General features: G+C 32.4%; 9 protein-coding genes and 2 long non-coding RNA genes across 33 annotated transcripts; 6 read left to right on the top strand and 5 right to left on the bottom strand.

Annotated features, from left to right (window-relative positions):
- Nucleotides 1-18636: 18636 nt before the first annotated feature.
- On the top strand, nucleotides 18637-30202 carry LOC149728126 (uncharacterized). Of its 4 annotated transcripts, none has more exons than XM_089887496.1 (15): nucleotides 18641-19281; nucleotides 21702-21812; nucleotides 22415-22576; nucleotides 22861-23019; nucleotides 23759-23869; nucleotides 24321-24488; nucleotides 24695-24853; nucleotides 25245-25370; nucleotides 26001-26177; nucleotides 26395-26559; nucleotides 28233-28364; nucleotides 28510-28668; nucleotides 29118-29276; nucleotides 29661-29820; nucleotides 30170-30202. In XM_089887496.1, exons 1-15 carry the CDS (start codon nucleotides 19255-19257, stop codon nucleotides 30196-30198), a joined length of 2004 nt encoding a protein of 667 aa, XP_089743622.1. In that variant the 5' UTR covers nucleotides 18641-19254; the 3' UTR covers nucleotides 30199-30202. The 4 variants fall into 4 exon arrangements, with proteins under 4 accessions (XP_089743625.1, XP_089743622.1, XP_089743623.1 ...); XM_089887497.1 differs by having other exon boundaries at nucleotides 18800-19281; nucleotides 21705-21812; XM_089887499.1 differs by lacking the exon at nucleotides 30170-30202 and having other exon boundaries at nucleotides 18637-19281; nucleotides 29650-29786.
- On the bottom strand, nucleotides 23868-30492 carry LOC149728125 (uncharacterized). The gene is made up of 3 exons (XR_016385953.1): nucleotides 30352-30492; nucleotides 24794-30016; nucleotides 23868-24133 (listed from the first exon to the last, which is right to left on the bottom strand). It is a non-coding gene; the product is annotated as an uncharacterized LOC149728125 (long non-coding RNA).
- A 13722-nt stretch (nucleotides 30493-44214) lies between these two features.
- Nucleotides 44215-46756, top strand: LOC149728124 (CD209 antigen-like protein D). The gene is made up of 4 exons (XM_089887662.1): nucleotides 44215-44536; nucleotides 44595-44630; nucleotides 44690-44837; nucleotides 46190-46756. Exons 1-4 carry the CDS (start codon nucleotides 44257-44259, stop codon nucleotides 46443-46445), a joined length of 720 nt encoding a protein of 239 aa, XP_089743788.1. The 5' UTR covers nucleotides 44215-44256; the 3' UTR covers nucleotides 46446-46756.
- Nucleotides 46757-48191: 1435 nt separating this feature from the next.
- On the top strand, nucleotides 48192-50044 carry LOC149728123 (uncharacterized). 5 transcript variants are annotated; one of them, XM_089887665.1, is made up of 5 exons: nucleotides 48194-49459; nucleotides 49532-49570; nucleotides 49627-49665; nucleotides 49720-49779; nucleotides 49845-50044. In XM_089887665.1, the coding sequence occupies exons 1-5, from the start codon at nucleotides 49405-49407 to the stop codon at nucleotides 50021-50023; spliced, it is 372 nt and encodes a 123-aa protein (XP_089743791.1). In that variant the 5' UTR covers nucleotides 48194-49404; the 3' UTR covers nucleotides 50024-50044. The 5 variants fall into 5 exon arrangements, with proteins under 5 accessions (XP_089743792.1, XP_089743791.1, XP_089743789.1 ...); XM_089887663.1 differs by having other exon boundaries at nucleotides 48195-49459; nucleotides 49627-49674; XM_089887664.1 differs by having other exon boundaries at nucleotides 48201-49459; nucleotides 49627-49674; nucleotides 49726-49779.
- A 3520-nt stretch (nucleotides 50045-53564) lies between these two features.
- On the top strand, nucleotides 53565-54522 carry LOC149728122 (uncharacterized). 5 transcript variants are annotated; one of them, XM_089887963.1, is made up of 5 exons: nucleotides 53566-53937; nucleotides 54010-54048; nucleotides 54105-54143; nucleotides 54198-54257; nucleotides 54323-54522. In XM_089887963.1, exons 1-5 carry the CDS (start codon nucleotides 53883-53885, stop codon nucleotides 54499-54501), a joined length of 372 nt encoding a protein of 123 aa, XP_089744089.1. In that variant the 5' UTR covers nucleotides 53566-53882; the 3' UTR covers nucleotides 54502-54522. The 5 variants fall into 5 exon arrangements, with proteins under 5 accessions (XP_089744090.1, XP_089744089.1, XP_089744087.1 ...); XM_089887961.1 differs by having other exon boundaries at nucleotides 54105-54152; XM_089887962.1 differs by having other exon boundaries at nucleotides 53570-53937; nucleotides 54105-54152; nucleotides 54204-54257.
- Nucleotides 54523-58219: 3697 nt separating this feature from the next.
- Nucleotides 58220-59002, top strand: LOC149728121 (uncharacterized). 5 transcript variants are annotated; one of them, XM_089887968.1, is made up of 5 exons: nucleotides 58222-58417; nucleotides 58490-58528; nucleotides 58585-58623; nucleotides 58678-58737; nucleotides 58803-59002. In XM_089887968.1, the coding sequence occupies exons 1-5, from the start codon at nucleotides 58363-58365 to the stop codon at nucleotides 58979-58981; spliced, it is 372 nt and encodes a 123-aa protein (XP_089744094.1). In that variant the 5' UTR covers nucleotides 58222-58362; the 3' UTR covers nucleotides 58982-59002. The 5 variants fall into 5 exon arrangements, with proteins under 5 accessions (XP_089744095.1, XP_089744094.1, XP_089744092.1 ...); XM_089887966.1 differs by having other exon boundaries at nucleotides 58585-58632; XM_089887967.1 differs by having other exon boundaries at nucleotides 58228-58417; nucleotides 58585-58632; nucleotides 58684-58737.
- Nucleotides 59003-61411: 2409 nt separating this feature from the next.
- On the bottom strand, nucleotides 61412-64896 carry LOC149728120 (uncharacterized). Its single transcript, XR_016386061.1, has 2 exons — nucleotides 62526-64896; nucleotides 61412-62457 (listed from the first exon to the last, which is right to left on the bottom strand). It is a non-coding gene; the product is annotated as an uncharacterized LOC149728120 (long non-coding RNA).
- Nucleotides 64897-65653: 757 nt separating this feature from the next.
- LOC149728119 (mannose-binding protein C-like) lies at nucleotides 65654-68199 on the bottom strand. Its single transcript, XM_089888898.1, has 4 exons — nucleotides 67887-68199; nucleotides 67793-67828; nucleotides 67586-67733; nucleotides 65654-66152 (listed from the first exon to the last, which is right to left on the bottom strand). Exons 1-4 carry the CDS (start codon nucleotides 68164-68166, stop codon nucleotides 65891-65893), a joined length of 726 nt encoding a protein of 241 aa, XP_089745024.1. The 5' UTR covers nucleotides 68167-68199; the 3' UTR covers nucleotides 65654-65890.
- Nucleotides 68200-71406: 3207 nt separating this feature from the next.
- LOC149728117 (arfaptin-2-like) lies at nucleotides 71407-87105 on the top strand. 6 transcript variants are annotated; one of them, XM_089888892.1, is made up of 10 exons: nucleotides 71408-71669; nucleotides 72330-72375; nucleotides 78788-78976; nucleotides 79479-79606; nucleotides 80342-80442; nucleotides 80980-81100; nucleotides 81622-81779; nucleotides 82116-82290; nucleotides 82699-82887; nucleotides 86281-87105. In XM_089888892.1, the coding sequence occupies exons 1-9, from the start codon at nucleotides 71538-71540 to the stop codon at nucleotides 82852-82854; spliced, it is 1206 nt and encodes a 401-aa protein (XP_089745018.1). In that variant the 5' UTR covers nucleotides 71408-71537; the 3' UTR covers nucleotides 82855-82887; nucleotides 86281-87105. The 6 variants fall into 6 exon arrangements, with proteins under 6 accessions (XP_089745022.1, XP_089745018.1, XP_089745017.1 ...); XM_089888891.1 differs by lacking the exon at nucleotides 86281-87105 and adding an exon at nucleotides 83165-84130; XM_089888890.1 differs by lacking the exon at nucleotides 86281-87105 and having other exon boundaries at nucleotides 82699-84130.
- LOC149728118 (uncharacterized) lies at nucleotides 84045-86893 on the bottom strand. The gene is made up of 4 exons (XM_089888897.1): nucleotides 86791-86893; nucleotides 86267-86450; nucleotides 85254-85473; nucleotides 84045-84950 (listed from the first exon to the last, which is right to left on the bottom strand). Exons 1-4 carry the CDS (start codon nucleotides 86871-86873, stop codon nucleotides 84604-84606), a joined length of 834 nt encoding a protein of 277 aa, XP_089745023.1. The 5' UTR covers nucleotides 86874-86893; the 3' UTR covers nucleotides 84045-84603.
- Nucleotides 87106-87152: 47 nt separating the features above from the next.
- On the bottom strand, nucleotides 87153-97728 carry LOC149728116 (uncharacterized). Of its 3 annotated transcripts, XM_089888875.1 has the most exons (10): nucleotides 97139-97728; nucleotides 95806-96950; nucleotides 95584-95709; nucleotides 95178-95231; nucleotides 92153-92194; nucleotides 91742-91837; nucleotides 89868-91189; nucleotides 89472-89714; nucleotides 89142-89336; nucleotides 87153-88899 (listed from the first exon to the last, which is right to left on the bottom strand). In XM_089888875.1, the coding sequence occupies exons 2-10, from the start codon at nucleotides 95910-95912 to the stop codon at nucleotides 88811-88813; spliced, it is 2274 nt and encodes a 757-aa protein (XP_089745001.1). In that variant the 5' UTR covers nucleotides 95913-96950; nucleotides 97139-97728; the 3' UTR covers nucleotides 87153-88810. The 3 variants fall into 3 exon arrangements, with proteins under 3 accessions (XP_089745001.1, XP_089745002.1, XP_089744999.1); XM_089888876.1 differs by lacking the exon at nucleotides 95806-96950; XM_089888873.1 differs by having other exon boundaries at nucleotides 95584-96950; nucleotides 97139-97727.
- Between the last annotated feature and the right edge of the window lie 3284 nt (nucleotides 97729-101012).

Below are 101012 nucleotides of genomic sequence, written 5' to 3'. Positions count from 1 at the left end.
TTTTTGCAAAATTTTTTTAAAAAAATTTTTAAGTTCATAATGGTACAACTACAATTTTTATGCAAAAAAAACAAAAAAAAATCAATTTTTTCATGTTTCCCAAAGGAATTCAAAAAAATGTTTTAATTAAAACTGTACAGTTACTTGTTTTAAACAATAAAAAAATTAAATTTCATTAAAAAAAAAATTTTAACATTACTTTTACAACAATTTTTTTTTTTTGCAAAATTTTTTTAAAAAAATTTTAAGTTTATAATGGTACAACTACAATTTTATGCAAAAAAACAAAAAAAAATCAATTTTTTCATGTTTCCCAAAGGAATTCAAAAAAATGTTTTAATTAAAACGGTACAGTTACTTGTTTTAAACAACAAAAAAATTAAATTTTATTAAAAAAAAAATTTTTAACATTAGTTTTTACAACAATTTTTTTTTTTTTGCAAAATTTTTTTAAAAAAATTTTAAGTTCATAATGGTACAGCTACAATTTTTATGCAAAAAAACAAAAAAAAAATCAATTTTTTCATGTTTCCCAAAGGAATTCAAAAAAATGTTTTAATTAAAACTGTACAGTTACTTGTTTTAAACAATAAAAAAATTAAATTTTATTAAAAAAAATTTTTAACATTAGTTTTTACAAAAATTTTTTTTTTTTTGCAAAATTTTTTTTAAAAAATTTTAAGTTCATAATGGTACAACTACAATTTTTATGCAAAAAACAAAAAAAAATCAATTTTTTCATGTTTCCCAAAGGAATTCAAAAAAATGTTTTAATTAAAACTGTACAGTTACTTGTTTTAAACAATAAAAAAATTAAATTTTATTAAAAAAAATTTTTAACATTAGTTTTTACAAAATTTTTTTTTTTTTTGCAAAATTTTTTTTAAAAAATTTTAAGTTCATAATGGTACAACTACAATTTTTATGCAAAAAAACAAAAAAAAATCAATTTTTTCATGTTTCCCAAAGGAATTCAAAAAAATGTTTTAATTAAAACTGTACAGTTACTTGTTTTAAACAATAAAAAAATTAAATTTTATTAAAAAAAAATTTTTAACATTAGTTTTTACAACAATTTTTTTTTTTTTGCAAAATTTTTTTAAAAAAAATTTTAAGTTCATAATGGTACAACTACAATTTTTATGCAAAAAAACAAAAAAAAAATCAATTTTTTCATGTTTCCCAAAGGAATTCAAAAAAATGTTTTAATTAAAACTGTACAGTTACTTGTTTTAAACAATAAAAAAAATTAAATTTTATTAAAAAAAAATTTTTAACATTAGTTTTTACAACAATTTTTTTTTTTTTGCAAAATTTTTTTTAAAAAATTTTAAGTTTATAATGGTACAACTACAATTTTTATGCAAAAAAACAAAAAAAAATCAATTTTTTCATGTTTCCCAAAGGAATTCAAAAAAATGTTTTAATTAAAACTGTACAGTTACTTGTTTTAAACAATAAAAAAATTAAATTTTATTAAAAAAAAATTTTTAACATTAGTTTTTACAACAATTTTTTTTTTTTTTGCAAATTTTTTTTAAAAAATTTTAAGTTTATAATGGTACAACTACAATTTTTATGCAAAAAAACAAAAAAAAATCAATTTTTCATGTTTCCCAAAGGAATTCAAAAAAATGTTTTAATTAAAACTGTACAGTTACTTGTTTTAAACAATAAAAAAATTAAATTTTATTAAAAAAAAATTTTTAACATTAGTTTTTACAACAATTTTTTTTTTTTTGCAAATTTTTTTTTAAAAAATTTTAAGTTTATAATGGTACAACCACAATTTTTATGCAAAAAAAACAAAAAAAAATCAATTTTTTCATGTTTCAAAAAGGAATTCAAAAAAATGTTTTAATTAAAACTGTACAGTTACTTGTTTTAAACAATAAAAAAATTAAATTTTATTAAAAAAAATTTTTAACATTAGTTTTTACAAAAATTTTTTTTTTTTGCAAAATTTTTAAGTTCATAATGGTACAACTACAATTTTTATGCAAAAAAACAAAAAAAAAATTAATTTTTCATGTTTCCCAAAGGAATTCAAAAAAATGTTTTAATTAAAACTGTACAGTTACTTGTTTTAAACAATAAAAAAATTAAATTTCATTAAAAAAAAAATTTTAACATTACTTTTACAACAATTTTTTTTTTTTGCAAATTTTTTAAAAAAAATTTTAAGTTTATAATGGTACAACTACAATTTTTATGCAAAAAAACAAAAAAAAATCAATTTTTTCATGTTTCCCAAAGGAATTCAAAAAAATGTTTTAATTAAAACGGTACAGTTACTTGTTTTAAACAATAAAAAAATTAAATTTTATTAAAAAAAATTTTTAACATTAGTTTTTACAACAATTTTTTTTTTTTTTGCAAAATTTTTTTAAAAAAATTTTAAGTTCATAATGGTGCAGCTACAATTTTTATGCAAAAAAACAAAAAAAAAATCAATTTTTTCATGTTTCCCAAAGGAATTCAAAAAAATGTTTTAATTAAAACTGTACAGTTACTTGTTTTAAACAATAAAAAAATTAAATTTTATTAAAAAAAATTTTTAACATTAGTTTTTACAACAATTTTTTTTTTTTTGCAAAATTTTTTTAAAAAAATTTTAAGTTCATAACGGTACAACTACAATTTTTATGCAAAAAAACAAAAAAAAATCAATTTTTTCAAGTTTTCCAAAGGAATTCAAAAAAATGTTTCAATTAAAACTGTACAGTTACTTGTTTTAAACAATAAAAAATTAAAATTTTATTAAAAAAAAATTTTTAACATTAGTTTTTACAAAAATTTTTTTTTTTTTTGCAAAAAATTTTAGAAAAAATTTTAAGTTTAAAACAGTACAACTACAATTTTTATGCAAAAAAAATCAATTTTTTCATGTTTCCCAAAAGAATTCAAAAAAATGTTTTAATTAAAACTGTACAGTTACTTGTTTTAAACAATAAAAAATTAAAATTTTATTAAAAAAAAATTTCTAACATTAGTTTTTACAAATTTTTTTTTTTTTTTTGCAAAAAATTTTCGAAAAAATTTCAAGTTCAAAACAGTACAACTACAATTTTTATGCAAAAAAAAATCAATTTTTTCATGTTTCCCAAAGGAATTCAAAAAAATGTTTTAATTAAAACTGTACATTTACTTGTTTTAAACAATAAAAAATTAAAATTTTATTGAAAAAAAATTTTTAACATTAGTTTTTACAAAAATTTTTTTTTTTTTTGCAAAAAATTTTACAAAAAATTTTAAGTTCAAAACAGTACAACTACAATTTTTATGCAAAAAAACAAAAAAAAATCAATATTTTCATGTTTCCCAAAGGAATTCAAAAAAATGTTTTAATTAAAACTGTACAGTTACTTGTTTTAAACAATAAAAAATTAAAATTTTATTAAAAAAAAATTTTTAACATTAGTTTTTACAAAAATTTTTTTTTTTTTTTGCAAAAAATTTTCGAAAAAATTTTAAGTTCAAAACAGTACAACTACAATTTTTATGCAAAAAAACAAAAAAAATCAATTTTTTCATGTTTTCCAAAGGAATTCAAAAAAAATGTTTTAATTAAAACTGTACAGTTACTTATTTTAAACAATAAAAAATTAAAATTTTATTAAAAAAAAATTTTTAACATTAGTTTTTACAAAAATTTTTTTTTTTTGCAAAAAAATTTTCCAAAAAATTTTAAGTTCAAAACAGTACAACTACAATTTTTATGCAAAAAAACAAAAAAAATCAATTTTTTCATGTTTCCCAAAGGAATTCAAAAAAATGTTTTAATTAAAACTGTACAGTTACTTGTTTTAAACAATAAAAAATTAAAATTTTATTAAAATAAAATTTTTAACATTAGTTTTTACAAAAAATTTTTTTTTTTTTTGCAAAAAATTTTCGAAAAAATTTTAAGTTTAAAACAGTACAACTACAAATTTTATGCAAAAAAACAAAAAAAATCAATTTTTTCATGTTTCCCAAAGGAATTCAAAAAAAATGTTTTAATTAAAACTGTACAGTTACTTGTTTTAAACAATAAAAAATTAAAATTTTATTAAAAAAAAATTTTTAACATTAGTTTTTACAAAATTTTTTTTTTTTTTGCAAAAAATTTTCGAAAAAATTTTAAGTTCAAAACAGTACAACTACAATTTTTATGCAAAAAAAACAAAAAAAATCAATTTTTTCATGTTTCCCAAAGGAATTCAAAAAATGTTTTAATTAAAACTGTACATTTACTTGTTTTAAACAATAAAAAATTAAAATTTTATTAAAAAAAAATTTTTAACATTAGTTTCTACAAAAATTTTTTTTTTTTTGCAAAAAATTTTAAGTTCAAAACAGTACAACTACAATTTTTATGCAAAAAAACAAAAAAAAATCAATTTTTTCAAGTTTTCCAAAGGAATTCAAAAAAATGTTTCAATTAAAACTGTACAGTTACTTGTTTTAAACAATAAAAAATTAAAATTTTATTAAAAAAAAATTTTTGACATTAGTTTTTACAAAAATTTTTTTTTTTTTTGCAAAAAATTTTCGAAAAAATTTTAAGTTTAAAACAGTACAACTACAATTTTTATGCAAAAAAAATCAATTTTTTCATGTTTCCCAAAAGAATTCAAAAAAATGTTTTAATTAAAACTGTACAGTTACTTGTTTTAAACAATAAAAAATTAAAATTTTATTAAAAAAAAATTTTTAACATTAGTTTTTACAAATTTTTTTTTTTTTTTGCAAAAAATTTTCGAAAAAATTTTAAGTTCAAAACAGTACAACTACAATTTTTATGCAAAAAAAAAATCAATTTTTTCATGTTTCCCGAAGGAATTCAAAAAAATGTTTTAATTAAAACTGTACATTTACTTGTTTTAAACAATAAAAAATTAAAATTTTATTGAAAAAAAATTTTTAACATTAGTTTTTACAAAAATTTTTTTTTTTTGCAAAAAATTTTACAAAAAATTTTAAGTTCAAAACAGTACAACTACAATTTTTATGCAAAAAAAACAAAAAAAAATCAATATTTTCATGTTTCCCAAAGGAATTCAAAAAAATGTTTTAATTAAAACTGTACAGTTACTTGTTTTAAACAATAAAAAATTAAAATTTTATTAAAAAAAAATTTTAACATTAGTTTTTACAAAAATTTTTTTTTTTTTTGCAAAAAATTTTCGAAAAAATTGTAAGTTCAAAACAGTACAACTACAATTTTTATGCAAAAAAAACAAAAAAAATCAATTTTTTCATGTTTTCCAAAGGAATTTAAAAAAATGTTTTAATTAAAACTGTACAGTTACTTGTTTTAAACAATAAAAAATTAAAATTTTATTGAAAAAAAATTTTTAACATTAGTTTTTACAAAATTTTTTTTTTTTTTTTATTGTTTAAAACAAGTAACTGTACAGTTTTAATTAAAACATTTTTTTGAATTCCTTTGGGAAACATGAAAAAATTGATTTTTTTTGTTTTTTTGCATAAAAATTGTAGTTGTACTATTTTGAACTTAAAATTTTTTCGAATATTTTTTGCAAAAAAAAAAAAAATTTTTGTAAAAACTAATGTTAAAAATTTTTTTTAATAAAATTTTAATTTTTTATTGTTTAAAACAAGTAACTGTACAGTTTTAATTAAAACATTTTTTTGATTTCCTTTGGGAAACATGAAAAAAATGATTTTTTTTTGTTTTTTTGCATAAAAATTGTTGTTGTACTGTTTTGAACTTAAAATTTTTTCGAAAATTTTTTGCAAAAAAAAAAAAAATTTTTGTAAAAACTAATGTTAAAAATTTTTTTTTAATAAAATTTTAATTTTTTTATTGTTTAAAACAAGTAACTGTACAGTTTTAATTAAAACATTTTTTTGAATTCCTTTGGAAAACATGAAAAAATTGATTTTTTTTTGTTTTTTTGCATAAAAATTGTAGTTGTACTGTTTTGAACTTAAAATTTTTTCGAAAATTTTTTGCAAAAAAAAAAATATTTTTGTAAAAACTAATGTTAAAAATTTTTTTTTAATAAAATTTTAATTTTTTATTGTTTAAAACAAGTAACTGTACAGTTTTAATTAAAACATTTTTTTAAATTCCTTTGGAAAACATGAAAAAATTGATTTTTTTTGTTTTTTTTGCATAAAAATTGTAGTTGTACTGTTTTGAACTTAAAATCTTTTGGAAAATTTTTTGCAAAAAAAAAAAAAATTTTTGTAAAAACTAATGTTAAAAATTTTTTTTAATAAAATTTTAATTTTTTATTGTTTAAAACAAGTAACTGTACAGTTTTAATTAAAACATTTTTTTGAATTCCTTTGGAAAACATAAAAAAATTGATTTTTTTTTTGTTTTTTGCATAAAAATTGTAGTTGTACTGTTTTGAACTTGAAATTTTTTCGAAAATTTTTTGCAAAAAAAAAAAAAATTTTTGTAAAAACTAATGTTAAAAATTTTTTTTTAATAAAATTTTAATTTTTTATTGTTTAAAACAAGTAACTGTACAGTTTTAATTAAAACATTTTTTTGAATTCCTTTGGGAAACATGAAAAAATTGATTTTTTTTTGTTTTTTTGCATAAAAATTGTAGTTGTACTGTTTTGAACTTAAAATTTTTTCAAAAATTTTTTGCAAAAAAAAAAAAATTTTTGTAAAAACTAATGTTAAAAATTTTTTTTTAATAAAATTTTAAATTTTATTGTTTAAAACAAGTAACTGTACAGTTTTAATTAAAACATTTTTTTGAATTCCTTTGGGAAACATGAAAAAATTGATTTTTTTTTGTTTTTTTGCATAAAAATTGTAGTTGTACTGTTTTAAACTTAAAATTTTTTGGAAAATTTTTTGCAAAAAAAAAAAAATTTTTGTAAAAACTAATGTTAAAAATTTTTTTTTAATAAAATTTTAATTTTTTATTGTTTAAAACAAGTAACTGTACAGTTTTAATTAAAACATTTTTTTTGAATTCCTTTGGGAAACATGAAAAAATTGATTTTTTTTTGTTTTTTTGCATAAAAATTGTAGTTGTACTGTTTTGAACTTACAATTTTTTCAAAAAATTTTTGCAAAAAAAAAAAAAAATTTTGTAAAAACTAATGTTAAACATTTTTTTTTAATAAAATTTTAATTTTTTATTGTTTAAAACAAGTAACTGTACAGTTTTAATTAAAACATTTTTTTGAATTTCTTTGGAAAACATGAAAAAATTGATTTTTTTTTGTTTTTTTGCATAAAAATTGTAGTTGTACTGTTTTGAACTTAAAATTTTTTCGAAAATTTTTTGCAAAAACAAAAAATATTTTTGTAAAAACTAATGTTAAAAATTTTTTTTTTATAAAATTTTAATTTTTTATTGTTTAAAACAAGTAACTGTACAGTTTTAATTAAAACATTTTTTTGAATTCCTTTGGGAAACATGAAAAAATTGATTTTTTTTTGTTTTTTTGCATAAAAATTGTAGTTGTACTGTTTTAAACTTAAAATTTTTTGGAAAATTTTTTGCAAAAAAAAAAAATTTTTGTAAAAACTAATGTTAAAAATTTTTTTTTAATAAAATTTTAATTTTTTATTGTTTAAAACAAGTAACTGTACAGTTTTAATTAAAACATTTTTTTTGAATTCCTTTGGGAAACATGAAAAAATTGATTTTTTTTTTGTTTTTTTGCATAAAAATTGTAGTTGTACTGTTTTGAACTTACAATTTTTTCAAAAAATTTTTGCAAAAAAAAAAAAAATTTTTGTAAAAACTAATGTTAAAAATTTTTTTTTAATAAAATTTTAATTTTTTATTGTTTAAAACAAGTAACTGTACAGTTTTAATTAAAACATTTTTTTGAATTCCTTTGGGAAACATGAAAAAATTGATTTTTTTTTGTTTTTTTGCATAAAAATTGTAGTTGTACTGTTTTAAACTTAAAATTTTTTGGAAAATTTTTTTGCAAAAAAAAAAAAATTTTTGTAAAAACTAATGTTAAAAATTTTTTTTTAATAAAATTTTAATTTTTTATTGTTTAAAACAAGTAACTGTACAGTTTTAATTAAAACATTTTTTTGAATTCCTTTGGGAAACATGAAAAAATTGATTTTTTTTGTTTTTTTGCATAAAAATTGTAGTTGTACTGTTTTGAACATAAAATTTTTTCAAAAAATTTTTGCAAAAAAAAAAAAATTTTTGTAAAAACTAATGTTAAAAATTTTTTTTTAATAAAATTTTAATTTTTTATTGTTTAAAACAGGTAACTGTACAGTTTTAATTAAAACATTTTTTTGAATTTCTTTGGAAAACATGAAAAAATTGATTTTTTTTTTGTTTTTTTGCATAAAAATTGTAGTTGTACTGTTTTGAACTTAAAATTTTTTCGAAAATTTTTTGCAAAAACAAAAAATATTTTTGTAAAAACTAATGTTAAAAATTTTTTTTTAATAAAATTTTAATTTTTTATTGTTTAAAACAAGTAACTGTACAGTTTTAATTGAAACATTTTTTTGAATTCCTTTGGGAAACATGAAAAAATTGATTTTTTTTTGTTTTTTTGCATAAAAATAGTAGTTGTACTGTTATGAACTTAAAATTTTTTGGAAAATTTTTTGCCAAAAAAAAAAAAATTTTTGTAAAAACTAATGTTAAAAATTTTTTTTCAATAAAATTTTAATTTTTTATTGTTTAAAACAAGTAAATGTATAGTTTTAATTAAAACATTTTTTTGAATTCCCATGGGAAACATGAAAAATTTGTTTTTTTGCATAAAAATTGTAGTTGTACTGTTTTGAACTTAAAATTTTTTCGAAAATTTTTTGCAAAAAAAAAAAAAATTTTTGTAAAAACTAATGTTAAAAAATTTTTTTTAATAAAATTTTAATTTTTTATTGTTTAAAACAAGTAACTGTACAGTTTTAATTAAAACATTTTTTTGAATTCCTTTGGGAAACATGAAAAAATTGATTTTTTTTTGTTTTTTTGCATAAAAATTGTAGTTGTACTGTTTTGAACTTAAAATTTTTTGGAAAATTTTTTGCAAAAAAAAAAAAAAATTTTGTAAAAACTAATGTTAAAAATTTTTTTTTAATAAAATTTTAATTTTTTATTGTTTAAAACAAGTAACTGTACAGTTTTAATTAAAACATTTTTTGAATTCCTTTGGAAAACATGAAAAAAATTGATTTTTTTTTGTTTTTTTGCATAAAAATTGTAGTTGTACTGTTTTGAACTTAAAATTTTTTGGAAATTTTTTTGCAAAAAAAAAAAAATTTTTGTAAAAACTAATGTTAAAAATTTTTTTTCAGTAAAATTTTAATTTTTTATTGTTTAAAACAAGTAAATGTACAGTTTTAATTAAAACATTTTTTTGAATTCCTTTGGGAAACATGAAAAAATTGATTTTTTTTTTTGTTTTTTTGCATAAAAATTGTAGTTGTACTGTTTTAAACTTAAAATTTTTTCGAAAATTTTTTGCAAAAAAAAAAAAATTTTTGTAAAAACTAATGTTAAAAATTTTTTTTTAATAAAATTTTAATTTTTTATTGTTTAAAACAAGTAACTGTACAGTTTTAATTAAAACATTTTTTTGAATTCCTTTGGGAAACATGAAAAAATTGATTTTTTTTTGTTTTTTTGCATAAAAATTGTAGTTGTACTGTTTTAAACTTAAAATTTTTTCGAAAATTTTTTGCAAAAAAAAAAAAATTTTTGTAAAAACTAATGTTAAAAATTTTTTTTAATAAAATTTTAATTTTTATTGTTTAAAACAAGTAACTGTACAGTTTTAATTAAAACATTTTTTTGAATTCCTTTGGAAAACATGAAAAAATTGATTTTTTTTTTGTTTTTTTGCATAAAAATTGTAGTTGTACTGTTTTGAACTTAAAATTTTTTCGAAAATTTTTTGCAAAAAAAAAAAAAATTTTTGTAAAAACTAATGTTGAATATTTTTTTTTTAAAAAATTTTAATTTTTTGTTGTTTAAAACAAGTAACTGTACAGTTTTAATTAAAACATTTTTTTGAATTCCTTTGGGAAACATGAAAAAAATGATTTTTTTTTGTTTTTTTGCATAAAAATTGTAGTTGTACTGTTTTGAACTTGAAATTTTTTGGAAAATTTTTTGCAAAAAAAAAAAAATTTTTGTAAAAACTAATGTTAAAAATTTTTTTTTAATAAAATTTTAATTTTTTATTGTTTAAAACAAGTAAATGTGCAGTTTTAATTAAAACATTTTTTTGAATTCCTTTGGGAAACATGAAAATATTGATTTTTTTTTTGTTTTTTTGCATAAAAATTGTAGTTGTACTGTTTTGAACTTAAAATTTTTTCGAAAATTTTTTTGCAAAAAAAAAAAAAATTTTTGTAAAAACTAATGTTAAAAATTTTTTTTTAATAAAATTTTAATTTTTTATTGTTTAAAACAAGTAACTGTACAGTTTTAATTAAAACGTTTTTTTGAATTCCTTTGGGAAACATGAAAAAATTGATTTTTTTTGTTTTTTTGCATAAAAATTGTAGTTGTACTGTTTTAAACTTAAAATTTTTTGGAAAATTTTTTGCAAAAAAAAAAAAAAATTTTGTAAAAACTAATGTTAAAAATTTTTTTTTAATAAAATTTTAATTTTTTATTGTTTAAAACAAGTAACTGTACAGTTTTAATTAAAACATTTTTTTGAATTCCTTTGGGAAACATGAAAAAATTGATTTTTTTTTGTTTTTTTGCATAAAAATTGCAGTTGTACTGTTTTGAACTTAAAATATTTTCGAAAATTTTTTGCAAATAAAAAAAAAATTTTTGTAAAAACTAATGTTAAAAATTTTTTTTTAATAAAATTTTAATTTTTTATTGTTTAAAACAAGTAACTGTACAGTTTTAATTAAAACATTTTTTTGAATTCCTTTGGGAAACATGAAAAAATTGGTTTTTTTTTTTGTTTTTTTGCATAAAAATTGTAGTTGTACTGTTTTGAACTTAAAATTTTTTCGAAAATTTTTTGCAAAAAAAAAAAAAAATTTTGTAAAAACTAATGTTAAAAATTTTTTTAATTAAATTTTAATTTTTTATTGTTTAAAACAAGTAACTGTACAGTTTTAATTAAAACATTTTTTTGATTTCCTTTGGAAAACATGAAAAAATTGATTTTTTTTTGTTTTTTTGCATAAAAATTGTAGTTGTACTGTGTTGAACTTAAAATTTTTTCGAAAATTTTGGCAAAAAAAAAAAAAAATTTGTAAAAACCAATGTTAAAAATTTTTTTTCAATAAAATTTTAAGTTTTTATTGTTTAAAACAAGTAAATGTACAGTTTTAATTAAAACATTTTTTTGAAGTCCTTTGGAAAACATGAAAAAATTGATTTTTTTTTGTTTTTTTGCATAAAAATTGTAATTGTACTGTTTTAAACTTAAAATTTTTTGGAAAATTTTTTGCAAAAAAAAAAAAAATTTTGTAAAAACTAATGTTAAAAATTTTTTTTCAGTAAAATTTTAATTTTTTATTGTTTAAAACAAGTAACTGTACAGTTTTAATAAAAACATTTTTTGAATTCCTTTGGGAAACATTCTATTTTCTATTCTGTATGGGTGAGGTCTGTGAGGACCTGGGATTTAGGCCAGACTTGGCCCATTACCCCAACACCCTTGTACGTCCGGAAGTGACGTGCTCGCGGTAGTGAAGTTCTTGTTATCATGTTCCGACTCCAGTGTTCCGATCAAGTCCCGTTTTTTGTCCCGATTCTTGACCCGTATATATAGGACTCCACCTGCAGACTATTTCTGCGAACTCGTTCTCCGTTTCGACCAAGTCCCGTTTTTTGTCCCGATTCTTGACCCGTATATATAGGACTCCATCTGCGGACTATTTCTGCGAACTCGTTCTCACACGATTCGCGAACATCATTCGAGAACCACACTCGTACTCACAACGTCACAACCGGACGCACTTCCACAGAAGGTTTATCCTCGTCTGGGCAGCGAGTCACCACATACATGCAACTTTGTGGGTAATTGTTTGTTTTTTCCTGTGTATGACTGTAATTTGGACAACCCATAAGTGACCGCTGGGTTGGAGCAATGTCCGTTAAGTGTCTTGCCCAAGGACACATACGCCGATCAGTATTAATACCGCCGTCGAGCATCGAACCGGGGCCCTTCGGTTCTCAATGCAGACACCTAAACCACTGAGCCACGGCGCCGGGAAAAGGGAAACATGAAAAAATTGTTTTTTTTTTGTTTTTTTGCATAAAAATTGTAGTTGTACTGTTTTGAACTTAAAATTTTTTGGAAAATTTTTTGCAAAAAAAAAAAAAAAAAAAAACAATTTTTGTAAAAACTAATGTAAAAATTTTTTTTCAATAAAATTTTAATTTTTTATTGTTTAAAACAAGTAACTGTACAGTTTTAATTAAAACATTTTTTTGAATTCCTTTGGAAAACATGAAAAAATTGATTTTTTTTTGTTTTTTTGCATAAAAATTGTAGTTGTACTGTTTTGAACTTAAAATTTTTTCAAAAATTTTTTGCAAAAAAAAAAAAATTTTTGTAAAAACTAATGTTAAAAATTTTTTATTAATAAAATTTTAATTTTTTATTGTTTAAAACAAGTAACTGTACAGTTTTAATTAAAACATTTTTTTGAATTCCTTTGGGAAACATGAAAAAATTGATTTTTTTTTGTTTTTTTGCATAAAAATTGTAGTTGTACTGTTTCGAACTTAAAATTTTTTGGAAAATTTTTTGCAAAAAAAAAAAAAATTTTTGTAAAAACTAATGTTAAAAATTTTTTTTCAATAAAATTTTAATTTTTTATTGTTTAAAACAAGTAACTGTACAGTTTTAATTAAAACATTTTTTTGAATTCCTTTGGGAAACATGAAAAAATTGATTTTTTTTTGTTTTTTTGCATAAAAATTGTAGTTGTACTGTTTCGAACTTAAAATTTTTTGGAAAATTTTTTGCAAAAAAAAAAAAAATTTTTGTAAAAACTAATGTTAAAAATTTTTTTTCAATAAAATTTTAATTTTTTATTGTTTAAAACAAGTAACTGTACAGTTTTAATTAAAACATTTTTTTGAATTCCTTTGGGAAACATGAAAAAATTGATTTTTTTTTGTTTTTTTGCATAAAAATTGTAGTTGTACTGTTTTGAACTTAAAATTTTTTCGAAAATTTTTTGCAAAAAAAAAAAAAAATTTTGTAAAAACTAATGTTAAAAATTTTTTTTTAATAAAATTTTAATTTTTTATTGTTTAAAACAAGTAACTGTACAGTTTTAATTAAAACATTTTTTTGAATTCCTTTGGGAAACATGAAAATATTGATTTTTTTTTGTTTTTTTGCATAAAAATTGTAGTTGTACTGTTTTGAACTTAAAATTTTTTCGAAAATTTTTTTGCAAAAAAAAAAAAAATTTTTGTAAAAACTAATGTTAAAAATTTTTTTTTAATAAAATTTTAATTTTTTTATTGTTTAAAACAAGTAACTGTACAGTTTTAATTAAAACATTTTTTTGAATTCCTTTGGGAAACATGAAAAAATTGATTTTTTTTGTTTTTTTGCATAAAAATTGTAGTTGTACTGTTTTAAACTTAAAATTTTTTGGAAAATTTTTTGCAAAAAAAAAAAAAATTTTGTAAAAACTAATGTTAAAAATTTTTTTTTAATAAAATTTTAATTTTTTATTGTTTAAAACAAGTAACTGTACAGTTTTAATTAAAACATTTTTTTGAATTCCTTTGGGAAACATGAAAAAATTGATTTTTTTTTTGTTTTTTTTGCATAAAAATTGCAGTTGTACTGTTTTGAACTTAAAATTTTTTCGAAAATGTTTTGCAAATAAAAAAAAAAATTTTGTAAAAACTAATGTTAAAAATTTTTTTTTAATAAAATTTTAATTTTTTATTGTTTAAAACAAGTAACTGTACAGTTTTAATTAAATCATTTTTTTGAATTCCTTTGGGAAACATGAAAAAATTGATTTTTTTTTTTTTTGTTTTTTTGCATAAAAATTGTAGTTGTACTGTTTTGAACTTAAAATTTTTTCGAAAATTTTTTGCAAAAAAAAAAAAAAATTTTGTAAAAACTAATGTTAAAAATTTTTTTAATTAAATTTTAATTTTTTATTGTTTAAAACAAGTAACTGTACAGTTTTAATTAAAACATTTTTTTGATTTCCTTTGGAAAACATGAAAAAATTGATTTTTTTTTGTTTTTTTGCATAAAAATTGTAGTTGTACTGTGTTGAACTTAAAATTTTTTCGAAAATTTTGGCAAAAAAAAAAAAATTTTGTAAAAACCAATGTTAAAAATTTTTTTTCAATAAAATTTTAAGTTTTTATTGTTTAAAACAAGTAAATGTACAGTTTTAATTAAAACATTTTTTTGAAGTCCTTTGGAAAACATGAAAAAATTGATTTTTTTTTGTTTTTTTGCATAAAAATTGTAATTGTACTGTTTTAAACTTAAAATTTTTTGGAAAATTTTTTGCAAAAAAAAAAAAATGTTTGTAAAAACTAATGTTAAAAATTTTTTTTCAGTAAAATTTTAATTTTTTATTGTTTAAAACAAGTAACTGTACAGTTTTAATAAAAACATTTTTTGAATTCCTTTGGGAAACATTCTATTTTCTATTCTGTATGGGTGAGGTCTGTGAGGACCTGGGATTTAGGCCAGACTTGGCCCATTACCCCAACACCCTTGTACGTCCGGAAGTGACGTGCTCGCGGTAGTGAAGTTCTTGTTATCATGTTCCGACTCCAATGTTCCGATCAAGTCCCGTTTTTTGTCCCGATTATTGACCCGTATATATAGGACTCCACCTGCAGACTATTTCTGCGAACTCGTTCTCCGTTTCGACCAAGTCCCGTTTTTTGTCCCGATTCTTGACCCGTATATATAGGACTCCATCTGCGGACTATTTCTGCGAACTCGTTCTCACACGATTCGCGAACATCATTCGAGAACCACACTCGTACTCACAACGTCACAACCGGACGCACTTCCACAGAAGGTTTATCCTCGTCTGGGCAGCGAGTCATTTTTTTAATTAAATTTTAATTTTTTATTGTTTAAAACAAGTAACTGTACAGTTTTAATTAAAACATTTTTTTGAAGTCCTTTGGAAAACATGAAAAAATTGATTTTTTTTTGTTTTTTTGCATAAAAATTGTAGTTGTACTGTTTCGAACTTAAAATTTTTTGGAAAATTTTTTGCAAAAAAAAAAAAAAATTTTGTAAAAACTAATGTTAAAAATTTTTTTTCAATAAAATTTTAATTTTTTATTGTTTAAAACAAGTAACTGTACAGTTTTAATTAAAACATTTTTTTGAATTCCTTTGGGAAACATGAAAAAATTGATTTTTTTTTTGTTTTTTTTGCATAAAAATTGTAGTTGTACTGTTTTGAACTTAAAATTTTTTCGAAAATTTTTTGCAAAAAAAAAAAAAAAATTTGTAAAAACTAATGTTAAAAATTTTTTTTTAATAAAATTTTAATTTTTTATTGTTTAAAACAAGTAACTGTACAGTTTTAATTAAAACATTTTTTTGAATTCCTTTGGGAAACATAAAAAAATTGATTTTTTTTGTTTTTTTGCATAAAAATTGTAGTTGTACTGTTTTGAACTTAAAATTTTTTCGAAAATTTTTTGCAAAAAAAAAAAAATTTTTGTAAAAACTAATGTTAAAAATTTTTTTTTAATAAAATTTTAATTTTTTATTGTTTAAAACAAGTAACTGTACAGTTTTAATTAAAACATTTTTTTGAATTCCTTTGGAAAACACGAAAAAATTGTTTTTTTTTTGTTTTTTTGCATAAAAATTGTAGTTGTACTGTTTTGAACTTAAAATTTTTTCGAAAATTTTTTGCAAAAAAAAAAAATATTTTTGTAAAAACTAATGTTAAAAATTTTTTTTTAATAAAATTTTAATTTTTTATTGTTTAAAACAAGTAACTGTACAGTTTTAATTAAAACATTTTTTTGAATTCCTTTGGGAATCATGAAAAAATTGATTTTTTTTTTGTTTTTTTGCATAAAAATTGCAGTTGTACTGTTTTGAACTTAAAATTTTTTCGAAAATTTTTTGCAAATAAAAAAAAAATTTTTGTAAAAACTAATGTTAAAAATTTTTTTTTAATAAAATTTTAATTTTTTATTGTTTAAAACAAGTAACTGTACAGTTTTAATTAAAACATTTTTTTGAATTCCTTTGGAAAACATGAAAAAATTGATTTTTTTTGTTTTTTTGCATAAAAATTGTAGTTGTACTGTTTTGAACTTAAAATTTTTTCGAAAATTTTTGGCAAAAAAAAAAAAAATTTTGTAAAAACCAATGTTAAAAATTTTTTTTCAATAAAATTTTAATTTTTTATTGTTTAAAACAAGTAACTGTACAGTTTTAACTAAACAATTTTTTGAATTCCTTTGGGAAACATTCTATTTTCTATTCTGTATGGGTGAGGTCTGTGAGGACCTGGGATTTAAGCCAGACTTGGCCCATTACCCCAACACCCTTGTACGTCCGGAAGTGACGTGCTCGCGGTAGTGAAGTTCTTGTTATCATGTTCCGACTCCAGTGTTCCGATCAAGTCCCGTTTTTTGTCCCGATTCTTGACCCGTATATATAGGACTCCACCTGCAGACTATTTCTGCGAACTCGTTCTCCGTTTCGACCAAGTCCCGTTTTTTGTCCCGACTCTTGACCCGTAGGACTCCATCTGCGGACTATTTCTGCGAACTTGTTCTCCGGTCCGACCAAGTTCCGTTTTTTGTCCCGATTCTTGACCCGTATATATAGGACTCCATCTGCGGACTATTTCTGCGAACTCGTTCTCACACGATTCGCGAACATCATTCGAGAACCACACTCGTACTCACAACGTCACAACCGGACGCACTTCCACAGAAGGTTTATCCTCGTCTGGGCAGCGAGTCACCACATACATGCAACTTTGTGGGTAATTGTTTGTTTTTTCCTGTGTATGACTGTAATTTGGACAACCCATAAGTGACCGCTGGGTTGGAGCAATGTCCGTTAAGTGTCTTGCCCAAGGACACATACGCCGATCAGTATTAGTACCGCCGTCGAGCATCGAACCGGGGCCCTTCGGTTCTCGATGCAGACGCCTAAACCACTGAGCCACGGCGCCGGGAAAAGGGAAACATGAAAAAATTGTTTTTTTTTTGTTTTTTTGCATAAAAATTGTAGTTGTACTGTTTTGAACTTAAAATTTTTTGGAAAATTTTTTGCAAAAAAAAAAAAAAAAAAAAAAATTTTGTAAAAACTAATGTTAAAAATTTTTTTTCAATAAAATTTTAATTTTTTATTGTTTAAAACAAGTAACTGTACAGTTTTAATTAAAACATTTTTTTGAATTCCTTTGGAAAACATGAAAAAATTGATTTTTTTTTGTTTTTTTGCATAAAAATTGTAGTTGTACTGTTTCGAACTTAAAATTTTTTGGAAAATTTTTTGCAAAAAAAAAAAAATTTTTTGTAAAAACTAATGTTAAAAATTTTTTTTCAATAAAATTTTAATTTTTTATTGTTTAAAACAAGTAACTGTACAGTTTTAATTAAAACATTTTTTTGAATTCCTTTGGGAAACATGAAAAAATTGATTTTTTTTGTTTTTTTGCATAAAAATTGTAGTTGTACTGTTTTGAACTTAAAATTTTTTCGAAAATTTTTTGCAAAAAAAAAAAAAAATTTTGTAAAAACTAATGTTAAAAAATTTTTTTTAATAAAATTTTAATTTTTTATTGTTTAAAACAAGTAACTGTACAGTTTTAATTAAAACATTTTTTTGAATTCCTTTGGGAAACATGAAAATATTGATTTTTTTTTGTTTTTTTGCATAAAAATTGTAGTTGTACTGTTTTGAACTTAAAATTCCTTAGAAAATTTTTTGCAAAAAAAAAATATTTTTGTAAAAACTAATGTTAAAAATTTTTTTTCAATAAAATTTAAATTTTTTATTGTTTAAAACAAGTAACTGTACAGTTTTAATTAAAACATTTTTTTGAATTCCTTTGGGAAACATGAAAAAATTGATTTTTTTTTTGTTTTTTTGCATAAAAATTTTAGTTGTACTGTTTTAAACTAAAAATTTTTTCGAAAATTTTTTGCAAAAAAAAAAAAGAAAATTTTTTGCAAAAAAAAAAAAAAAATTTGTAAAAGCTAATGTTAAAAATTTTTTTTTAATAAAATTTTAATTTTTTATTGTTTAAAACAAGTAACTGTACAGTTTTAATTAAAACATTGTTTTGAATTCCTTTGGGAAACATGAAAAAATTGATTTTTTTTTTGTTTTTTTGCATAAAAATTGTAGTTGTACTGTTTTGAACTTAAAATTTTTTGGAAAATTTTTTGCAAAAAAAAAAAAATTTTTGTAAAACTAATGTTAAAAATTTTTTTTCAATAAAATTTTAATTTTTTATTGTTTAAAACAAGTAACTGTACAGTTTTAATTAAAACATTTTTTTGAATTCCTTTGGGAAACATGAAAAAATTGATTTTTTTTTGTTTTTTTGCATAAAAATTGTAGTTGTACTGTTTTAAACTTAAAATTTTTTCGAAAATTTTTTGCAAAAAAAAAAAATTTTTGTAAAAACTAATGTTAAACATACTTTACGTAGTATAGGGTGGGAGAAGATGGAACACTTTGTCAGACGAGACTTTATTTGTAATATTCTTTCTACGGACCCCATTTAAAATGTCTCCCAACATGCCCTGCGTCCCATGTTACCCCACTTTCAGCAGGCAACTCGTGGCTATAATTACCGGATATATAAACTGCACCATTGGAACTCTTGTAGGTTAGACTACAGATCGTGGTGAAACAGGATGTAATGTAGATCACAGGCTTCCTATGAATTGACTGCGTATGCGATAAATACAACACTGCTGTATTCCAAACGCAATCGTCTGGGATAGTTGCAAATAACAACGTTTGAAAATTGTTCGTGAGTTGCACGAAAGAGTAGTTAACGAGAACAGGAAATTTACTGCTGCACAGCACAGTAAAAAAACAGTGCCAAGAAGAAGCTTATGTTAAATAAAGAGAAAGAAATTAAAATTAAAGCGTAAGCGCGGGTATATGGCTGGACCTACCCGTTGACAGCAGTGGTTTCCTGATCATTTAATACAGGACGTACGTTGTAGTATAGTTATACAAGTGAAACGTACAGAGTATTTTGAAATAGGGAGCGATGTTCAATTAGTTTTTATTTTCCAATTAAACATATACGATTTATATTGTTATTTAGGTAAAATAGTTGAAAGACGATCCGAAACAATGGAACCTGATTCAAAAGACAAACAAGTAGGCTTACTTATTGTATAGTTGTTTCAAGTTCTATGGTTGTATTAAGTATTAATTAAATATAAATTATAACAATTAGATAATAAAAGTTTTATGATAGATTTGAAGATTCGATCGCTTGTATATAGGAAATGCAATTATTTTATTCACTGCTATTTACATCTTTGACCCTATGTAATGTAAATCGTTCAGATCACTTTACTGAAATAATAATTCGCCGCCGAATTTCTAGGATTTGAGTGTTGATTTAACAAACTGAAACAGAAAAAAAAATTGTTTTAATGTTTAACGGCGTGTTTTAGATTTATGAGCCAACGTAACAAGTATGCAGCAAAAACTAATAAATGGTGCTTTTGGCTGAAAGCAAACGTACATTGTGATTGTGTGATTTTGAATGAGCGCCAGTTTTCGGCTGATGTCTATAGATGTCGTCCTTATTTAACACGTGCTCTTTGCACGACCATATTTTTGAATGTCGCATCTTACGATTTCGCGAATCACTAATTACTTTTCTCAATATAACTGAGTTGACTTATAATTCTATTTTAGAAAGTGATAAGTATGTACAAAATTTATGGTAGTTTTTGGTATTTTAGTCCAAACTACTTTTAATGCTGACTAAACTACTTTTAATGGCTGCTTTACAAGTATATAAAAAATGATTGATTTTAGTAAAATATGGCCTGTAGTGTAGGCATCTAAGGCATGTAGGGGTTGTATGCACTATGCATTTTTTTTTATTCTTCAGTATCTCTTTATGACAATAGTGAAGAATGACATTGGGTGTAACAGGCACACGTTTTAACTAATACTCTTTCACACACTTTTTATCCATAGCATGTTTTAACCAACGTCGTGGGCTAATTCCCCTCTGTTTGTTGTTTTAATTAATTTGATCTTCGCTATCGTTTTCAATAAATAAAAAAGATAAATAAATAATTATTGTACCTAATGCTCCCCCAGTCTGCAGAGTATGGCAGTTCCTGACGAGATCTCGCGCGTGGAAGACGGTTATTTTTCGCGTGCGCGCGTGGTATCATAAAAAATTGGCGTGCAAACCACATACATTTACAAGCCACAATAGGAAATCCTACTTAATTTAATACGTATTTTTTTCATTGTTTAAATAATTGGCGTGCGTGGGACAAACTATGGCTTGCAAGCCGTGCATAACCAAAAGTTTGTAAACAAGAGATCACAGATCTAATGCGTGAGCACGGTATAAACTAATTAGCATAGTATTAATTAACCCTATTACTACAATGGTCGACTGAGATCGATCAAATCAAAAGTAACCAACAAAGCGAGTTTCAGTTTCCATTGTTGACTGTGGAGCAGTAGATAGAATGCATTTATTTGTGTATTATAACTCATTAAGCTTAAGACGTATAAGAATATTTGGTCCGGCGCCGTGGCTAAGCGGTTAGCGCGCCCGCCTGTAACCCAGAGTTAATGGGTTCAAGGCTCGTCGCTGCTACCATTTTGGGCGTATGTGTCCTTGTGCAAGACACTTAACAGCAATTGCTCCTCCAACTCAGTGGTCACTAATGGGTTGTCCAAATTATCAGCCATACATAAAAATATGAAAAAATCCAAAAAAAATAGTCACCCACAAAGTATCATACATGGTAACTCGTAAGCTGGCACGAGGTGTATGAACACCCGTGTTATAACGACTGTCGTTTTTTCGGGCACGCGAGGATAAAGCAAGTTACATTCATTTATTCAATATGTGTAAATATGCTTTGTACCAGAGTCCGTATAAGCACTCTGCTTTGTACAACTCCTGTACCATGTATTGACATGTAAACTTAAACTAGTTAACCTTGTCGTCGCTTTAAAACGTTTGTTTTTGTGAATTTGGATAAATCGTTATCACGCAGTATTATAGGTAATGTTAGAAATTAATATTATTCATATTGTGGCGGCTGCATAATGATTTATTGCGAGCAGTAAATTAAAAGAGCGAATAAAGGAGAGACGCGGTGTTTATACCGAAGATAACGATAGGAAAAAGGCACTCGCTATACGCTTCGGTGCACACACGCTAATTGTGCGGTTTTAAAGCTAAAAAATTAGTCTAAAACTAATAAATATATTATATAATTTGATTAAGATTAAAGAATAAATGCTAGAATTGAAATAAGTGCGAAAAAAATCGCCCTAAAAACAACAACAACGCCAAGAACAACTGTTCCACGAAAAAGGATCTATATGACCACTACCGTGTTAAAAAACTCACTTGTGCACCTGCCATACTCTGCAGACTGGATGCTGCCTTAACTACTGAACCCAAACAACATTGCCAACAGCTTAACACTTTGCCTAATCTGTTCTGGAGGATTCTTCACCAGTACTATAGTTCTTTATGTTTAAAAGCTTGTCTTTATATCACCGATAACCTACTGTTTCCATAAAAGCAGACTGAGCAAGCAGTGTGTAAAAAGTATGATCCCCTTTCACCTGGTAAAGAACCTGATGAATTCATTGTTACGAATGTATCTCATATTCCAGACAAATCAAGCACAAGGGTAACCCAAATCTCATAGTTCCTTTGTTATTTTTTATAAAATTTCGGGTGACATTATAAAAGTTACACCATAGATGAAACAGAACACCTGTGTTATAATAATGACTGTTGTTTTCCGGCTACGTCAGGATAAATCAAGTTACATTCATAGTCCTAAAACATAGGCAACCTCATTGAATGATATGCAACAAAAGAACAACAGATATAGTTTGGCTGTGTTTATTTATGTAGACACTTACTAGAAAGGTAAAAGCTGGTCTTCATTTAAAACTGTGATGCTAAAATATATTGTGTCGCTCCTGTTTCGAAAGTTGGGATAACCCTATCATAACGCATATATGTCTCAATCTTTTCTGTAAACTTATATTTTTAATAAAATAACAAAACAACTAGATAGCGATAAATTTACATTTGAATTGGACTGATATTTGTTTAACAAAAACAACAGTCTATTATTTAATTCGTTATAAAAAAATTCCAAATACAATGTTATCACATCAAGAAAAAAATGAATTGTGCAAATAGAGGTTTAAACCTTTTAGTCCTTCTTAATATATTACTTAGTGTATTATTTTATTTTGCTTTATTTTACACATATTTTAGAACAAAAAATTATCAGTTCGGAAGATGTCCGAATGCATCCTGAAAGCACTAACCCAACATATGAATGTGTTGAGTGAGATTACATTTGGAGAGCATCAAGACATGCTTCTTGATCCTTACATGGCTGAAATAGCAAGTTTAATTCTCAAAAGAAAAAGAAAGGCAAGTGTAACTATAGACTATAATAACAATATTAAGCTTGTATTATAAAAAAATCTTCTTTTGTTTAAGAAAACAAAGTTCTAAAATAATGATTTCATTAGTAATAGTACAGCTGTAGGCTATCTTTAACACCAGAAACGTATTATATGACTGCAGCAATGTAAATGCAATCTTTATGAATAATAAAAATACTCTTAAAAACATGAATCTATGCTAACAACAAATACATATATTAATAAATTTTATTCTAAAACAAAGTGAAAAAATCCTTATTTGCATTGTAGATCAGTCTTGGCATATTTACAAGAATCAATGAAAAAAGTGTACAAGCTTTGGGACGTTGCCTTCAAAAAATCAACAGGTTATCAGTAGATGAGCAACTCCTTTTACCACAAGCTGTTTTCATCTTGCGTGAATATGTTGAACACCTATCCAACCCCCAGGTAAAATGTCTTGTTTTAATGTAATATTTAATGAGTTAAATACATGAAACTTGTTTTAGCCTCGGTTGGCCGGCCAACCACAGTCATTATAACCCCAATTGCAAAAACGGCCCAATCGCATCTCTGGGCAAAATATTGAACTGCAATTGCTTCAACCTGGTGGTACCTTATGAGTTGTCTAAATTGTCAGCCATAGATTAATAAAAAAAAGTCCCTCACAAAGTTACATATCATCATATGTGGTAACTTGTAAAGGGCATGAGGTGTATGAAACCTCGTGTCCGTGTTATAACAACCATCATTGCCCCGTCATGCTAGGATAAATAAGTTACTTGAATGAATGAATGTAAATTACTTTATCCTCGCGTGGCCGAAAACGACAGTTGTTATAACACGGGTGTTCATACACCTTGTGCCAGCTTACAAATTACCATGTATGTTACTTTGCGGGTGATTATTTGTTTTGGATTTTTTCATTGTAATTTGAACAACCCATTAGTGACCACTGGGTTGGCGCAATTACCTTAAGTGTCTTGCCAAGGACACTCACACACCCACAATGGTAAACTCACACTCACACCCACACCCACAATGGTAGCAGCAACAACCCTTGAATCCATTACCTCTGGGTTACAGGCAGGCACGCTAACCACTTCGCCACGGCGCCAAACTTAGTTAACCATCTCTTTATTTACACTCTGGTAACATAGTTCTTTACTAAATACCTCATACTATCTAGGGATTAACAATAAATGGGAGAAGTGTTGCCACCTGGTTAAATGAATGGAAAATTCACGCTGGTCAACCTCAGGATAAGGTGGTTCAAATTTTACAGCTTCTTCTTGGAAAGGTAAATTTGTATAACAAATTTAATAAACAAGTACCACAAAATTATTATCATGACAAAAATATTTACTCCGGTTAATTTGTGATACAAAATGAAAACTTTGTAGTACAAAATAAATATTATGATTTTAAAAGTAACAAGTTTAGCAGTCAGTTATATTATTTATTTATTTAGTTCAAATCACTCGTGTCTGATGCTTTACCAGTTAGTGTGCTTGCATTGTAACCAAAGCATCTTGGGTTTAATGCATGATGATGCTATTTTTGTCTGCATAAAAAAATAAAAAATAAAATATATATAAATGACCTATAAAGTCACCTATAATAGTAACTTGTAAGCTTTACACTTAATTTTACAGGGTGTATGAAACCGAACAAAAGACTTTTCCGGCACACTAGAATCAATAAGATACATTTATTTATTTTTCCAGGATTCTTGAAACTTTTTTTCTTAGATTAAAACATTAATAATCGCGGATGTAATGACATATGAAATCATGGATGGTCTCGTTCCACATCTTTATGTGTTGGATGAGGTTGAATTTGGAGAGAATGGAAAAGACATAAACCTTGACTGTTACATGGACCGTATAAGACAGTTAATTCTTAAAAGAAAAGAAAAGGTATTTTTTCCATATTTTTATTTAATAATTTATGTTGTATCCTGAATACATATGGTTCTGTATGTTGCTCAAAATTTCCTAACACATGAAATAAAATCTTAACTACTATGGGCATAAATAATAATACTATGAGCATTTTATTCTTAATAACTGTGGTCTCTTTGTGTATACTTTTCATAAAAAAAAAAAAAAATTATTTCTTTTAGATAAGCCTTGTTGTACGAACAAAAATCTGCACATTTAATATGAAGTTAATATATTTTACCTATGAAAAAATCAAAAGCCTTACAATTGATGAGAAATACCTTTCCGCTGGTGGACGTGTCATGTTACATGATGATATTTTACGTCTTCCCCAAGATGAAGTAAGTTTCTTATCCATGACTTGGTGCCACGCCATCGACACTAGTAGACATATGTAAATGTATCCTTGGGCAAGACATTTAACAGTAATTGCTTTAACTTAAAGATGGCTTATAGGCTGTCTAAGTTGTCATTTATACAGAAAAATGATCACCTACAAATCCACACACAACGTGTCGGCGAACACTGTAGTCTGTATTACCCTGATAGCCTTACACGCGGATAAATAAGTAACATTCTTGATTCCTTCGTAATTTAAAAAAACTAACCAAAACTTTAGGGTAATGGGCCAACTTTGTCCTAAATTAAATCCCAAGTCCGTTAGACCTGACTTCTATTCAATAAAATAGAAATACCCATAACATTTTTCTAATTTTGGTGTTTTTATTCTAGAGTATACAGGTTTTGAAAGTCAATGGTTTGGATGCCAATATCTGGGCAAAGAAATGGTTCATGTATGACTGGAAACCAGAAGATAATCAGAGCAACACTCTATTCTGGTTAGAATGCTGTGTTCAGGTATTTCATTTTTGTAAAAATATGATAATATGAAAAGTTTTAGTAGTATCAATGATACAATACGACTGTTCATTTCTTATTACAGTTGTAAGTACACATTTCAATCCAGGCAGGGCCCTGGTTGGAGCAATTGCCGTTAAGTGTCTTGTCCAAGGGTTGGAGCAATTGTCGTTAAGTGTCTTGTCCAAGGACACATACGCCCACAATGGTAGCACGACGAGCTTATAACCCATTACTTCTAGGTTAGATGCAGGCGCTTTGCGACGGCGCCGGACATTAACTATTACTTTGATCCACCCAGTGGTCACTAATCGGTTGTCCAAATTATCAGCCATACATAAAAAATAAAAAAAATCCAAAAATACATTCATTCATTCATACTTAACTGTGTTACAGTTCACTTAAGTTAGTTGAATTTGAAACCAGAAATCTAACTTTAAATAGTCTCCTTAACGACAACGTATACATGTTTCATGACAATGTATACATCCTCATGTGGGCAACATCAGTTATTATAACACAGGTGTTCTGTTTCACTCACTTTGTGGTGCTGACAAGTTACCACATATGTAACTGCGTGCATGAATATTTATGGAGGATTTTTTTATTAAAGTTGTGTTTCTGCTTTAGGTCAAAGGCGTGGGGATTTTAATTGACATGACAGATAAGATCATGGAAACTCTTGCTCCAATGCTGGCTGAGGTATTGCATGAAATTCAGTTTGGGAATGCAGAGACAGGTGCAGACATAAACCTTGACAGATATATGGTGTGTGTAACAACATGCATGCTTCAAAGAAAAAAAAAGGCAAGTGCATAATTTATGGCATATTTAGATACAAATATACTTCTCTATTGTTTGTTTTTTTCTGTAGTAATATTTTCTGTTTAAATATAGATTAGAAATACATTTTGAGACTATTGTAAATTTAAACTGTGTTGTTACTTTGTTAATTACAATTAAGTTTTATATTTAAACACTTTTATTGTAAATTTATTAGTCAACAAAGTTTTATATTTTACAGATTGTTTTTAAATTGTTCACTGAACTAAACGCAATAGGTATACACTGTTTAGGTAAATGCCTACCAAAAATCTATAAGTTATCAATTTATGAGGAGCTTCTTTCACCATTATGTCGTAGCATCTTATGCGAATTTGTTCGCAGACTTCCCTGGCCTCACCAACAGGTAAGCTATTAGTAAACATTTGTCTGGCACCGTGGCAAAGTAGTTAGCGCGCTCGTGTCTAACCCAGGGGTTACGAGTTCCGGGCTTCTCGCTGCTACCATTGTGGACGTTTTTTACGGAAATTGCTCCGACCACTTATGGGTTGCTTAAATTTGAAGCCATTCTCAAAAAGTTTCAAATGTGGTAACTTGCTAGTGAGCATAAGGTGAATAAAACAACATGTTATAATGATTGTTGACAGTTGTAAATTCCCAATTATTTAAAATAAATTGGTATGCAACAGCATGGCCTACTCAATACACGGCCTAGGAATACACCGAAACTGCTCAGAAAATAAGAGGCCTATTGACGCGAACAATGCCCATTATAATGCATTGTTTCATCACGGTTTCATGAATGGAATTTTGTTTTTCCAACCAAATTCAAATTAATACAATTTGAGCCTGTATATTTGCATTTGTAGTTAATTTTAATTCTTTTTGTTGTTATAATATAAGTTTGATGAATGTACACGTAGTTTTGCACACCACTGATATTGTGTGACCGTTTAACAAAGATTAGTTTCGCTCAAACATCATGAAATCGCGGTAAAGCCACTTGATTTTCACATTTAACTATAAAGAACATTATATTCGCTTGGACGAAAGTGGTTTTTAACATGTTCTTGTGCTGTACTGAGGGCTGGCATATCATAAGTGACAAATACATTATCTAAACCTAATCATAGAAAGCATAACATGTTTTAATGTCAGAAATGTGCACTTTTATTCCTTGCAAATGCAGTGGTTTAAAAATAGAATACTACACAACAGAAGAAAACACAAGTTTATCGCGCAAGGCTTGAACTTTATCATTATATTAAAATTCTGCTTGTTTCTTATAAAAATCATAGCATTAATGCATATTTTGTCAGTAATCCTTTATCTTGACTGCATGAAATATATAACACATCTCCCACATCGCCACATGTTTGTGAAATCGAGGTTTGTGCACAAGATTAGTATGATGGTAATATTGGTAATGGTATCATATCCTGATCGGCAAACAGCTATTACACACTTACAGTAACTGTATATGCTATAAGCAGTGTATGACCTGATGTATGACTGATAGTATTCACTGGGCACTCCTTTGGATTGAATCTGGAATAATCCGTGTCCGTATCAGACGACTATATGTTGTAAATTGCAATATCACCTCGGTTGGAAAAAGCTATTACTAGATGACTGTTTAAAGGACTGTTAAATTAGTAATTTATGCATACAAAAATGACTACAACTGCTGTAAACACTATTTCTAGCTTCTACGTAAGATACTACTTCGTTTAGTCGATTTAATAAGTTCTTATTCTAACAAAACCACTGCAAACACCAAGAACACAACAGACCTGCAACTGCTCTGATTGTAAACTCCATTTTGAAATTCACAATTCCATTCATGAAACCTTGATGAAACAATGGATTAGAATGGGTATTGTTCGGGTCAAAAGGCCTCTTATTTTCTGAGCAGTTTAGGTGTATTCCTAGGCCGTGTATTGAGTAGGCCGTGGTAACAATAGGAAAAAGCATAAAACATGACTGTTCAATATTGCCCTAACTGCTATTGCACACTGTTTAGTTTGAGTTATGAAATAAACTTTTTATTTATTAGTATTTACATTGTTGCTTTTGTAGGGTTTGAAAATAAATGGTATTAGTGCTAGTTTATGGTCAAGACCATTAGAAGTGCTAAGAACTCATTCAATCAAAAGGGCTGTTCATATTCTTTCGAAAAAACCTGAAGGAAAAACTTTTCCTGCTGAAAAGGTTTGATTTTTAGAAAATTACATTACTTGAAGTTTGACAATGTTATTCTTAATATTTACATAATTTTTGAAAGCTTTTTACTACTTAATTACGTTATGCCTGGTTGCAACTTCAACAGAATAATCTTATGGTGATTTTCCATTAGGCCAAAGTCCTATTTCTGATGAAAAAAATGTCAGATCCGATTATGGAAGCGCTTGCACCACACATCAGTACATTGGCTTATATTAATTTTGGGGCGAATACACTTCTTGATTCCTACATGGACAAAATATCAACATTAATTCTTCAAAGAAAAACTAAGGCAAATATATTTGTGGATTATCAAATTATGCTGCCACTTGAATATTACACAGCATTTTTCATGTTATTCCATTTTTAAATAGAAATGAATAGTTTACTGAACTATATTGAACGTACCACTCGGCACTTGTATATGCAGTGGGTTACTAATAAAATAAATCTATACTTTTTTAAGCATTTAAATGAATATTACTTTTTTCCTTTGCACTGCGGGCAAGGACAGTTGTAAGAGTCGTTATACCAGGTTTGGGTATGTAATGGGTATATACCTTGTTTTTGTGATTTATTTTATATATAGCGAAACATTTAGACAACATGTACGGGACAACTAGGTTGGAGAAAAGTGTTTTACGTAGTGTGTTCCAGACAAATTAGTTGTAAGTTGGTTAAATGAGAGCTTTTTACTGGGGCATACACCTAAATTCAATTATTTTTTTTCTTCGGTTTTAGATTGACTTGACGATCTCTTACAAAATCAATCAAAATAGTGCAATGTGGTTAGGTCGCTGTTTATCAAAAGTCAACAATTTATTAATTTATGATCATAACATGTCTGCAGAATGCTTTGGTGTCTTATGCAAATATGTTCACCAGCTTTCTAAACCTGAAGTAAGTGATTGTTTAGTTTTAATATCCTATATATGATATGAATGAAAACTTTTTTATCTTTTTATGGTGTGGCAACAACAGTCATTAGAACAGGGGTGTGTGGTTTCACACACCTTGTGCCCGCTTACGAGTTATCACTTATGTTACTTTGTAGGAAATGTTTTTCCTAGGTTTTTCTCTTATTTTAATGTATGGCTGATAGTTTTCATAATTAATAAGGGACCACTGGGTTGAACCAATTGTCGCTGTACCACACACACTCACAATGGTGGAAGCAATGAGCCTCGAATTCGTAAACTGTGTGCTAAAGGCGGACACAATAACTAAATTACCTACCTGCAAATTTATTGCAATAAAAAAGTATCATTTTAAGTTTTAATGTAGGATTTGATGATAAATCGCATAAATGGAATTTTGTGGACAAAGAAACGAACCGGTAATGGAAATCAACCATCTGGTGTTTCGTGGACAAACGTATGGGATGAATATGGAGATAAAACATCTCAAGACATGCTTAAAAAACTGAAGCATTTATCTTTGAATGGTATTTTTGTTTCTTTATAATTTCCTCTTTATTAATTTAATTTTGTTAAATAAATGAATGTAACTTGCTTTTTACTCTGGGTTGGAGCAATTGTCGTTAGTGTCTCGCCCAAGGACACAAACATCCACAATGGTGACAGCGACGGGTTTATGCCTCCTCTGGGTTGGAGGCAGGTGCTGTAACCACTGTCACAGTGCTGTAGGTGGGAATCGGTGCATGATTAAATTATTATCTCTATTATTAGTTGCAAGCTAGTTACCCTAAACCAATCCAAGTTAACAAGTTACATTTTAGCCAGTTACCCTAAACCAATCCAAGTTAACAAGTTACATTTTAATCCTATTTATAGATCCATTTTTAAGAGAAGTGTTGGAGTGATCAACTCAAGTTCTACATTAAAAAAAAACGATGAAATCCAAATGGCCAAATTTGATCTAAATCTTGGGTGCTAAACGACCTCACTTGTATAGAATGACTCAACTAGAATTCTTTGTATTCTTTAATGTTTTGTAGTTGTTGTTATAAATTTACCTTTTGTTGTTTTTCCATCAATTATATCGAGTTCTTATGCAACTTGTAAGTAACACTGCCAAAAGTAGCAAGGTGTCTGTAAAGTGATTATTCTTATTATGTTTTACCTTGCTTTTTGACTAAATGGAACTGGTTATAAGTTTACATTAATGTGTATTACTGATTAAGTTTATTTTCATAAAAGTAAATATTGTGACAACGTTTGGTTTTTGTTAGAGCATAAAATGCATTACTCACCGTCTTTTTGTAACTATATCCGTTTTGCCAAACATCCAACCAGTTATTATGTGAATTTTACAACTTACTGTTATGTTTGGATTTTATATTCGTGTTTACCTTAACCGCATATGTTATGAGCTGGTGGTATTGTCAAAGGGATTTAGACGTCCTGTTTTCTTTATTGTAAAAAAGTAAAATACAGTGCTTTAAGGGGGCAGTGCAGAATTGACAAACTAGGCCAACTTAAATTGAAGACAAGAGATCACAGATCTAACGCGTGAGCACGGTATAAACTAATTAGCATAGTATTTTAACTAGTCTGAGATCGATCAAAAACAAATCAGAAGTAACCAACAAAGCGGGTTTCAGTCGCCATTGGTGACTGTGGAGCAGCAGATAGAATGCATTTATTCATGTATTATAACTCATTCAACTTAAGACGTGTAAGGATTGAAGGCTTGGTAAAGAATATGTGTAAATACGCTTATTTGTACAACTCCTGTACCATGTGTTGACATGTAAACTTACACTAGTTAACCTTGTCCTCGCTTAAAGACGTTTGTTGAGAACGGTAGTGGTCATATAGATTCTTTTGTTGTTCTTTGGGCGACTTTTTTCCGCACTTATCTTAATTCTAGCATTTATTCTTTAATCTCTTGATTGAAATCATATTATATATTTATAACTTTTTTTTATAACTTAAAACACGCTTATTGATAAAAAAGAAATAATTATTGTTTTGAATAAAAGGCGTGACCGTTACACCTTACAGACGATACAATGTAAAAATTTTGTTAAGAACATTTAATTAAACATATTAAGGTTCTAATTGGAAGAAATTAAGTTTCTAATTTGGTAGAAAGATCTAATGGATGAGCACGACTTAAACTAATTAGTATAGTATTAATTAGCCCTTTTACTAAAAAGCATTTTACGTGTTTTACAAACTGACTTCCAGCTAATGCGTTTTAATATCGCAACCCCTACATTTTTGCCCACTTTCCCACACTAAACAAAAATATGCCGTCATCAGATACTTCGAATTGCATTGCAGTGATTAGAAAACTTCGATCTCAGTTCTCTGCACAGTTCGCCGACATTCGTTTCAATATCGATGGCATACTCGAGAACTTCAAATAAAATTGATTGAAATGCAAAGCAGCGAACTTTTGAAATCAAAGTTTCACATGCACTTATTAGTCGATTTTTTTCAGAAATATATATGTCACCGAAGATGGAAATTTGCAGAAATTTAATAGAACACGCAAAAAATATGCCCTGCATTTTCTGAAGCACCTACATGTATGAGCAATTATTCTTAAAAATGAAATTTACTAAGAACAAAATGCGAACACAACTCACTGATTCACATTGAGACGAAATACTTAATCTTGCTTTATTTTCTTTGAAACCAGACATGGAAAAGCTTTTGAAAGTCAAGCAACATCAAACATGGCACTAACTAACCAACCATTGCCATTTGTATAAATCTGTGATTTGGCCAATAAAATGAAAAAGGTTGCCGAACCCTGGTTTAAAAGCGTTGATTAATTTCAATTTGTATTTTTATCCACGCACACACCGGCGCCGTGGCAAAGTGGTTAGCGGGCCTGGCTGTAACCCAGAGCCAGAGGTAATGGGTTCAAGGCTTGTCGCTGCTTCCATTGTGGGCGAATGTGTCCCTGGGCAAGACACTTAACGGCAATTGCTCCAACCCAGTGGTAACTAATGGGTTGTCCAATTTATCAGCCATACATAAAAAAATGAAAAAATTCACAAAAAAAATTCACCCACAAAGTAACATACATGGTAACTCGTAAGCTGGCACGAGGTGTATGAACACCCGTGTTATAACGACTGTCGTTTTCAGGCCACGCGAGGATAAAGTAAGTTACATCATTCATTCACACTGACAACATATTCAAGTATTTTCATCGATACCTATGAACAACCAACAATCTATCTTTGCAAAAGTTATGCACAGAAGAAGACCTTAAGAAGCTGTGTTGTTGGTCTACTGTTGTTACTAAGTATTCGACCTGGCTGGTTATCCCCCAAAAAAACACTAAGAAAACACTAAAACTGATTGGTTTCCTCGCCGCTGATGCAAAAGTACAAACAAACAGTGTACAAAACGTTATCAATCTTTTCTGCTAATTGCATTAATTGGTCATATAGTTGTATTTTATGTTTAATTATTTCCTACGTGATCCTAGAGTACTAATTACTCGAATCCCTTGTTTATATATTTCATTTCCACGAACGCATAATTTATACATATAAATCAACATACAAGTTAGTCGCATGAATAGAATAATGCGGAAAATTTGATTTACAACAATGCGTTTTTTTATACAACGTTATTCCTCAAAAAAGTTAAAGCTGTTTTATTACGACTATTAATATACATAAAAAAAAACAATCTTATACCAAACAAACTTATTTTGATCAATAATTTTTTATGTTAGTGGCACCAGTAGAAGGAATCGAAAATGGCCGCTATAATTTCTGTATTCTAGGATTACCTAGGTGATTTAAAGGATACTTGATGGTCACACAAAATTGTAAACTAGTTATAGAGGAAACAGAAACATTTTTACATAATGATATATATTAAGTTTAACTCCACAAATATATCCGTAAAAGTTCACCACATTTCGACTAAAGTTTTTGGCTTTTTAAATAAACGATTGATGAAAACTTGGAAATATCAAATTCGTTTGAATTCTTTTCGCCGCCAGTAAGTACACCAATCACTGCCCCAACAGCAGCAGTGCCACCAATAACAGCAGCACCAGTAGTAACAGCAATAGCCGTCACGGAAGCAAACAATAGTCCGACTACCGCAAGAGAGCCTCCTACCACAGATCCAGTCACTCCCCTCACTACTGTTTTTCCTGTCGTAACTCCTGGGTTGTCTACTTTTGATCTATATTCATCTAATTTCTTCTTACAAGTGTTGATTGCTTCTTTGCACGTAGCTTTTATGGAAATGAGTGTTTCCAATTGTGATTTTATCGCAGAAAAGATTTGTTTGTGTAGTTTATCCAAAGTTCCTTCCCGTACATTTGGGGCAACCTACAAGGGTTTACTAGTTTAAAGATAATGATTTTGTATTTATTCATTACAACAACATAAATGAAGGAAAATTACACTTAGTTAATTTAAAGACAAACACCTGAAACAATTGCATCGCCTAATTAGCGAGTAATTAAAGATTACTTTTCTGTTGGTTTAAAAGCGCTATTTCTGAAATGTACCTTTAACATTAATTAACCGATTGCATTCGATACATTTACTCTAACTAAGCTTAGTCTTATAAACCATAGTGTATAAAACCGTCCAATTAATGAGTAATTAATGATTAGAGTCAAGTAAACTGCCATACATCGGGAACCCGTTAGTAAAACAGTAATCGATTACTTTTGTTTTGTTTACGTTGGAGTGCAAATATAAATAAAGAGTGTATATAGTAATAGTCTTCTATATCTCTTATTAAAAAATTCAATTCAGAATAATTGTTACATAGGGCGAGGATCGAACTCGGGACATTGGTAGGCGCCCAACCAATTGAGCTATAAGTTCCAGCCATACGATCAGTCGAAACAGAGGCTATACTATCTGGGAATTTGGGACATTGAGTGGGTGCGTGTTAGTGAGATAAGGAATCCACAGAACGATTGACGCCTGAATTAAACTATTACCATTTAAGTGGGGACGCATCAAAAGCAGTACTCTTATACCTTATTATCATTTATCGTAATTGAAACATTATTTTTAATTAAACATCATATTGTAGCGGTTGCAGAATGTTGTATTGCGAGCGGTAATTATGTATTGCGAGCGGTATTTATACGGAAGATAAAAGCGTGAGAAAAAGGCACTGGCGTACGCGTCGGCGCACACACACGTGGCGGGCCGCCACAATATGACTAATATTAACTTCTAACAGTACCTAATTACTGGTGATTACGGTTTGTCCAAATCAACGAAAACAAACGTTTTTAAGCGACGACATGGCTAACTAGTGTATGTTTACAAGTTAACACAGGGTACAGAAGATGTACAAAACGTATTTACACATATTCTTTACCAATCACTCAATCCTCATTATAGGCATTCTATCTACTGCTCCACAGTCACCAATGGCGACTAAAAACCGCTCTGTTGGTTACTTCTGGCTTGTTTTTGATCGAGTTTATAGTCGACCGTTGTAGTAAACGGGTGATTTAATATTATGCAAACTAGTTTAATACATGTTCACTCATTAGGTATTTGATATCTTGTTAACACAAGGGCGAAACTGACGGATAGTTCGGCACGAACACCTGACGTAATGCAGTGTTGCGGAGTATTATGTAGTGTTCCCACAACTCGCATTGCGTTTTTTTTATATTTAGTTAAAATTATCTACTTTATATCCCAAAACAGCCAATCGTTAATGTGATAAAATAAGAAATTCAAAATACATTTTCGCTGACAGTGCATTTATGTAGTTTTAATCTAAAACCTTTAATAACTGTTTCGAAATATAGTGCCTGTTGCGGCTGTCAAACGATTATAAGGTAGTATAAAAACTTCAATTACAACCATAAAAACGACATCTAGAGACGACTCGAGTTCCTCAAATACTGCGCAAACACAGCAGCTGTTTACCCACTTTTAAAGACGTAGGGGTGATCTTTAATAAGGAACAAAATTCCATGTAAACATACTACATGGAATGCTTTTGTTGTACAATTTCGAAAACAACTGTATCACATACTTCACATACAAAAATCCGTAAAGTTACAAGAAGAAGGCCAGGTGCCAGTGTTGGTGTTACTGTCAAAGCTGCAAGTGAAGCTTTTACACTTGGCTCACCATATAAAGAACCATGTTGTCAACAAGCTTACTAATCAACTGAGCATACTCTTGCGATGGTTTAGAAACCTTGGACAATGGGAAACCATATAATGTTTCATATAATATCCAACCCGCCCAATTAGACTACATCTGGGCAAAGTCAAACTGGTCCAATTAAGCGGGGTTGACTATATATTTATCTAAAAAATATATTTGTTTAACTTATTATAATTACCTCTTCCATTATTTCCACATAATCCTTTCGACATTCATTAACTAAATTTGATAAATCCTAAACGGGCTTTTCCTTTAAATGAATGGCATGTATGTTGTGATATTTGTCTGAATAAGATAAGGTAAATGAAATAATATGTTAAACTTCTGCCATAAATACAGTAGGGTGGGGCAAGATGGCCCACGTACCTATTTTAAACTATCATTTTATCGTTCTTTATTTGATGATAATGTTACAATACTGCTCGATATCAACCTCATAAGTTGAATACCTATGATCGAGTTACAAGTTGCGGCATAATATTAATATAAAACTTTCAACCACGTGTACCATCTTGCCCCACTTTGTAGTTTACAAGTATTTACTTAACTCCAATGCAAGTCATGCAACCATATAAGAAGCGTTAACCACAATCAGCTCTACACAACAGTTTACTAATATACGGCAGTGGCGTTAACCGTAAGGTTGTCATAGCTTTTAGGATAACATGGAATATATCGAGTTGCCCAACGACCGACCAGACGACAAATAATTTAGATACCAAGATAGCCTAGCTCTAATGAAAGGTAATGTACCTATAGAAAATGATAAGGAAAGAATATTTACAGAATTATATAACCGCACTAAAAAAACGTTGTTAACTGTTAAAAACCTAATCAGGAACTATAGGATATTATGTGCTAACGTTATCTATCTTACCTAATAGTATAGTAGGATGGGGGAAGATCGAACACTTTGTCGGTCGAGACTTTTTAATAATTTTCCTTTTACGGACCCCCATTTATTGATAATCTAAAAAAATTATGTTACAGAATTATGCAACAGTAAAATCACGACTTTATAAAGCGCGCGTCAAAACCGGTTACTGCTGGTCAATATATTAAATTTTTAAAGGTAAAAAAATGCGAAATAGTAAGGTGCCAGTTTTTAATGCTCGCTAAATCACAGTAAAGCGGATGAAATTTTGTAGATGGCGAGTGTGAACGATCAAACTAGTTTCATAGATTCATAAAAAAAAACTTGAATATTTCGTACAGTTTGATTTAGTCTCATTAAACTAGCTTTAGTTTTATGAAAAAACTAAGATATAAACATGAGGAAAATAGGCAGGGGTCACTATGATTTTAATTTGGGATAAAAACAAAAAAATGTCGTTTTAAAGTTATTTATATAAAGTTTACATGGCAAAGAAACTAGAACAGCCGGTTAATCTTGGTAGGTTAACTACAACTTGCAGAATACTGTTAATATAAAAATATTTTAATTTGGTGTTCCATCTTCCCCTACATTGTAGTTGTGTAGGCTTTTATTGCCAAACTTTGAAATGTTTGCTTTTAATTCAATAATTTATATCTTATGGGTGATTCAAACATAATACAGTGATATAATAACAGGATAATATATGAAAAATATATTCGAAATGTGGTCATTTGCACTCGGAGATAATTTAAGAGAAGTGGCTTCTGCTAAAAATCGTGTAGCAATACCCAATTTGTAGCAAAAATAGTTGTTTTCAATTTTCTGTTATAACAAGTACATATGCGTTTGTAGGATACAATATTTATCAATTGAAGTTCGAACTATACCCCATTATCATTCAAACAATACCAATTTTCATTCAATAATATAATGTATGTAACCTATGTTAATAACTATAGCAATAGGGCAAGGAAAAGAATGTTTAAACTAGATTCTCCAAGCGTGCAGTATTATTTCGTGTTATTTACGTGTATTCCTATTAATAAGTTCACTTATTAATCAAAACTAACACTGATTTTAAACTGTCACGTCTTACCCTGTGTGTTTTCGAATTTCTAAAATTACAACTGTTGTGGGGATTGCTAAATAACTCCTCTTTTGTGTTTTTTATATATTTTTAAATTGTCGTCATTTAAAAAGAAATGATAGTACCAATTCGTGGTACCACCCAACAGCCGTCAAGTATTTTGAATTTGGAAATATTGGGTAATAAGTGCATAAGTGACCCTTCTTTCCCCACTGTAGCCTACTATATATATACATATATATATGTAGTCATTAATATATCAATTTATAGTACTATAGTAGCATATAAATATCAAACATATTTTTTTAACTGTATTGTGTGCCATATAATAGGGTGGGGAAGATGGGACGCCTTTTCTTTTTTTCTCATTTTATTTGCTAGTAAACAAAGAACATTCAAAGAGATATAAAACCGTATCCTCCCGACCCCCATAAACCGTTGTTAATTGTTTAAAACACGATCAGGATATTATGATATTATCTGCTCAATGTATCCTATCTTCTCTCGCCCTACTATATAAAAGAGTGCTTCGGGTGTCAGATTTACTTTAGGATACTGCTTGGTCGTTTTTGAACAGGTGCTTTTTTATTCTAGGATTGAATGCAAGTTTTTCATCTTCTTTGTCGAGTTGGACAGTATTTTATTCTGACATTACGCAGTACGATGATTTTGCAACTTTTTTCTCTTCACTATATTTACTATCAAAGAAAAATCGGTGAGTGCATATACGCTCAATGGTGGTGATTGTAGACATGACTATATGATAAAACGAAACACAGTAGGTGAGTCTTTAGATTTTGATGCCCTCATATATGTGGTGAATTGTTGCGAATCTGTGTTGTGGGTGATCAGATGTGACGACGATTGCCCCCCAGACAACAACCGACTCCGAAGAGACTTCACCCAGGATGACCCCCACGACACCGATGACGACATAAGAAGAAGCCTCAATAGCGGAGATGTACGTCACTTCCACATGGATGGTCATTGAAGCTCTAGAGACGGCTCTGGACTTGGCTAGTATCTCGCCTAGGCTGCTATGTTCGTCTACGCGGCGAAGTTAGGCACCGAGAAGCTTAAGTGCGTCCCAAACAGTTCCACGGTTGCTAGGTACCGATGAGCCAACAGCGTTCGAAGCTACAGAGACTAGCAATGTCGTAACAACCAGCTCGTTTCGTGGCCCACGAACCATGAGGAATTCATATATTCCGTCCACGGAAACAGTTTGAAGTAAATATTTTTGTTGAAAAATATGTACACTACATTGATTGTTGTATGGTGTTATAGACCATTAGCATGCATTTTCGTGTTTTTCTTAACAAACAAATTACATTGAGTTTCTATTAACTAAAGTATACGTGTATATATTAGCATACTACAATTCAATTTATGGTTTTCTTGATTAAACAGAGCAAGCGTCCTACCGACAACAACTTTACATACAAATCAAATACTTTAGTTAAAATAACTCAAATGTGCTTTTTGTGTTAAGTTCTTGTATGGCCGTAGAACGTTTATTCTGTTTAATCAGAATAAACATAAATTTAACCTTAACCAATTTATAGCTGTTTCTGCCCTGATATGCAAAAACTGTTGTGAATGCAGACTTTTCAAAGTGGCTGAAAATGGAGAGAATAAAATACAAGCGAGCGCTGCTCTAATGATTGAGCACGTATTATAATTGGCATAATTTTAATTTACTCTTTTACGTCCACAGTCGACTAATTTCGATAAAATAAAACGAGAAGCAACAAAAAACACGGCTTTTGGTCGCCATTTTTAGCAATAGGTAGAATGCATTCATAGACGTATTACTACCTACTAAACTATGTCAAACTAGTTCACTATGATTAGGTTAAACTGATTTGTTTATAGCAAATCGTAAAATTTTGTTCAACTTCGGTGTCGTGGTATAATCGTTCCGACTGATATATTCGTACCGGGCGCTATTGCGCATGCGCCAAGACGCTACTACGCTTGCGCAGTAGGTCGAAACAAATACAGTACGAGGTCTATTAAATACGGACCGCCTGGAAAATGTACCAGCCAAATTGTGCTAACTAAGTAACATTAGGTTAATCAAACATAATACGGTGGTAAAACAATTTTTTGAATTTATTTTCTGTTAATAAGAGATATGAGAGACTATTACTATATACACTTTTGTTTATAATTGCAATGCAACGTAAACAAATATTTGTGTAACGGTATAATGCGATATCGGGGAAAAATGAGCTCCTTTGTAGGGGTCGGTCGAACTTGGTAGTTTGATTTGTAGCAACAATTCGGTACTCGTCTTGGTTCCACTTCCTCTATGTCTATACGCGGCACCAGGAAACCAACCTCCATTATAACCAGGTTTTTTGTTGTTCTGTGTCAGTGGCGTATTATACACCCCGCGAACCCAGTAGCCACGGGGGGCTAGAAGGATTAGGGGCCGACTATAATAGCCGGTAGAAAACAGGTGTTTGCATTTGTATGCACAAATATGTTAAAATAATAAATTGTTCTCGAGTACATGATAAAATCCCTGAGTGCTGACGTCAGAATGTCAAATGTGATGTAAAAATAATGAGATTATCACAATATCAACTGTTCGATTATTACGTCATAAGCCACCAGACCACATACGACGCAATAAATTTAATACAGCAATAAATTTAAAAAATGGTGACAGAATATCTTTTCGTTCACTTTTAATTTTCGACATAAATGCACGAATTTGTTCATATAATAAATATTCAACGGGTATCAGTGAGACCTATGTAAAAGTAACAAACTATTGTAGTTATATCGGTATTTTACTATATTATTTATTATTGTACTATTTAAACATTATTATCATTATTATTGAGCTTTGCGTTTAAACCTAATCTTACTTTAAATTTAAATTATTTATACAGAACACTCGCGACATCAGTTTACTAAAAAATGTGACGTCACGAAAAATATGTGTGACGTCATGAAAAAAACCTGCGACGTTACGAAGTGGTGATGAAGCAACAAAAGAACCCACTTTGTAAGTTCATTGTTTCGTCACTTAATTCATAACAAAGAAGTTTAAAATGTTCCCTATTTTTAGAACATTGTTATGGTAAAGCAAAATATTATTTTCGGAACGAAATGTATTAACAAAAAATATTGTTATCGGAACGAAAATGATTGTTTTGAAAATAAAATTTATCGTTATCGTAACAAAGGAAAAAATTGTCAAGATTTTATAAAAATATTGTAATGAAAGAAATGCTTGTTATACTAGCAACAAAATATTTTGTTATCGGAACGAACTATATTGTTTTCGAATCAAAAATTAGGTTATCGTTAACCAAAAATATTGTTTTTAAAACAAAATTTAATGATCCTAAAACAAAACGTATTATTCACATTAGTTAGAAAAAAAAAACGATATTTATTTTCCAAATATTGCTTCAAAAATAAGACATTTTCGGATAAAATTATAGAGATTTTATACAGAATTTGTAATCAAGGAAATATCTATTACATTAGGAACAAAGTATTTTGATTTCGGAACAAAATATATTGTTTTCGGAATAAAAATTACTGCTTTTTCAGAACAAAAGTATTGTTTTGGTAACAAAAACGTATTGTTATCGGGACGAAAATTATGATTATCGTAACGAAATATATTGTTTAAGGTACAAAAATAATGATCCCAAAACGAAACTTATTGTTTACTTTTTCCTAGAATAAACGCGACTTTTAGACATTATAAATTGCATTAGAAAATAGGTGTTACGGAGAAAATTATCGAGGTTCTATAAAAATGTTGTTATCAAAGAAATGCTTGTTATACTAGGAACAAATAATTTGATTTCGGGCTAAAATATTTTGTTTTCGGAACGAAAATATCGTTTTTGAACCAATTTTTTTTTAGAACGACAAAAGTTATCGCACGATATACTTAATATAAATTAAAATATATAATTCAAACGTATATTGAAAGCATCTCTGATTAAAATTGAAATAATGTTTGCTCTCTGTGTTCATCTACTATTCTACTGGGTATACAACGAAGATTACGAAAACGAAACGAAAGCGAAAATTTCGGAACAAAATGTTGTTTTCGAAAAAAATTTCGCTATTTTAGAACGAAAATTCGTTTTTCCGAACGATATTGGAAACGTTTTGAATTTTTAAAGTCAAAAATGCATTAGTGACTTTTCCAATCATGTAGAAGGGTGGGGAAAATGGGACACCTTTTCAATCTATTTTCTTATTCCATTTGGTAGTAAACACATAACATTCAAAGAATTATAAAACCGTTTCCACACGACTCCCACAGACCGTTGTTAATTTTTGAAAACACGATCAGGATATTTCGATATTATGTGCTTAAGATGTCCCATCTTCCCCCATATTACTATACTCAAACTTTAGATTTCTTACGCACATCATCGTATCCCCTTAACCTCAGTTCCATAATAACAATACTTAAGTTGCTCGTTTGTTAGCAGTATAAATAGTCCCATTAAAGCCCAAAGCACTACAAGTTTTCAACAAATGGACTTACTGTAGCCTACTTTGGCCTAAATCCTATAGCTCCCCTAGCGTGCCTCGTCGTAGAATCTCACTCATATAAAAATAATATGTAAAGTCGCAATCCCATATGTCATACATCGATATTATAAACGTGTTTTACTTTGCTTGTCTTTAGAGAAAAAAATCGCGTCTTTACATTTTCCCAATGCAGTAACAGAGTTAGTGATTTCAACCTTATGCCACCATATGTGGGTACAACAGCCACACTTATTAACTGTCACTCTTCCCCGTATCTTTTATCCATAGCGTGTTTTAACAACTGTCGTTTAGCTGACACCCTTCTCTTCGTTCTTAATAATACGATCTTCGCTATAGTTTTGAAGAAATAAATAAAAACATGTGTTAAGTGTTCATCTTCGCCTTCATCAATATCTAATTACAGTATTCAAAATTACAAATTATTTTTTTCAGGCCGACGTAAGAAGAGCCCAGAATTTTTACTCCTTAGCAAGAAGATTGCCTGGTGGAAGCGAGCTGAGCGTTCCTGGCTCGGTAAACTGGACAACTGTACTCGCTCCACAACCACTTCCCACAGCAGAAATAAAAAAAGAGTAGAACGCGCAACTTTCCAAAACCGTGATATATTCTTTTTTCTATTCACGTGACAGCCAACTCCGTCCCCATTTCGCTTGGTCTCCATTGTAAAAGATAGGCGCATAGTAGTTTTAAGAGGTTCTAGGTGTTTATATTAAAAACTACACCAACTATTCAAGTTTATTAGGCTAGTTTAGTTATTTGGTAGGTTAACGCTTACAGTTTACCACTTTTTAGAAAATTTAATTATTTAATAATTTTAATTAAAAACCTTCAAGCAAACGGTTTGTTAGAAATATTTGTATATTAGAAAATAGTTGTTTTACCCCATAACTTTAAATCAAGTCAAAAATGAAGAAAGACTACATAAAACGCTCGCGAATCCATTGACTACAATAGTCAACGGGAACGACCCGCAAAAGAGAGACAGTGTATCACCTCTCTCGTTTGCTGACATTAGAGATGCGCGTTCTACTCTTTTTTTAGTTCTGTGCCACTTCCGCGCAATCTAGTTGAAACCGGTTTAATCCTGATAATCGCACCAAGTTCCTACCATGGCAATGCCCGTGGGGAACAAATACCTTTATTGCCCTGGATATTCAATGTATTGCCCTGGATATTCCAACATGTTTTAGCTTGTACATATACGAGATTAATTGTTTATTTTCGATATGACGATTTTCAATTACCAGCGCGTACATTTTGTATTATGTTTCCACGCACATTTCAGCATTCCAATTGGAAAGTGTTGCTGTTACAGTGTACTCCATGCAGTTTCTTTTGCCGTGTTTTTCCCTTCGTTATAACTGTAATCAAACAGCATTTGAAATAAGGTTTGTTATATATTCGAGTCTGCGAAATATCGCATACTAGTTAAAAGTCTTATCTATCAGAATCTAAAACATCAACTGTTGACACCAAAGTTAGTATAGACGTTGGTTGACACTCACGGCATGCGTTGCTAATGTAGACACGAAAGCAAATTATAGGTAAACAATCTAATATCACCGGGTACAATTTATCAACATTCTTGCAAATTTCTTTGTAGAATCGAACCTTTTACTATTTCGTGTATTTTGTGCCTTTCGTATATACTTGGTTGTTTTGAATCTACTTGCTTTCGGTACCTTGTGTTGTAAATTAACATTTTTCATTAAACTCGCCATCTGCTCCAGTTTAGTTTGCAGTAGAAACTCGATTTGTAGGTTGATTTTGGCACATTCTTTTCTCTGCACGTCATGCTCATACAGTGTTGACGACAGGTATTCGTTAAGTCTATCAAAACCACCCCTGGCTAAGAATTCCGTTAGGAAAATTAGGTCCCAAATCCCGACATGTATATCGGTTGTACACTTGCGGCAGTTTCACCAGCATTGATAATTGATGAGCTCATGCAGTGTTGACGACAGGAATATTCGTGAAGTTTTTTCTATCAAAATCACCTCTGGCTAAGAAATTTTTAACTAAATTAAGCGCCAGATCCGGACATGTACATTGGTTGTACACTTGCGGCAGTTTCATCAACATTTATAAGTTGGTGTGCTGTTATGTATAGATCAGTTGGCGAAACAAAGTAATTCAGTTTACTGGTTATGTGCTTTAAAAGAGTATTTTTTTGTTTCCGATCTCGTTGAATCTTGGCAAGGTGATTTAATATAATTGCAAGAGTCCTAAAACAAGAAAGTCTTCTAATAATTCTAGTTTTGTCATACAGAAGAAGTTTTAAATGTTGTTTAAGTTGGTATTCGCACTGTTGCTTGTGTTTTGTGCTGAGGCGCAAGATACTCAACAGATTTTGTTAACTTTGAGCTCGGTTGGAAATTCTGAGAAGGGGGCGCAAGGTCCACCTGGTCCTCAAGGTAGAAGAGGACCGCCTGGATTGAAAGGCTTAACTGGACCTATCGGCGGACTCGGTCCAAAGGGACAAAAAGGAGAATGTAATTCGAACAGTGCATACGTTGATAATGCTATACAGGAGATGGAAAACCGGTTTGGCAGGTTAAAAAGTAGGTTTCGATTAAATTTCGTGTGCACGACGCTTAATGTAATTTCGACTCTTTTCAGATCAGATGGAAACCCTTTTTCAAACTGGTGTTAAACGTAAGTTTACGTGTTGGTTTATATATTTATTGTTTCCTTACCAAAGGCATGTTTTACAGAGATAAATGGAACAGCTTGGTTTTCTGCTGGAAATGGTTATTTATATCGAACTTTGCCAGCATCAAACTATCAAGCTGCTAATCGTTCGTGTGCAGCAATCGGTGCAACGTTGGCTGTTTTTGCACCAAGAAATATGAACATTACGAGGTGTTCTGAAAATTGTCCTAAAGAAATATTTGCTTTGGATATAAATATAGTAGAGTGGGGAAAGATGGGACACTTTGTCAAGCGAGACATTTTTTTAACTTTTCTTTTACAGAGCCCCATCTAATAATAATCAGTAGAAAATATTACAGAACTTTCCACAGTATTATCTCGAATTTATAAAGCGCGCGTAAAAGCCGATTACTGTTGTTAAGTAATAAAAAATATATAAAGTGTGGTAAGATAGTAGACTTATCCGCGCCGTGGCTCAGTAGTTTAGTTGCTGCATCGAAACCGAAGTGTCCTCGGTTTGAAGCTCGACGGCGATACACTAATCGGCGTATGTGTTCATAATTTATGAGTGTGGCTTGTGCGAAAAACAGTGTAGCAATACCCAATTTATAGCAAAAATATAAACTTATTAATAGTTTTATCAATTTTCTTTAAAAAATACACAGAAATAAAAAATAGTAGAACGCGCAACTGCCCAAAACCGTGATATATTCCTTTTTCTGTTCACGTGACAGCCAACTCCGTCCCCATTTCGCTTTGTCTCCATTGTAAAAGATAGGCGCATAGTAGTTTTAGGAGGTTTTAGCTGTTTAATTTAAAAACTACACCAACTGTTAACGTTTATTGGGCCAGTTTAGTTTTTGGTAGGTTAACGCTTACACTTTAGCGCTTGTTTAGAAAAAGTGTATCATGCTCTCTCCTTTCCTGACATTAGAGATGCGCGTTCTATTCTTTTTTATTTCTGTGAAAAAATATTGTAGGATACCATATTTATCCACTGATGTTCGAACAATACCCATTAACGTTTAAACAGTACCTAATGTTCATAAAAGAATATACGCATTATGCTGTATAGGTAACTTGTTAAAAACTATAGCAGTAGGGCAAGAAATAAAATGTTTAAACATGATTTTGATGCCTTTATTCTTATTTCGTGTTACTTACGTGTATTTCTAATAAAAACGTCGTTTATTATTTAAAATTCACATGTATTTTAAACTGCCCCGTCTTACCCTAAATGTATGTTTTTGAATTAGTAAAATTACACCTGGTGTGCGAATCGCTAAATAACTCCTCGTGCGTTCACATTTTTTATTAAATGTCAGTTAATAAACGTAGGATGGTACTAATTCGAGTTATAACCTCAAAAACGTCATATATACTTTAATTGCTGAAATATTGGGCAATATGTGCTTAAGTGTCCCATCTTACCTCACTGTACCATGCATAGGCTGTCCCATAAGTGTCCCATCTTACCTCGCTCTACTATATACTGCCTACGATAATATTGTTTTTGTAAAACTTACGTTGTTACACATTTAAATACATTTGCAATATTTCAGAATGATTTTACATCACTTCGGCATTACATCACAACGCACCTGGATTGGTATGAATGATATTGAACAGGAGAATACTTGGGTTTGGGAAAACGGAGAGAGAGTTCTTAGCAGCCATGCACACTGGAACCCTGGAGAACCAAACTCACATGAAGGAGAGGAGGATTGTGGGATGATTTTTTCTACAGGAAAATGGAATGATGGCGGTTGCCATTGGCTGTACATACCACTCTGCGAAATGTCCGTGTTTGACGCATAATGTCGTAAGGGGTGCTGAAGTGGGCACACCATTTTAATAAGCCACACATATAAACCATAAAACAGAACTATTAAAATAATAAAAGTTTGCATTGCTTGTGCCTTTACGGTAGAATTACCCTTCTGCTGTATAATATGAAACTTAGCTTTACACATTTTATAATACGTAGTTATGTTTTCTCCTTCTTTTTACCTATATATATCCCTTTGCGCCGAACAAACTATGCTGGCTATAAGATTGGCCGATAATCTTGCTTTATGGGAACACAATTCTCTATTTTGATTTTGTGAAATAAACCGGTAAAAATGTAACTCGGTCTTGTATTTTTTTACAGAGACGAACCTTTTACAATTTCGTGCATTTTGAGCTTTTATACATATAGGTAGGGTGGGGTAAATGGGACACTTTACCAGACGAGATTGTTTTTAATTGTTTTTTACGAGTCACCATCTAATGACATTCAGAAAAAATGTTAAAGAATTATTTGACAGTATTATCACGACTTTATGTAAAACTCGAAATACTTTGTAGTTTGCGAGTGTGGAAGATAAAACTAGTTTCACAGTTTCTTAGAAAGATGAAGATTTCGTAAAATTTGTTTTTGTCGAGTAAAACTATAGTAGGGCGAGGGAAAATGGGACACTTTGTCAGAATAGACTTTTTTAACTTTCTTTTCACGGGCTCCATTTCTTGATCAATCAGAAAAAACAATGTTTTAGAATTATTCCACAGTATTACCACGACTTTATAAAGCGCGCGTCAAGCCCGATTACTGTTGTTAAATATTAAAAAGTGTCTTAAATAGAAACAGTAATTTTTAAACAGGTGAAAACGTGAAATAGTAAGGTGTTAATTTTGAATGCTTGCTAAATCATAGTAAAGCCAATGAAATGTTGTAGTTTGCGAGTGTGAACGATTGAAATCTTGAATATTTCGTACAGTTTGATATTGTCTCATAAAACTAGTTTTAGTTTTGTAAAAAAAACTGCATGAAATATAAACATGAAGAAAATAGGCAGGGGTCAATAGGACTTTAATTTGAGATAAAAACAACTACAAAATATCGTTTTACGATGTGCAAAGAAACTAGCACAGCCGGTTAAGTCCAATGGGAAAAATTAACTAAAAAATAATTTAACAATGTGCGTCCAAATCGAAACAACTTTATACGATAACAATGCAAGCGACATGAGAACTATAAGTATTAAAACAAATTAATGTTCGGGTATAGGGCAGGGAAATCAAGGAATATTTCAAACTGTCGTTGAAGCAGGGTAACATGTGGGGGAGTAGGTATTTCAATTGTGATACCTTTCTTATGACAATTCCTATTTCTAGCCCCTTATTCAAAAAGAATAGAAAAAAAGGCTTAAAACTTGGAACTTGTTATGACCGAACTCTGTTCGGTTTTGGGCGCGTCAACATTTTTGCGCCTGTTGTGACGTCACCAACAGTTTTGGCGCGAGTGGCGCATGTCGTGACGTCAATAATTGCGCGTGAGGCATCTTTCTTTCGCGCGTCTTTTTACCGTTGTGTCACAATACTCTTTGTTTTACATTATATCTATGTCATTATGTTATAGCTCACTGGCTAGGACTATTTACCCTTTATCTAAAACAATAATTGTGATATCAAGTACAAGTGTGCGGACTTATTATAGAACTTAACTTAAAACAGCATAAACGTAGAGGTAACTTAAATTAACATAAAACGACCGGATACGTGTACTGTGCAGGCGTCGTTAAATAGAACTGAGAACGAACAAAGTCAAATCATGGTATACTTATACAGAACAAGAGAGCAAAGATCTAATGCGTGAGCACGTTACGAACTAATTAGCATAGTATTAATTTTTCTTTTTACTACAACGGTCGACTGGGTTCGATCAAAAACTTTTAATGCGTCCCCACTTAAATGGAAATAGTTTAATTCAGGCGTGAATCGATGTGAGGATTCCTTATCTCACTAACTCGTGCCCTCCCAAATTCCCAGACAATGTAAGCGCTGTCTCGACAAACTTGATTACTGGATGTATTGGCCTAACTGTTATAGCGCGCGCTTTACTAGCGTAATGTCGCGGGTTCGATCCTTACCTGCCGTAATAAGGGATATAGAAGACTAATACTATATAAACTTTTTATTTATGTTTGCATACTAACGTTAGCAAAACCAAAAGTTACCGATTACTGTAAGCCTCTACGGTTGGCGTCGTTACGGCTGACTGCTTTTTTGCGGGCTGAGAGGCGCCTTCTTTAACTTGCGTGTAGAAGGCAGGTTAACGCGCAAACATTGCAAAAGACTGGTCGTTTCATGTTTTGAACCTAAGATGGAAGCAAATAAAAACAAGCCTGATTGCTACAAGAGAGCCCTATGGACATCGAGAGATATTAACTATTTAATAGATTTAATACAAGAAAAACGAGTTCTTGAGAAAATTGATGGCAGAATTCAGAGAAACAAAGTAATTTTACAAAACCTAGCAAAACAGATGCAAGAAATCAACACATGGAGCTATACAGAGAAGACGGAAAATTTTTTCCGCTAGGAGGCGATGACAAATTCGTTTCTCTATTTTATGGGGAGCAGTTAGTTTCACGATTTATACACATAAGATATAAACCCCTAACCCTTAACCCTTAACCCCAAACTCGTCAAACAAAAAAAACTTGAAAAAAAAATATAAAAAAAGTATTCCACTGTGCGGGACTCGACCCGGTAAAAATGAAACAAAGAGAGTTTACGATCGCACGCAAACCGCTACACCACAGACTCGACGACAGTGAACGCAACGAAAGAGCATATATAGTCTAAGTACATCGGGTGCATCGAGCAGTGGAGCTCAGTGGGAGTTTTACGAAAAAGAGAATTCCCTGCTTTAAAACAGACCCACAGCAAAAGTAAAATAAATAATGTTATTTCAATAAGCTTATACTAATGTAACAATGTATTTTTAAAGGCAATGAGCAACACTGGGGTAGATTCGTTAAGTGAACCTTCTTCAGAACTAATGGATGGTAAGAATCAATTTCAAAAGTACTAATTAATCTAAAAATTACACTCATTTTTTCCTTTATGTTCTTTTATAGTTGGTTCATTGGAACAAGACGAACTATGTGAAAGTGAAGGTACTGCCAATTATTTTGAATTTTGGTCCGAAACTTTAGTTCTTTTTATTTTACAGCACTCAATACAAGTACAACCCCTATTGAAGAAGCATCATGTAGTACAGGTGAAATAAACCATTAAACTCATTATATAAAGTTAAATAATTCAGTTTCAGATGAAACAAATTCTGTACAACGACAGCCACCAAGAAAAAGACGAAGAACGAACCGTGAGTACTACATACTATAACTTATCTGTAGGTTTTGTTTAGACGCCTTTTGTTTCTTTTTCCAGAGCCACTTGATGATGATTCTTTTTCAAAATTTGTAAACATTTACAATGAAAATTGCGAAAAAGATCGCCAACTCATGAAGGGAATGATGACTGGAATAAGAGAGGATTTTGCTAATGGTATTGCTGAACTGACCAAATGTACTGTTGTTGAAGTGATTAGTGACTCTGCTTTACACTAATAAATTGAACAAACATGTTAAGTTGCACCACACTTTATTGCTAACCATGATTTAAAGTGAAAAGTTATCGGGAACGAATAGATTCTCGCAATGGCAAATGTTTTACAACATGTGATAGCAAAGCATTTCTACACAGCATTCCATCTTGATTTACAGCATCACATGCCCGGCTTATTGGCTGCTGCATCATAACATAATTGTGATGCAATCGGTCAAGATTTTCAAACATTGGGACATTTGATTTTTCACACATATTATGTAGTACACAGCAAGCTCCAATTATTTTAGGGGCATAATTAATATTACATTCAATTTTTCTTAAAATGCGCCATCGTGCCTTCAGTCTTCCAAACGTGTTTTCCACAACTATTCGGGCACTACTATGGTAGTAGTTAAATGAGTCTTTTTCCTGCGATAAATTAGTGCCTATGAAGGGCTTAATTAGCCATGGAAGTAATGGGTATGCTGGATCACCAAGGATTAACAGTGGAACTGGATACCCCTCAATATTAATTGGAGCCTGTTTTATACAAGTGTATTTAAAATAACAGCAAATAAATTACTAAAAACATACCTTTGGTAGCTTGTTGAAATTTTTAAATAACCCGGGGTTCTTAAAAACTGTAGCGTCGTGGCTGCTTCCTGGCATCTTTACAGATATGTTTCTAAAACTGAAAACCTTGTGCTAAAAGACTTGATACAATATAAATTTTCGAGACGTCACAGTTTATCGTGACGTCACATTTTCGTAATGTCACAGCTTTTCGTGACGTCATAGTTTTTTGTGACGTCACATTTTCGTGACGTCACAGATTTTTTGTGACGTTACATTTTCGTGACGTCATATTTTTCCACGTTACAGTTTTTCGTGACGTCACAGTTTTATTATAACGTTACATTTTTTTTACTTTTGTGACATCACAGTTTTTATGACGTCATAGTTTTTGTGACGTCAAAGTTTATCGTGACGTCACAGTTTTTTGTGACGTTACATTTTCGTTACGTCATATTTTTTTCTACGTCAATTTTTTTGACGTCACAGTTTTTGTGACGTCATATTTTTTGACGTCACAGTTTTTGTGACGTTACAGTTTTTGTGACGTCACAGTATTCGTGACGTCATATTTTTTGACGTCACAGTTTTTGTGACGTCACAGTTTTTGTGACGTCACAGTTTTTGTGACGTCACAGTTTTTGTGACGTCACAGTTTTTGTGACGTCACAGTTTTTGTGACGTCACAGTTTTTGTGACGTCACAGTTTTTGTGACGTCATATTTTTTTGACGTCACAGTTTTTGTGACGTCATATTTTTGTGACGTCACAGTTTTTGTGACGTCATATTTTTGTGACGTCACAGTTTTTGTGACGTCATATTTTATGACGTCACAGTTTTTGTGACGTCATAGTTTTGTGACGTCACAGTTTTTGTGACGTCATATTTTTGTGACGTCACAGTTTTTGTGACGTCATATTTTTTTGACGTCACAGTTTTTGTGACGTCATAGTTTTGTGACGTCACAGTTTTTGTGACGTCACAGTTTTTGTGACGTCACAGTTTTTGTGACGTCACAGTTTTTGTGACGTCACAGTTTTTGTGACGTCACAGTATTCGTGACGTCACAGTATTCGTGACGTCATATTTTTTGACGTCATATTTTTTGACGTCATATTTTTTGACGTCACAGTTTTTGTGACGTCACAGTTTTCGTGACGTCATATTTTTTTGACGTCACAGTTTTTGTGACGTCACAGTTTTTGTGACGTCACAGTTTTTTGTGACGTCATTTTTTTTCTACGTCACAGTTTTGTGACGTCACCGTTTTCGTGACGTCATATTTTATGACGTCACAATTTTTGTGACGTCATAAAAGATAAAAACAACTACAAAATATCGTTTTACAATTTTTGTGACGTCGTCACAATTTTTGTGACGTCATTTGAGATAAAAACAACTACAAAATATCGTTTTACGATGTGCAAAGAAACTAGCACAGCCGGTTAAATCCAATGGGAAAAATTAACTAAAAAATAATTTAACAATGTGCGTCCAAATCGAAACAACTTTATACGATAACAATGCAAGCGACATGAGAACTATAAGTATTAAAACAAATTAATGTTCGGGTATAGGGCAGGGAAATCAAGGAATATTTCAAACTGTCGTTGAAGCAGGGTAACATGTGGGGGAGTAGGTATTTCAATTGTGATACCTTTCTTATGACAATTCCTATTTCTAGCCCCTTATTCAAAAAGAATAGAAAAAAAGGCTTAAAACTTGGAACTTGTTATGACCGAACTCTGTTCGGTTTTGGGCGCGTCAACATTTTTGCGCCTGTTGTGACGTCACCAACAGTTTTGGCGCGAGTGGCGCATGTCGTGACGTCAATAATTGCGCGTGAGGCATCTTTCTTTCGCGCGTCTTTTTACCGTTGTGTCACAATACTCTTTGTTTTACATTATATCTATGTCATTATGTTATAGCTCACTGGCTAGGACTATTTACCCTTTATCTAAAACAATAATTGTGATATCAAGTACAAGTGTGCGGACTTATTATAGAACTTAACTTAAAACAGCATAAACGTAGAGGTAACTTAAATTAACATAAAACGACCGGATACGTGTACTGTGCAGGCGTCGTTAAATAGAACTGAGAACGAACAAAGTCAAATCATGGTATACTTATACAGAACAAGAGAGCAAAGATCTAATGCGTGAGCACGTTACGAACTAATTAGCATAGTATTAATTTTTCTTTTTACTACAACGGTCGACTGGGTTCGATCAAAAACTTTTAATGCGTCCCCACTTAAATGGAAATAGTTTAATTCAGGCGTGAATCGATGTGAGGATTCCTTATCTCACTAACTCGTGCCCTCCCAAATTCCCAGACAATGTAAGCGCTGTCTCGACAAACTTGATTACTGGATGTATTGGCCTAACTGTTATAGCGCGCGCTTTACTAGCGTAATGTCGCGGGTTCGATCCTTACCTGCCGTAATAAGGGATATAGAAGACTAATACTATATAAACTTTTTATTTATGTTTGCATACTAACGTTAGCAAAACCAAAAGTTACCGATTACTGTAAGCCTCTACGGTTGGCGTCGTTACGGCTGACTGCTTTTTTGCGGGCTGAGAGGCGCCTTCTTTAACTTGCGTGTAGAAGGCAGGTTAACGCGCAAACATTGCAAAAGACTGGTCGTTTCATGTTTTGAACCTAAGATGGAAGCAAATAAAAACAAGCCTGATTGCTACAAGAGAGCCCTATGGACATCGAGAGATATTAACTATTTAATAGATTTAATACAAGAAAAACGAGTTCTTGAGAAAATTGATGGCAGAATTCAGAGAAACAAAGTAATTTTACAAAACCTAGCAAAACAGATGCAAGAAATCAACACATGGAGCTATACAGAGAAGACGGAAAATTTTTTCCGCTAGGAGGCGATGACAAATTCGTTTCTCTATTTTATGGGGAGCAGTTAGTTTCACGATTTATACACATAAGATATAAACCCCTAACCTTTAACCCTTAACCCCAAACTCGTCAAACAAAAAAAACTTGAAAAAAAAATATAAAAAAAGTATTCCACTGTGCGGGACTCGACCCGGTAAAAATGAAACAAAGAGAGTTTACGATCGCACGCAAACCGCTACACCACAGACTCGACGACAGTGAACGCAACGAAAGAGCATATATAGTCTAAGTACATCGGGTGCATCGAGCAGTGGAGCTCAGTGGGAGTTTTACGAAAAAGAGAATTCCCTGCTTTAAAACAGACCCACAGCAAAAGTAAAATAAATAATGTTATTTCAATAAGCTTATACTAATGTAACAATGTATTTTTAAAGGCAATGAGCAACACTGGGGTAGATTCGTTAAGTGAACCTTCTTCAGAACTAATGGATGGTAAGAATCAATTTCAAAAGTACTAATTAATCTAAAAATTACACTCATTTTTTCCTTTATGTTCTTTTATAGTTGGTTCATTGGAACAAGACGAACTATGTGAAAGTGAAGGTACTGCCAATTATTTTGAATTTTGGTCCGAAACTTTAGTTCTTTTTATTTTACAGCACTCAATACAAGTACAACCCCTATTGAAGAAGCATCATGTAGTACAGGTGAAATAAACCATTAAACTCATTATATAAAGTTAAATAATTCAGTTTCAGATGAAACAAATTCTGTACAACGACAGCCACCAAGAAAAAGACGAAGAACGAACCGTGAGTACTACATACTATAACTTATCTGTAGGTTTTGTTTAGACGCCTTTTGTTTCTTTTTCCAGAGCCACTTGATGATGATTCTTTTTCAAAATTTGTAAACATTTACAATGAAAATTGCGAAAAAGATCGCCAACTCATGAAGGGAATGATGACTGGAATAAGAGAGGATTTTGCTAATGGTATTGCTGAACTGACCAAATGTACTGTTGTTGAAGTGATTAGTGACTCTGCTTTACACTAATAAATTGAACAAACATGTTAAGTTGCACCACACTTTATTGCTAACCATGATTTAAAGTGAAAAGTTATCGGGAACGAATAGATTCTCGCAATGGCAAATGTTTTACAACATGTGATAGCAAAGCATTTCTACACAGCATTCCATCTTGATTTACAGCATCACATGCCCGGCTTATTGGCTGCTGCATCATAACATAATTGTGATGCAATCGGTCAAGATTTTCAAACATTGGGACATTTGATTTTTCACACATATTATGTAGTACACAGCAAGCTCCAATTATTTTAGGGGCATAATTAATATTACATTCAATTTTTCTTAAAATGCGCCATCGTGCCTTCAGTCTTCCAAACGTGTTTTCCACAACTATTCGGGCACTACTATGGTAGTAGTTAAATGAGTCTTTTTCCTGCGATAAATTAGTGCCTATGAAGGGCTTAATTAGCCATGGAAGTAATGGGTATGCTGGATCACCAAGGATTAACAGTGGAACTGGATACCCCTCAATATTAATTGGAGCCTGTTTTATACAAGTGTATTTAAAATAACAGCAAATAAATTACTAAAAACATACCTTTGGTAGCTTGTTGAAATTTTTAAATAACCCGGGGTTCTTAAAAACTGTAGCGTCGTGGCTGCTTCCTGGCATCTTTACAGATATGTTTCTAAAACTGAAAACCTTGTGCTAAAAGACTTGATACAATATAAATTTTCGAGACGTCACAGTTTATCGTGACGTCACATTTTCGTAATGTCACAGCTTTTCGTGACGTCATAGTTTTTTGTGACGTCACATTTTCGTGACGTCACAGATTTTTTGTGACGTTACATTTTCGTGACGTCATATTTTTCCACGTTACAGTTTTTCGTGACGTCACAGTTTTATTATAACGTTACATTTTTTTTACTTTTGTGACATCACAGTTTTTATGACGTCATAGTTTTTGTGACGTCAAAGTTTATCGTGACGTCACAGTTTTTTGTGACGTTACATTTTCGTTACGTCATATTTTTTTCTACGTCAATTTTTTTGACGTCACAGTTTTTGTGACGTCATATTTTTTGACGTCACAGTTTTTGTGACGTTACAGTTTTTGTGACGTCACAGTATTCGTGACGTCATATTTTTTGACGTCACAGTTTTTGTGACGTCACAGTTTTTGTGACGTCACAGTTTTTGTGACGTCACAGTTTTTGTGACGTCACAGTTTTTGTGACGTCACAGTTTTTGTGACGTCACAGTTTTTGTGACGTCATATTTTTTTGACGTCACAGTTTTTGTGACGTCATATTTTTGTGACGTCACAGTTTTTGTGACGTCATATTTTTGTGACGTCACAGTTTTTGTGACGTCATATTTTATGACGTCACAGTTTTTGTGACGTCATAGTTTTGTGACGTCACAGTTTTTGTGACGTCATATTTTTGTGACGTCACAGTTTTTGTGACGTCATATTTTTTTGACGTCACAGTTTTTGTGACGTCATAGTTTTGTGACGTCACAGTTTTTGTGACGTCACAGTTTTTGTGACGTCACAGTTTTTGTGACGTCACAGTTTTTGTGACGTCACAGTTTTTGTGACGTCACAGTTTTTGTGACGTCACAGTTTTTGTGACGTCACAGTATTCGTGACGTCACAGTATTCGTGACGTCATATTTTTTGACGTCATATTTTTTGACGTCACAGTTTTTGTGACGTCACAGTTTTCGTGACGTCATATTTTTTTGACGTCACAGTTTTTGTGACGTCACAGTTTTTGTGACGTCACAGTTTTTTGTGACGTCATTTTTTTTCTACGTCACAGTTTTGTGACGTCACCGTTTTCGTGACGTCATATTTTATGACGTCACAATTTTTGTGACGTCATAAAAGATAAAAACAACTACAAAATATCGTTTTACAATTTTTGTGACGTCGTCACAATTTTTGTGACGTCATTTGAGATAAAAACAACTACAAAATATCGTTTTACGATGTGCAAAGAAACTAGCACAGCCGGTTAAATCCAATGGGAAAAATTAACTAAAAAATAATTTAACAATGTGCGTCCAAATCGAAACAACTTTATACGATAACAATGCAAGCGACATGAGAACTATAAGTATTAAAACAAATTAATGTTCGGGTATAGGGCAGGGAAATCAAGGAATATTTCAAACTGTCGTTGAAGCAGGGTAACATGTGGGGGAGTAGGTATTTCAATTGTGATACCTTTCTTATGACAATTCCTATTTCTAGCCCCTTATTCAAAAAGAATAGAAAAAAAGGCTTAAAACTTGGAACTTGTTATGACCGAACTCTGTTCGGTTTTGGGCGCGTCAACATTTTTGCGCCTGTTGTGACGTCACCAACAGTTTTGGCGCGAGTGGCGCATGTCGTGACGTCAATAATTGCGCGTGAGGCATCTTTCTTTCGCGCGTCTTTTTACCGTTGTGTCACAATACTCTTTGTTTTACATTATATCTATGTCATTATGTTATAGCTCACTGGCTAGGACTATTTACCCTTTATCTAAAACAATAATTGTGATATCAAGTACAAGTGTGCGGACTTATTATAGAACTTAACTTAAAACAGCATAAACGTAGAGGTAACTTAAATTAACATAAAACGACCGGATACGTGTACTGTGCAGCCGTCGTTAAATAGAACTGAGAACGAACAAAGTCAAATCATGGTATACTTATACAGAACAAGAGAGCAAAGATCTAATGCGTGAGCACGTTACGAACTAATTAGCATAGTATTAATTTTTCTTTTTACTACAACGGTCGACTGGGTTCGATCAAAAACTTTTAATGCGTCCCCACTTAAATGGAAATAGTTTAATTCAGGCGTGAATCGATGTGAGGATTCCTTATCTCACTAACTCGTGCCCTCCCAAATTCCCAGACAATGTAAGCGCTGTCTCGACAAACTTGATTACTGGATGTATTGGCCTAACTGTTATAACGCGCGCTTTACTAGCGTAATGTCGCGGGTTCGATCCTTACCTGCCGTAATAAGGGATATAGAAGACTAATACTATATAAACTTTTTATTTATGTTTGCATACTAACGTTAGCAAAACCAAAAGTTACCGATTACTGTAAGCCTCTACGGTTGGCGTCGTTACGGCTGACTGCTTTTTTGCGGGCTGAGAGGCGCCTTCTTTAACTTGCGTGTAGAAGGCAGGTTAACGCGCAAACATTGCAAAAGACTGGTCGTTTCATGTTTTGAACCTAAGATGGAAGCAAATAAAAACAAGCCTGATTGCTACAAGAGAGCCCTATGGACATCGAGAGATATTAACTATTTAATAGATTTAATACAAGAAAAACGAGTTCTTGAGAAAATTGATGGCAGAATTCAGAGAAACAAAGTAATTTTACAAAACCTAGCAAAACAGATGCAAGAAATCAACACATGGAGCTATACAGAGAAGACGGAAAATTTTTTCCGCTCGGAGGCGATGACAAATTCGTTTCTCTATTTTATGGGGAGCAGTTAGTTTCACGATTTATACACATAAGATATAAACCCCTAACCCTTAACCCTTAACCCCAAACTCGTCAAACAAAAAAAACTTGAAAAAAAAATATAAAAAAAGTATTCCACTGTGCGGGACTCGACCCGGTAAAAATGAAACAAACAGAGTTTACGATCGCACGCAAACCGCTACACCACAGACTCGACGACAGTGAACGCAACGAAAGAGCATATATAGTCTAAGTAAATCGGGTGCATCGAGCAGTGGAGCTCAGTGGGAGTTTTACGAAAAAGAGAATTCCCTGCTTTAAAACAGACCCACAGCAAAAGTAAAATAAATAATGTTATTTCAATAAGCTTATACTAATGTAACAATGTATTTTTAAAGGCAATGAGCAACACTGGGGTAGATTCGTTAAGTGAACCTTCTTCAGAACTAATGGATGGTAAGAATCAATTTCAAAAGTACTAATTAATCTAAAAATTACACTCATTTTTTCCTTTATGTTCTTTTATAGTTGGTTCATTGGAACAAGACGAACTATGTGAAAGTGAAGGTACTGCCAATTATTTTGAATTTTGGTCCGAAACTTTAGTTCTTTTTATTTTACAGCACTCAATACAAGTACAACCCCTATTGAAGAAGCATCATGTAGTACAGGTGAAATAAACCATTAAACTCATTATATAAAGTTAAATAATTCAGTTTCAGATGAAACAAATTCTGTACAACGACAGCCACCAAGAAAAAGACGAAGAACGAACCGTGAGTACTACATACTATAACTTATCTGTAGGTTTTGTTTAGACGCCTTTTGTTTCTTTTTCCAGAGCCACTTGATGATGATTCTTTTTCAAAATTTGTAAACATTTACAATGAAAATTGCGAAAAAGATCGCCAACTCATGAAGGGAATGATGACTGGAATAAGAGAGGATTTTGCTAATGGTATTGCTGAACTGACCAAATGTACTGTTGTTGAAGTGATTAGTGACTCTGCTTTACACTAATAAATTGAACAAACATGTTAAGTTGCACCACACTTTATTGCTAACCATGATTTAAAGTGAAAAGTTATCGGGAACGAATAGATTCTCGCAATGGCAAATGTTTTACAACATGTGATAGCAAAGCATTTCTACACAGCATTCCATCTTGATTTACAGCATCACATGCCCGGCTTATTGGCTGCTGCATCATAACATAATTGTGATGCAATCGGTCAAGATTTTCAAACATTGGGACATTTGATTTTTCACACATATTATGTAGTACACAGCAAGCTCCAATTATTTTAGGGGCATAATTAATATTACATTCAATTTTTCTTAAAATGCGCCATCGTGCCTTCAGTCTTCCAAACGTGTTTTCCACAACTATTCGGGCACTACTATGGTAGTAGTTAAATGAGTCTTTTTCCTGCGATAAATTAGTGCCTATGAAGGGCTTAATTAGCCATGGAAGTAATGGGTATGCTGGATCACCAAGGATTAACAGTGGAACTGGATACCCCTCAATATTAATTGGAGCCTGTTTTATACAAGTGTATTTAAAATAACAGCAAATAAATTACTAAAAACATACCTTTGGTAGCTTGTTGAAATTTTTAAATAACCCGGGGTTCTTAAAAACTGTAGCGTCGTGGCTGCTTCCTGGCATCTTTACAGATATGTTTCTAAAACTGAAAACCTTGTGCTAAAAGACTTGATACAATATAAATTTTCGAGACGTCACAGTTTATCGTGACGTCACATTTTCGTAATGTCACAGCTTTTCGTGACGTCATAGTTTTTTGTGACGTCACATTTTCGTGACGTCACAGATTTTTTGTGACGTTACATTTTCGTGACGTCATATTTTTCCACGTTACAGTTTTTCGTGACGTCACAGTTTTATTATAACGTTACATTTTTTTTACTTTTGTGACATCACAGTTTTTATGACGTCATAGTTTTTGTGACGTCAAAGTTTATCGTGACGTCACAGTTTTTTGTGACGTTACATTTTCGTTACGTCATATTTTTTTCTACGTCAATTTTTTTGACGTCACAGTTTTTGTGACGTCATATTTTTTGACGTCACAGTTTTTGTGACGTTACAGTTTTTGTGACGTCACAGTATTCGTGACGTCATATTTTTTGACGTCACAGTTTTTGTGACGTCACAGTTTTTGTGACGTCACAGTTTTTGTGACGTCACAGTTTTTGTGACGTCACAGTTTTTGTGACGTCACAGTTTTTGTGACGTCACAGTTTTTGTGACGTCACAGTTTTTGTGACGTCACAGTTTTTGTGACGTCACAGTTTTTGTGACGTCACAGTTTTTGTGACGTCACAGTTTTTGTGACGTCATATTTTTTTGACGTCACAGTTTTTGTGACGTCATATTTTTGTGACGTCACAGTTTTTGTGACGTCATATTTTTGTGACGTCACAGTTTTTGTGACGTCATATTTTATGACGTCACAGTTTTTGTGACGTCATAGTTTTGTGACGTCACAGTTTTTGTGACGTCATATTTTTGTGACGTCACAGTTTTTGTGACGTCATATTTTTTTGACGTCACAGTTTTTGTGACGTCATAGTTTTGTGACGTCACAGTTTTTGTGACGTCACAGTTTTTGTGACGTCACAGTTTTTGTGACGTCACAGTTTTTGTGACGTCACAGTATTCGTGACGTCACAGTATTCGTGACGTCATATTTTTTGACGTCATATTTTTTGACGTCATATTTTTTGACGTCACAGTTTTTGTGACGTCACAGTTTTCGTGACGTCATATTTTTTTGACGTCACAGTTTTTGTGACGTCACAGTTTTTGTGACGTCACAGTTTTTTGTGACGTCATTTTTTTTCTACGTCACAGTTTTGTGACGTCACCGTTTTCGTGACGTCATATTTTATGACGTCACAATTTTTGTGACGTCACAGTTTTTGTGACGTCACAGTTTTTCGTGATGTTCTAGTTTTTTGTGACGTCACAGTTTATTGTGACTTTATATGACGTCACAGTTTATCGTGACGCCACATTTTCGTGACGTCACATTTTCATGACGTCACAGCTTTTCGTGATGTCACAGCTTTTTGCGACGTCATGGTTTTCCGTGACATCACGCTTTTTCGTGATGTCTCACTTTTTGTGAGATCACATTTTTCGTGACGTCATATTTCTTCCTCTACGACAAATAATATAGTTCGTATTTAACTTTATAGTTTAGATCAACTATATGGCAAAAATTTAGTTTGTGTTTTTAATGGCATAATTTTCCAAGTAGTCTTACAATGGACGAAAAAAGTACGGTATGTAAGACAGCCTGTTTAACAGAAGTGTTGGTAAATTAATAATGCAAACATCTTTAAATGCGTACCAACCAGATATAACATATATAAAACCATAGATGCCAATTAACGCAAGTTTTACAAAAAAAACACTAATGTAAATGAATGAATGTAACTTACTTTATCTTCGCGTGGCCGGAAAACGACAGTCGTTATCACACGGGTTTAACACCTCGTGCCAGCTTACGAGTTACCTTGTATGTTACTTTGTGGGTGATTATTTTTTGGGGATTTTTTATTTTTTTGTATGGCTGATAATTTTGACAACCCATTAGTGACCACTGGGTTGGAGCAATTGTCGTTCACATACGCCCACAATGGTAGGAGCGAAAGGTCTTGAACCCATTACCTAATGGTTACAGGCAGGCGCGCTAACCACTACGCCACGGCGCCGGACAATGTAGGCACTATAGGCAGCATATATAGTATAGAATAAAGAAAGATGGGACACTTAAGCACATATTGCCCCAGTATTTCCAAAATGAACAAAATATATGACGTGATAATAACTAATAATAAAGTTTATATTTTTGTTACGAATTGGGTGTTGCTACGTCGTCTTTCGCAAGTGCAAGTGACTGAATTTTGAAAATATTTTTCATAAATTATCTTGGTATTATATTAGTACAATATATTTAAATTACACCTGAGGTATATATTATTAAATTAACAGCAAACCTTTTAAAGTTTGACAATAAAGCTGCAATGCTGTGGGGGAAGATGGGACAAACAAATTTAAACATTTTTATATTAATAGTATTCTGTAACTTGTAGTTAACCTACCAAAATTAAGCGGTTGTGATAGTTTCTTTGCCATGTAAATTTTATATATATAACTTTAAAACAATTTTATTTTATTTATCGTAAATTAAAGCCATATTGACCCCTGCCTATTATAAACACTGCAGATAAATGTTGACATGGAAACTCATACGCAATGAAAGACAAACAGTTCAAATCAGTAAGGAACATAAAAACACAACAGAAGATAAGAAATGGTGTTTATAAATAACTGTCAAAACGGCGTATTCCCAGGAATATTGCTGAGGCATGAAGTAGGAAAGTTCGCAGATACGAAATTATCTCCTTTAATAAACGTTGAACAGGCTTCTCTCTCATAAACGTTTCCACGTGACATCACATTCACTCTGTAATGAAAGTATAGCAAGGTTAAATAAATAAGAAACTTTCCTACAAAAGTTTACTTAATACTCACCAATTTAAATTATAATTTACGACGTTCTAATTTTCACATTCCGGGTTGGCGAAAATTCATTCAGTAAAACGATGGTAGTTCGGGAAATCAGTTGTCGTGTCGCCTAAATCTAAAAAAATAAAAAATAGTTTTACATTCGGGTGCCTTTAAATATTACTATATCCACTTAGAACAAGAAACACAAATACCTACTTAACTTTTAAGTTACGCAACGTACGCTTGCCATCTTTCTTCAGTGGAGTTGTAACATATATGTTCCACTTTCAAATCTTATTGTCGATATTTGAATTTGTAATGGCGTTGTTTCACATAAGAGTGCTATTATATTATCGTTTGTTTGTAATCTGTATTTTTGTTTTACTATTTCTATGTCGAAATACCGCGAATTCTTTTCAATACTAATCCTCGTTTCCTTTAACATTTCTTAGTAATCAACGATCCTTTATAAGCGACTCCCTTTCAGTTCATAGTATTCTTAGTTCGGCTTTTAAGACTGTTAGGCTATATTACTCATCGTTATGTCGTTAATATTTGTAAAACCTATGCTTTGTGTTTCAGCATACTTTGATTCTATTTGAATAAAGCTAAGTTAAGTTAGTCCTCGTTTCACTAAGACGATACCGTTGTATAAATAATATTAAAATTCCTCACCTTTTGTTTCTGACGAGTTTTCCTTTCAAGTTTTACTGTGATCTTACCACCTGCGTAATCAGTTTTCTTATCTTACTGATAAAATAAAGCGAAATTAAACCTGTTTCCTCTTAGAATTAAGTAACACTTCCACAGTCTAAAGACTTGGAAAAACTTTGTTCAAGACCGTTTAAAATTTGGCGCGCTCCCGCGTGACGTAAAATCGACGAGAAGAAGTGAGTGACTCTCTCGCGTCGCACCTCTGAATCAAAGTTTGATTCAAGTCTGAGAGCGATTCTCTCGAATCTGGACGTTGATGCGGATTTGATCACAGAAATAAAAAAGAATAGAACGCACGACCGCCCAAAACCGTGATATATTCTTTTTTTCTATTCACGTGACCGCCAACTCCGTCCCCATTTCGCTTGGTCTCTAGTGTAAAAGATAGGCGCACAGTGGTTTTAGGAGGTTTTAGCTGTTTACTTTAAAAACTACACTAATTATTCCAGTTTATTAGGCCAGTTTAATTTTTGATAGGTTAACGCTTACAGTTTACCGCTTGTTTGGGAAAATTAATTATTTTATAAATTTAGTTAAAAACGTTTAAAAAACGGTTTGTTAAATAAATATAATATATATATACTTGGAAATAGTTATTTTGCCTATAAACTTAAATTAAGTCAAAAAACGAAGAAAAACTACACAAAACGCCCTGGCTTCCATTGACTGACAATATTAAACGGGAACGAGTTGTGTAAAAGAGAGAGTGTATCATGCTCTCTCCTTTACCGACATTTGATATGCGCGTTCTACCTTTTTTTATTTCTGTGGATTTGAATCAGTCGAAGCGATTGAAAAAAGACGCTCAAAACAAGAGATCACACAGATATAATGCATGAGCACGGTATAAACTAATTAGCACAGTATTAATTACCCCTATCACTGCAATGGCCGACTGAGATCGATCAAAAACAAATCAAAAGTAACCAACAAAGCGGGTTTCAGTCGCCATTGGTGACTGTGGAGCAGTAAATAGAATGCATTTAGTCGTTTATTATACCTCATTAAACTTAAGACGTATAAGGAATGAAAGTTTGGTAAAGGATATGTATAAATACGCTTTGTACAACTCCTGTACTATGTGTTGACATGTAAACTTACACTAGTTAACCTTGTCGTCGCTTAAAGACGTTTGCTTTTGTGAATTTGGATAAACCGTAATCACGCAGTATTATAGGTAATATTAGAAGTTAATATTATTTATATTGTGGCGGCTGCATAATGATTTATCGCGAGCGGTAAACTGAAAGAGCGAAGAAAAGAGAGACGCGGTGTTTATACCGAAGATAACGATAAGAAAAAAGGGCACTCGTCTACGCTTCAGTGCACACACGCTAATTATGTGCGGTTTTAAATCTGAAAATTTAGTCTAAAAACTATAAATATATATTACGGTTTGATTTCAATAAAGAGATTAAAGAAAATGCTAGAATTGAGAATTATGATAAGTGCGGAAAAAATCGCCCTATCAGCAACAACAACAACAAAGCCAAGAACAACTGTTCAACGAAAAAGGATCTATATGACCACTACCGTGCTCAATAAAAAATCACCCTATCAGCAACAACAACAACAAAGCCAAGGACAACTGTTCGACGAAAAAGGATTTATATGGTCACTAACATGCCCAAAAATAGAACGCGCATTTCCAATGTCGGTAAAAGAGAGAGCTCTGATACTTTTATTTTCGCGAGTCATTCACGTTTACTATTGTAGTCAATGGAATCCCGCGCGTTTTACTTAGTTCTTCTTCCCTTTTTTGACCTAATTTAAGGTTATAGTGCAAAATACTATTTTTAAATGCATTTATATTACAACAAACCGTTTGTTTGAACGTTTTTAAATAAATTTCTTAAACAAGCGCTAAACTGTAAACGTTAACCTACCAAATAAGTAAACTGGCCTAATAGACTTGAATGGTTGCTGTAGTTTTAATAAAAAAAACTGCTAAATCCACCTTCAAGAAATATTTATTTTTTTAAGAACATGTGAAACTAGTTTTATCTCTCACACCCGCAAACTGCAACATTTCATCGGCTGTACTATGATTTAGCAAGCATTCAAAATTAGCACCTTACTATTTCGCATATTTTACCTGTTCAAAGAATACTGTTTCTATTGAACATATATTTTTAATTTTTAGCAACAGTAATCGACTTTGACGCGCCCATTATATAAAGTCGTGATAATACCGCCGAATAATTCTGGAACATTTTTTCTGATTGTTTTTAAACGGTGATCCGTTAAAAAAAGTCTTGTATGTTAAAGTGTTCCATCTACCCCACTCTACAATATACGGAAATCACAAAATACACGAAATAGGAAAAGGTTCGATTCTACAAAGACATTTACAAGACCGAGGCTTTTATTTGACCAGTAAATTTCACAAAATCGGAATAGAAAATTGTGTTTCTATAAGACAATATTATCAGCCCATCTTATTGCCAGCATCATAGTTTATTCGGCGCAAAGGGGATAGGTAAAATGCAGAACAAACCAAAATTACGTATTATACTAGAGTGTATAAAGCTAAGTTTTATATTATATAGCAAGAGGGTAATTTTAGGGTAAAAGCACAAGCAAAACAAACCGTTATTGTTGTAATAATCCTGTTTTATGGTTAATATGTGTGGCTTAATAAAATGGTGTGCCTAATTCAGGATCCCTTTACGACATTATGCATCAAAAACTGACATTTCGCAGAGTGGTGTATACACACTATTACAAGGGGAATCATTCCATTTTCCTGAATGAAACAACATTCCACAATCTTCCAGCACATTCCCATTCCTGTGTGACGGCTCCCCAGGGTGCCAATCTGCATCGCTGCTTAAAAGTCGCTCCCCGTTTTCCCAAACCCAAGTATTCTCCCGTTCAATATCATTAAGACCGATCCAGATGTATTGCGATGTAATACTGAGCTGCTGTCTAATCATTCTAAAATAATGCAAACATCTTTAAATGTGTACCAACCATATATAACACATATATTACCATAGATATCATATATGATATGATATCTATGATGCCAATTAACGCAAATTTTACAAACAAACACTAATGTAGGCCCTATAGGTAGCGTATATAGTATAGAATAAAATAAGATGGGACACTTATTAGCACATATTGCGTGATAATAAACTATTAATAAAGTTTATATTTTTGTTACAAATTGGTCGTTACCACGTCGTTTTTCGCACAAGCTACTCTCTTAAATTATCTCTAAGTGCAAGTGACTGAATTTTGAAAATATTTTCCATAAATTATCTTTATTATATCGGTATATTATATTTAAATTACACCTGAGGTATATATTATTAAAGTAACAGCAAACCTTTTAAAGTTAGATAATAAAAACCTTCAAAACTGCAATGCTGTGGGGGAAGATGGGACAAACAAATTTAAACATTTTTACATTAATAGTATTCCGCAACTTGTAGTTAACTTACCAAAATTAAGCGGTTGTGATAGCTTCTTTGCCATGTAAACTTTATATATATAACTTTTTTACTTTATTTATCGCAAATTGAAGCCATATTGACCCCTGCCTATTATAAACACTGCAGATAAAATGTTGACATGGAAATTCATACGCAATGAAAGACAAACAGTTCAAATTAGTAAGGAACATAAAAACACAACAGAAGATAAGAAATGGTGTTTATAAATAACTGTCAAAACGGCGTATTCCCCTGGATATTGCTGAGGCATGAAGTAGAAAAGTTCGCAGATACGAAAATATATATAATAGTTATTTTTCCTTATAAACTTAAATTAAGTCAAAAAAAACGAAGAAAAACTACATAAAACGCCCTGGCTTCCATTGACTGACAATAGTAAACGGGAACGAGTTGTGTAAAAAAGAGAGTGTATCATGCTCTCTCCTTTACCGACATTAGATATGCGCGTTCTATTTTTTTTATTTCTGTGGATTTGAATCAGTCGAAGCGATTGAAAAAAGACGCTCGATAAGGCAGCTGATTGAATATTTTGCGTCAAGTTTTTATAGAGTGTATGAAACTAGTTTAATCGTTCACAGCACTCACAAATAAATCATCGGCTTTACTATGATTTAGCGAGCATTCAAAATTAGCATCTTACTATTTTGCATATTTTACTTTTTTTTAAAAAAATACTGTTTGCATTTAACATTTTTATAATATTTAACAACAGTAATGATCGGCTTTAACGCGCTTTATAAATTCGTGATAATACTGTGGAAAATTCTCTAACACCTTTTTCTGTTTAATTAAATGGGGGTCCGAAAAAGAAAAGTTAAAAAGTCTCGTCTGACAAACTGTCCCATCATTCCCCACCCTATACTATTATATATCAAAAGGCAATATTTCCATAAAAAAACGTTATTGCACCTTGTTATGTTTGTATTCCTTGGCGCAAAAACAGCCAATCTTGCACCGATTGCTGCACACGAACGTACAGCAGCTTGATAGTTTGATGCTGGTAAAGTTCGATATAAATAACCATTTCCAGCAGAAAACCAAGCTGTTCCATTTATCTCTGTGAAACATGCCTTTGGTAAGGAAACAATAAATATATAAACCAACACGTAAACTTACGTTTAACACCAGTTTGAAAAAGGGTTTCCATCTGATCTGAAAAGAGTCGAAATTACATTAAACGTCGTGCACCCGAAATTTGATAGAAACCTACTTTTTAACCTGCCAAACCGGTTTTCCATCTCCTGTATAGCATTATCAACGTATGCACTGTTCGTAGTACATTCTCCTTTTTGTCCCTTTGGACCGAGTCCGCCGATAGGTCCAGTTGAGCCTTTCAATCCAGGCGGTCCTCTTCTACCTTGACGACCAGGTGGACCTTGCGCTCCCTTCTCAGAATTTCCAACCGAGCTCAAAGTTAACAAAATCTGTCGAGTATCTTGCGCCTCAGCACAAAACACAAGCAATAGTGCGAATACCAACTTAAACAACATTTAAAACTTCTTCTGTATGACAAAACTAGAATTATTAGACGACTTCCTTGTTTTAGGACTCTTGCAATTATATTAAAACACCTTGCCAAGATTCAACGAGCTCGGAAACAAAAAATACTCCTTTAAAGGACATTATCACTGAACAGAATTACTGGTTTCGCTAACTGAGGTGTACATAACCGCTAACCAACTTATAAATGCCGATGAAACTGCCGCAAGTGTACAACCAATGTACATGTCCGGATCTGGCGCTTAATTTAGTTAAAAATTTCTTAGCCAGAGGTGATTTTGATAGAAAAACTTCACGAATTCACCTGTCGACAACATCCAAGTTTGCAGAGACCAAGTTAGTAAACGGATTGTAAAACATCTTGTTTTACATTATCCACGTGTCTGTAACGTCAGAGTCGCCGCTATTACGGAGTACGTCTGGCGCCGTGGCGTGTAGTGGTTAGCGCACATGCCTGAAACCAATAGGTAATGGGTTCAAGGCTCGACGCTGCTACTTTGGCAAGACACTTAGCGACAATTGCTCCACCGTATTTTATATGCTAAAACAGTCTGTAATTGTGTTTTCTGGCTTTGTATATATACAAACACCAATTAAACACACGCCGACAATTCATTTGTATGTGCGATTGACGCTCTGGGTAATCCGTATAATGGCGAACAAAATCGCGGTTTCCTTTAACGTGACGTGGGTTAACACTGCATGAGCTCATCAACTTACTAATGTCGATGAAACTGTCGAAAGTGTATACAACTAATATACATGTCGGGGTGTGAGAATTAATTTCCCTCAAAAAATTCTTAGCCAGAGGTGATTTTGATAGAAAACTTCACAAACAAACCTGTCGTAAACACTGTATGAGCATGACGTACAGACAAAAGAATGTGCCAGAAGCACCGAAAGCAAGCAGAGTCAAAACAACAAATTTATTGTAGAGTAGGGGAAGACGGAACACATAAGCATATATTGCCCAATATTTCCCAAATCAACATAGGTGGCGGTTTTTGGGTGATTCGCACAACAGGTACAATTTTAGTAGTTTGGGGTACTTTTGTTCACATATTAATTGTTTCATGATTAATTACTGTAAACCAACATTTTTACGACGCAGAGACGATCAATTTGTCCAGCACATTGACCCTGATTTCTTGGAAATAAGGAGGACTTGTCGCCGCGTCGACGCCAACAGCACTGCGGGTGTGAAGCCCCCTGCCGCTTCGAACGCGGAAAATCCGCGAACAATCGCGCCCTCTCCGCACCGCAACCGTCAACCGCGTCTGGTGTGCAGAGCCCTTTAAAATATTAATAGTATTGGGGGGGGGGAGATGGGACACCTAAGCACATATTGCCCAATATTTCCAAAATCAAATACAGCATGACGGTTTTGGGTGATACCACGAATTAGTAGTATCATTCCTCTATTAACAAGGAATTATTTAGCGATTCACACAACAGGTGTAACTTTACAAATTCGTAAACACACAGGACAAGACAGGACAGTTTAAAATTGTTAATTTTAATTAATAAGTTAGTTTATTATTAAGAATACACGTAAATAAAACGAAATAATACTGTATGCTTTGAAAATTAAGTTGAAATATTCATTTTCCTTGCCCTACTGCTATAGTTTTTAAAATGTTACCTACGTTATATTATTGTATGAAAATTGGTATATTGTTCGAACGCTAATGGGTACTGTTCGAACATCAATCGATAAATATTGTATCCTGTAAAAGCGTATCAACTTGTAATAACAGAAAATTGATAATATAGTAGGGTGGGGGGAGATGGGACACTTTGTCAAACGAGACTGTTTTTTAACTTTCTTTTTACGGACCCCCATTTAATGATAATCAGGAAAATAAGGTTACAGAAATATTCGGCGCCTGCCTCGAACCTATAGAGGCAGTGGGTTCAAGGCTCTTGGATCCAACCATTGTGGGCGTATGTGTCCTTGGGCAAGACACTTAACAGCAATTGCTCCAACCCAGTGGTCACTAATGGGCTGTCCAAATTTCAGCCACACATGAAAAAAAGAAGAATCCACAAAAAAAATAGTCACCTACAAAGTAACATACTTGGTAACTCGTAACATCCGTGTTATAACGACTGTCGTTTTCCGGCCACGCGAGGTTAAAGTAAGTTTCATTCATAACCGAAATTATGTTCTTTTTTGCGATCACATGTTTCTAAATTTTTGGTCGATGGGGAAATTTTGGTCGATGGGGATGCAGATTGAGATGAATTTGATGACTCAACCAACTACCAGGGCACTGACATCTTCAACGTCAAAATTACCAGATGCTTCTGCTAAAGTGTTGCCCAAAATTGGATCTGAGTTGTTTACTAAATCTCTTTAATCATTTGGCAACTCAAAAAAGTAAAACATTTGTAATAGAGTTACACACTACAACCATAAAATACTAACTTACAGAAAGTCACAGAAACTCTGTAAGTTAGTATTCTATGCGACAACAATGGTAGCAGCATCGAGCTTTAAATCCAAAACCTATACGGTAGAAACAGGCCAACCAGGTCGCTTCCACAAGATGAAAACCTAGTTTCGTGGCACGTTTGTAGCAAAGAACAGAATTTAAATAAATCGTAACTTCCTACAAACAGCGATCGCACTTTGTTCTCTACTACCGCCCATCCTCTTTACGCGCGGTTCAATCTGTTACGTCATAGAAATAACGCTTTATTGGATGACGTCATCACAGTCTCGTGCGTAAGCGGTGTCTGTGTCGTTTGTTACGTCACATGACGAAAGAATCGCCTTTGAGTCTTCGCGTTTTTGTAACGTTTATTGCGTAAGAATTGTAGGTAGTGTGTTTAATTGTTAACGATATTTTAACCTATGGGTTGTTCAATATATATAGGTAGTCGTATTACATTTGTCACTTTGTGTGTTGAAAATAATGTTAAAGCTTTGCAGAATAGAATATTGTGAAATCAACATTTATAAGTTTTCGGGTTTTTGGTAATTTAAACGAAGATATATCGCGATTATGATTTAATGAATATTTAACCATGTGTTTATTTCTGGTACATAAGCCCGAGCAGCCTAAATATATTTAGTTATGGTTGCAGGTTACCCACTTTTTATATAAACTTCATTACATGTGATATTCAAATAGTATTAGCCTGTATATTATTAAATGTACATATTGGCCTTTATGGAATACATTATCATTATTTAAGACATTGTTTATTGAATTATCAGGCATTACAACCGATTCCTTATGTTTTCCAGCGTTTTTACTTACATACATATAAATATATATATATATATAAATATTAGAAAAAATACCCAAATAAATTTGACCTAGATAAACCAGGCACCTATCCCCCACATTTAAAAATGGCTGATATTTCTACTCAAGAACACTCAGATTTCCCACCAGCCACCACAGAAATATCATTAAGCAATGGTTCATATGATGAAAGCCATAATGGTGATGGCATTAATGGAGAAAGCAAATCAACAACTGAGGTAGGATTGTTTAGTTGAATTTTGTGCAATTTACGAACCCCAATTCCTAAACTATGCGCCTTAATTGCCTAATCTGGGATGGTATACTCGGCTACCGACTAAACTAGTCGGTCGCGGTAACTATTGGTTACTGCATTTTTTTCGCTGACTAAATTTTAGTCGGTGGTTTTTCACATTTAGTCGGCCGACTTAGTTTCTGTGCATTACTCATTACAGAAGTTAGTCGGTCAAATTCGGCCGAATAAAATTTTAGTCGGGCGACTAAAAAAGCAAAATCAAATTTAGTTGGTAGCCTAGTATGCCATCCCTGTAACACAATTAAGGTTTATTCTACATAGTAACCAATTACTGTTCAACATAACTTTCCTCAGTTGGAATAACATTTATTTCCTGCGCCTATTTTTGTTTTTTTTTTAAATTAACATAATTTTGCTGATTCAGAAGAAATTTAGCCCACAACTCAATACTACCATATTCAAAACTTAATAACTAACTTAAAACAAGCCAAACAATCGTTACTAATTCCTACAAACAAATATTTCTGGTGAATATTCCAGGAAATAAACCTGTTAAAACAATATCTTGCGCCTGGGCAAGGGAAGTATTTTAGTTTACACTATTGTATGCTATTATCCCACTAACACACACTTCATTTTTCAGCCTCAAATACCTGAAATACCAGCAAATCCTGCCGTCAAAAATGGTGGTAAGTTGAATAATGTATTATTATACACTAATTAGTGATGTACCGAATCGTTAAAAAAACGATTCGGCCGAAACCGAATATTCGGCCATTTGTGCCGAATCAATTCGGCCGAATCAACCGAATCGTTTATGACGTCATCCGAACCTACGGCGACGGGCGGTCGGTAAAAACGACATAAAGGAAAATACTTTATCATGGCACCGTGTCACACACAAGTATCAACAATTTCAATATAAGTCTTTAATGTGGCAATAAAGCGTTGTGGGAAACATTAGTCTCCTAATAACGCGCGTATTTACGAACCAAAACTACAGGGAAGGTAAATCGTTGGGAGAAAAGCACAACGGTGACGTACGAGCGTGGATTAGATAAATTTAATTTTATTGCAACACTGACGAGCAGTTAATTCGAGAACTTAAAAATTCTTTACTGTAACGGCGTAACCATTGACAAGATCTGTGTTACGCAAACAAAAAAAATTATTTACTTTTGTGACGAAAAAAACATTGTGTATGAGCGTCCCATTTTATGCTCTGCGTCGGCTTGGGAAATAAAGTAAGACGCATGCGATAGCATACTTTCAACACTTAGTAAGCGAAGCAATCGTTGTGAATTTGTTCTTGTAGAAACCGACGAAATGCTAATCTCAGTCTAATTTGCAAGCAGCCTGTGCCCTGTGGTATATAAATTGTCGGATTTATATGAAATGTTTTTTTGGATTTTGAATGTTACATAACGTAACATGTGTATGTAAATTTTAAATTTAATATTTTAGGTGTAAAATTAATATCTTGCAACTGGGATTCACGAAACTCTGATTTTCGCGCGGTGCCCAAGAACGACGTTTTTGGCTTCTGTCCAAGCTCGGCCGGGACCATACTTAGCAATATTACATTACAATTTGTGTTGGTTCTAATTTCCTGATAGCTTCGCTCCTCGCACTTATATTTGCATCAATTAAAATTCACATAATCGCGATTTACCTGCATTTATACTACTCACGGTTACTGGCTTAAAACTATACCGAGAGTAAAAAAATTATTCGAAAACTTTACTTTTACATTTTGTATTCTGCTTTGTGCTAAAAATGTGTAGGGGATCGTGCGCAGACGCGTGCCCTATTTAGAGAGAAAAAGCGAGTGTTTCTTTATCGACGACCGGGAGCAGACGCGTGCACTATTAAGAGAGAAAAAGCGAGTGTTTCTTTATCGACGATCGGGAGCAGACGCGTGCACTATTAAGAGAGAAAAAGCGAGTGTTTCTTTATCGACGATCGGGAGCAGATTCAGTCGCGAATGTGACGAAGTTTATCAAAGTGCGCGTGTGCCATAGCCCATAGAACCGTATCCGAAATGATTAGCATTGCTATAAAGCATGACGATTAATTGATTTAAACTTATTTGTTGCAAATAGTCTTTAATTCTTATCTCACAAATTGCGCAAGTTCTTGCTAATCGTATCTATATTGTCTGTGAAAAAGTTCGGTTTTTGCCGAATCTTTACGCACGATTCGGCCAAAACCGAATCTTTGTCAAAATCGCTGATTCGGCCGAATAAATTCGGCAAACCGAAACTTCGGTACATCACTAACACTAATGACTAACATAACAACCAGTTTGTACTTCGGTCTTTCATAATAGGTTAATTGATTAACTGTCTGACTTTGTCTGTGTAATAACTATAAACAAGTCAGATAGAAATCAGGGGCGCAACCAGGGGGGCTGTTTTGCTGTCATGACAGCCCCCTTTTCCGCAGACACGCACGCAGCCAGAAAGTGCTAAGACGCACACACACGCGCGTTGCATTTAATATTACATTCGTTCGCTTAAAATTGGAATAACTTTTCGTTCAATTGTTACGTCACTTGTCCTATTGTAACGTAACTATTAATTATGACGTTTCATAATATAACAATCTGGAGGAATGTGCTAACTGCACAACCAACCACGAGATCGAAACATCTTGTATGAGCGTCACATTTTTACGCTCTGCGCCGGCGTAGGAAATAAAGGAAGACGCATGTGGTAGCATACATTCAACACTTAACAAACGAAGCAATCGTTGTGAATTTATTCTCGTGAAAAGTGACGTAATAAAACTCTGGTTCTCGTGCGGTGTCATCAAACGATGTTTTTTGGCCTTTGTCCAAGCTCTGCCGGGGCGATACTTTATAATAATATATTACAATTTGTGTTGGTTCCAATTTACTGATAGCGTCGCTCCTCGCACTTATATTTGCACCAATTAAAATGCATAATAATCGCGGTTTATCAGCATTTAAATCAGTGGTTACCAAACTTTATCTACTCGCGTACCACTTTTTGGTTCAAGCAGCGTTCTCAAACCACCTACATACTAAACTACTAAAGGCTCGTGAACAACTCATTTTAAATAGTGAAATTAAAAACCGCACGCACACCTATTTTTTCTGCAGGCATGAACTTGGCACTGCCTTTCTCAAAGTTGAAAATAAAAGTAATTTGCCTATTAAACAGGGCAACAGGCGCGGTAATAAACACCCTAAATATGTTCCAGAAGTAGCACTGCTATATATTTACGATGTTTTCCTCAGCCAAGCAGCATAATTATTACGAAACAGTAGGGATTCACACGTGGATTCATCGCGTCATAATAGCGATTGTTTGACCTGGGAATTGATTATACGTCATAATAGCAGTTCACACGTTGATTATTTGCGTCATATTAGCGATTGTCCCCTTGATTATTTAGCCTGCAGGTGCTTGAAAACAGGTTGAATATTTGCCTTTTCATGCGCATAAGTAAAGATAGGCTTGCAAAAATATTCTGTACACGCGTAAAACAACGCCTAGGTTTAAAAAGTTAGGAACACCGGTGTAGGGAATATAGCATGGAATGTCACGCTCTACGTAATTTATGTGGATTAAAATAATGCTCACGACAATCACTAAAAGATCATTTGCGATCGTTTGGTGTGAACTTAATAAGGTGCTCGCGTACCACCTGGGAGGCCTTCGCATACCATAGTTTGGGAAGCACTGATTTAAACTAATCATCAGAAACAGAAATCATACAAAAACTACAGATCGTATGGGAGCAAATAAAACACGATTGTTTACCAACAATCTCGTTTGTGATGGAACAATCGTAATGGTTTATCAAAGGTATTCTGACGTAAATAATCGTTACATTAACATGCGTAAATCTGCAACAATGTTTCCTCTGTTTATATTAATTTAGATACGTCTTTTTAATAATGTAGTGTTAGTTTTAATTTACCGCGTAAAATAGGATATATATTCGTGTGCACAACCAATAAAGGGAGTGTTTTATCGCGTCAGAGATAAACGTGGACTAGACGTAAATATGACAGCCCCCTTTTGAACGCGCTGGTTGCGCCACTGATAGAAATGCTTTGGTAAATTACTAGAAATTTATTTTAAGTGTATAGGCCTATATATTGCATAATGACCTTAATAATACTGTGGAATCTAAAATCTGTGTGATTTGTTAAAATTTGTAAGAACAGTATAATGTGAGACTTGAGTTATGAAGTACAAGACTACATGTTCTTGTGTCAACACACATTGGTGCTCTTATGACTCATACTTTCATTGTTATTCCCTTTTTACACAATCACACGATATGGTTCGATTGATTGCAAAATCTAAAACTCACTTTTAATTGTTCACATTTTCATTTCTCAACTCTCTGTATAGCCAGCTGTTCTAGCAAGTCCAAATTATGTTCTGTCTAGTAAGTTAGGTCCAAACTTATAATGCTGTGCCAGTGTACCTGTACGAATATAAGCTTAGATAATAACTTCAGTCAGACCTTGTATAATGTTCTGTAGACTAGATATTGATTATCTCGTATTGTGTCAGTGTAACAAGTAGTTAAATGCTCTTATGTTTAAAACAGTCACTACTCAAACACTCATGTGCTTTCCAGCAGCTGTTATTTCCTATTCATTGTCAGTTTCTGTGAAATATTTTTTTTAACAAGGACTCCCATATTATAACTACCAGTCTGTGTGAGTGTTTTTAAATCTTTGATCTTATATTATGAAGTAAGTTCGTCGTGGCCAGTATTGCCCCAGGCAGTGTAATGTGAAAAACTTTACTCTGTAGCTTACACTTAGATAATTATTTTCAAAAATGTTGGTAAACAGGATGTTTTATTCTTTTTTATTAAGTAGTTATCTACAGTTCAGATTTTTTAGGTTGTAGGCGTGAAGCATTTTTGGTTAATGATTTCATTTAAAGGCTTATTTACTGCAGTTAATTTCTAACATGTCGTGGTCTAGTTTAATAACAGTATAAGCATCTTTTCCAAAATTATTAAATTCCCTCCGCATATAATCCTATTCTGAGCATTTTTTTATTTTAAAAGGTTTATTTTACATTTCTCTTTTTTTTCCTTAAATCTGTGATAGTACAGCATCCTTGGCATTTAAGTTTTGTCTGAGAAACGTATTGTTATTCAAGTCACCACGTGTTTTGTGTGTATATTGGTAAGACATAATTTGAAGTGTTGTGGGAAAGGCCTTCTGTTTAAACATGATGCAAATGAATGAGAAACCAAGGACCTGGAGGAAAGCTGGGGAAACTAGAAATGGTATTGGATTAATTTTTTGCCATTTCTCCCACTAGGGATACTCGAAATATTATTCTGCAGCTTATTTATAAACAGTAATTTTATTCCAATACTTCATCTGCCATTCAGCAAGACTTTATTAAGGTTTGATTTTAGAATAAAATTAATGTTTTATATACCAGGTGAGTCTGAAAAGTGATAATATGTACTATTTTTTGTTTAATTTTATTAAAATTTGATTACTGTTTGTAAGGAAAGACAGAGTTATAACTGAGTTTTAGTTTCAATGTCATAAAGAGCTTTTATTTTTTTAAAGTGCTGTTTAAATTTAAATTAATATACTCTGTGGCCTGTTTAAATAAAACAATTAATCATTATAATTTTGACTTTTGTAAGTTAATTATTGGTATGTGCCCTTAATTTTGTTAAACTAGCTAAAGTTAGCTCAGTAGGTAAAACTAAATGTGTGGAATTATAACAATTTACAAATACATGTTAGATGTTACAGTTTGTTCTTCTGCAGCAAAACTGTGGCCCACTTTATTATACAATGGGTTTTAATTAATTACTCACAGTACAAATTATTTTATTACAGTTTTTGTGTCAATACAGGTTTCGCACAACTTTTGTTATCTGAACCGTTTTATTGTATACCCCATTTCCTGATCTATCTATTGTTAAGCACATACACACATTGCCTCTATGTTAATACATCAAGCATTATGCGCACATCGTACAGTCCTTCCTGTATACCACAGTGCCACGTTGCATAAAGGTTCGGACTTGATTCATAGTACATAGAGCACACAAACTGTTTTATTTGATGAAAATAGGTTTGTTTATTTAGTCACAGAATTCTTGCGTGATGTGACACTTACAAATGTTTGAAAACAGCCTAAAACGTTGTGTGTCATCTCATGGATCATGTTAGTCAGAACAGTTATGTACACTGTTTTTGTAAAGCTTCAGTAGCTTAAAAGTAAGTCTATTATTGTGGTGTAGTTCGTAAGCTTACGCTTTTGTTAAAACAACAATATAAAAGCAGAAATAAGAGTTGACTGCAGGTTTTATTTAATAAAAAGCCTACACAGTTTACAGTTAGTGCAATATAATTAATATAACATGCCAAGTGCTATTCTTAATGAATCCGGCCAAATTCGATGTAAGTTGAATAGTTGAATCCTTGGCTTGTTTCCTTTTTAGAAAACTTTTTCTTTTTAGTAGACTGTTCTAATGGGCTTTTGGTTTTTTGAGAATGTCAAGGCAGTTTTATTGTCATGTCCTGTACAAAATTACACACTTTCCAATATTACAAAGTATTAAAGTAATATCGACTTTGTACTTGAAAGTGGTAGTTTGTATTTGTAGAAAGATATTGTAGGGTCGGAAGTCGGAACATTTGTCATGTTTGCTTCTTTATTTTCAAAGTAATATTGTCAGTTCATTTATCCAATTTGTGTGTTAGGTTAAAATGGGTATTATATACTCCGGAAGTCTGGCCTTGTAGTTCATAAAATCTTTAAGCTAAGTCTTTATTTTAAGTTTACTAATCAATAACTAAAAGACCTATGTTACAGTTGATTTGGTTTAACTTTTAGGAATGTGTATTTAATCTGCCTTCTTACACACCAAACCTGCGGTGGCAGGGCAGACAAGCCAACTTTTATCAGTAGGACAGTAGCCCCTATTAGAAAAGAAAAACAAATTTGATATTTTCATAATAGTGCATCTAACTATCCAAGCTTTTCTACATTTTAAAAACTGTGGCCCTTATGTCTACCAAGTTTGCTTTATAGATTTAAAGCAAGTTGTGTTATTCTCATATACCTTACATAGGTGGCCAAACATTTGTGGTTGGTTCATCATCTGTTGGAAGTAGATTAGCTGGGGATGATCCAGTTGGGAGTCGTCTCGCATCTGCTGGTGTAACAGTCAATACACAGTCTACACAGGATAAGAATAAATCACCAGTTTATAATCCTCATGCTCCTCTTGGGTTGAGCAGATCAGCCTCCAAGTCAATGGGTAATGGTGTTGCTGTTGCTGTTGTATAATGTGTGAACTGCATGTCAATTAATCCAGGCCCAGCGGCTTGTAATATAACTCATAAGTTTAGATGAGAAATTAGGAGTTATCTTATAAGTTTTTATGGATTTTTAAGTTTGGCTTCAACATGCAATGTATTAATGTAAGATATCAGCCTCCAGTTGTATTCTTGCTGAAGCTTTTGTTATTGCCTGCATTTTGTTACATAGGACTTAACTAATAGCATGCAACCGTAAAGTAATCAGTGTTATAAATAAGAAGCTTAATAATATACAACATTATTTGTATTTGCAAATCATTTTGACAATTAGCCTTAATATGCATATTGTGTTGGCATATCTACCAGAGATTTCTTTGTGCTTTAATATTTAATCTAAATCGGGTCTATGGCTCAGTTTAATTAGGTATCAGTGACGTGCAGTGTTAACATCCTTAAATCAATGAATCGATTCAAATGTAACTGAACCTCATCTATTTCCAGGGTTTGGTAACACCATGGATACGGCCAACACAACATCAAGAATATCAAATCTAACTTTCCAGGACGTTCAACAAGCTGCAGCAGTTAAGGCAGAGACGATTAAAACATGGAGCGTTAAGACTTACAAGGTATTTTATAAATGGCTGTTTTGAGCAATTTGTAACACATTCTAAGGTATATATACTATATTTTTCATAAATGGTTTGCCATTTTTAAGCAGTTTCTTATATAGTCAATACCGAAGTTATATAATTTTCCAATTATCCACAACACTTGCAAAAAGTGCTGTTCAATTTAAAATTCAAATTTTAATTACTGGGTATAAAGTTAAAGAAGTATTTTATTATTTTTAATTTGAGAATGTTTAGATATATCTGACCTGATGTTGTTCTTTGACATTTAACAAAAATAAGAATGCTGCATTTTGAAAAGATGAATTATTCATTCAACATAACAGACTGTAATTAACATTTTGCCCCTTATGCAATCTGTTTTATGGTTGTGTTGTATTGGAACTTTTGATTTGAATGACTGTACAACATAGTTGGGCTAACTGGGGTATAGTATTATAACATGCTCTTGTTTTAAAGTTTTAACATTAATTCTATTACCAGCCTAGCTGCTATATTAAACACAAATGTAATCTACAATACAGTGCACACACGTTCGCAATACACGTTGTTGGTGTATATTTTTAAGATAATGGGCTAACTCTTGCCTGAATCTCACGGTAAGGCCTTACCCATATAGAATTCTATTTAATGGGGGTGAGGTCCTGTAGCGTGGCACGGCATGGCGCCCAAGATTTAGACCAGAACCCTTATAAAATACCACATATGTTAATGCCGATACAACACATACAGTGTACCAAGCAAATACTTTCTGAGAAACTCGGCCGAGGAACAAAAACTGTGGATCTTGAGTTAGAAGCGAAAATCGAAATCTTAAGAGACACAAAGAGAAAGTGGGTTACATTAACTATTCATTAGTTGCAAACATCTGTGTGTGCTGTGTTTGTATGTATATATGTGCTTACTATGTTAATGGGGTTGACTAACTAAAGAGAAATATTGTTACAGATATAAAATAGGATAATTTAAATTAAAGTAGTGTATTGTGTATAAACTTAACTTTTGGTTAAAACTGGCATTTTTACATGTATCGTATGTTAGATCTTTTATTACAATACCACCCCCAAAAACCAATAAACATTATGTTCATTCTATGGCTTTATCTTAAGTAGTTACGTTGTTTGTATAGTTCCTTTATTACAATATCTCGGCAAATATTTATTTAAGCGCAATTATATTTCACCTTGTTCCATTTGGTATCCTGTTTTTTTTTCATTCTTAGTTTTAGCTAAAGCACGAAATACATAACCAACAAAAATTAAGTTGAATGAATTGTATTCTTTTGGATATATATTTTGAATGTTATTTTGTTTAGAGGCGAAAGTTTTTGCCTAAAATTATTTTTTGAATGATTTGAATTCATTAAATAGGTATGAGAACCTGCTTGCATTGGCCAGAGCCCTTGCCACTCACTTCAGCAATATCATCCAAACCCAGAAAGTGCTTGGTGAAGCATTTGCTGAGCTCTCTGCTAAATCACAAGAACTGCAGGTAAATGGTTGGACCTGTTTTTATGTTCTGTATTAATCTTTTGGCGACTTTTTTGGGAGTTCCGGTACAACTATGGCCTAAATCTCAGTTCCCATGGCATGTCACGCTGTCACCTCACCCACATAGAATGGAATAACATAGGTATATTTAATATGTTTTTGTTGATATTTTTTAGCATGAGGTATCAGAAACTGAATGAAAACATTTTGTGTCATTTCACAAGTGATGTCTCAGTCACCACAGTTTCTTTACTCTGTTATTCTTCTTGTTATATATCCAAACCTAAACTGCTAAACCTATATATATACTTTTTTTACCTTAAGACAGGTGAATTTGCAACAAATGTTTGCAAATTACTCCAGACCTGCTGAAATAAAATGAATTATTTTTTACAATAATCAACTGTTTTGAGTAGCAAAGTGCCCTTTTTTCCTAACAAGTACTCTGCTTATGTAAATACAAATAATGATGATTAGTAGTTACACGGAAACACATTGTAATAATTGATGTTTCATGTTTAGGAGGAATTCCGTTACAACTCAGAAACGCAACACGTTTTATCCAAGAATGGAGAGAATTTATTGGCTGCTGTCAACTTCTTTATAAGTGGAGTGACCACACTTTGTAGTAAGACAATGGAAGATAGTCTTATTACTGTGAAGAGATACGAAGCATCAAGGTAACTTTTTGGGTAAATTATCAGTCATACTTTAAACAAAATACAAAAATAACTCCCTACAAAGTTAAATATGTGTTATTACTTGGCAGTGGGCATGAAGTGTATGATACAGAACACTCATGTTATACTGTCGGCCGTTGCCTCACCACGTAAGGATAAATACCTTACATTACCTGCACTATATGTTGTTCCTGCCAAGAGTATGCATTGTTAGTGAGAAAGAAGTTTTCCGGCAGATTAAGATTATAAAAACAAATACACCAAAAGACTTCTTTCACACTTAAATAACATTTAATTTTTATTTATGTGTATTACAATTTTGTTTAAAATCCACAGATTAGAGTTCGATGCATATCGAAGCGAGCTTGAGGCTCTAAACCTTGCACCAAGAACTGAAGCCAATATAATGAAACAAGCGGTGGCACAAGGTGCATTCAACAGTCACAAAGCAAATTATGATAAACTACGATCAGATGTTGACGTGAAGTTGCAATTTCTGGATGAAAATCGAGTGAGTTTCGTGTATTTTTATTTTTTTATAAGCAATTAAAATATCCTACAAAAGCAAAAGAAAAGTTTACAATTTTTGGTGGTGGGTTTAAGGTTGGTTTTGCTTTAAAGGCCAGTACTGTTTTTAAATGGTGGGTAATTTAGAAAATTAATTGCTGGTAATTTTTTATCCAGGCTTAACTGTAAGCTGAAAATGTTCCCATTGGCCTAATGTTGGATAATTCTGTACCATAAATAGGGTGTTATGTTTTAATTTAATATTAAAAACATAGCTGTTACAGCCTGTTAGTATTTTATTAATTCCAACAAATATTCCACTGTAAATAAATAGGCCTTATGCTTTTATATATAATATCATTATTATATATAAAAATATAATATCATTATTATATATAAAAATCTAATCCAGGTGAAAGTAATGCAGAAACAATTGCTTCTTTTCCACAATGCCATATCTGCTTATTTTGCCGGGAATCAACAAGAATTAGAATCTACACTCAAACAGTTTAACGTAAAAGGTTCCACTCCGGCAATTGCCTCGCAATCTTGGCTTGAAAAGGAGTAGAAACCACTGAACTATATACAGTTGCAGTACACGGTTAGTTACAGTTTTATAAACCAAAGCAAAAACTTGACACAGCAGAGACTGCATTATAGGCAAAAGTTCTGAATGTTTTAGATTTAGATTAAATACTTCTGCTGCATCCAAGTTTAATGGAATAGAAATGACATTTTGACTTCTTCGTAAAGGTAACAAAAAAATCTCAATTGACTAACTCTTTGTAGAATCTGTGATGGTTACTACTGTTTACTATAACCATGAGTTCTTCGGAAAAAAAATTGACCAAAAAATCTTGTTTGATTTTCTAACACAGTTCATTTGTGAAAATTTCGCAATTTTGGGGATTTAGATTAGCTTATTTAAAAGGTGATCAATTCTCAATGAAACACAGAAAACCTTCTTTCTTTGAAACCATTCTTCATTTGCTTTCGTAGATTAAATATTTTGCAGTTAAAAAAATCATTCATGTTCAAATGTGATTATGCAGATCATCCATCAATTGTTTACTAAACACTTTGCATTCACCTTTGTAATGCATTCCTATTGCATTTTTATTAACTTAGTGTTTCTTTATTGTAGATTATGTAAGCAGATCGTTATTATATCACTTCGGTAGCTAGTTTGAATATGTAGATTTATATAAAAAAACTCTCGTTTTTTTATCAACAACGATGTGTATATTTTTGTTTTGCAAACTTAAGACAAAATTTAAAATAATAATCCATATGCTAAGACTTCATAAATTCATTATCTGTTCTATTTTCTTTGAAAAAAAACAAACTATATATTGAATAATTAATTTGATGTTACTTTCACAGCTATATAAAACGGTTATTGTAATTAATAATAACCATTTCTTTTCTACAAATTGTAAATGTATAAAACATTGTCCATTTTTAAAATGTTTACGTAAGAAATGTATCTGGACAAAAACAACACATAGTATTTAACTAAAAACTTTGCCCTATTTCGATATATAAACGTGGTTATTCTACCTATACCTACTGTCTTGTAACCGCAACTTATTTTAACAATTTCGTCCCAATATATTTGAAACCCGTTGTATGTAGAATATGCTTGTGATGTTTTTGCACAACATTGTAAAGCCACTTTTGATACAGATCGTATATTTCCTTTCAACTCTTAACTTATCCACTGCACTGATATATAACTGTACAAAAGATACACGTTCATAATCTGACACGACGACGCTGGGTGTATTATATTTGGTGCCAACACAAAAATAAAACAACTTTTTAGTTACAGTGACTTAAATAAACAGAGTAGCTCCAGTGTTTTCTGTATTGTCTCCCAGTTTTGCTTTCGTTACTCATTCTTCGCAATAGGAACTACAAAGCAAACTACAACAGTAATTTAAACAAATGTTTTTAAAAGTACAGTTTTATGCATGTGAGTATAACACAAGGCGGTAATATGGTTCCCATCTGTGGATAGATTTTAAATGCATAGTGTTTTACACGAACACTGGTAATGTATTGTAAGGGTGGGGAAGACGGGACACCTTTTCACTCCCTTTTACCGTTTCATTTGGTAGTAAACAAAGATCGTTAAAAAATTTAGGAAAACCGCCTCTTGAAGAACTTCATAGATAGGCTGTTGTTTAAACCACGTTCCATCGACTTCCCCAACCCTACTTTATAAACGCAAGTTGGCATTTTGTCACGTCTTCAAATAAGAAAAAAAGCGATTTGCCAACTTACAAAAACCTGTCTCTATAAAAACCTATTCTTTTTATAAAACAGTCGCCATATAATTTAACCAAATTTGCGCTTTCATAATGTTAACTCCCATGCCACAATGCGTCCCGTCGTAACTATAAACAAATGTAGTTAACTTTCTAAAATCAAACGTCTTTATTTCATTTATGTCCAGAAAGTTTCTCATTCTCGCTGAAAAACTATTTAAACCGTCTTCAACGTTACACAACCCCCAATACTTCCAAGGGCTTATTACCCCCGCTTTTAAAGGCAGCACCCACGTAATTTTGGGCCACTTTGCCTTTTCTTGTTTGAGCAGCATTAGCGCTGGGTTAAGAAATTGGTTAATTACTTTGTTCACGTCACAGTGGTCCAGAACACCTGGAAAATAAGTTGTCGTGATTATTTGGAACTATTAATTTGCTACATAACCAAATAAGGCTTGTATTAAACAATTAAGAAAGTTCTCGAGTCATGTGGCTACAGTTATAATCTGTAAATATTCTTTGTTTACCACCAAATGAGAAGAGAAAGATGAATAAAGTCATGTCCCATCTTACACCACCTTACTATATTGTAACGATTGTCGTTCTGTCGCTATATATTATGCCTCTTTGTTGTTACACTTTTATGAGACGTCCTACTGCGTTTGAAGAGACATAAAGTAAATAATTCTATCCTTACCGATACCAACAGTAATGTAAGTCTCATTTCGATGAAGAAGACCTTTCACCAAACTGTAGAACTCGTTTGAATATTTGCTTTCTAAATATGGTTTGAATTCCACGTCAAAATTTCGATGCCCGCCATTGCATAATGACGTATTACTGACGTCATCAGTAGATTGGGCCGTCTCAACAAGACAGTCGTATAACATGAACTGTAGATTTCCACGACACAGATTCTGTATGAACAGTTTGTCAAAAATTGTATCTCTATAGTAGGGTGGGGGGAAACGGGACACCCTCGTCACACGAGCATAAAGTAAGGTATGTACGTGGTATAACTTGTAAGCGGGTACGAGGTGTTCGAAAGAGAACATCCGTATTGTAATGTCGTGGGTTTAGCACTTAGTTTATTGACACGCGCACTGTTTTTATTGTTATTTACGTAATATTTGTATTGTTTGTTAGTTTAGTTTTGAATGTGTTTCTTCTCACTATTTGTGTTCTTTTGTGTTTTCCTTATCACTATTTGACCTAGTATTTTGCTTTCCTTATCACTGTTATTCACGCACGACTTGTTTCCCGCAATTGTTTTAACGTTCCCGCGTGTTCCCTTTGTTGCTGTTATTGCCGATGGACTAATTGCTGCTTGTCACGTGTCGCGCTTTACGCGCTTTTCCTCTTTCTAGTTTTGGGTGTATCTGGGAGTTCTTGTTGTACCGTGTTGACGAAAGGTTGTATTAATTGTGAACTGTTTTATCCAGTGAAAGCCGTATCGAGTTTTTGTTGTATCGAGTTGTTGTGGTATCTAGTTGTGGTTTATGTGGTTTAACAGTTTAGTGTGTATTTTAATGTCATTCGTTTTTATTCAGTTTTTATTAAATTACATGTTTTTATAGTTAAGTCGTGATCAGTGTAGCTTACAACAGACTACAGCAGTCGGGCCCCGCGATTGGCCGTTAAAGCAGCGTCCCGGACCAAACCCCCGTTATCAAACGTAACAGTATTATAACGAATTAATGTTATCCTTACTTTGCTTTTTTTAGTTATGCATCTTTTCATTGCTCCATCTTCAGTTCGACCACTTAAAGATATCATTAGACCAAGGAACGTGTTTCGTATCAAAGAATCGCCAACAAAATAGAACTTCCTTCTTATTGTATTGGCGTTTAACACAGCACACGCTTCGTGTGGTTTATAACGAATCATCCGGCACCTGCAAACGTATTTAAAATAAGTCATAACCATACAGCGTGTAGTGTTACATCCGGGTTTTCCACGCTTAATTAATCAAACACGAATTCTTGGCCTTTTGTTTTCCATGAACAAAATAACGCCTTACAGCAGTGGCCATATATTGAAATACCAACACACAGTATAGTCTCAAATTTCAGGACCAAACTGTTTGCACTACATAGCTTCCGTTTTACACAATTTATCATAAACCAGTATACATTTGGCATATGTAGTAATTTACATCTTAAAGTTCGCCGTATTGTTTATATGTGCACTGTTAAAATGTCGTACCAGAGAGAGTATATAATCAATCAACGTACCGGTTGTCATTCGGTTTCCATTTTGCCTCTTCCGCGTGGATATACTTTCTCATATCCAAACAATCCGGACAAAAACAAGCCATTGAATCACATACTCGCGGTTTTACCTATGTAACGGTTAGAAACATAATACTTTTTTTCAGAAACATTTTACCGAGAGACGTTTATGGTTAGAAACCTAATTTTGGAACACATTATTAGGTTCCGGAAACCTAATACCTATATTTTTAACAACCAAATTACCAACCGTTAGTGGGCAGCATGGAGCTAAAATGCAGTTTTACTGAATAAAAATAATGAAAAAGAGTTACACAACTCACGCACAACAATGTGTATATTATGATAGTTAATCAACGAGCTAGTCATGTATTCAGCTTTATTGTTGAAACGAAAGTCAATTTAACAGTTTATGAACCTATAAAAGCACATTATTATATACACTTCAATACAATATAATAGAAATATAGTCTATGGACCCATTAAAACACAATACAGTAGAAATATAGTCTATGGACCCAATAAAACACAATACAGTAGAAATATAGTCTATGGACCCATTAAAAAACAATGCAGTACAAATATAGTCTATGGACCCATTAAAACACAATGCGGTAGAAATATAATCTATGGACCCATTAAAACACAATACAGTACAAATATAGTCTATGGACCCATTAAAAAAACACAATACAGTACAAATATAGTCTATGGACCCATTAAAAAAACACAATGCAGTACAAATATAGTCTACGGACCCATTAAAACACAATACAGTACAAATATAGTCTATGGACCCATTAAAAAAACACAATACAGTACAAATATAGTCTATGGACCCATTAAAAAAACACAATGCAGTACAAATATAGTCTACGGACCCCATAAAAACAATACAGTAGAAATATAATCTATGGACCCCATAAAACACAATGCGGTACAAATATAGTCTATGGACCCATTAAAACACAATACAGTAGAAATATAGTCTACGGAGCCATTAAAACACACAATACAGTACAAATATAGTCTATGGACCCAATAAAACAAAATACAGTACAAATATAGTCTATGGACCCATTAAAAAACACAATACAGTACAAATATAGTCTATGGACCCATTAAAACACAATGCAGTAGAAATATAGTCTATGGACCCATTAAAACACAATACAGTAGAAATATAGTCTATGGACCCATTAAAACACACAATACAGTACAAATATAGTCTATGGACCCATTAAAAAACACAATACAGTACAAATATAGTCTATGGACCCATTAAAACACACAATACAGTACAAATATAGTCTATGGACCCATTAAAAAACACAATACAGTACAAATATAGTCTATGGACCCATTAAAACACAATACAGTACAAATATAGTCTATGGACCCATTAAAACACAATACAGTAGAATATAGGGACCCAATAAAACAAAATACAGTACAAATATAGTCTATGGACCCATTAAAAAACACAATTCAGTACAAATATAGTCTACGGACCCATTAAAACACAATACAGTACAAATATAGTCTATGGACCCCATAAAACACAATGCGGTACAAATATGGTTAATGGATGCATTAAAAGCATGAGGTAGAAATATAGTCGAAGAAATCTCTAAAAATACAAGGCGGTAGAATTATACAACCCATACTAGAGCATGACTGATAGTAGCGTTTTTGCTAATTTGACGATTACTCAGAAGAGGGGCATTAATATTGCTGTGAGTTAACCAGACAAACGAAAAAACATTCATCATTATAAATTCAAAAAGCAAACTGGTCCGCAAACATTACCTAGTTTATAAACCTAAGTTACTATCAATTAGTTTATAAATATTGATTAGAGCAACCAAATATTGGTTATATGCAACTTAAATTTGTATAATATTAGTATCACATCATATTGAAAAAAACAATGTCAGTCAGGCTCCAGTGTATAATCCCAATCGTAAAAACAATGCAGTAAAATATACAGTCTAGTCTTTATACAGTAAATTAAACAAGGCAATTAATATAACAGCTTCTTCTTTCTTTTTCGCTTAAATGGAGATTCAGCTACAAACTCATCATCAGAACGCACTTGTTTGCATGGGGACCCTGTAAAATAATACATAGTTAAGTATATCTGAAGACGTTAATAAAAAAGAATACTTTGTGTTAAAAGGGACAACTATTAATCAGGTGAACAAAGACAAAACCTGAACCACTAAAATTAAATTCAAATGAGTAAACATGCAAAAGATAGAAAAGCATGTGTTAAAAAAACAGACAAGATATGAGCATACATTTAAATGTATATGCAAAATAAAACAGACAAATTATCCATAAATACCACTCACAAGTTGTCACAACACGTCGAGCTGGATAAAAAAGGTTGTCTGCGGGCCACCTCGCTTTGCATTCTTCTTCCATCTTAATTTCATTAAACTGCTTGATGCGTTTCCCATTTTTTGTTTTTAAATCCCGCACACGGTAAATATCTATTACTTCAGCATCATCCGAAAATGCAACCCGAATAAACTTTTCATCTTTATCTGCAAAATAAATGTCAGCATTTCATTTTCACATAAAAAACAGTTACCTGCTTGACGTTTATGTTATGTAAAAATTAAGTCCAGAATTTAAACTACTCATTTAAATATACAAAGTAAAAGTACAACATAACTTACTTAAGTCAGCACACACAAGATCAGTCTCTTTATCTACCGCAGTCGGATCAGAATCAGTCAGTGTAACACCTCTTTCTTCCTCAGCAGAATTGGGATCAGGCAGTCCAGCACCTCTCTCTTCCTCAGCAGAATTGGGATCAGGCAGTCCAGCACCTCTCTCTTCCTCAGCAGAATTGGGATCAGGCAGTCCAGCACCTCTCTCTTCCTCAGCTGAACTAGAATCATGCTCATTACACTTTTCATCTGCAAAATAATTTTAATATAAGGAATTTGGAAAGCTACAACGTTTATGTTATTTTTAGTTGTTAATAAAAGGATTATTTATGAAATGTGGCTTTATAATAAATTAAAGAAATATGGCATTTATGTATGTTATAAATATGGATGAATTCTAACCATTTGCTAACTGTTGCAATGTTGTACGACCCTGTTCCACAAGCTCATGCGGATGCGAAATGTCATACACCTTATGAGCTACAGCAATTGAGTGACCTTTAGACCTAGCAATGGCAATTTGAGCGGATTTCGATTGTTTACTTGCAACCATCGTAATTAACTTCCGGACATCTGTTACTGTTATATCCTTGTTTGTTGAATGAAATACTTGACTGCTTGTTTTCTTCCAATATCTATTAAATTCTGTTGACTCCATTTTTCTGTTACAACTTATTGAAGGAAACACTTTATCTAACTTGGTTGATTTTTGTTTTTTTGTTGCCCATAAATGATTTGAGGTAGTCCTCATATCGTGCAATTCCTCAACACTTAGCACTAAACAGGCATGTTCATTTTTTAACTTTTGGTCTTTAACGTATATACTATAATTTCCTTTCGATGTTTTTTCTGCTGAATCTAACTCTTCGATTGTGACTCCGGTTAGCACAGATGGTCGACAACCAGCTCGACAAACGACTCTTAAAAAAACATCACCACATAATTCTTGAACTTCTGATTTCGACAAACTGCCAACTTCACTTCTGCGTAACTCAGCTATGGTCATTCCATGATTTTGCTCATACTCTAAAATTGCCCGGTAGGGCTGTGGCAAACCACTCAACTTTTTTCTAGAGTGCTGTTTGACAATGTTTTGCCTTTTTTCTTTCCGTGCTCTTTGTCGACTCAACCAAGAAACTGTGTACTTTATTAGTTTATGAACACTCTCACTCATGTACATTGGATATTCCAAGTCTACAAACTCCAAAAAGTTTTTTAATGTAGCCAGGTACGCATATTTTGTTCCATCTCGGCCATCACCAACAATGCTCTTTTCAATATTGATAAAAATGCGCTTGGGGTCTTGTATTTCACTAGGATTTTGAATCATCTTTTTAACCTGATTCATATATGTTTTAGCTGTATCTGCATTGACTGGATTTCTTTTTCCAACCCCAATATCTTGTAAATGTCTCTCGTACATTAATAAAATTTTGTTGTACTGTGAAGTTTCAGTATTGCAATCGACCAACATATTTTGAAACTGAGTGCCTTTTATATCAATGTCTGGATGAGCTTTAATGCAGTGCCTTTTTAAACACTTTACTACAAGGTGACATATGCTGCACTCATATCCATTAAAATCTTTATAGTTTCCCTGTTTTTGAAGTTTTAACTCAGAGTCATAGAGAAGCTTGCTTTTTGGCAAATCTTTATGGTGATTGTTATAGTGTGTTGTTACATTATAAAACATTTTGGAGCAGTAGGGACATTTTCTTTGGCGTCTGGAATGAAAAAAGATTAGTCTGTGAACACAAAATCATAAAGCCAGCAGACACACTTAAAATAATAATAGAAATATTTAGGTTTTGATTTTTGCACTTTCAGTAAACACAACATTGCAGCCAAACTTAACAAGCATTGCATTGCAGGTTGCCTCTAGCACTTACTGAGATAAAAATAATTTAATGTGTATGTTAAGGATGTACCATTCCATAAACGGATAGGAATTGTGGATCATAGGCGAATTGCCTTAAAATTAGGTGCCGGCATCATTAACCAGTAAGGCCTAAGAAACATTTTGACATTCAAATTTTCACTAGTAACTGATTTTACTGGTTTTACTAAAGATTAGCCTACCCATCGGTTACACTTTAGATGGAATGCAAAAGAATAAATTGCGATAAGTGTTGCTTTTTTGGTCCATTTATACTTAAAATATAAAACACTTAAAAAAAAGTTAAAACTTTTGGTTCAACCCAGAAATTTAGAACCTTAATTAACTTTTATAATCAGATTATCAGAAATACACATACATTTGAAAAATATCATCTTACCTGCCAGATTTCGAAATCTTTCCAGTTTTTAATATTGTACTACTTTTGGTGGATAACGGTGTACTACTTTTGGTTGATAATGGGGAAGAAGTTGCACTGAAACATAGCATATGTAACATAACAAACTATTGCACAAATAAAGTAGGTGATTCAAAAATGCGTTAAAAACTCGAGCTTTATTGGGTTTGCTTGTGGACAATAATACCCATTTTAATAAAAAGAATATAATATATCAATATATATTGTTAAAAAGACGTGTCTTAATTGGTATAAACAGATGAAACATTGGTGCAATTTTTATGCATGTTCATCGTGGATAATGTAACGATTATTTGCACCATAATACCTTTGATAACCTATTACGATTATTACATCACAAACAAGAATATAACTAAATATTTAAACACATACTTCGAGCTGGTTCCAGAACAGGTTGGCTGATCACTAAATATCCTGTAAAGAGAAATTATTGTTTATTAACCAACCATGATGCAGGGTTGATATTAATTATTAAAAGGAAAAACATAGTATTAAACTGATTTACTGCCTATACATTAATTTGCAATGCTCAGATAATATTCGTATTGCAGTAGTATATACTATGTTGCACATTTAGATATTCTTCTTAATAAACTAGATGCCCATAGACAATGTATATAACATTAGAATGTTAGATATAAATAATTGAACTTCCAGACTCAGTCTTAAACCCAACCTGCTTTAGCCACGAGGCAAGTACACTTATTGCAAAGCCATGGCTATGGAATAATAAATATTGAATTAGAATATACATACAGTGGCGCACCCAGACGGAAATAAAGAGGGGGGGGTGGGGGGGACGAGTTCGCGGCCTCTCAGGATCGTTTAACCAGGGAGGAGTTGGCGGCTGTGTAACGTAGCATATTTTAACCTAGGACGAGTTCGCGGCCGTGTCAAGTATCATATTTTAACTGGGGACCAGTTGGCGGACCTGTAACCTACCATCGTTTAACGAGGGACGAGATCGATCGTTTAACCGGGGACGAGTTCGGGGACTGGGACGTTTAATGTAGAATCGTTTAACGGGGGACGAGTTCACGCCGTGTAACGTAGCATCGTTTAACCGGGGACGAGTTCACGCCGTGTAACGTAGCATCGTTTAACGAAAGACGAGTTCGCGGCGGTGTAACGTAGCATCGTTTAACCGGGAACGAGTTCACGCCGTGGAACTTACCATCGTTTAACCGGGGACGAGTTCACGCCGTGTAACGTAGCATCGTTTAACGAAAGACGAGTTCACGCCGTGTAACGTAGCATCGTTTAACGAAAGACGAGTTCGCGCGGTGTAGCGTAGCATCGTTTAACCGGGGACGAGTTCACGCCGTGTAACGTAGCATTGTTTAACCAGGGACGAGTTCACGCCGTATAACGTAGCATCGTTTAACCGGGGACAAGTTCACGCCGTGTAACGTAGCATCGTTTAATCGGGGACGAGTTCACGCCGTGTAACGTAGCATCGTTTAACCGGGGACGAGTTCACGCCGTGTAACGTAGCATCGTTTAATCGGGGACGAGTTCACGCCGTGTAACGTAGCATCGTTTAATCGGGGACGAGTTCACGCCGTATAACGTAGCATCGTTTAACCGGGGACGAGTTCACGCCGTGTAACGTAGCATCGTTTAACCGGGTCGAGTTCACGCCGTGTAACGTAGCATCGTTTAACCAGGGACGAGTTCACGCCGTGTAACGTAGCATCGTTTAACAGGGGACGAGTTCACGCCGTGTAACGTAGCATCGTTTAACGAAAGACGAGTTCACGCCGTGTAACGTAGCATCGTTTAACGAAAGACGAGTTCGCGGCGGTGTAGCGTAGCATCGTTTAACCGGGGACGAGTTCGCGCCGTGTAACGTAGCATCGTTTAACCGGGGACGAGTTCACGCAGTGTAACGTAGCATCGTTTAATCGGGGACGAGTTCACGCCGTATAACGTAGCATCGTTTAACCGGGGACGAGTTCACGCCGTGTAACGTAGCATCGTTTAACCGGGTCGAGTTCACGCCGTGTAACGTAGCATCGTTTAACCAGGGACGAGTTCACGCCGTGTAACGTAGCATCGTTTAACAGGGGACGAGTTCACGCCGTGTAACGTAGCATCGTTTAACGAAAGACGAGTTCACGCCGTGTAACGTAGCATCGTTTAACGAAAGACGAGTTCGCGGCGGTGTAGCGTAGCATCGTTTAACCGGGGACGAGTTCGCGCCGTGTAACGTAGCATCGTTTAACCGGGGACGAGTTCACGCAGTGTAACGTAGCATCGTTTAACCGGGGACGAGTTCACGCCGTGTAACGTAGCATCGTTTAACGAAAGACGAGTTCGCGGCGGTGTAGCGTAGCATCGTTTAACAGGGGGCGAGTTCGCGGCCGTGTAAGGTAGCATCGTTTAACGAAAGACGAGTTCGCGGCGGTGTAGCGTAGCATCGTTTAACCGGGGACGAGTTCGCGCCGTGTAACGTGGCATCATTTAACAGGGGGCGAGTTCGCGGCCGTGTAAGGTAGCATCGTTTAACGAAAGACGAGTTCGCGGCGGTGTAGCGTAGCATCGTTTAACCGGGGACGAGTTCGCGCCGTGTAACGTAGCATCGTTTAACAGGGGGCGAGTTCGCGGCCGTGTAAGGTAGCATCGTTTAACGAAAGACGAGTTCGCGCCGGTGTAGCGTAGCATCGTTTAACCGGGGACGAGTTCGCGCCGTGTAACGTAGCACCGTTTAACGAAAGACGAGTTCGCGGCGGTGTAGCGTAGCATCGTTTAACAGGGGGCGAGTTCGCGGCCGTGTAAGGTAGCATCGTTTAACGAAAGACGAGTTCGCGGCGGTGTAGCGTAGCATCGTTTAACAGGGGGCGAGTTCGCGGCCGTGTAAGGTAGCATCGTTTAACGAAAGACGAGTTCGCGGCGGTGTAGCGTAGCATCGTTTAACGAACGACGAGTTCGCTGCGGTGTAGCGTAGCATCGTTTAACAGGGGGCGAGTTCGCGGCCGTGTAACGTAGCATCGTTTAACAGGGGGGGGCGAGTTCGCGGACGTGTAACGTAGCATCGTTTAACAGACGAGTGCACAAGCTGGTGTGTTTGAATCAACAACGAGTTCTGGAATTTTACACCGGATGCTTGTTGAGCCCAAACATATTAATATGTCAATTCGTCGGCATCTTATCTAGACCTATCTGGAATTAAGTTAAAGTATCCAAAGACGCACAGTAAGCTAACACATTACATATGGACACATTACGCGAATGCGAATTTATATTTCTGTAATGGTTGAAGGGAATTGTTACCATTTATTGATATCAAAAAGGGGGGCTGGTCCCCTTAATTCCACTCCCCCTGCATGTGCCACTGTATACATACAACAATTTAACAAATAAAAAACATAAATTTAAAACAGTTTTGTTTTGTAACCTTTCAATGCTTGTTGTAAAATTCTTGACAACATCTCGGAGCATCTGTTTTTTCCTTCAAAATCATAAAAACATTGGAGAGCTACTTAGTTATATATTATGAAAAAGGGGAAAAGCAGACTTGTGCAAAAGTTTTTTAAGTAGAGAAACTAATATAGTCTATAATATATAATTATATAGCCTATGTCACCAAAATTCAACTGGCTTTTTGCGCATTATAAAAGTTCAGTTTTAGTACTAAAAATTAAAGACACATTTTTTTAAAAATATTATATAGTGGGTATCACCATGTCAGTGCGAGACCTAAGGAACATTTTAACACTAACAATTTTACTAATCACCAGCTAAAGGATTGCCCAACAGACTACAAATACAGTACTAGATAGTACTCGTAGTAGGTAAGGTACCTGTTACGTTCTCGTCCTAATAAATGTACATTATTTTGTGTACAATTAAGAACATTTTCATTATCTTCACTTAACACTTCTGAATCTTCACTTACTACTTCATTGAAATCTTCTTCTTCTAAATCTCTGTAATAAAAAGAAAACTTATGCAATGTGGAAACAGGTACAAATGGTGATACCGAGTCTGAACAATCGCATTCGATATACAGCAAATTCAAATACCTTTCTAAAACAAACGAGTCGGCATGAACGGATTCCACTTCACCATCACTTGGACTACTCACGGAAGAATCGGTAATTAAATTATAAAAACTTGACACGGACGACATTATTTTACAGCATACACATTCAATAACTCTTGCTTCTCAACTTCTGTAAACTAAATTCCCTCCTAACTGAAAAAATTACCCACAATGCAAAGCCAGAAAAACGTGTTTTTACCTGATTCATTGTTACGTTCAACATACCTACTGTTACGTCAGGCAGCAGGGCGCCATTTTGTATGAAAATAACACAGCGGACATGCGGAAATGCACATATTTAGCAAATGAAAGGAACTATACGCATAAAAACAATTTTAACGATGGAAAAGTGAAACAAATGCATTGGCGTGTTACTAAAATAAAAAACGAATGTAAAGAAGGCCAATTTGTTAATGTTTTGGCTAATTGTTGGTACCCGAATTGGGCCAGTCATCGTTTTCTAAAAATGAACACCATGAACTCGTAAAAATAAAAGTTTGCGTGTTGCTGTAAACATAGCCATAACACTCGACTTAAGAAGTTTTAATTGGAATACATTTTTTCGTACTTGTTATTATGAATCAAATTAGGTTTGTATGTATTTGTCACTGTGGCTGACTTCTTGATAAGCTTTCGGCCATATGTCTATGACTCTATACGATCATAAAAGTTTCGCGGGATTTTAATATTCAGATATTGCACCAGTAAGTTGCTCTTCGGTGTCCCCACTGATCAGACTACGACAGAAAAGCGATAAATGAAGTATAAACCCACAACACTTGACAAGAGGGTTGATGTGACGTCACGTGACAAAACCAAGTAAAATATTTTAAAATAGACTAATAGAGCATTGTCAACACAACTACCAGAACTTATCTCGCGCGACTGAAAGATAATTTAAGCCTTGGGCAATTCTCATGAACCAGCTCTCTGTTGGCCGAAATTATCGATGTTTTACAACATGATCAAATGTCGTCCTTCCCTATCATCTGACGTCAGGTCGCTGTCACGTGATTTTATTCTTCATGCATAATTCGCCATTTTTCGTCCGCCAAAATTAAAATTAACCCAACTACCTTGTACTGCGTCTCCAGATCAACTTATTGGCCACAGGCGGCTCTGAAACTATTGGAAAATAATGCCACTGAAACTGACCACAAAATACTTTCTATCACAATAGCATATAGGCTACGCTAATGGGAGTAAATATTTTCGTTCCACAGATATATGTAACTTATACGTTTGCACACACACGAAGAGTACATGAAGTACATATAGAAAGCATAAATTTATAAAAAAAAAATCCACTTCACCTGTAACTCCTTGATCAAAAAAACGTATCGGTCGGTAGCCCGGTTTCGGTGATGCCAGGATAGAGGATATACACGAAAAATGTCATTGTTAATAATCTCGGGTTTCGAAAATCCTACGTCTACACTCTACAAGGTGATCTCTGTTTGAATCAGAAGGAAATACCCAACAAGACGTGCGTGATGAAAAATTTCCCAAACCAAATAACTTCACTAAACAAGTGTTATAACGGCATATGTAGATTAAACTAAAACGTTAAAAGTAAATCGTGCCCACCACGCATCATCATGGAAACAAAATATTTCTGGAAAAAATATATTTTGCAGCAGTACAATTAATAATAAAAAAGAAATTTGTCAGTAAATAAGCGAATACATCCCATAAATGGCAACGAATAAGAAGTTAGCGCCACCTAGCAGAAAATGTGCAGAAATAAAGACTTCCGGGGCAGTGGCAATGTTATTAAACTTACAAATAATACTATACGAACACCAAATTCTTTCTGTTCACTCACTTTAAGCGCTGTTCAGTTAAAGTTTGGGTGTGTTTCGTTGGCAAACTGATTACCGCTAGAAAGCCGGAGACTTGAATTTGGATTCTAGCTCCGGTAACAGCCAATTAAATAAATTTAAATAAAAAATACTGTAAACTTTTATTGTGAGCTAAAGTTAAAAATCCACTCCCGACACAGACCCACAAAACCGTATTCACTTGCGCAATACATTTAACCCATGCGCCAGTTTTATATTCACTTGCGCAATACATTTAACCCATGCGCCATGATGTTTTTATGCGTGCGCCGTATTACAGTGCAATAACTGCTGTAAAAAAACTAATTTAATTGAATATGTATTATTGCATTTACAAAGATTAATAATTTTATAAAGTTATTTAGAAACCTTATTACGATTGTATAACATTATCGGCGCTGTAGCACACTTGTTAGCGCACCGGCATCCAACCCAGCGGTAATGGGCCCAAAGGTCCTCCCCGTGATCACAAATGGGTTGTCCAAATTATCAGTCACACTTAAAAAAGTAAAACAAAATTATAATAATTATACCCACAAAGTAACGTCCTTTGGTAACTCGTAAGGTGGCACATATGCTGGTGTTTGAAACAGAACACCCGTGTTATAACGACTGTCGTTTTCCGGCACGCGAAGGTAAAGTAAGTTACATTCATTCATTATATACGGTTTCGGAAACATAGTCTAGTTTTTGGAAACATAATCATACAGACTCAGAAACATAATCCCATATCTGGTAACATTATAATGTTTCGGTTTATGGTAATATTGTTTCGGAAATATTTTCTGAAACATAAAAAATCGTTCTCAAAGACGGCAAATTGTTTCGTTTATTATCGTTAATGCACGGACCTAATTGTATATTTAATAATAGGCAGTCGCGCGTACCAATTTTAAATTATTATTTTTTTGTTTTTTTCATATTTTCAGGAGCGCGTTTTAAAATGCGTAAAAAACACCCCGCGTTACTTTTATTTTTGTGGTAAATTCAAAAAGCGACCGTTTTATTGATTCCAAAAACTTTGCTTATTGAAATTGGTCCAGTATAGGCGGAGATATTCGTCCTCAAACAGTGATCTCTAGCGCTATCCTATTTTACTACGAGCTCCGTGATTGTGACGTAGGAACGTACTATAGGCACGTGCTGACTGATTCATTCGTGAAAGCGAAGCATGCGTTTTTTGTTCTCTCGTTTTTCGCTGAAAACACTGCCTCTCGCCTTTCAGAATGAGAGCGGCCACGCTTCAACAATTTTGTCACGTGTTTTGTCACGTTCGTAGTACACTTCTCATTTTTTCGCCATGCAACTTTCAAATCAGCTTTATGAATTTCACGGTGTTTGAGCTGGAGTATCTTTGGTTATACTGAACCGATTAAAACAAGTAAGGTGTCGTTGGAATTAGAAAAAACACACTCTATATATTAAAGCGATGTACATTTGGGGTGTGTTTAGGCCCTTTAAGCGAGAAGCACCAACTACATTACTAAACCACTTTACAACCGTCTTGCCCGCTAATAACTGTTCGTCACAATCCTAATTGTAATGTCATACACTGCCGTAGCTCCGTGCATATAGGCGCCGGTGTCTTGATATTTCGTTCCGATTGGTATATTTGTATTGCGCATGCGCCGCGACTCCAATATGACCATCGGTCCAAATTTATTACCACCCTCCGTTGAAAACGTTGCAGACTTTTACACGTTGGAACTTTAGCTTTTGATTTAAAGTCAACAGAACTAAGTTGAGTGTTATTTGTGCCTAGAATAATTTGAGATTAGTAAAACTAACAAATTTCTCAAACAGGATGGCTTACATAACACCATACCTTTCTCATTCATTGTAAACTTACATAAACAAAATCAGCTGTGTATAATACAAACAAAATATTTCCCCCAGGTGATCAAAAATAAACAATGCTAATTTCGAACTAAACTCTTTGTTTTTGCTTTACAATTACATAATAGAAAAATACTAACATAGTCAAGTGTAACAACGAAGTGATTTGAGTGTTTATTTCATTAATGATAATTATCGGCACAGCATGATGTCTGATGTGATTAGACATAGCGACGCCGAAACAGTGCAGATGGTACAAATGTACCTTGAAACGGTGCAAAATGTGTTTCGTTTTGCCCAGGAACGTATTTTAGCCGGTACGTATTTATTAGAGCCCGTATATAAGTTCCGACCTACAGGGCATGCGCAGTAGCGTCACGGCGCATGCGCAATAGCGCCCGGTACAAATATATCAGTCGAAACGAATATATATAGACACCAGCTTTTTGAAAAGTAGTGCGGAGGCGAAGTCGATTATTACGTAACACAGTTGTGACGTCATAATACTTCGGTGTGATTACTCATGACTTTGGAACGACTCTAAAACAGCCGAAAGTGAGCTATAGTACTGGTATTAGTGTCGTAATGCTACCGCAAAGTTCTATCATTTTTATCAAACAATCAATTTATTTCAGTGCAATTGATATTAAGTTAATGCGGTAATACAGTGACTATATGCGCCACAATTTCTTTAAAAACAAAAATGAATATTTTTTGTGTGATGAACAGTTGTAATCAAGTAAAGAAAACAGAAAACGTTTTCGTGATCACTATACTGCCTTAACATTTCCGTAGGATCGTCTGGTCTGTTCATGAAATAATGCTATTTGTGTCGATTAAAACGTCACAATCGAAATTTTAAAAATGGCTTTTTGTAACTTAGGTGTTTTTAGGGTATTGCGTCCTACCAACCATTGCTGTTGCATTACAGACACGAGTATATTGACAATCTTGCGCAAGCCCAGTAGTACACCTGCAAGTAAAGCGAATTCATTACGTCAGAGGCGTTATTGTGATGTAACTGATTATCGTACTGCATAATAGTAAACATATATTGAATGCATGTATTATATAAGATTGTAAAACCGTCGTTATTTCCTTGATAAGATCCTTGATAAGACACCATTTTTCTCGTTAGGTGGCAGTACATTTATGTATTTTGAATTTAAGCAACTAAAACAGCACTACAAAGTGTTAAAGGGTATAAAAAAACGAATTAAAAAATAAACTAATTATATAACAAAGTTAAATCACTTAAAACAACATCGAATATAAACTTTCCCGCCCTATACTCAGTTTGTAAAGGCACTTATGACACCATTCTACCGGGTTCCCAACCTTGTTAACTCTTTTAAAAGTTTTTTTTTTGTTTACTTACAGTCTTAAAATGCGTAAAAACAACCCGCGTTACTTTTATTTTTTGTGGTAAATTCAAAAAGCGACCGTTTTATTGATTCCAAAAATACTTTGCTTTTTGAAATTGGACCAGTATAGGCGGAGATATTCGTCC

The sequence above is a fragment of the Ciona robusta genome, chromosome 11, assembly GCF_009617815.1.
Source record: "Ciona robusta chromosome 11, ASM961781v2".
NCBI lineage: Eukaryota > Metazoa > Chordata > Ascidiacea > Phlebobranchia > Cionidae > Ciona > Ciona robusta.
The sequence above is the reverse complement of the archived record's forward strand: the minus strand, read 5'-3'. Positions and strand labels throughout refer to the sequence as shown.

Bases quoted from the DNA above. Each gene is read 5' to 3' on its own strand.
- LOC149728126 (XM_089887496.1), top strand. From the start codon at position 19,255: ATGGAACCTGATTCAAAAGACAAACAA. The intron at 23,870-24,320 runs GTAAATTTGTAT...TTTTTTTCTTAG, and splicing joins TACAGCTTCTTCTTGGAAAG to ATTAAAACATTAATAATCGC. The intron at 26,178-26,394 runs GCAAGTGCATAA...TATATTTTACAG, and splicing joins TGCTTCAAAGAAAAAAAAAG to ATTGTTTTTAAATTGTTCAC.
- LOC149728124 (XM_089887662.1), top strand. From the start codon at position 44,257: ATGTTGTTTAAGTTGGTATTCGCACTGTTGCTTGTGTTTTGTGCTGAG. The intron at 44,631-44,689 runs GTAAGTTTACGT...CATGTTTTACAG, and splicing joins TTTTCAAACTGGTGTTAAAC to AGATAAATGGAACAGCTTGG. The intron at 44,838-46,189 runs GTGTTCTGAAAA...GCAATATTTCAG, and splicing joins AGAAATATGAACATTACGAG to AATGATTTTACATCACTTCG.
- LOC149728123 (XM_089887663.1), top strand. From the start codon at position 49,405: ATGAGCAACACTGGGGTAGATTCGTTAAGTGAACCTTCTTCAGAACTA. The intron at 49,460-49,531 runs GTAAGAATCAAT...GTTCTTTTATAG, and splicing joins TTCTTCAGAACTAATGGATG to TTGGTTCATTGGAACAAGAC. The intron at 49,571-49,626 runs GTACTGCCAATT...TTTATTTTACAG, and splicing joins CGAACTATGTGAAAGTGAAG to CACTCAATACAAGTACAACC.
- LOC149728122 (XM_089887961.1), top strand. From the start codon at position 53,883: ATGAGCAACACTGGGGTAGATTCGTTAAGTGAACCTTCTTCAGAACTA. The intron at 54,153-54,197 runs GTGAAATAAACC...TAAATAATTCAG, and splicing joins AGAAGCATCATGTAGTACAG to TTTCAGATGAAACAAATTCT. The intron at 54,258-54,322 runs GTGAGTACTACA...TTCTTTTTCCAG, and splicing joins AAAAAGACGAAGAACGAACC to AGCCACTTGATGATGATTCT.
- LOC149728121 (XM_089887966.1), top strand. From the start codon at position 58,363: ATGAGCAACACTGGGGTAGATTCGTTAAGTGAACCTTCTTCAGAACTA. The intron at 58,529-58,584 runs GTACTGCCAATT...TTTATTTTACAG, and splicing joins CGAACTATGTGAAAGTGAAG to CACTCAATACAAGTACAACC. The intron at 58,738-58,802 runs GTGAGTACTACA...TTCTTTTTCCAG, and splicing joins AAAAAGACGAAGAACGAACC to AGCCACTTGATGATGATTCT.
- LOC149728119 (XM_089888898.1), bottom strand. From the start codon at position 68,166: ATGTTGTTTAAGTTGGTATTCGCACTATTGCTTGTGTTTTGTGCTGAG. The intron at 67,734-67,792 runs GTAAGTTTACGT...CATGTTTCACAG, and splicing joins TTTTCAAACTGGTGTTAAAC to AGATAAATGGAACAGCTTGG. The intron at 66,153-67,585 runs GTGCAATAACGT...GCATTATTTTAG, and splicing joins AGGAATACAAACATAACAAG to AATGATTAGACAGCAGCTCA.
- LOC149728117 (XM_089888892.1), top strand. From the start codon at position 71,538: ATGGCTGATATTTCTACTCAAGAACACTCAGATTTCCCACCAGCCACC. The intron at 78,977-79,478 runs GTAATGGTGTTG...ATCTATTTCCAG, and splicing joins ATCAGCCTCCAAGTCAATGG to GGTTTGGTAACACCATGGAT. The intron at 82,291-82,698 runs GTGAGTTTCGTG...AATCTAATCCAG, and splicing joins AATTTCTGGATGAAAATCGA to GTGAAAGTAATGCAGAAACA.
- LOC149728118 (XM_089888897.1), bottom strand. From the start codon at position 86,873: ATGGCTTGTTTTTGTCCGGATTGTTTGGATATGAGAAAGTATATCCAC. The intron at 86,451-86,790 runs GTACGTTGATTG...ATACGTTTGCAG, and splicing joins TGGAAACCGAATGACAACCG to GTGCCGGATGATTCGTTATA. The intron at 85,474-86,266 runs GTAAGGATAACA...CTGTTCATACAG, and splicing joins GCATAACTAAAAAAAGCAAA to AATCTGTGTCGTGGAAATCT.
- LOC149728116 (XM_089888873.1), bottom strand. From the start codon at position 95,912: ATGTCGTCCGTGTCAAGTTTTTATAATTTAATTACCGATTCTTCCGTG. The intron at 91,838-92,152 runs GTATGTGTTTAA...GCTATGTTTCAG, and splicing joins TGTTCTGGAACCAGCTCGAA to TGCAACTTCTTCCCCATTAT. The intron at 89,715-89,867 runs GTTAGAATTCAT...ATTATTTTGCAG, and splicing joins ATTGCAACAGTTAGCAAATG to ATGAAAAGTGTAATGAGCAT.